General features: G+C 42.2%; 4 protein-coding genes across 6 annotated transcripts; 3 read left to right on the top strand and 1 right to left on the bottom strand.

Moving 5' to 3' along the window:
- The first annotated feature begins 30,675 nt into the window (after positions 1 to 30,675).
- Positions 30,676 to 44,274, top strand: slc25a43 (solute carrier family 25 member 43). Its single transcript, XM_057850879.1, has 5 exons — positions 30,676 to 31,020; positions 33,834 to 34,075; positions 36,463 to 36,635; positions 40,104 to 40,238; positions 43,677 to 44,274. The coding sequence occupies exons 1-5, from the start codon at positions 30,749 to 30,751 to the stop codon at positions 43,878 to 43,880; spliced, it is 1,026 nt and encodes a 341-aa protein (XP_057706862.1). The 5' UTR covers positions 30,676 to 30,748; the 3' UTR covers positions 43,881 to 44,274.
- Positions 44,275 to 44,416: 142 nt separating this feature from the next.
- Positions 44,417 to 48,041, top strand: slc25a5 (solute carrier family 25 member 5). Its single transcript, XM_057850880.1, has 4 exons — positions 44,417 to 44,943; positions 45,725 to 46,211; positions 46,294 to 46,434; positions 47,683 to 48,041. The coding sequence occupies exons 1-4, from the start codon at positions 44,833 to 44,835 to the stop codon at positions 47,838 to 47,840; spliced, it is 897 nt and encodes a 298-aa protein (XP_057706863.1). The 5' UTR covers positions 44,417 to 44,832; the 3' UTR covers positions 47,841 to 48,041.
- Positions 48,042 to 50,720: 2,679 nt separating this feature from the next.
- si:rp71-46j2.7 (uncharacterized) lies at positions 50,721 to 96,375 on the top strand. 3 transcript variants are annotated; one of them, XM_057851138.1, is made up of 18 exons: positions 50,721 to 51,139; positions 53,558 to 53,669; positions 60,395 to 60,608; positions 68,447 to 68,589; positions 72,848 to 73,010; positions 73,089 to 73,144; positions 76,289 to 76,479; positions 78,870 to 78,980; positions 79,145 to 79,270; positions 80,515 to 80,613; positions 80,684 to 80,842; positions 89,646 to 89,709; positions 89,794 to 90,001; positions 92,695 to 92,840; positions 93,575 to 93,638; positions 93,717 to 93,889; positions 95,699 to 95,787; positions 95,853 to 96,375. In XM_057851138.1, exons 1-18 carry the CDS (start codon positions 50,960 to 50,962, stop codon positions 95,946 to 95,948), a joined length of 2,394 nt encoding a protein of 797 aa, XP_057707121.1. In that variant the 5' UTR covers positions 50,721 to 50,959; the 3' UTR covers positions 95,949 to 96,375. The 3 variants fall into 3 exon arrangements, with proteins under 3 accessions (XP_057707121.1, XP_057707120.1, XP_057707123.1); XM_057851137.1 differs by having other exon boundaries at positions 89,646 to 90,001; XM_057851140.1 differs by lacking the exons at positions 50,721 to 51,139; positions 60,395 to 60,608 and having other exon boundaries at positions 53,555 to 53,669; positions 89,646 to 90,001.
- LOC130924511 (protocadherin-1-like) lies at positions 81,564 to 105,969 on the bottom strand. The gene is made up of 2 exons (XM_057851141.1): positions 104,251 to 105,969; positions 81,564 to 81,806 (listed from the first exon to the last, which is right to left on the bottom strand). The coding sequence occupies exons 1-2, from the start codon at positions 105,055 to 105,057 to the stop codon at positions 81,786 to 81,788; spliced, it is 828 nt and encodes a 275-aa protein (XP_057707124.1). The 5' UTR covers positions 105,058 to 105,969; the 3' UTR covers positions 81,564 to 81,785.
- Positions 105,970 to 106,263: the final 294 nt, after the last annotated feature.

A 106,263-nucleotide genomic window follows, 5' to 3' on the forward strand; every position in this document is an offset into this window, starting at 1 on the left:
GATCACATTTGATAATGCTTTGATGCAGAAATGTGAGAAATTACAAAAGGTTCAGATACTTTTTCATACCAATGTACATACAGTAGGCCCAACTCAACTTTGATATAGACCATACCGCTGTTTTTTGTTTTTGTTTTTTTGTCAGAGGGCCAATGATGTCTTCTGCGATGAATTGGCTTATCGGCAACTAATCAATGATAAAATGAGTAAACAACTTTCTTGACTGTTGATAAAATGTTTATTCATTAGTAACCTTCTGTTGATTTGGGGACATTTCAAGGTCACTTCCTGTTGATTTTAAGGCATTCCAGGGTCGCTTCCTATAGATATCGGGTAATTTCCTGTGGATTTGGGGAGCATTTTCATATTCATATTCCTGTTCATATTGGATCACTTCCTGTTGATTTGGGGGTATATTCGGTCATGTGCTGCGCCTCACCTTAAAGTAGTACAACTTTGTTGACAAGCAGTAGTATTTTATAGTCTATATTTTGACTCATTCTCAATGCTAACTGCCTGTTTATTTTTTTTTTTTTTTTTTTAGCTTTTAACCAAGAATCGAAACTCTTTTACATCCATATCTATAAAGAATTCAGGGATTTAAGCATTGATTCACAAGAATTTTCACCGGAAAAGCTCTGTTTAAATCAGGCGGCTGCTAGCTATATTCACTAACAGACAAGCATTGTACTTCGATATGTTTACATAAAATAAATGCTAAATGCGCTGCCTTTTTTGTTTTGTTTGTTTGTTTGTTTGTTTGTTTTTTGCTTTTAACCAAGAATTGAGACTGTTTTACGTCCATAGCTATAAAGAATCAGAGATTTAAGCATTTATTAACAAGAATTTTTACTGGAAAAGCTCTGTTTACATCAGGCGCCGCTAGCTACATTCGCTAACAGACGAGCATTGTACTTCGATATATTTACATAAAATAAATGCTAAATGCGCAGGGTTTTTTTAGATTTTTTTTTTGCTTTTAACCAAGAATCGAGACTTGTTTTATGTCCATACCCATAAAGAATTGGAGATTTAAGCATTTATTCACAAGAATTTTTACCGGAAAAGCTCTGTTTACATCAGGCAGCCGCTAGCTACAGTACATTTACTAGCAGACTACCATTGTACTTCGATATATTTATGTAAAAAAATATTTGCTAACTGCATGGTTATTTTGCTTATAACCAAGAATCGAGACTGTTTTAACGTCCATATCTATAAAGAATTCAGGGATTTAAGCATTTATTCACAAGAATCTTCTATGAAAAAAGCTCTATGTCTGTGATTCCACTCGATCAGCTTTGACGGCCTTGCCAACAATGCAGGCCCCCTATTTATTGGCCCCACACCCCGTCAATACATTATAAAGTCAGTGCTTGTAAGTTAATTTTATTGATGACAGTTTGTTTCGGGATCATCAACATGTTTTGCCGCCCCTCCCATAAAAGTTATACTCACTCATACTTAATGTGTCATTCATAAAAAGTTTTCAGAGCTAGCTTGAAACTTTTTTTTTTTGGCGGTGGCTGTGGTGGTGCCAAGTCAGTCAGCGGGGTAAATGAGTATTACCCGCAAGGTAGGAAAAGGTCAAACGCTCAGCCGCTGACGTTGATCGCGGAGGGCTGCAAAGGTCGCGCCGTGTCTCCGCACGTGCGCACGGGCCCTTAAGTGCGTTTACCTCCGCCGGGGCCCATCTCCGGCCGACCCCCCTCACCCGCGTATAGGGTGCCGCAGGGGAGCCGACTCAGCATATTTCGAAGATGTTGACCTGCTTTCCGACCGCATGGAAAACAGGAATTCGTATTGCCACGTTCAAGTCCATCTGTGATGGAGCTGCCGTCGTACTTTGCTATGGTTGCCGTCTCCATTGTTTCTATGTTTTTTGCTTATTGCTCATCAAAAGCTATTCTTTCCTCAGTTGACATCAATGCCTACCACAAAAGAGAAATAGGTGTAAGGATGAAGTAAACAGAGAAAGAGAATATTCACCATTTTTCCTAGAGTTGTCCAATAATGACTTTTGAACCGATTACCAAACCAAATGTTGTCCCACTCCAAAAATCCCATACCGCTATCAAACCCATATCGATAAATGCAGTCGTGAACTTAACATGAAATGAGCCAAAATGTCCGACGTTGAATATAAGGAATAACAAAGCTCGACTTTTCTAAATTTCTGTTAGCGGTAATGCCGCCTTTTGTATCTCGAGATACCGCCTTATATACAATTTACATCAGTATATCAAAAGTGAAAATATTTATTGTATTTTTTTAAATGATTTTTCAATCTTATTATTATCATGGGGAAGCTTTTCTTCATTTTGCTAATTTAGGAAGGCACCTCGGATGGCATTTTCAAAGCTGATGACGTCACGGTAAATGCGCGTTGGGGGAGGGTGCGCACTCATTACATTTTGTAGAAGTCGTCACTTTGTATTTTTAACATGTAGGCCGCTGCGCCCATTCAGTCACATGACGCCTTGGTGATTTAGCACATATGCTTTGGTGGCTGCGCAGGCGGAGTACTTCATCAAGCTTAATTTTAAAGCCGCTCAGTCGGCGCGTTCCTCCGACATTCTTCCTCAGCTGGCCTGGTTTTTTCCCTTCCTGCCGCATCAGCAGCTTGCCGGAATTCTGCGGAAGAATCCGTCAAGATTTCTGAGCTCGAGACTGACGGGGGCGCCGATAAAAACTTGACGATGGCCTGCCACTTATGTATCACTGAGACGGACGTTCAACCGTCACAAATATAAAAGTGACTCGACGTGTCGACCATTTTTAGCTTGACACGTGACTTTTCGATGACCTGTCAAGATAAGCCAGTGATATCTCGTTAAGAATCCATCACGCTCACTTAACCAGGTTTCTACCCTGTCACGCGTTGACACATTTCAGGCCCACCTCACACCCTACGCCATACCTTACATATAGTCCCACTTAAAAAGTATAACTCGACCATTGTCATAATTTTTTTTTTTTTCCTGTCCACTTTTTTCGGCGCACCGCACAGCTTTGAGCGATTCACACCGTTCCAACTTCCAAAACGTCGTACGAAGTCTTCTTTCAGTTTCGCCCGTAGCCTTCACGGTTATGGAAAAAAACGCAGGTTTCCACACCACGGCAATGGTGCGCGCACACGACTGTGAGGTAGGGCTGCACACTAGCATTCCATGACATTTGACCAAGCCAGAGTTCCATCTGTTGAACTGACAATGGCAGTTTTATAGGTTTTATTTTGATAATCGTAACTCATCTATTATATACAACCTCTGAAAATAATTTGCAGAAAAAATATTTTTGAAGTAAGTCACCATCGTTGTTTACGCGTGACACAAATAAGTGCGACCTTCAGCTTTTACAGTTGGAGTCACAAAACAAAAACAGGAATAAAAAAATGAAGACTGGCCAAGACAAAAGTAAAAATGGAGCTGAAAATTTAGGGTGTTTTAGGGACAACATGCGGGAGGAATCTTTAGTTGGTCGCACTACAGACCTATTGCCGGTGGAATACTCTCACAGCGCAAAAGGAATATACTGTACTGTAGTTTCTTTTTAATACCACACAAATACGGCGGCACCATTTTACATCACCTCACTGTGACGAAACGACAATGGCGACCTATGTCAAAATAAAAAAATATAAAATGCCATTTCCTGATCACTGCTGAAGGAATTTGGCCTTTCAGCCAGACAGCCGGAATCACGGCAGCCAAACCGCCGGATCCGCGCTGGCACAGATCCAGCGAGCCGGGCCGGCGGGATTCCAACAATCCGGCCAGAAGGGCAAACTCCACGCTCTTAACCCCTTGTACTGACTACATTTTGAAAGGTTTAAAAGTCTCATCAGACCATAGGACATGGTTCCAGTAATCCATGTGCTTTGTTGACATGTCTTCAGCAAACTGTTTGCGGGCTTTCTTGTGTACTGTCTTCAGAAGAGGCTTCCTCCTGCCATGCACACCAATTTGATGTATGGTCTGAGCACTAACAGGCTGACCCCCCACCTCTTAAATCTCTGCAGCAATGCTGACAGCGCTCCTGTAATGAGTCACATGACATTTTGGAGGGAAAATGACAAGCAGTATTCAATTTGGACATTTAGGGATGTACGAAGTTTCTAAGTGGTGTACTCACTTTTGTTGCCAGGGGTTTTGGCTATATTTTGAGTTATTTTGAGGAGAAAATAAATCAACTCTATTATATAAGCTGCACACAGACTACTTTTCATTGTGTCAAAGTGTCAGTGTTGTTCCATGACAAAATAAATATAAATATGTTCAGAAATGCAAGGGGTGTACTCACTTTTGTGATGCACTGTTTGAAGGCCCCACAAATACACCGTCAGAAATATTGACACTATGTCATAGTAATGCATGTACAGGCATGCATTACTATGCATTACTACGTTGGTTGAATGACGTGAGAAAAGTCTGAGAGACACGGACTCACGGGGACGAGAGCTCTCTTGGAGGCAAGGGAGTTGTAACCGGGGCGGACTGGGACTGAAAAGCAGCCCTGGATTTTAACTCAGCCCAGCACACAAGAATCGCTGTACGAAGGGAAACACAGACCCTCTAGGGGGGCCTGGGGCCTGTGACATTTCGATGCTTCGCTCTCGAGTTTCTTCAGTTTTTTTCTCTCTAACCTTCTCCGCGCCACCCTTCTCTTTTCTTTTTTTGCCACCACCATCCATATTGTTTATCCACGCTCGTCGCTATCTTGCTTCCACAAGGAGTAAGGCGTTACCAAAGTAGGCTACTCTGTGTTTTCTTCGTTCTTCTCCTATCAAATTGGCGGTTAACAGCCAGGCGCATTACTGCCACCTTTCGGATTGGATGCGAACTGTACGTAATCATAGAGGATAGGTGGGATAAAAACAGTGATGTATGTATGGTGGCCGCCTGCCGTCCAGAGCACCGGCCGTTCTGTGATCCTCCAGAAGCTACAGAGTACCAGTCCGCCCCTGGTTGTAACGTTGTTGCAAACACAATGCTAGGTGGCTCCAATAATACCTGACTGTTGCCTATAGCCTACAAACTACGCCCACATGATGCTACTTTAGATATCACATATATATATATATATAGAACTAGATGTGAATTGAGAGACAGAGCGGCGTTAAGCGCATGTATAGAGAACTAAATGCGAAATGACAGACTTGCCACCGTTTGTAAACAGCCGCCATCTTAAAGCAGTAGACTTCTCTGGAAGGCTCTGTTGTAAAGCACCTTCCTTGCGAAGTAACTTTTTATCGAAAATACTCCTACATCGGCAAAATCTTGACTTGAATCTATCTTTAAATGATGAAACAGTTTATAAAACTGTCACATATCGAAAGGAGACAGATCGGAACTCATGCAATAACCGGAGCAATTTTAACAACTTTAACGGTTGATTCACAATATTAAATGACTTCCAAACATAGCAAAGGTTACTATGTTTTTTTTGTTTTGTTTTTTTTAGAATGAAAAAATATATATATATGAAAGGTAACACTAGTTACTTTGCCAAGTAACTAATTACTCTTACATTCAGGTCATTGAGTTACTAACGCAATTACTTTTGGGGAGAAGTCATTTGTAACAGTAATAAATTACTTTTAAAAAGTAAGATTAACAAAAATGGTCATGGGTGGCGATGTAAACATTCTTTAACATGCAAATTCAGTTGGATTTTTCCAGGAAGAATAAAACAACTCTTTTGTGAGGTTATTAACAAGCTGATGAATGGTCTCTCTCTCTCTCTCTCTTGCGCGGATTACATTTGCATACTAAATACACCGCATTACCCATGAGATAAATCATCTTTTATTGAATTTATTGAAGCTTATTTGAGCCCATGGAATTATCTGCTGGAATTTGTTCAGAACTCATCATGATGAGGCATCATTTTACAGCAAACTTGCAGAGTTGGCAAAGCCCTTGTCCGCCTTCTGTTGTGAAAAGTCAGCCCTTTCTTTTCTCCTGTTTTGTTTTTTTCAGGCTAGATAAATGATCATTAATCAATTCAAGTGCCTGTAACGGCATAAAAAAATCTTAAATAGCATTATGATGTGAATTAGAATCATATTTTGAGACGGTTCGACTGAATGCAACAATTTGGAAAATCCAAATGGTTGTAAACAAATGATGAGAAATGAGTCTTTTAATCTGCCGTTTAGACCCGCCTGTCATCATAGCGCTCTAGCGTCCCCAGCCGGAGGATGACGTCGACAGGGTTACGATTTCATCGGATTTAGAATTCAGCCCATTGAGGAGGGAAGATTCAGAACAAATAAAATATGACCGAGAGGAGCAAAATTTCATGAATGTTTCAATCTCTCTTCTCCAATATTTTTACAGGATATTCTTTTTATCTAAGAATTTTTCCCCAATTGCTCAATAAATGGTATGGTCATGACAAATAACAGCCTTGTGCTAAATGGAATATGAATTTATTCAGTATGACATGGCAAAATGACTCCATAAAGGTCAAAACTGTTGACTTTTCGCACCTCCCGAACGATATTTTATGCCAACTGCCCCGCCTTCGGAGACGGAGGAAAGAGCGTAAACCATGGGTGTCCAAACCTGTTCTCAAGGGCCGCTGTGGGTCCTGGTTTTTGTACCTACCAATCGACAACAGACAGTTTAACAACTGAAGTTTGTGCTAAAACAAGCAGCACCTGACTGCAGTCAACTGATTACACTTGTGAGACACCAGATTGGTGAAAAGATGTCGTCTTATTTTGTAGGAATGAATTCCAGCACCCACAGCGGCTCTATGTGGAATATTTTGGACACCACTGGCATAAACAAAGTAGGAGGCGTGACAGCTAGCCGACATGCTAACCTGAAACGAGCTGCGTTTCCAAGTCTTATTCACGGAAACGAAAACGCACACAAAACTACCCTGACTCATGTCTCACGGCGGTCGGGGTGTCGATTGTCTTCGCCGATCGGCAACCCGCCCGGCGACGAACAAGTTACCGCTCATCGTTCCTCTGCTGCGGGCAGGAGAGCTCGTTTGCCAGGGAAGCAGCTGGAGAATGACCGCCGGACAAACCGGCCGACCGTCGGAGGAGCGCATAGCTGCCATGTGGTCAACACGAATATGGCGTAAATGAATGCTTAAAAACACAGCGAATATGTAAACAGTGCGAGAGTGGCGTGCAATTGTTGTGTGCAGGATGTGTCTGAGGAGAACTTTTATACACAAAGTCAGTGATCAAACGTAAGTAAATATTCCTTTATTTAAAGAAAGTTTGTAGTGTTTACTTTGTAATCGCTGTAATCGCGGCCATTTTAAACACAAAGTTGCAATTTTTGGGGTGGAACGTTGAACAGAACACCGGGCACACGAAAAGGGCAATAAACTGAGTATAGCGCTCTCCCGGCGGTGCCCCAAAGGAGTGAGGGGGGTGCGTGACAAGCCGCCGGTCGTCAGCCGAGTGGCATTCTTGGTGGACAAGCCACAAAATGCAAGCCACCTCCGTATTAAAACGTGTGCCATGATCCCAAGGGCGTAGGTTTGCATAGGGGAAGTAGAGAAATAACACTACCAAATTTTCAGGATGCTCAAATTATCCCCACCAACTTTTAAGCAACCTTATTAGCATTATATAATGAGTTCAGATATAGAGGTCATTTAGATTGTCTTCCCATATGTTGTAAGTATAGCAATGACCCAACCTTTAGTAAGTGAGTTATTATCATTATGTTCAGACTTTTACATTTTCCCCTTTTGACTTGGCTGAATGTGGCGGTCCATTTTTTTCCCCTCAAATGCACATTTGATTGGCTGATGACTTGACCCCCTCACACGCACCCGCACACCCACACAGCCCCGACAGAATTACATGTTGACGACATGCCATCTCCTCCGCCCCCTTTGAAGAGGAGAGATATTAGAAGTGTATTTTCGGCCAGCAGCGGCAGCAGCCACTGTAAGTAATGTAAAAAGACATCAATGTAGTGTAGGTGGGGAAGACACCACTAATTTTGCCACTGAAAATCCGACCTGCATCAGAGTCAGCATAACATTCAACTGTATATCATTCATCTTATAGAGGTGTCCTCCTGTATGTTTTTTTACTGTTAACGTTAATTAAACTGTGAGAAATGTAGTGAACCGAGGTGTACCCTCTTCTCCTCAATTTTCACCTTTATTTATGTGGTCTTAAAGCAGCAGAGTTTGGCTGTGCTTGTGGACAAAAGCAGTAGTGTTTTACCTGAAGGAAGGCTCCATTTAATTATTTTTGTTATTCCCAGACTAAAAAGTTTTTTTCAAGTAATTTATTTATTTAGACAGACAATGTTGAGTAGTCTTAAGGCAATTTTTTTTTTGCATTCCGGGATGAGAGATTATGAACAAATTTATATTTTTGTGTATACTGTTAATATAAGTTATGTTCAAGTATTGCAATTTAAATTTGCTAATAAAATCCATTTATTCTGGAAGTTTTCAAAATGTTTTAGTGGTTTTTGAAAACAATGGTTTTAATCAAACGGAGTATCACCTGAACCAATACTCATGAAAGTGTTAGTTTTAGAAAGTATTAGTCAATACAGATTTATTTTGTATTGATCATTTAGCCTATCAGTTCATTAGGTTTATATTCAAGAGAAATGTAGCCCTGACACCCATGAACCCAATCTGTTTGGTTTTATGAAGGTCCTGTCCCCGGCAAAAACTTTACATACAGGTTATGCTCCTATATCGTCCCCACCAATATTGAGACCAAACCTACGCCCTTGCATCCCAGTATTTGGCATAATACAAAACACGATATTTACTCACTTCCGCGTAAGTCCAACAGTTGTTGGACTTGTTTTGACCAATCTCGGGGTGAATGGGAACTTTTTGAAACCCAAAAAGGCTCACACGCCTCTCCCTGTTGCAGCAACAAAACCCCGGAGCACCTTTGGCTGGCGTAATGCCTAAAACAAACGAATTAATCCACAAAATCTGCTGAATCCACAGTCCATACGCATGCTATAAAAGCAATGCTGTATTGTGAGATGCTGACGTCACATTCGCATTCCTCCTCAAAACAGGAAGTCGCTTATTTTCATGGCGCAGGATTTAAAAAATTAAATAAATAAAACGATCGATTACACCTACATCTGAGCAGTCCATTTCAATCATGAGCATAAAATACCGTGTGAAATATGAAACAAACATGCTTTTTACTGTCATAGGCAGTGTTGTTAATCTTACTTTAAAAAAGAAATTAATTATAGTTACAAATTACTTCTCCCAAAAAGTAATTGCGTTAGTAACTCAGTTAACTGAATGTAAGAGTAGTTAGTTACTTGACAAAGTACCTTGTGACAATTTTCATGTTTTTTTTTTGTTTTTTTTTTTGCTTAAAAAAAAAAAAAAAAAAAGGTTTTTGGGACAATTGGCCTTAGCCCAATTCCTTACCCGAATTTACCCTTTACCCTGAATCAACCGTTAAAAATTGTTAAACTTGTTATTGCATGAGTTCCCTTCTGTCTACTTTTGACATGTGGAAGTTTTAAAACTGTTTCATCATTTAAAAATATATTCAAGTCAAGATTTTGCCGATTTAGGAGTATTTTAGATAAAAAGTTACTTAGGTTCGCTAGGAAGGTTCTCTACAACAGAGCCTTCCTAAGAAGTCTACTGCTTTAAGATGGCGGCTCTTTACTAACGCATCTAGTTCCTATACTGTACATGTTGCTAACATCCCCATCTAGTTCTATATAAATGTGATATCTACCATGTCTACCATATCATGTGGGCGTAGTTTGTAGGCTATCGGCTACAGTCAGGTGTTATTGGAGCCACCTAGCATGTCGTTTTCTCGGTCTCACAACTTTTTTGCCTCCTCCCCACGCCTGCTCTGCTCTGTTGTCTCGGTGAGACCGTCTCCCTCAGACTTTTATCGCGTCATTCAACCAATATGGCAACGCGTAGTAACGCACACCTTTCCATCCTCAGTAATAGTAACAGCGTTGCCAAGATGAGAAAAGTAATTAATTAGATGATTCACTTCTGAAAAAAATAACGCCGTTATATTCTTACGCCGTTATTAGCAACACTGGTCATAGGCACTTTAAAGACTGGGTTGACCTAAAAAAAAAAAAAAGCCTGTTAACTCATTGGCTGTCATTGACGGTGACAGAAGTCCAATCCATTTGAAGTGGGAGGGTTGGCAGTCAGTTCATATGCTGCCACCCTCTCACTTGGATTGGATTGACAAACTCTTTTCAATTCAATGCAGAAGTATGATTGGACATCATCAATGGCAATGAAAGTGTACATTATTTATGACATTTTTAGTTTGGTATGTTCAATTGAAAAGGGAAAAAACTGTTAATATGACCTTTTTGTTGTACTGTATTTTAAAATTTGATTTAAAAACAACACTGCCACTTACTGGCCTAAAGTAAGAAAGAAAAAAAGAATTTGGTATCATCCTGCTGCGACCGCACGCTTCGCCGACATCTTCGGCTAAAAGCAATTTTCAAGTCGCTGTTTGTTGCGTTAGCGTGAGACGGACGCCGCCGGCTCGCTCTTATCAAGCATGAAGAAAGACTAATATGTAAAAAAAACAAAAAAATAATATTCCCGCCGCGTTCGGCGTCGGCCGCAAGAAATAATTCCCGTTATTTTCAAACAACGGGAGAGCGCGCGAGGACTCATTACGGCGGCGGAATAAGCATAATGGCGGTCATGTTTGGGAAGATTGCGTGGCCGAGTGTAAAATAAAAGTGCTATTTGCCGCCTGTCTTCAAAAACAAAAGGATAAATATGTTCCATTTTCCCCAAGTTAGCTCTCATTTCACGCTGTTTTCTCGCGTTTCATTTCACGCTCGGCTTCAGACTATTTATAGATGACGTGGGGGAGGGAGGGAGGGAGGAAGGGAGGCCATTAACGCACGTGCGCGCGCGCGTGTGGCCAGCGTCACATAAAAATCACATTCCGACACAAATTGAGCCAAAGCACCTTCGGATCGGAAAATAATGCGCTACCGGGGAGTTGTCGTTTTACAAAGTGTAACCCCTGTAGGTCTGATGAGAATTTTGGCCATTTTTTTGATGAATGAAATTGATTCAAATGAAATTTGATGAATGGACAAGCCATTTACTGGATGATAAATAACTGGAGCCACAGATGTGTTTAATTCTAAAAAATGTAGAATTTCTGCCTATTTGAGCTCTCACAGTTTAAAGTTGGTACCCAGATAATAATGAATTAAAGTGTCTCTTCAAAATAAAAGAAAATGATGGGAAAATGAAAGTGCACCGTTTGGTTTGATCCGATCCACCGCATCGCAACCCTACCACTCAGTCAAGAGGCAGCAGTTGAAGGTTGTGTACCTCGGAATAAGAAAGCAGTCAATGAAGGGTGGCTCGGCATCTCCCTCGTCAGGTAGAGTCCAGAATAGTTCGAGGTCATCATAAAAACAAGCGTGTATTGAAAAAGATTTACTAGTATTGTACTGTTAAACATGAAGTGCAATTGACCTCAATAATTGAGTTATCCGTTTTCATTTTAAGCATATGGCGGAAAACACAGAGAAAGCTGAAAAATCAGTTTCTGCTCTTGCACCCCTCTTTACAATAAACTGCTGTATTTTAAGCCAAAAGAACTGTTGTGTTTGATACAACAATATGCTGCCATAGCAGTTTCATGGCGCATTAGGCCCCAAAACCGTTATGTCCGCGAATGCGGAAACAAGGTTGGACCATGCAGCAGACAACAAGCTGGGATGGCGTACAAGGGTTTATTAATCACAAACGAAAAACAACACGCGATTGCGGAAAGGTAGAAAAAAACAAAAAGGGTCCGTGACAGTAGGTCGACGGGGCTCAATAATACAAACTCGAGGGTAAACCAAGACATTGGGCAGAGAGCCAAAAAAGGCAAAAAATACAATACTCAAATACCTGCACAAGGTAGAGATTCAAAAGAAGGCAGCACACGAACAAAAATCCTAGGCAGCGGATACGCGAATGTAAAGAGACTAAAGTGCGAGATGTCGAATGGCAATCAGCAAAGCAATATCTCGGCAGCTTTCTTTGAGCTCTCCCGTGCTTATATGCAGTGTTGATGAGCCTGCATCGGGTCTAGGTGCGACATCGGGAACGCCCCCACAATGAGCTCTGCAACAAAACACAATCTAACCAGCAGCAGAACGTGACAAAAACTACTTTTAAATTTTCAGTTTTACCCTGGAGACCCCCGTTTACAGACACCACGCAACCGCTTTTCTTTCAACCCTGCCATAAAAAGAAGGTAAGTAATTATATTTATTATTCGAAATGTCTGTCATTTTTTACTTAGAATCATTAATTGATGTCTTTAATATTTAGTTAAAAAAAAGACTGCATAAAATTATTTACTGGCATTTTTTAAACTTTTTCACAAATTACGTCACAATGAAAAAAATAGTGTCTGTAAATAGGTCACGGATATCCACCGCATAACTATTGCTTAATTGTTTTTTTTTTGTTGTTGTTGTTGTTACTGTTGCATCTTCCCCAATATTTTAGATGATGAATAATCGATCCAAACAAAGAAAAAATGAAAAAAAAAAAGTTGATAAGGGTGAATATTTGAAAAAGAAAATCTCGACCACTCCTTGATGTCTGCAATCCCTGCATTGCGACCCTTGTTATATTACCGTGTTTCACCCATAAAATCCCCAAAAAGTGCGGCTATGGCCATTCACAGTTGTGTCTTGACACTCGGTGAGACATGCTACACGGAGTTTTTGGATCAAATCAAGGTAAGTACGCAAGCCAGCGCAGCCCATCCCTCCTCCCGCAGCCCAGCAATGGGGCCAACACCACCCGCCAGGGATCCAGGGTAGTCCCCCGGGCCCCCATCAACTGGCCTTTAAGAGGGGGGGGTAGCGAGCCAGAGCAGCCCATCCGTCCTCCCGCAGTCCAGCCATGGCGCCAACGCCACCCCCCAGGGATCTAGGGTGGTCCCCCGGGCCACCCCCTCCCAACGAGTCACAGTCCCCCAGCCGGCGCGAAACACCACGGTACCCCCAATGGCCCACCAACTCCAGGGCGGCCCCGCCGAATCAGGCGCCACTCAGCCGACCCACCGGCATCTAGCCAGCAACCCGCGCCGGATCACAGGGCAGATACCCAGGCAGAGAAGAGAGAGGAAGCAGGAGAGCGCCGAGGGTCTGGCGTCACGAGATCGGAGCCCCGACCTCCCCCCGATCCTGTGGCCAGCAGCCCAGGCAGAGAGGAGGCCACGCCATAGAGAAAAAGTTTGGTACCCACCTACCACCTTCAATTTAAGGCGTATGGTGAGGTAGATCCAAACTGGCGTTTTGAAGCTGGACGCTGTTCAAAACATTCCATTTCCAACCATATATATAGGCACTTCCAGGAGTTCACGCACAACACAGAAAGTCTCGGAGTCTCAGCTACATCGTGCTGAATCCATTTTTGGATATTCCGTGGGTTCCTCTGGTTTGATTTTGCAGTTTTAACTTTTTCAACACATCGCTTTCTTGAACCGCACTTCACGTTGTTCTGTCTAAACCAGACGTTCGGAGCAGAAATGATCAAAGATGGCGGTGCCCATGTTTCGCTCAGGAAACTTGTCTATTGATTTTGCGAGGCTTTATTTGTCCCCTAATGATGACATCACGATGTGTGCTTCTCACCATAATAGCAGCAAATTGCTTTTAAGCATTGGCTGGCAGATATTATAGAAAATCAATGGTGGACTTTCCCTGAAGTCTTTTGTTTTTTTAGATGGAGATGAAGTCATACTTGGAGCAGGAATTTCCTGACCAATTAAGTGAATTTAGATCATCGTAATTGGGAGTCGTAGATGTCGACATGTGGACCGGAGTGCGCTTTTTAAATCGGCCGAGTCATCGTCATCATCTACCCGCTCTTCGGCCCGCTTACTTACAAATATTGAGCTCCTACATAATGGAGCTTATTCTTTAATAATTGATAGCCAACTCTTAATTAGCAGCACATGGAATACCACGGATTGAAGAACATGTTGTTCTTAAAAGCTAAATCTTACGAGTTATCATAATATGATATTAAAACCCCTCTTAATGTTTTCATTTCAATAAAATTTGTAAAATTATTCCAACTAGTATGTCGCCATTGTTCTTGACGTCATATGGCTACACTGCCGGAATTCCACGTGTCACTCTTTAAAAAAAACAAAAAAAAAAACGTGTCACTCTTTAACGATGTCAGGTAGTGATTTAAATATGCCACAAGGTGTCACTGGCGAGTGTTGAATTCATTAGGGATCAAGCCAATGAGTGCGTTTTGTCAAAGCTTTTGTTATATTCAGTTGGACTCTCAATGTTACCCAACGGTGCTAAAAAAAACTATTTACATCATAAACATACATGTGCAACACGAAAATGTCGTAAATTAATGTTTAACGACACGGCGAAGTCGTTAAGTGAGAGAGTTGCGTGCAGTTGTTGTGTGAAGCTAACATGGCAAATGTAAGTTAATATTCCTTTCTTTAAAGAAAGTTTGTAGTGTGCACTTATGAATCGCTGCATTCGTGGTCATTTTTAACGTTAAGCGCATGCCAAATTTGTCAGAACACCGGCAATGTGCGGCAGAAAAATGCAGCAAACCTAAAATAACATTTGTTTTTAGCCCTGTCATGTTAAGTGCAGGGAAAATACAGCTCACCCACTGAATCAGTGGAAGGCCTGAACTTGTTTCGTTAAGACGAGATGGTCCCGAGATGGGAGGGTGAGAGAAGCCCACTTCACAAAGATACGATGTTGGAAATTGTAGCACAGTATTTAGTGCTTTCCTAGCGATGTCAGGATATTCTGAAATGACTTTTAATCCAGAACCTCAGTAGAGTTGTTGTCTCAAATGTTCGTTTAAGGTCGCCGTGATTTGTGATCTCTACAAGCTAATATTCCTAATATTCACATATGGGTCACGAATCCACTCCTCGTGGGTCTTTAGTGATTGGGAAGTAGCGTAGATTTTGTTTTCTTCGAGGTTGTGGGCTCATATTCTGGCTCGTCAGGTTCCCTTTTCCCCGTAAAAAATCTGTCCAAAGACGTCTGTTTTTCAGTCATTCTAGTGTGGGGGCTAATTATTTCCGGGAACAAATGTGATGGGCGACGACCTACGTCATACGTTATTATCGAGGCCTAGCGCACGTCGATATACGAAACAAGATGTACTGCTAACAGTCCAATCAATGCATTTCTCTGACGACCTCCTATCCTGTAGTTGTGTATCTAGAGTAGACAGGGATACTGGTGTGTTAAGCGGCACAGGCCAAAGTCAATCGGCCAGAATGCACTCGTTAATAAATTATTTATTATTTCTGCGCGGCCCGGTACCAAATGCGGTCATTTGGACCCCTGGTCAAAAGCACAGAAATATGAGCATTCACAGACAGTCCTCCCTGTTTAAATCAATGGCGTACCGCACGTAACACGGCACTTTTGCTCATTAATATTCATGATGTTAGCAATTGTTGCTAGGCGGGTCAAGCTCGCGTTTGTCCCTAATAGTAAATGCGTGGAAATGGTGTACGAAGGAGATGTTTACTGAGCTAAATCTACCAATTCAGTCCAAAAATGATGTCCCTGATGCCAAATTCACTGGTAAAGATGTGGAAGAACACACAAATGTTCAATTCAAGAGATGGCTTGAGTGTCGAGGGCTGAAAAAGAGCCGACCTGAAACGGAGTTAGCTTATTTATCGCCGCCTTTTTCTTACGCCACTGACAATGACATTCTCCTATTTCAACAATCTATCCTTTACCAGCATATGCCCTGTCTTTCTTGTTTTATATCCTCTGGTTGTCTTACGTGTCTGACCGTTCTTGGGGGCAATTCACATTGCTATTTTTGTTTAGCGATCGCAAATGCTACTCAGTGACAGCCAACAAACAGTTTTATTTTTTTCACTGATAATAAATCTTAATTCTATAATTTATTTACACTTCCCTCTTATTAAAGTGCCTTTTTTTTTTACAACAGACAAGGTAACAACAGCGGCAGTCAGATACCATTTTCATTTTTTTCAGGTCATTCATTGTCAGACAGATGCAGCACGGCAAAACGCCACACTAAAAAAATATCAAAATGGCTTACCTCTTCATCCTCTGTAGTACCATGGCCCCCAACAAAATGTTTGCGTTAAGCTGGTCATTTGGACGTCTGCTGTTCTGACAAATTATGCTCCCCATCAAAAATGGCAACTTTGCAATTCTGCGCATGCTTGTCATGTTAAAAATGGCCGCGAATGCAGCGGTTCCAAAGTAAACGCTACAAACTTTCTTTAAAGGAAGAATATTTTACATTTGATAATGGACGGACATGTAGAAAAGTTCTTCTCAGACACATCCTAACATGTTAGGTGCACACAACAACTGCACGCCGCTCTCTCACTGTTAACGTCTTCGCCGTGTCGTTAAGCATTAATTTACGGCATATTCGTGTTGCACGTGTATGTTTATGATGTAACTTGTTTATATAGCACCTTTGGATAACATTAAGAGTCCAACTGAATGTAAAAGAGGGCTTATTCACTGCTACAACAGCTTCGGTTGCAATTTTTGATGGGGAGCAAAATTTGTCAGAACACCGCGAAAGTTGATCCATTCTTCACATTTTTTCCTCCGAATTTCTGGTTTCAGGAAACGTCTGAAGAAAACATTATATGTCGTAGTGTCTAGAGTTGTTTCTACAAGATCCATAGAAGTAGTGTTTGACCGGCATGTTATTTTTTGAAAGATTACCAGCGATAACAAGCAGAAATAACATGGATTGTATGTGAGGGCGTGTCTATAATGACCCACTTCCGCGTTACGATGGCGATGTCAGGGTCTAAAAAATAGCCTTCGTGCAGAAGGCTATTGGACGTCTATTGTTGTCAATGGAAGCCGAAGAGTCACAAAGGGTCACTTCCTGGTCATTTTACAGTACTTACAGGTCACTTCCTGTATATTTTCGGCTATCTCGGGGTCACTTTTTGGTTGATTATAGGGCATTTCTGGGTCACTTTCTGTTTAATGGTCACATCCTATACATTTGGAGTCACTTCCTGTTGGTCACGTCTTTGTTTATTCATTGGCTGCCAATGAATGAATCTAATCTAAGGGGGCCAATGCGGACACGAAAGTGAGCTAATTGCACAAATCTCCGCTTTTACGGCATTTGGCACCCCTGCACTAGGTCCAGTTGTGATCTTCCGCTTGCCGAGATTGGGCGCGCACGCGAGCACGCACGTCTCTAATGAGCTCGGCCGGCCGGCCGGCCGGCATCACGCGTGAGCGGTCGCCATCCGAAGGCGAGACGGGACGGGACGCGCGGCTCCGGATCGATACCGGATTAAGCCGTTCCGTCCACTTAGGCTGACATAATAGCACTAATGGATTCCGGAGGGAGAGGAACGGCGCGGCGGGATTGGCCGCTGATTTATGGCGGCCGCCGCCGCTTTTAAAAGGCCTGTTTAAAAAATGAGATCTTTCATAATAAATACTTTCCCTCGGAGAAAGCGATCAATCGCGCGAGCGCGGAGAGGGAGGCGCGCCGCCGTCCACCGCCAGGTGTTTAACCCTTAAGGCCGAGTTATACTTCCGCGTCAGACCTACGCCGTCAAGGAAGAATCGAGTTACGACCCTACGCCGTAGCCTGACGCGCACCTCTCAATTTTTCTAACCTTCGCGTCGCGTAGACGCGTTGACGTAGCGAAAACGGACTGTGATTGGTCCGCTCAGACTGTTGTTTCCGGGCGAAAACACCGCCATTGTAGAATAGAATCAAACATTATTTTCTACACGCAAAAATGCACCAAGCCAACGGGAGTATCATCGAAGAGCAAGTCTCGTCAAGAAATTATTATTGTGACTGCCAAATGGCAAGGTCGGCGATCGAAAAAATAAATAAATGGAAGAACCACCGAGACGTGGGTGGTCGGAATCGAGTGGCCACACGAAGCGGTGACACAGTCGGCCAAAAACTGCCAACTTTTTATCACTTTATGTCGTATTTTTGGTTGGTGCACTTCATCATTTACTGTGTACATATGTTTCAAGTATATGAAGAATAAAGCACAGATTTGGTGTCAAAAGAGTTGTTTTGATCTTTAATTTTCAATAACAGACAGTTCACACACACAATACATCATCACTGATTGAGAGTGCCTCGGTGCTTTTTATGATAACCTTAAAATCAAGCCTCCCAACGCAGTTTGGGAAGTTCCCTAGACGCCAGAAATCTGCTATGGCTTCCCACTGGCTGGTTGTAGGACACGGCAAACAAATCAGGCTGGAGGGCTTTGCAGACCTTGAACGCAGTGCTCGACGCCAGTTTGAAGCTAGCCGCCACAGCTAGCTCTCTCCACCCGAGTCTAAAACTCTCTGTGCGGCATCAAAAGTCGGCCAGACCGCCTCGAAATCGTCTTCTGCGTCGCCTGCCCGTCAACATTTGTATGTTCAATATTTATTCAGTGTTGATGAGCAGAATATTTACTTTCAAGAGTTCCATCTTGCATTGTTTATTTTTTCTCCGACTAGCGGAAGTAGTCAACAATCATGCCCCAAAACCGTACAAACATAACGCCACATCCCTCTAGTGGCTTGGCGGTGAATTACAGAGCAACGCGTTCCCTCACCGCAGAACTATCGAATGTCGAATGACGCCGTAGTCGCTACGCCGTCACCGCAACGCAGGAGTATAACTCAGGCTTTAATAGGGCACCTCAGCGGCGCTAGAAGTCCAATCCATTTGAACACGGACGGGTGAATGTCCGAAAGCCTTCTTTTGAAATATTTTTCAACTTTTGCAATTTTTTTACTCAAAGGAGATGGAGATAGTACCTTTTATCGTAGGCACCGTCCAACTGTTTGCATTGTTCTAACACACTTATAATAAGCAATCAGGGAATAGTATCGTTTATCGTATTTACTGTTTGACTGTTTGTATTACTCTAACACACCAAATATAAAATAAACAGCACTTATACCATAGTTTAAGGAAAATATAGGGCATAAGAGATACATGACGCCTTCTTATCACGGAAGCCCAACGTGTGCGTCATGCAACTGACGGAGCAAGATTGACGCTGACGAGGCAAGACATCTACAAGCCCACGTCTCCACGTCAGTTCTTCCAGACAGTCCAGAAGAAATGGCGGGACGTCCTGGCCCAACACAAGGAACACCGGAGAACGCCTGATATCCAACTGATAACACGACTGACAAGACTCCAAGAGCCCCTTTGACGCTGAGGTGGCAAAATCCACAACCCTCGTTGCCCTGACAACAGGAACTCCCGAATCCTCTCGTCCCATCACAAACAGACAATAATCCTGAACAACGCCCAAACACACCTGCCCACGGCCCGCCCCGCGAGAGCCTTCAAAAGACTGAATGTTTAACTAAGCGTTATCATTTTTCTCGAGGACCTTTTTTTGACTTGTGATGTGGTGACCTTGGATCCTCGCCTGGGTCCCTCTGTGCTGTATGATTGCCGTCAACTCAGAATAAATTGTCAACTTGTGTTTCGAAGCCTTTTTCCAGCGCTCAAAATGGAGTCAGTACAAGGGGTTAAGACTAAGGTGAACGCTGGGGGTTTGGCCTTTTGGCCGGGTTGTCCGGTTGCCACCAACCCAGGTTGTTGGGGCTGCGCCATCGCGGGTCCAACAACCTGGGTTGGTGGTTTGGCTGGCTTGATTCCGGCAATCTGGCCGAAAGGTCAGATTCCTTCCGAGACAACCTCCCGCGAGCTACTAATGAAATGACCAAGTCAAAATATATTTTTTGACAAAGGATTCTTACAACAACAAATTATTGATTGATTGATTGATGCCGCGATCTACCCACACTAGCAGTGCAATCAACTGGTAGATCATGATCGACGTAATGAGCTGCCCTGATTTAGTTTTTTTTTAATTAACATTATTACAGAAGGGCAACCTTACCTGAAGGTCAAATGTCCAATTAAACATGAATTTATCCCATTTTAACATGCCTTATTACATTTTTTTTTTTTTTAAGTTAAATGTTAGAAGAAATGTTATACTAACATGATGTCAAAAGATGGCATCAGGCTTTAGCCGGGTCCAAAAGCAAAAGTCAAACCATTTTACTGTACTTTGAGAAGTGCGGTTGGTCTACTTATTATATTGAAGGTTTTTTTTTTTTTTCTTTTTTTAATTCGAGTATGACCCTAATGAAGGAATAATCCTAATTTTTGTCTGCAACACCTGTCCGCTGCAGTTTGTCTCTCTCGCTTGGTGACCTTTCATTTTTTCATGAGGATGGCACACAAATTTGTATTTGAAACGATAATGTGGCCAAAAAAAGAGCCGCCTTCAGCCAACAACAATCACCTCAGGCTAAAAATGAAGGTCCTTAAATATTGAAAATGTCTTTTCTCCGAAAATTGGGTTTCAGCCTTTGCTATCGCTGAAATTGGCAGATATTGCCATCTTTGGTATTGACGAATATTGGCGTCATTGGAATTATTTTGGCAGCTTTTGCAATTTACCCTAAACCCTAACCTAACATTAACCTCAATGCCTAACCTTAACTGTTTTGAACTCACTTAACCCTAGATAGTCCTCATTGCAATTGACAGATATGAACTAAACCCAACTCCATTGAGATAACATAACAAAAGATGTTATATATGATTGATTAATTAGGTTTAAATGATTTTTTTTTTCACTAAAACCATGACCACCAATAGAGATTTTATTTTTTTCAGGTCTCATAGTCCAGGGTTGTCAACAAGCGGCCCGCTAGCCGGTCCAATCTGGAGAGACAACCAAAAGTAGTATGTGCCATGTGGCAAAATGGATTTTGCCATGTGGCATGTTTTTTGACCTGTGGCAAAATGGATTTTGACATGTGGCATTCAAGTGTATGTTCAAAAATCACAGCCTCACATGTTTTTCTGCCATTTAATATAATTGGAAAATTTGGACGTGCATAGCCGTCAATGGCACAGCCTGACTTGGTTGCCAGTTTAATGTCAATAAGCTGTAATGTAAGGTGTATAGTCAAAAATCACAGCTACACATATTTTTATAAAACTGCCATACACCCCAAATAAATGCCACATTCCCCCCATGTGGCATGTGACATTTTGTGACATACCGAAAAACAAAATGCAACATGTGAAAATCCATTTTGCTAAGTGGCAAAAAAAAAAAAAAAAACGCCATATGGCAAAATCAATTTTGCCACATGGCAAAAAAATGTCACATGGCAAAAAAATGCCACATGGCAAAATCAATTTTGCCAAATGGCAAAAAAATGCCAAATGTCAAAACCCATTTTGCCACATGGAAAAAAAACTGCCACATGGCAAAATTCATTTTGCCTCTTGGCAAAAAAAAAATCTCATGGCAAAATCAATTTTGCCACATAGTAAAACAATGCCACATGGCAAAATCCATTTTGCCACATGGCAAATACCACTTTTGGATCTCGGCCCTGCTGCCAATCTGGCCACCTGATGAGGTTGTTCTGCCTGACAGGAACGTTGCAGCACATTCATACTGTACATACAGAATCAACCACGCTTCTCTTTTAACATTGGCACAGTAGAACCAGAAATTTATGATGTATGCGATCAAGCTCACTTGACGGCAACGTAGCCTAAGGCTACGTTCATACTACAGGTCTTAATGCACGAATCTGATTTTTTCGTGTTTTTCCGACTTGAGTGAGGCATTAACTTGACGGTCTGAACGTGACAAGTCGCATAGAACTGGACCATTTCAAATCCGATCTGGGTCACTTTCATATGTGGTTCAAATCCGATCTGGGCCACATTTTTCCAGACTGTCGCGTTGGTCTGTACTGTCCAGTCTCTCAAATCGGAATTCATGCAGCAATTACGTCATCAAAAAACGCGAGAGAGACACTACGGTAGCGATGCAGCTGTGCGTCATTAGCGCCTAACTTGCCTTGAACACGGCTTTTTAGGAAGGGTCGGACTTTTGAGGATAAGCCTGAGAATGATCGGTTTTCTGTCTGCTCCATATAAGCAATATTTCAACATTGGTTACACGGCCGAGAGTCGGGGCAAACTGCACATATGTGCGTGTGACATGCACTGAAAGTGCGTGCATGCTATCGATCTATATACTTTGAATATAAGACTAAACTGGGAATATTTATGTCTGTTATTTGCGTCCTCTTTTTAAAAAGCAAAATATGATATCCCCGGAATGACAGATGACAGCCAGCATGTGTAGTCATTTGCTTTGATGCTTCTGCACTTGCGTAATACTTGAATGGTCTCAATGGACAAAGGAAGTCTGAACTGGCACGCCAAAAAAACAGATATGACAAAAAATCGGATTGTGCATTAAGACCTGTAGAATGAACTTAGCCTTAGTTTCGTGTCTGCAGTCACGTTCGTTCATTGGCCACCTCCCAGTCAAAATGGCAACCAATGAGTTAACAAGGAATTGACCCGAAACCAACAGCAAGAGACACAAAATCAACAGGAAATAAATCAATAGGAAATGATCTAAACTCTACAGTAAGGCAACCGTAAGTGTCTCTTACAAGGAATTGACACAAAATGAACTCATTGCCTGCCACTGCCAACACTCGATGTCCAATGAACTTAAGCTGGGAGGGCTGGCTGTGGGTGCTCATCTTTCAATGCCATTGACAGCCTAGAGGACCGATTCATCTCGACTGGGAGGGACCAATGTGAAATTCCTGTTTGATGTGACATTCGGTAGCATGAGAAAGTGTCTGAAAATGTTATTTCCAACTTAAGTCCAAACTTTTACCAGCTGCTTACTGTACAAAAGTTTTCCATCAAGTTTCTTTTAGACTCGATCTCGCCGCTATCTAATCAAAATAAAAACTAAAGCCCCCAAATGTAAAAACGCGCGACGTACAGTCATCCGGTAATGGTTTCGTTTTTCATATTTGCCAGGCGTCGGCGTAAAAAAGGCCAAGCGACGGGGCAGAAGCGTCGAGCGCTTTTTAAAATGTCATTTTCTGCTCGGCTGCCCCGCGAAAAAAAAAAAACACCCGTCGTTAAAATCGCCGCCGGCTCAAATCGGCGCAAACGCTCGCCGCCAAATGTCAACGCCGCGCCCGCGGGATGTTTTCGCCGTGGAACACCTCCAACGATCAAAGCAGAGTGTGGCACTTTTTCTTTGTATTTGTCTGCACCTCAGCATAATCGCAAACCCTCCAAATGTATGTCTTGACGCTACCCTTTTCATTGAAGTCATCGATTAACCGCATTGATGGCGCTAGACGTGGGTTCATTCGCCCCTTCCGGTCGAAATGGATGGAACATCTACTGTAGCAACGTCAATGGCAGCCAATGAGTTAAGTGCGGTATCGGTGTTATTTACTCTGGCGCATTAGCCCGAGAGCGATCATAGTCTCTCTGACGGTTCGTGGCGCTAGCGTGATGGATGGATGGCATTTGAGCATGATGAGGTGTTACGCTTTGCTACAAGCTGGCGGAGGGAGGGTTGGAGGGCTTAACCTTTGGACAATCCGCAGCCTGCCGTCCCTCTTTTCTTCTCATTAACCTCCCCAGTGAGGTCGGTGCCATGGCAGAGATGACAACTCAAAGATGGTTACGCGCAAAGACAAAATATGGTAACGTACTGCACAAAGCCTTTCCCCCAGTGCTTTATAAGCCTGGCGGGTCAACCAGCTTTTGCTGTTATACTATTATTATTTGAATTCATTGTTAATCATCGTCTATGAATAAATAAGAGTACAATGTCGATAAAAACAAAATGAAGAAAAATTGAAATACATTCCCAAATAACACTCTAAAGTTGATCAATAATGAACAAAATAGCATTAACAATGAATAATAGTTTTAAGAATTGCTTTTTGTTGTTGTTTTGTAACCAATTAATATTGGAAATGAATCAAGAGAACATTTGCAGTTTCATCTTTTTTTATTTAAGTGATGTTTAACGACTATATAAAACAATTTGGCAAAGCGCAGATGACGAGAAATTAGTCTTTTAATCTGCCGTTTAGCCACGCCTGTCATCATAGCGCTCTAGCGTCCCCAGCTGGGGGATGACGTCGGCAGGGTCACGATTTCACCTGATTTCGATTTCAGCCCATTGAAAGGGAAGATTCAGAACGAGGAAAATACAACACAGAGCAGCAAAATGTCATCATTGTTTCAATCTCTCTACTCCAATTTATTTACAGTATATTCTTTTTATCCAAGTATTTTCCCCAATTGCTAAATAAATGGTATGGTCACGACAAATAACAGTCTTGTGCTAAATGGAATATGGAATATTCAAAATGCATTTATTCAGTACGGCATGGCAAAATTACTCCATAATGGTCAAAACTGTCGACTTCTTGCAACTTTATGCCACCGAAGTTAGTCTGGCTTTTGTCATTTCTCTGCCCCGACTTCAGAGAGCGTAAACAATTCAGGAGGCGTGACAGCTAGCCGACATGCTAACCCGAATCGAGTGATGTTTCAAAGTCTTATGCTCGCCTTTCGAAGCAAAAAATCACAAAAAACTACACCGGAACATGTCACACGGCGGCAAGGTTGTCGATTGTCTTCGCCGATCGGCAATTCACCTGGCAGCGAGCAAGTTACAGCTCGTCGTTCCCCTGTTGTGGGCAGGAGAGCTCGTTTGCGGAGAAGCGGCTGGAGAATGACCGCCGCACAAACTGGCCGATGTCGGAGGAGCGCGTAGCCGCCACGTGGTCAACACGAACATGGCATAAATTAATGCTTACCTACACGGTGAAGACATAAACAGAGAGAGAACGGCGTGCAGTTGTGGTGTGCAGCTAACAAGGCAGGATGTGTCCGAGGAGAACTTTTCTACATGTCTGTCCATGATGAAATGTAGGTAAATATTTCTTTATTTAAAAAGTGTTTACTTTGTAATCGCTGTATTCGCAGCCATTTTAACTCAAAGTCGCAATTTGGTGTGTTGCCGGGAAAAAAAAGGCAGACTTTGAAACCCGCCCAGGTCAGGCCCGTGAATGAAAATTCACTTTAGATCCCATATGTCTTATGACCTGTCTCACCAATTCTGAGGAGGATCCAACTAACTTCCTTAGGCGCCAATGTCTCAAATTTGCACATTGCAAATCAACTAAAATGACATCGTTTTTCCACATTCAATCCAAAATACCCAATTTCCCGTTGGGTTTGGGATATGGGTCCAAAAGACTTCTTGGTGCAGTTCTGCACAAGGTATCGACGTCCTGATTTTCAACACTCTACGTTGAAAAAACCTAATAGGAGAGACCAGGGCTGTGCAGAGACCGATAGAGAAGCAGATGCTCATAGATTAAAAGGGGCACATGAACAAAAATTAATTACACCTTACAACAACATAACATCCAGTTTAACCAGCTTTACAGTATAATTGGCTGTGACTGTGACAGACTTCTTGGAAGGGGGAAACTGTGAATTGAAATCAATACTGTCATCAACACTTTCTGGCTGTGACTCAGTCAGTCTTTGCCTCTTCCTTCACCCTCTTTTCAAAACTTCCCTACTCAACTTGTTGTTCATCTGAAAACAACAAATTAGATGTTCACTGAGCAACCATCAGCACAGTTCTTTTCAAAACTATTATTTCATTATTAGAGAAATTAAAGATGTGTACCTTTCTAGATAACGTTGTGAAGAGAACGGACAAATATGGTTGCCTATAGAGAGTAGAGACACACGGGTTGAAATACCCTTGGGGCGGGGGATAATTCATTATTTAAGTAGAAAACTATATAAGAGAAGATTACATAATATATATATAATTTTTTTTTAACCTCAACAATAAACCTGGTGTAAGAATTTTCACTACAGTATTTGCTCGAACACAGCTTAATAGGATAACGCCGTTTGTTTTCAACCACAAGATGTCCTCAGACTCCTCACCACACAGCCAGGTCTCAGAGGAACAGCGTGGGTGGAGGGGGGTGGGGGGTTGTGCGCCAACTTAGCGGCACAGAGACAGCTTTTTAATTTTTTTTTTTTTAAAGGTGTTTCGGTGTTCAAATAAAGTAATCGGTGGCGTGCCTGCGCAGTCGGCCAGCACACACATATGCACAAAAAAAAAACAAGCCCAGTCAATAGGGGCACTTTGGGCATGTAGGGGCAAAGGGGCAGGTGCTAAAGCACCTTCCGCCCCCCCCCCCCTCTCTGGGAGAGACCTTTTTGAAAAATTCAAAGGTGCGACGTTGAGCCATTTTGTTACGATTTTTCGCAAGGTTGCATAATGATTGAAATTTTCGCCAAGCCGCATGTATTTGCAAATTTTGGTGCAAATGCTGGTGAGGAGTCGAGTATATTAAGGTTTCCAAATTGTCCGTTTTCATTTGCCCCCAAAAAATAAAAAAAGAATCATCCTTTGCATTACAATAGGGCTCTTTCACCATTCGATGCTCAACCCCTAATCAAAAAATATTCACTATTAACCCATTGACTGCGATGGAAAAGGATACACGTCTATTTCGTTAAAACTGGTGGGAATGTTTCCGTGCCGTTGGCACCACTAGACATTCGATCTATTTCGACGAGCGCCGTCAGTGGCCGCCAACGACTTGAATTTGTGCTTCCTTGAGGCTTTTTTGGGATATTTTTTATGGATATACGCCAACATTGCCGCCAAATTTCAATTTCTCGAGTCAAGCTAATTTTTTAATTAAAACGAGCCTAAAACTCCGCTCGAAACCATCAGTATCAGGAGATTTTCCGATCATTCTGGGCAGCGATGCCCTCGGTGCCAACCTTTCCAATGTACTAAATTGAAATTGTAGCACAGATGCAACAACAGTTAGGCTGTGAAAATGTTGATTTATTTTGCCGGAGGACAGCAAACTTTTCAATCCGAAGAAGGTCCCGGCCCCGCGTTCCTCCGAGCTCTTCATACATGTGAACGTCCCCTCATCTGTCTCTGTCGCCTACTTTCATTTTCCCACATACCCGCCGCCATTTCTCATCATTTGCCCCCGCCCATCCCATCTGGACTCGAGATGGCTGGGTTTGATGATTTTCTCCATTGGAGGTTATTTTTGTTGTTTGCTTTTTTCCTCTTCACGGTCACCATTTTCTTATAGTTTATGTTGCTGCTTCTGTTTAAAGTCATGGATGGCCATTTGGGAAGTGTTGAAGTGAGTTGAGGAGCCCCGTTTTTACACACCATGATAAAACAGTGCACTGCATGCCGCCCGTCGGCACGGTTGAATCCTTTTTGTTCGCTGTCAGCACCCTGCCTGTTTATTTTGCAGGTGTTGTGCGTCCTCTAGTGGAGATAAAACTCAAGTTCACTTACTGGAGAATAAACAATCACGACTATGGAGGACCTTCAGAAGGAAAGAAATCAATAAATTATAAACTGAATATTTATGTAATTATTTCAGTTTGGAAGTATTTGCATTTTTAAAAATATATTTATGAATTTATGCTGCACCAGAGAGCAAGTGTGCCATGAAGAAAATAAGTCAAATGTTTTATAATGACATGAGAAGGAATAAATACGAGATTAGATCAAATCTAGGAAAATGACCTTAAAACAGTAGGAAGCGAGCCATTAGTGCACAAACATTAACAAGGACGTGGCCAATCAAATTGGATTGAGATGTCTAGGGCCGTCATTTGCAGCCAATGAGTTCACCGTATCCTATAAGAGTAAAATAAAATTCAAATCATAATTCACGCATGAAAGGGTATAAAGAAAAATTGACAAACAAATGTACTACTATCTGAAAAAAGTCATCATTAACAAAGACATGTCAGTATACAGTGCTGGCCGAAAGTATTGGCACCCTTGCAATTCTGTCAGATAATGCTCATTTTCTCCCAGAAACTGATTGCAATTACAAATGTCCTGGTAGAAATATCTTCATTTATTTTGCTTGCTATGAAAAAACATACGAGAGAATGGGAAGATTTTTTAATCATTATCTTATTTTACACAAAACTCCAAAAACGGGCCGGACAAAAGTATTAGCACCCTCAGCATAATACTTGGTAGCACAACCTTTCGACAAAATAACTGCGAACAAGCGCTTTCGGTATCCATCAGATTCTTACAATGCTCTGCTGGAATTTTTTTGTCCAACTGCTCCAGGCCTCTGAGATTTGAAGGGTGCCATTTTCAGATGCCACATTAGAAGTCTCCAGTGCTTTCTGTCAAACCATTTTTGAAGTGTGTTTTGGGTCATTGTCCTGCTGGAAGACCCATGACCTCTGAGGAAGACCCAGCTTTCTCACACTGGGCCCAACATTATGCTGCAAAATGTGTTGGTAGTCCATCCATCCATCCATTATCTTCCGCTTGTTCCGGGGTCGGGTCGCGGGGGCAGCAGCTTTAACAGGGAAGCCCAGACTTCCCTCTCCCCAGCCACTTCAACCAGCTCCTCCGGCGGGATCCCAAGGCGTTCCCAGGCCAGCCGAGAGACATAGTCTCTCCAGCGTGTCCTGGGTCGTCCCCGGGGCCTCCCGCCGGTGGGACATGCCCGGAACACCTCTCCAGGGAGGTGTCCAGGAGGCATCCGAACCAGATGCCCGAGCCACCTCGGCTGGCTCCTCTTTACGCGGAGGAGTAGCGGTTCGACGCCGAGTCCCTCCCGGATGACCGAGTTTCTCACCCTATCTCTAAGGGAGAGCTCGGACACCCTGAGGAGGAAACTCATTTCGGCCGCTTGTATCCGGGATCTTGTTCTTTCGGTCACGACCCAAAGCTTGTGACCATAGGTGAGGGTAGGAACGTAGATCGACTGGACAAGGGTGCATGGGAGTTCGCCCAATCAATCAGTCCACATGTGTTTTGTGGATCTGGAGAAGGCGTTCGACCGTGTGCCTCGGGGAGTCCTGTGGGGGGTGCTCCGGGAGTAGGGGGTAGCGAGCCCCTTGGTAAGGGCTGTTAGGTCCCTGTACGACCGGTGTCAGAGTTTGCTCGGCATTGCCGGCAATAAGTCCAATTCGTTCCCAGTGAGGGTTGGACTCCGCCAAGGCTGCCCTTTGTCACCGATTTTGTTCATAATTTTTATGGACAGAATTTCTGGGCGCAGTCAAAGCGTTGAGGGGGTCCGGTTTGGTGACCTCAGCATTGAATCTCTGCTTTTTGCAGATGATGTAGTGCTGTTGGCTTCATCAAGCCGTGACCTCCAACTCTCACTGGAGCGGTTCGCAGCTGAGTGTGAAGCGGTCGGGATGAAGATCAGCACCTCCAAATCCGAGACCGTGGTCCTCAGTTGGAAAAGGGTGGAGTCGTGGAGGAGTTCAAGTATCTTGGGGTCTTGTTCACGAGTGTTGGTAGTCCTCAGGCTTCATAATGCCATGCACTCGGGCAAGCAATCCAGTGCCAGAGGCAGCAAAGCAACCCCAAAACTTCAGGGGACCTCCGCCATGTTTGACTGTGGGGACCGTGTTCTTTTCTTTGAAGGCCTCGTATATTTTTTTCCTGTAAACTCTATGCTGATGCCTTTTCGCAAAAAGCTCAACTTTTGTCTCATATCAGAGAACATTCTCCAAAAACGTTTTTGGCTTTCTCAGGTAAGTTTTGACAAACTCCAGCCTGGCTTTTTTTATGTCTCTGGGTCAGAAGTGGGGTCTTCCTGGGTATCCTATCATAGAGTCCCTTTTTATTCAGACACCGATGGATAGTACGGGTTGACACTGTCGTACCTTCGGACCACGGGACAGCTTGAATTTGTTTGGATGTTAGTCGAGGTTCTTAATCCACTATCCGCACAATCTTTGGTTGAAATCTCTCGTGAGTTTTTCTTTTCCGTCCCCATCTAGGGAGGTTAGCCACACTGCCGTGGGCTTTACGCATATTGATGACACTGCTTATTGATGACACTGCACAGGAACATTCGGGTCTTTGGAAATTGACTTGTAGCCTTGAGATTTTTGCTTCTCAAGTTCTCAGACAGTTATTTGTTTTTTCCTCCATGCTCCATGTGCCACACACAAGGACACGGGACAGAGGTTGCGTCAACTTTAATCCATTTTAACTGGCTGCAAGTGTGATTAAGCTATTGCCACCACCTGTTATGTGCCACAGATACAGTAAGTAACAGGTGCTGTTAATTACAAAAATTAGAGAAGCATCACATGATTTTTCAAAAGGTGCCAATGCTTTTGTTCTATGTTGTATTTTTGGAGTTTTGTGTAAAATGATAATGATTTCATTTTTATCCAATCTCTTTTGCGTTTTTTTTTATATAGCAAGCAAAACAAATGAAGATATTACTACCAAAACATTTGTAATTGCAATCACTTTCTGGGAGAAATTGCGAATTATCTGACAGAATTGCAGAGGTGCCAATACTTTTGGCCAGCAATGTAATTTTTTTTTTTTTTTAATTAAATCTGAATTATTATTGAATGTCTCTTTCGTGGATTATTTTTTATATTTACTGAGACTAGAGTAAATCCTTTTTTAATTCTGTAATTTGAATAAAGAGATGACAATGAGAGAGGTGACAAAAAGGGATGAATGTGAATAAATGGTACTAGTACGTTAGCTCCTGTAGAGCAGGAGATTTTTTGCCCCCTTAAGTTATTTTACGCTCCACGCACGGCATGCTCATTCAAAGGTCGCAAATCATTTTCAAATCACATTAGAATTTAGGAAGGAAAAGGAAAAACGTCATCTGTGAAGCAAACGCGGCGGCACGGCGCCCTCTAGCGTAGCCGCGCGCGATGTGACTTCCGCTCTCATGCGGGTGACGTCAGCCTCCTCCCCAAATAGAAGATGAGTGGGAACAGCGTGTTCGAACCACACAGATGACTTTTTGGTCAAGCGGTGATGGGCTCGGTTAAAAAAGACAACAGGCTAACTAGTTGGCAAAGTTTCTCGTGCGTCGCCTTTGCGGGGTTATTCAGCAAAAGCGTCACGTCGCCACTGGAAGTGGTGAAGATTAAAAGTCAGGTGGGAACATTTCACTGTAAAAAAGGCTTCGGACAGACTTTTCTCCTCATCTACCACAATGAGGGACTCCGAGGCTTTTGGAAAGGAAACCTCGCCTCTTGTTTTCGCTTGTTTCCCTACACGGCAGTCCACCTGGCGACCTACAGAAAGTCAGTATTCACACACATACTTTAATGCCTTTTAATTACAGCGTTTGTTCACATTGTTTCAACCATCTTTTCGCCGTCTTGGTACTTGTGAGTGGCGTTGTATTTGAAAAAATGAGCATATTATACTATTAAATATGAATGAAAAGTGCACACGACAACGAAATGTGTGTTCAAATAAGTCAAATACATTGCTTTAGCGTAGATGTCGTTTGTTTTGACCGGAATCGTCTACTTCCTGTTTTCCGAGCGCCTGTCATTTTCTAGCCAATCGGCGGCCTTTATTTTCTCAGTCGATTTTTATAGGCGATGATAACTGTTCACCCTGAGCGTTGACTCTCAGGTGGGAGGGGATGATGACTCGTCAATATTTCAACGATATGGCATGTTAATCTCGTTTAAATGGTAACATTTATCAAATTTACAAGTTAGTAAAAATCCCTTATCTACCTTAGAAATAACTTTAGGAATGTTTTTTGACTAAACAGAAGTCTTGTAACTGTGAGGTAGTGATGCCTGAAGAGCATAATAAGGAGGTTCTCTGCTGTTAGGTTACTATCGGGCAAAACGTGATGTATCGGGGCCACGTGAATGTAAATATGCACTGACGTGAATGTAACACCAGCCCTGTCAATTGTTAATATTTGGCAGACTGTCATTTTAATTTTTTTCAAGTGATGGCGTGTGTAGGTGTTGTCCTTAGGTTTATTTTCAGCTATGGGGTCAGCAGTGTTGTGAATAACGGCGTTATTTTTTTCAGTAGTGAGTAATCTAATTAATTTTCTTATCTTTGCAATGTCGTTACCGTTGTTCTGCCAAAATCTGCTACATCGGCGAAACGTCTACATGAGTCGAATTTGACACCCAAAGTACTACCGTGTGTCTCAACTTTTGTTCAGATGCATACAGGCAGAGCGTATAAAAAAATGCTTTAATAAAATACTTAAATGTAGTTATGTCAAATAAGGACAGTTTGAATACGTTATGTGACTAATGTGGTCAACTGCTTCAAAGCTAACGCAAAAAAAAACAATTGTTAAAAGTATGAGAGGGTAATACATCCAAAAAGTATTTTTGAGGCAATAAAAAGGTACTAAAAAATTCAATAAAAACAAAAATAGTGAGTACTCGCTTCTTCAAACCGATGTGCGCATGCGCAAGCGCACCGAGCATTGTGTAGGACGTTCCACCGTGTAGTCAGGAATTGCCGAACACCGTTACTGAGGATGTAAAGGCGTGCATTACTATGCGTTACTACGTTGGTTGAATGACGCGAGAAAAGTCTGAGAGACACAAAGAGAGCAGAGTGGGAGTAGCGAGAAGGGAAGGGAGTTGTGACGTCGTTGCAAACGCAGTGCTAGGTGGCTCCAATAATACCTGACTGTAGCCGATAGCCTACAAGCTACGCCCACATGATGCTACGCTAGATATCACATGTACGTATATAGAACTAGATGCAAAATGACCGACTCGGCAGCGTTAGCAAATGTATAGAGAAGTAGATGTGAAATGATAGACTCGCCGGCGTTAGTAAACAGATGTCATCTTAAAGCAGTAGATTCCTCAAAAGGGCTCTCTTGTAGAGAACCTTCCTAGCAAACCTAAGTAACTTTATATTTAAAATACTCCAATACTGTAATCTATCTTTAAATGATGAAACAGGTTTAAAACTTTCACGCGTAAAAAGTAGACAGAAGGGAGGTCATGCAATAACGGGAGCAATTTTAACAACTTTAACAGTTGATTCACAATATTAAATGACTTCCAAACATAGCAAAGGTTACTATCGAGTTATCACAATTTCCACAATATCCCTGTGTCTTAGTTAAGTTTAGGGTAAAGAATTGGGCTAGGGTGAAAAGTCCCGAAAACCCTTTGAACTTCACATAGTATGACCTATGTTTTTTTGGGCGGTGGGGGTGCTGGCTAAAAAACATGAAAAGTAAAACCAGTTACTTTGCCAAGGCACTAATGACTCTAACATTAAGGTACCTGAGTTAAAAACTCAATTACTTTTTGGGCTAAGTCATTTGTAACTGTAATAAATTACTTTTTTTAAGTAAGATTAACAACACTGGGAGTGAGAAAGAAATGTAAATAAATATTTTTAAACGTACAGTATTTTATTTTATTTTTTAATAATAACAAAAATAAATGTTTAAAATGCAGAATTAACATAATTTATTTTAATAACTGTGGCATTTTTATCTCGGAACACAAATGTATTAGATGATCAGACATCATGTATGGGACAAAAATTAAGGGAGGTGAAAGGACACTCGCCATTATTAGTCTGGTTGAGCCGGATCAGTCAGGAACTAAACTCGGCTTGTCTTTCTTTTCTGAAATGTTTCAATAATACTATTCTGAAAATTTTGGTCAGCAGTACCATGATAGTGTGCAGCTATTAACATTAGCCACATATAGCCCATTTAAAAATAGTTTACTTGGATTAGTTGTACTGTACTTTCAACGGTGTGCAAATGAGACATATGGAGCATTTATGCTTACCATTATTCTCCTCAACTATTGGGGGCAACGGGTACGCCGGCCAGTTTACATCCGGGACATTTGATAAACATAACATTACATCTAGAGATGCTCCATTTTCAACTGATTTATCATAAACGTCAAAGAAGCAGTCATTTTACTGCATACTTGTATTGGGTCATTATCGTGACGCCGACTATCGCGCTTCAACGCGCGATGACATTGAGTTTGACGAGAAAAAAAAACGGCCAGTCTGAACGCGGCGTCAACGTAGGGCGTGAGTGAGAATGGCCTGAAACGCTTGAGAGTCCTTCATTTGCGTCCAGGATCGTCCACCTCCACCTAGACAGAGCGGGCGTCATCTCCCAGGCGAGGGCCATCGTGGCGGGGGGGCTGGCGGGCGCGGTCGCCGCCTTGCTCACGTACCCTCTGGAGGTGGCCGAAACCAGGCTGGTTGTCCAGAACTGCGTGGAGCCTTCCTACGTGGGCGTGCTGCGCACGCTGGCCAAAATCCAAAGCGCCGAAGGCCTGCCGGCCCTGTACAGGGGATTTTCGCTCACCGTCTTGGGTAAGTGTTATAGCCGCCGCGATCGATTGACTAATCCGTCAGCAAAATCCACCAGCGTGATAGGAAACCGGCCCGATCGCGTCACCTCACCCCAAAAAATTTGGGTTTTTAAGTTGCTTATTTATTTTTTAGGTTTGACTTTGAAGGGCAACAAATGTACAAAGATATTGGCAAAAGAAACCAAAATGTTTTGGGGTTTTTTAAACATTTTTTAAAATAAAATGGGACAAAACTATAAATGTTTAAAATGAACAAAAAACTATATATTTTTCAATTACAGATAATGAATGTGTATGAGCCAAATTCCTGATTTCTTATTATATTTAATTTTACTCCTCGCCACTAGAGGCTGTCAATCGCATCTTTTCACTGACCTGGAGTCAGCCCGGTGTTCGGCCATTCCTTACTACGTGGCGAAACGTCCTACACAATGCTCAGCGCGCTTGCGCAAGCATCCGTATGCATGCGCATACCGGTTAGAAGCGGCGAGTACTCACTTTTTTTTTTTTTAGTTTTTTAGAACCTTTTCATTGCCTCAAAGATACTTTTTTGCATGTATTATACCCTGTCATACTTTTAACCATTGTGTTTTTTGTGTTAGCTTTGAAGCAGTTGACCACATTAGTCACGTAGCGTATTTAAACCGTCCTTATTTGATATAACTACATTTAAGTACTTTCTTAAGGCATTTATTTTATTACCTTCTGCCTGTATGCATCTGAACAAAACCAGTTTGGAGCGCACGGTAGTACTTTAGGTGTCAAATCCGACTAATGTAGACGTTTCGCCGATGTAGCACATTTTGGCAGAACACCGGTGGACTTATTGACAGCTAATCATGACACATGTGTTGATAGGTAGGAGGGCAAAACAGTTTTTGACTATGGCTTAGTGCATTGTGCTGGAACGGATTGTATTCCTTTCTTTGTTCTATCTTGAATAAGTTTTTGAGTCTTTTGGTCTTTTGGATAAAGAGCATTTGAGTTAAGTTACAAGGCACCACCAAAGTTAACTATTGGAACTGAGAAATGAACTCGCTGCGTTTGCTTCGCTTCTTCAACTGCACTGGGCGCACGTCATAACCAACTATCATTCAGTACTTGACTAGGTACAGGGTTTAGTCAGTACTGAATGCATCAGCAACATTTTTTTTTAAGGAAGTTTAGAAAATGGTCATTTTAGTGTTGTAATATATATTAATTTGGATTTTAGAAAATGAAATATTCTTTTTGTTCCTTTATATTTTAACATAGACTTCATAATGATATTGACAGGACACGGGCGCAGGGCCGATTAATAGGGGCCCTGCATTGTTAGCGTGGCTGTCAAAACTGACCGAGTGCAATCACAGACAAAATGCTTTTTTCATTGAAAATTCTTGTGAATAAATGCTTAAATCCCTCAATTCTTTATAGATATGGACATAAAACAGTCTCGCTTCTTGGTTAAAAGCAAAAAAAAAAAGTTCAGTTAGCATTTAATTTACGTAAATATTGCGAACTATGAGGCTAGTATGTAAGGATATTAGCGGCCACCATATGTAAACAGAGCATTTCCGGTGAATATTCTTGAGAATAAAAGTTTGAATCCGTGAATTCTTTATGGATGTAAAACAGTCTTGATTCTTGGTTAAAAGCAAAAAAAAAAAAAAGTGCAGGTAGCCTTTATTTTAAGTAAATATTGCGAACTATGAGGCTAGTCTGTAAGGAAATTAGCGGGTGCCATATGTAAACAGAGCTTTTCCGGTAAAAACTCTTGTGAATAAATGCTTAAATCCCTGAATTCTTTATAGATATGGACGTAAAAGAGTCTCAATTTTTGGTTAAAAGCAAAAAAAACAATTGATTTTTTTTTTTTTTTTTCACAACGTTTCAAAATACACGCATGGTACAAAAAATATGATATTGACCTTGAATCCTTAAACAAACCACTCCTGAGACAAACCTTCCTGTTTGTATGCGGTACAGCTTACGTACCGTTATCCTAAATCCGGCGTTGAATCGCCGCACTTGTCGCTGCGACCGACTGCGAATAACTGAAGCGGATTGTGAGATGGTTCCTTGAAGGTGTTGCGCAGTGCCTGGCCGATGCGACCCGTCAATACAATTATGAAGTCTATGATTTTAATTACAAATATATTACATTGAGTTTGTCACCAGTAGAGGTCCATCTTTTAAACTGGAAGGGTGGCAGCGAATGAAGCGACCCTCTCACTTCAAATGGATTGGACGAGTACCGCTGTCGTTGGCAACCCAAATGTTAAAAATACAAAAAATGATGAAATGATAAAGTATTAGTAATGAAAATCCTATAATTAAAATAATTTTTCGTGATCATCTTAGTTATTTATTGAGTGAAATGTATTTGTAAAATGTTGTTGGCGATAGGTGCCTTTCCCTTCTCCCTGGGATGCTACCTGGTGTACACCAACGTGGACAAAGTGTGGCGGGAACCCCCTTTCCGCTTTTCGGCTCTGCAGAACTTCATCAACGGTTGCTTGGCGGCAGCCGTGGCGCAAACCCTCTCCTACCCGTTTGAGACCGTCAAACGCAAGATGCAAGTAAGTCACTCATTGGCCATTTCAACTTTTGACATGAATCTGATTTTGAACATTTCGTGAAAGCACCGCTAGAGGGCGTCCACGTACTGCTTCTGATTTGAGAACCGCTGTCATGTAGGGGGCAGTTTTGGATCACCTTAAATTGCCTATGACGGCAACCGGTAGCCAATGAAGGTAAACTTAACTTGGGTTTGAGGTTTTCAAGGACGTGCTGGATCAATGGCCGCCATTCTCCATCTGCTTCCAAATGTGTACTATATTATTGGAGGGCAGCGGCAGCAGCAGCTGGGAATGCCAAAGCAGAAGCTTTAGATAAAAGGCCTAAAGATAGACGCCGGCCAATGTTGCGCCCCTGCAGAATCTCACTCCCCCTTCGCCTTTTCCTCTGCTTCCCAGAACAAGTGTCTTGACAAAGACCAGAACGTCACAAGTGTGGTGCAATTATCACAAAAAAGCAATACTGGTCTGTATAATGTGTTTATGAAGACACATTAATGCTAACTTCACCAGAAGCGACCCAATGTAGGCAATCATTTTCCATGACTAAAGTTTTAACAAAGCAGATATACAGTAGTTGTACACTACGAAGTCACAGGAGTGCCAAAATTTAAGATATATATATATATATATATATACTCCTTCTCAAAAAATGAGCATATTGTGATAATGTTAATTATTTTCTGTAATGTACTGATAAACATTAGACTTTCATATATTTTAGATTCATGACACACAACTGAAGTAGTTCAAGCCTTTTATTGTTTTAATATTGATGGTTTGGGCAAAAAAGTCAAGAAAAACCAAAAATCCCCATCTCAAAAAATGAGCATATTTCATCCGATCAATACAAAAAAGGGTTTTTTAATACAAAAAAAGTCAATCTTCAATTAATGATATCAGCTATGCACTCAATACTTGGTCGGGAATCCTTTTGCAGAAATGACTGCTTCAATGCGGCGTGGCATGGAGGCAATCAGCCTGTGGCACTGCTGAGGTGTTACGGAGGCCCAGGATGCTTTGATAGCGGCCTTAAGCTCATCCGCAGTGTTGGGTCCGGTGTCCCTCAACTTCCTCTTCACAATATCCCACAGATTCTCTATGGGGTTCAGGTCAGGAGAGTTGGCAGGCCAATTGAGCACAGTAATGCCATGGTTAGTAAACCATTTACCAGTGGTTTTGGCACTGTGAGCAGGTAACAGGTCGTGCTGAAAAATGAAATCCTTATCTCCATAAAGCTTTTCAGCAGATGGAAGCATGAAGTGCTCCAAAATTGACCCTGCCCTTGATAAAACACAGTAGACCAACACCAGCAGCTGACACGGCACCCCAGACCATCACTGACTGTGGGTACTTGACACTAGACTTCCATTTCCTTCTCCCCAGTCTTTCTCCAAACTCTGGCACCTTGATTTCCGAATGACATGCAAAATTTGCTTTCATCTGAAAAAAGTACTTTGAACCACTGAGCAACAGTCCAGTGCTGCTTCTCTGTAGCCCAGGTCAGGCGCATCTGCCGCTGTTTCAGGTTCAAAAGTGGCTTGACCTGGGAAACGCAGCACCTGTAGCCCATTTCCAGGTTTCTGCAGGTCCCCCAAGGTCTGGAATCGGCCCTTCTCCACAGTCTTTCTCAGGGTGGGGTCACCTCTTCTGGTTGTGCAGCGTTTCCTGCCACACTTTTTCCTTCCCACTGAGGTGCCTTGATACAGCACTCTGGGAACAGCCTATTCGCTCAGAAATTTCTTTCTGTGGCTCAGCCTCTTGCTTGAGGGTGTCAATAATGGCCTTCTGGACAGCAGTCAGTTCGGCAGTCTTGCCCATGATTTCGGTTTTGAGTCATGAACCAGGCTGGGAGTTTTTAAAAGCCTCAGGAATCTTTTGCAGGGATTTTGAGGTCATTCGTTGATTCAGATAGTAGATTCTTTAGAGTACCTTTTCATGATATGCTCATTTTTTGAGATAGGGAGTTTTGTTTTTTCTTGACTTTTTTGCCAAAATCATCAATATTAAAACTTGAACAACTTCAGTTGTGTGTAATGAATCTAAAATATATGAAAGTCTAATGTTTATCAGTACATTACAGAAAATAATGAACTTTATCACAATATGCAATTTTTTTTTAGAAGGACCAGTATACAGTGTATATATATATATATATATATATATATATATATATATATATATATATATATATATATATAATTTATGAACAAATAAAGATAAAAAATGAATGAAGATCTCAAAGTATATTTTGTCATTGAAAAACACAAACGGAAAAAAACATGACGTCGCCATAACAATGCGGAAGTGAGTCGTTATAGACACGTCCTCGCATGCAATCCATTTCTGCTTATTTTCTCCAGTAATCTTTAAAAAAAAAAAAAAAAAAAAAGAACATGCCGATCAAACACCGCCGCTATGGAACTTGTAGAAACAACTCTAGACATTACGACATTTGAAGGATGTTTTCTTCATACGTTTCCCGAAAGGAAAAAATGAGAAGAATGGATCAAACTACCCAGGATCATGTCACACGGCGCCATGGTTGTCGATTGTCTTCGTTGATCGGCAACCCGTCCGGCGGCGAGCAAATTACAGCTCTTCAGACTCATTCCCCTGCTGCGGCTCGTTTGCCGGGGAAGCAGCAGGAGAGTACCGCCGGACAAACCGGCCGACGTCGGAGGAGCGCGTAGCTGCCACGTGGTCAACACAAATATGGCGTAAAATAATGCTTTACTACACGGCGAAGACTTAAATGGTGAGAGAGCGGCGTGCAGTTGTTGTGCAGCTAACATGGCAGGATGTGTCTGAGGAGAGCTTATCTACATGTCCGTAAGTAAATATTCTTTTATTCAAGCCTAGTGGAAAGACACGATTTACAGCCTCTAGTGGCAAGGAGTAAAATTACAAATAATAACACAAATCAGGAATATGGCTCATACACGCCTAGTTTACCTGGATGAAAGTGACATCATTGAGCAACGAGGGAAAATCTGTATCATCATTTATTTCAGGAGATATGGAAAAATCCATTTCACACTTTATTTATTCATTTATTTTTTTACATTTTGGCACTCCTGTGATTCCATAGTACACAAGGCTTATTGTAATCCATGCTTATTGTACATAGTTGTTCACTTAACTAGAGCACCATTGTGAATGAGACCATTGGGTTTCCCTGTGTAAACAAATGTTTGACTTGAATCCAAAATCCCATCCCCGTCGGCCGACTTCTTGATGAAAACGAACTTGTTTCTCGCGGCGTTAACGACCACGCTCGGAGAGGTAAGACCATCCATTTGCCGGCGATAAAAAGCACCTCTTCAGGTCCGGGGAGGTTAACGTCCTGGAGATTTTCCAGAGCGACGGAAGTAAATGAAGCGTTCCCGCTCCGTGACCCTCGCGCGCACGATTACGGCCGGCCGTATTTCCTAGCGCGAGAGACGTTAACGCGTGTCGTTGTCCTCGCAGGCGCAGAGTTCCCGACTTCCGCATTATGGCGGCGTGGACGTGCATTTCAACGGCGTGACCGACTGTTTCGTCCAGGTGGTGAAAAACAAGGGCGTCTTTTCTCTCTGGAGCGGACTTACCGCAAACACCATAAAGGTACGGTCGGTCACTTTTGCGGAGAAGCTACCTCAGTACCTCAATTTATATGTCGTACCTGACTTTAAGCCACAAGTGTCCACATTTTAACATGGGATATATACAAAGAAAGATGTCACTCAGAAAAAAATTGATACATTAAAAATTTCCCATTTTTCCCACTGCTGTGTTCACAGCTAGTCTGAAATCACAGAAAATGTTTGTATTGTGTGTAATCTTACAAATAGTACATGCAAAGCTACCATCAATAAAATTCACGTGACCATAACTTGTTAGCCCTATACTCTCAACTATAGCTGCAGCTATCATTTATTTAAGTCATCGATTAATTTGTTTGATTATTCGACTAATGGGATAACAAACAAATGCTTTGCAGAATAATTTTGTGAGATGTAAAACAAAAAGGTTTATGCTTGCAATAACAATCATGTTGACCTGCGCATCCATTGGCACCAGGATTGCACTTTCAAAAGAGCATTAAATGTGATTACAAAATAAAATATTTCATCAAACTCTATAGAGTTGCACTTTCATTTCACAAGATCAATAAATGCAATTAGAAATAAATTAAAATACGTGAAAAGGTAAAACTGATGACTTTTCATTTTTCCACATTTTGATTTTTTATTGCAAAGCTGTAACACAAAAGACACACATTTCAACAATAAGACATTTAACCAAAAACATTTGGAGTTTAAATTTCTAAAATTTCTCTTTTTTTCGAACTGATATGTAAATTTAGTGATGAACTTGATCTAAATGCTATTAAATCTTATCTTTTTTTTTTTTTACTATACAGTTCTCTTAACAAATAGTTCAAACACATATTTCCACCAAAAACTGCTAATTATACCTTTAAACTAAATGACAAATGCATAAACAAACATATTAACTCAAACAAAAACTTACTTAATCCTTATGTAGTCCTAACCAGGGAGCAGCTGCTCTTCAGCCAGACAAGGCTTATGTCATATTCACAGTTTCCACCAGAGGGCAGTGTTTCCTCCCAAATCAATTAAACGAAATACAGCCCTTTCAAAAGCAACCATTGCAAGGTCACTCTAATTAAATGATTCATTGAAGCAGCAAAATTGTATTCTTTTTTTCAAATCCAATAAATCCATTTGATTGTTGCAGCACTACTCTTAACCCTTTATTTCTTTCCATTGACGGTGCTAGACCTCCAATCCATTTTGAGCAGGATTACTCGAGGTCAAGTCATACAATCTTGCCAAGCCCGACCGAGTCATTCATGCCGTCTAGTTCGCTCCATCTTTACTAGAACTGTACGGCGTGTGACCCAAGTAGGAGATAAAAAGGGAGGGTGGCACGAGAAACAATGCGGAGCCGGTCATTAATAGCAGGGATATCACGAGTGAGTAGTCGCAAAGTCTGCCCGGGAACGGCGTGCTCCGCTCTCCGGTTTCAGCTTAAATGTCAAGGTGGCTGAATGTGCTCCAATGTAGATCTGGATGAGTTCAGAAAAAGGTAAGCGTTTTGCGTGGTGACATATTTCATCCAAGTTTGTGGAAATTTTGCAGCCAAACTTTTTGGGCAAAGGTAGACACCAATATTGGTGGGGTTTTTTTTCTCCTAATTTAAGCCATAGGTCTCCTGACTTCATCATGACTTGGTGTTTCTCACTAAAATTCCAATATTTTAGTTAAAGATTGAGGACTCCAAAAATCTGACACTATTTCCTTTTCCAAAACAATTCAGAAATATAAACATTTTTTACAAATGAAAAAGTTTGTGTTAGAATCCTGTCGCATGGACGTACTTGTATATAGTTGCTTCTTTTGGCTTCCCGCGTTTCTCTTCTGATCATTGCTGTTTTCGGCAACGATGCCAATCACAAAAATATATCTTCGACGAACCTTTTTTTTTTTTTTTTTTTTTTAACGCCGAGACGACAACGAGCTAGAAAAGTGTTTTGGGAGCCTAGAACATAATGAGACGAATGCCAGTTTTTTTGTTTGGCGAGACGAAAATGCGCCATCGTTTCTGTAATATGTTCACATTGTGTGACATTTTCTTATCATGTGTGTAGTTAGCCTGCATCACAGCAGTGTTTGGTTGTGTCAATCATGTGACCTCACTGTGTTTAGGATGTGCTTCAAGTTAATCCGTGTTCTAGACTTGCTAGTTTTGTTTAGATTTGTTTTCTTGCCAAGAGAGAATATTCAATGTTGCTTTAGCCTAGAACTACCAAGGGTGGATCAGTTGATACAAGTCCCTTTTGTATCCAGAGAAGGGTCATCGGACCCTAATCAACATATCTTTGGTGAGCATTGAGGTCCACTTTAGTCATTCCCATTCACACTCGCAAAACCACATGGTTGTATTGCTCCAATTAGCATCTTGAGTGTTTGCAGGGCATGGCTGCCACGGCTTTGTCGGACTGCGGACATCTCAGGCAGGCAATCGGGCAGACAACCTTTTTACATATTGCAAAAGCTGCAATTTGCCTACAGTACAAGGTACGGTGTAATAAAAGCCAAAACGTTATTTATGTGGTGACATATTACACTTCGCCTTTTTCCTGAGGCTAAGTGTTGGAGGTTGTTGCCGAAGCAATTTTTCCTTCTGCGCCTTCTTTGCGCCCACATGAGAGCGAGCCAATTCCTTTGCAAGACCCACCAAAAAGTCAACCCGTCTCTATTGCCTTCTGGTGCATGCCTGATACAACACATAGGCATTCAGTGCCGCCATGTCAATCATATTGTAGAACACGGCGACTGGGTGTTCCTCCGTGTTTGACAAAGCCAAGGAAGTCCTGGATTTGCAAATCTACAAGATGCTAATTGCAGCTATCCAGAGTGAAACTCCCCCTCCACACCTCGACAGCGACTCCATAGGAGTGTGTAGGGGGGGTTGACTGCTTGATTGCTTGTTTGAGTGGTCTATTGTTTGACAAAGCCATGTAGTCAGTTTGATGTCGGGGTCATTTGACACCTTTCTGGTCTTTCTTTATAGCCAAAAAAACCCCGGGACTTCTAGTGTTAAACGTCTGTGCTGAGTCACCATCACAGACTAAATGTAACTGGTAGCATTAGCATGGCATTCCTGTTGGCATTAGTATTAACTTTAGTGTGGTGAGCGTCTTCTCAAACAGTTGTTGTGGGTTTTTGATTTTTGGCGTCAGCTACGGCTTACAGTAGTTGTGCTACCGTTTGCAAATAAAACCATTGGGAAAATCCTCACCAAGTTGGCCGTGTGTTTGTAGTTAATGTTCTTTTCACATTGTTGGGAACCTTTATTTATTTTTGAATGAAAACCTGTGAATTTTACAGACATAAACCATACTTGTCAACGAAAACTAACCCATTTTGAAATTACAAAAACGGGACAAATACTGTAAACATTTTGTCTAAAAGAGGAAAATGAAAAGGGCCGCCACTGCTCCTGACTAAAGCCGACTTGTGCGATTTTCCCCAGATCGTGCCTTACTTCGGACTCCTCTTTGTCTGCTTCGAGTTGTGCAAGCAGCTTTGCCTGTACCGCAACGGTTACATCGTCTCGCCGTTGAGCTACGCGCCGGCGCCCGGCGTGGACCAGAGCCTGGGGCCGGCCGAGCTCCGGGAAGTGGAACGCTACCTGAGGAACAGGAGCTTTCGCTCCGACATGGGAAACCGTTGGTGATACGCCTTACCTTTCATAGTGGACCTATTTATTTATTTGCATTTTCTTTTAACTTATTTACTCATTAATGCAACTTTTGTGTGTGTGTTCTTATTTAATTGAACACTTTCTATGCCATTGACAGTGTAGACAGCAAACCCATTTTGACTGGGGATATTCAGTGGCCCCTCCCATTCAAATTGGACGTCAATGGCGGCCAGTATTAACACCTACTGATTTTTGTTGAAATTAGCTGCTGTTTTAATCCATTATGTGCCTTAATCTGAATTCATAAAACAGCTTTATTGCTGTATATTGATGCTTGAATATTTGAAACTGCTGTCTTTTGATAGATGCCATTTTGTATCTAACATTTTTTTGCCGGTTGAATCAATAAACTGTTCATAAAAGGTTACCTACTCGTGTGGCTTCATATAAAAGTAGTGCAAGTGAAGCATGTGCGTGGTCAGCTGATTCAGTTATGTAATTTTCAACACACACACACACACACACACTTGTGGAGTGACAGGCCGAGCAGTGTAACAGATGGGGTGACCTTCATGCACAATAGCATTGACCACCGGACATGACATTGCTACCTATTATGACTCTCAAATAATATCTCATAATATTTGTATTGAAGCACTTGTATGTTTAAACAATAAAAAGAAATGAAAAACTGAAAGCACCTTAACTTATGTTGCTCACTTTACTCGTAGTCGCATGTCGGGACTGCTGTTAGATGTGTTGGAAGAATCCCCCGCCTACTCCCGTGTTCCACCAATGAGAGCCAAAAGCGGAAATAGGATTTTTCTCCCTCCCGCCTTCTGCTCTTTAAAACCGTTCTGCCCCTCTGGCTCTGTGGTCATTTCAACCCTAGGCGGCAAATTTTCTTTCTTTCTTTCTTTCTTTTTTTTTTTTTTTTTTTTTAAATTTATTTTTTTATTTATTTAAACTTTTGACAGCCAGGAGAATGAGTGAACAAGCCATTTCTTTCGCCAAGGATTTCTTGGCCGGAGGTATCGCGGCTGCCATTTCCAAGACAGCCGTCGCCCCAATTGAGAGGGTCAAACTCCTTCTTCAGGTCAATGACATTCTTATTTTTTTTTTTTTTTTTTTAGTTTTATATTTATAGCGACATATCACAATAATATTGAATGACTAATCTATTAAGACCGTTCTGTAGTTTGTTAAAGGAAATGCTAACCAGTTGTTTGGAGTGGCGATGCGTTCGAGAGCACTGGGATGCAAGATATCCGTATAGTAACATTTTACGTATAGAGTTTATTTTCTAACATGCAGCATTTTCTATGATAAACAGAATACAAGAAAACAGACTAAAAAGTCCGACAAAATAAAGTAGCAATATACAACAAGTACACACACAAAAAAATAATAGCAAATAATTGCCACTACTGTATTCCTTTTTAACCCAAAAAGTTCCCAAAGGAATGGAAAAAGAAAGTCATTAGGCAAGACATTTCTTACCAGGTGTGTGTTTTATAGTGGGCAGAGCAGCTTTAAACCACTCATCAGTGATTGGGCACACACATGACTTAAAATGTTTAGTAAAATTGGTTTCAATTGCTCTTTAAGCTTAGGCAGAAGGTTCACTTACTTAGTTTCCCCCCGATTGTCATTGTTTGCATGCTATGCTCATTAAAATATGAAAATCTGTCATTTATGTTGATAGACGTTCAATCATGTAAAATGTTATTGAGTTAAGAGGATAAAAATGAGGATTTGGATCACAACATGTCTCTAAACAATCGACTTTCAAACTAGTTTTGAATGAAGTTTCTAATTGCCGATCGGCGTTGGTACCGCGGGTTAACGTGCAATACCGCCTACCGTACGCCGGGCAGGTCCAACACGCCAGCAAGCAGATCTCCGCGGACAAGCAGTACAAGGGCATCGTGGACTGCGTGGTGCGCATCCCCAAGGAGCAAGGCTTCCTGTCCTTCTGGCGCGGCAACCTGGCCAACGTCATCCGCTACTTCCCCACGCAAGCCCTCAACTTTGCCTTCAAGGACAAATACAAGAAGATCTTCTTGGACGGCGTCGACAAACGCAAGCAGTTCTGGAGGTACTTTGCCGGCAACCTGGCGTCCGGCGGCGCGGCGGGGGCCACCTCGCTGTGCTTCGTCTACCCGCTGGACTTCGCCAGGACGCGTCTGGCGGCCGACGTGGGCAAGGCGGGCGGGGAGCGCGAGTTCAAGGGCTTGGGCGACTGCCTGGTCAAAATCACCAAGTCGGACGGCGTCAAAGGGCTTTACCAGGGATTTAGCGTCTCTGTGCAGGGCATCATCATCTACAGGGCCGCCTACTTTGGCGTCTACGACACGGCCAAAGGTCCGTCCGTCCATCCGTCCGTTGGTTTCCTTGTGCTGTCTGTCCTCGTTGTCAACTTGGATTTTCGTTGTTTTTTTTCTAGGCATGCTTCCCGATCCTAAAAACACCCACATCGTGGTGAGCTGGATGATCGCTCAGTCGGTGACGGCGGTGGCCGGTCTGGTGTCCTACCCGTTCGACACCGTCCGACGTCGTATGATGATGCAGTCGGGGCGCAAAGGAGGTGAGTCTAGAAGAATTTTCAGCAGATGACTCACCATGACTACTTTGGCTAAGTAGTCCCCGGGTTACGGATGAATTCCATTCCTACGCTGGCGACGTAACCAGAATTTCCGCGTAAATTGGAATTAACTCGTTAAGTACCCCTACAAAATAACGATCCAAAAAGTCCAAAAGTAATGTATTTTATTTAATGACGAAGGATACACTTCCCTCTGGTGGCAGCGTTGGGTCTAGCTGGACTGTATGAGCAGACTCGTTTGACATGGATAAAGGACAGTTGCACTCTGGTTTGGCCCACATAAGGCTGTAAGTTGTTTCAGCTAATATTTGTATGTGTATGAATTTGTAATTAAGTTTAGAGCTACAGCTTGTGGAGTTACGGGTGAGCGATTTGCAATGAGATTTGTAAATACGTTAGCATTCGTTGCATTTAAGATTGCGGATTTTCGTTCGGCAAATTAGGCTAATGTAATCTACTAAATTTACATATTGATCAGACTAGATGGATGTTTGAACACCAATTGTTTTGTGTCAAGTGTTTTATTGTTAAAATGTGTGTCATTCTGAACATTAGTGTACACATGTGTTACAGCTTTACAAATTGTCAAAGGTGAAAGAAGTCAAAAGCTTCAAAAAGCAAATTTGCCCTGTAAAGATGGAGAACTTCACGTTTATTGAGGATAGAACACGTCATATTAATGAAGTAAATAATAAGATACTGTGAGGTACAATCAGGTACTGTCGACCTCCCGGTCTATTATAGAACTCCCGGTGTATTGCGATCCGGCTCGAAGGACCATTAAAATATCAAGTTCAACTACTACTACTACTAATACTGTTTAATTCAGGCTAAGGGATCTAATATATATATAGGGATATAGGAGCCCATGTTTCTGCACACTTGCTGCTTTTATGAAGTAAAACAAAAGTTTACGTGTTCAAAACAAACAACTGAGCACAAAAACTATTGCATGTCCTGCGATGGGACTATTGTGCACATTGCGATAGCGATGTTCAAACAATGTATTGTGCAGGCCTAATATATATTGATAAATTCATTCATTCCTCCTTCATAATTTTTATTTTTAAGATTGTGTATATATATATATTCTATATTTACCTTTATTTCTAATTAATTGTGATTATTTTGATGACTTTTTTTAATGATTAGTATTTTCAATTTTTTTTTTTTTTTTTTTTACTATATTTTTCCAATTTAATGCAAGATTTTTGTTGTTTTTTTTTCCAGCTGACATCATGTACAGCGGCACTATCGATTGCTGGCGCAAAATCGCCCGTGACGAGGGGGGCAAGGCTTTCTTCAAGGGGGCGTGGTCTAATGTGCTCCGAGGCATGGGCGGAGCCTTCGTGCTGGTCTTGTACGACGAACTCAAAAAAGTGTTATAATGTGTCACTTTCGGGCCCGAACGGCCCCGTCTAACGTATCTTGTACATTCGGATGAATTGCGGTATATTTATAAGGGACCAACTAGTATTTGGCTACTAGTTGTACCGGGGTAGGACATTCAAATGGTTTTTTGTTTAGAGCGTTGATGTTGTCCCCTCAATGCGGGGGGGAAAAATACGAAGGAATAAAGGCGACTATCAGTGAGCGAATATCCTGCCTTGTGTCCTTTTTTTTTTTTTTTTAATTAACAAAATGTTGAAGATTCAACCTGTCAAAATGGTTGGTTTCTAATTGAGCCAATGAGTTCATTAATGTAGTCATTATAATTGAAGCAATATCATAAAAATGTGTATTTTACAGATTTTTTTGTGGGTCATTCACGATACACAGTATCTTGTTTAAAATTAATTATGCATTATACTTTGTAGTTTTATGACAGAACACACACAAAAATGAATGCAAAATTAATTTTGATCTTTTAAGGACTTTTTGTATTTGAACTGACAATAGTTTTTCTCAATGTCCCAAAAACATGTTAATTTTCAGTGAAATGTATCGGTAGTTAATAAAATATATATTTACATTTTCTTTACTGCTTATCCTCACCAGTGATGTTAATATTACTTTAAAAAAGTAATTTAGTTACAAATGACTTCTCCCAAAAAGTAACTGAGTTAGTTACCTCATTGTAAGAGTAACTAGTCACTAAGCAAAGTAACTGACATTACTTTTTATGTTCTACATTATACATTGAAGGAGATAGTATCTTTTCTCGTAGGCACCGTCTAACTGTTTGCATTATTGTAACACACATAATATAATCAATCAGGGAATAGTATCGTTTCTCGTATTTACTGTTTGACTGTTCATATTACTCTAACAAACCCAATATAAAATAAATAGCACTTATGCCATAGTTCAGGGGTGTCAAACCGATTCCTCAAAGGGACACAGTGGGTCCTGGTCTTTGTTCCAACAGATCCTGCACAGACATTTCAACCAATGAAGTTTCTGCCAAAAGCAAGCAGCACCTGACTGCAATCGGTTGATTACACTTGTAGGACAACAGATTGGTGAAAATGTATTCGTCTTGTTTGGTTGGAGTGAAATCCAGCACCCACTGCGGCCCTTTGAGGGCCGGTTTGACACCCCTGCCATAGTTTAAGGAAAATGTAGGGCATAAGAGATACATGACGCCTTCTTATCACGGAAGCCCAACGTGTGTGCGCCATGCAACTGACTGAGCAAGATTGACGCTGACATCTACAAGCCTACGTCTGCACTACCAACTCTCAATCAGTTCTCCCGGACAGTCCAGAACAAATGGCGGGACGACCTGTCCCAACACAAGGAACACCGGAGAACGCCCGATATCCAACTGATAACATGACTGACAAGACTCCAAGAGCCCCTTTGACGCTGAGGTGGCAAAATGCACAACTCTCGTTGCCCTGACAACAGTAACTCCCGAATCCTGCTGTACAATCCACAAACAGACAATAATCCTAAACAACGCCCGAACACACCCTTCTTTCTGCCCACAGCCCGCCCCGCAAGGGCATTCAAAAGATTTAATGTTTAACTAACCGTTGCCGTTTTCCGTGTGAACCTTTTGTTGACTTGTGGTATGGTGACCTTGGATCCTCACCTGGGTCTGTCTTTGCTTTATGATTGCTGTCGACTCAGAATAAATTTTCAACTTGTGTTTCGAAGCCTTTTTCCTGCTTTCAAAATGGAGTCAGTACAAGAGTTTAAGACTAAGGTGAACGTGCGGAGTTCGGTTGTCGTCTTCATCTAGCTTCAGTCAACGTATACTCAAAATGTTTTCATCTTCAAAAATAGAAAGTTTTAGTCCATTAATAAATAAATCATTGTTTCCAACCATTTGGAACAAATATTGACAGGCGAGTACATATTGTAGCGTCTACAAGGACAATGCGAGGCACTGAGCTATCAAACTTGGAGTTGTTTTTGTTATCGGGTGTTGTGGTAGTACAGGACGTGCCGCCATTTGTTCTGGACTGTCCGGAAGAGCTGATTGCGGGATTCAGTGTTGCAGACGTGGGCTTGTAGATGTCTTGACTACCACCTGGTAATCAGCGTCAATCTTGCTCAGTCAGCTGCATGACACACGCGTTGAGCTTGTGGTTAAGAAGGCGTCATGTATCTCTTATGCCCTATATCAAATATATTTTTCTTGTTTTCCTTAAACTATTATGTAAATGCTATTTATTTTATACTGGGTACGTTAGTCATGCAAACAGTCAAACAGTAAATACGAGAAAACAGACTATTCCTTCAATAATGAATGGGGAAAGGGGGAAGTGACATATGCCGTGAAGCAGTCAGCACATTTGTAGTTTTTGTGTGTGTGTGTGTGTGTGTGTGTGTGTGTGTGTGTGTGTGTGTGTGTGTGTGTGTGTGTGTGTGTGTGGCAGGGTTCCTGCCACCCTCCTCCAAGTTAATTAGTGCCGGTGAAAGTGATAAAGACCCCCTCAAGATATAAAAGAGGTGTCATTCAACTAGTTGTCAGTTGACATATTATCACAAATGTTATGAAAATATTTTATAAAGGTTGAAAAGTTACCTAGTGTTGCTTAAATTCATTAATTGGGAATTTTATCAAATTAACTGTTATTTCTTGTTTTGTTTTGTTTTTTAAATTTAACCCATCAATCTTGGGGTGCTTCTTGTCACAAAATATTGCATTTGTTTTTCATATAAATGTTTCTTACTTGTAATAATGTGTATTTTGAACATTTTACCCAAATTTTGGGCTTTATTGTTGGAAAATGACGTTCCAGCCATGTATGAAACGTAATTGTCCGTAGTTTCCCAAAGTGTCCTTTAGATGGCGACGTCCCCTTGAAGTGCCACGCGGACCCGGCTCAGCCAATCACAGCTCGGCCTTCCCAAGTTGTCCGCTCGCTGAAACTTTGTGGTTTTCCCGCTGCTTGTTTGTGTCTTTTGGATCCGGCTAGCGAAACCGCGTCTCTTCGCCGACTTTTTCCGGGATGTTACCGGGCCGCGGGGTCCACTTTTCGCTCCGTGACCGGACTCGGAGCCGGGGAAGGCCGTGGTGAGGAGGGAAAGAGACGAGAAAAAGGAATAGGAAAAGATGTATCGATGGCGCTTGTGCATCGCCTTGACGCTGGGCCTGTTGTGGTACTTCACGGACTCCGGTCGAACTCTCGCTCAGTTTTTCGTTTCTTTCTGTTTTGTCTGCATTTCGACGCCGTTTTTCTTGGCTAACGGCGGCCGGGAGAGCAGCACGCAAACCGACGAGGACCCCCTCCAGGTGAACGAACACACCCTAACATTTGGAATTTACGTGTAGACCTCACTTACTTGGTGTGGCGACTCTAAAATATATCATACGAAGCAGGACACAGGTGAAGAAATAAGATAAACACGGTGCTAGCTGTTATTTCAAAAGTGAGTTCAACATATGTTTTGACAAAATAAGGAATAAAGCTAAACAGTAAAGTTAAGTCATCTGAATAATACATGCTTAAAGCGGAAGAAAATAAATTATATTTAAAAGAGGCTGTGCTCCAAATATTTAAGTATGCAAATTTCTTAGAAGTGTTCATGGAGAAATTGTTTTAACTCATGGACTGCGATTGACACGGATAGACGTCCAGTACAGTACACCTTAAAATGAGGAAAATCCTAAAAACAAATCATAATGAGACAAAAATCAATAAGAAATAAAATAAATATATAGAATTTAATAACGGCAGCCAATGAGTTAACAAGGAAATTGCAAAAATATCCTCCTTTACATTCAAGAGTCGTGTAAAATGACATTTTCCCCATGACAACACATTTCTGGTGACCCCGTGCTAGTGCAGAAACAAATACGCTTGTTTAGTTTAGGAGTGCTCATTCGAACTCCCTACAGAGTTCATTTCAACACTTTGAAAGTGCTTATATGGGTCCACCCTAGACTGAGGTAAAACAAGGCTTTTGAAAGTATTCAACATGTTACACTGCGACAAAGGAAAAAGGTAGTTGTGCTCCACTCCATCTTTCCTGCACTTTAGGCAAACACGTGTCATATACGTTTGGCTGTTGTACTTTATTAAAGAAACACTTGGTAACTTTTCAACCGTTATCAAATATTTTTGAACATTTGTGATAATATGTCGACCGACAACTAGTTGAATGACACCTCTTTAAATCTTGAAGGGGTCTGTATCGCTTTCACCGGCACTAACTAACTAACTTTGAGGAAGGTGGCAGGAACCCTGCCACACAACAAAACTACAAATGTGCCGACTGCTTTATGGCATACAAAATATACTATATAAATACAAGATTACATAAAACGTTTTTTTCAAAGCAGTTTCAAAAAATAATTCACTGGCCTTAGGTAAATAGCCAGGCAGAATAAATATGTACATTAAAGTTCTCACATTTCCATTTTACGTATTGGAACTTCTCCAATACAATATTTGGACTGACATTTTAAAATCTTTACATACATAGTCAATGAGGGCAGGTCGTCCAAGTTGTTGCCCCATGTCTTTGGCAGCAAGTATGGGTCTACGTTGTTGATTAAAGTTATTTTTGAAAAGTACCAGTTTTGAGCCTCTACTGACAGCATTTCCCTGTGAATCCCGCCACGACTTTGGTTTTTAACATAATTCCTGCAAAAGAACTATCCCACGGTGACGTCAGCGGCGAGACTGGTTACACTCTGCGTTGAGTCCGCCGGACCGGAAGTAAGTCATGTTACCAACATGGCGGCGTATGACGTAGTACATCCCATTCCCTATTATGTGCTTGTCTGTCAATGTTTATTCAAAATTGTTGGAAACATTCAATTTATGGCTGCAGCTATCGATTATTTTTGTTTTCAATTAATCGATTAACGGGTTAGTTTGAATAATCGAGTAATCGAATGAGGAACAAAAAGAAATTAAAATACCTGAGCTGAGCCTCAAACGGTATAAAAAATAATTGAGGATCTATGTAGAACAAAAGAACAATTGGCTAATTCACATAGCAAAAGTCCGCAAACTTAAATGCTATAAAATGCTAACGTTATTTATTATTTATTCATTTTGACAATGCTCTTAACAAATGGTTCGGACACATATTCCCACAAAAAAACTGCTAAATATATCTATAACTTAAATTACGAATGCATTAAAAAACATTAGTTCAAACAAAAACTTAGCTCATGTTGGTTTTAACGGGGAGCAGCTGGATTCAGCCATGTGAAATGAGGCAGGCTAGAGGGCAGTGTAGCCACCCAAATCAATAAAACTAAATGCACACCCTTTCAAAACAAACCATTACAAACGCCACTTTAATTAAACAAATATTCGAAGCAGCAAAACTTAATTTGAATCTTCTAACCAAATACTCAAGTTAATCGATTAATCGTTGCAGCACTTCTTTTATTAATTTTTTTAATTCATGGAATAAAACTTTTGAAGTTTACAAACGAAAACATTTTGAGTCATTGTCGACTAAAACTAGATGAAGACGAACACATTTTGAAATCACTCAAATGAGACTAATAAGTATTTTTGTCCATAATAATTAAAAAGGCTGCCAAAAACAACACTGCCGGATTTCAATATTGATTATTAGATAGATTCGTCGATCAAAATAGTTGTCAATCATTTGATCAGCGATTAGTTGATGAATTGTAGCAGCTTGAGGAAAATGTCGACTAAAGCGTGGCTTTCTCTGCGTTCCACAGGAGACTGTTGACGAGCACCAGAGTTGTGACTTAACCGCTGAAGATAACGACAATGACACCGAGGCCTCCTTGGCGTGTCACTACCCTCATGTCAAACAATCTCTGGAGCAAGGTAGGTGTTTTCTCGCTTCTCGGCTTAAATTTTGTCAAATCAGGAGAAATATGGTTTGTGAATCCGTGTTTTACTAATGAATACATGTATTTTAACGAAGGCGGGGGAGTCGCAGCTAGTTGTTATGGCAGCAAATGCGGTGTTTTGACTCGACACGCTCCAAAAGGAGGTCGCGTTCCATCTGTCGGACAAAAAAAGGGGGAAGCTGAAGTGGGAAGACGCGCTTCGCCGACACGCTTTAATAAAAAGCTTCTTTACCACTCTTCCGTAGAGGGTGTCGTAATTCTTGAGTGGGGAAATAATGGAGCTCGTAATCACGATTTGTGTACTCGTAGAAGCATCATACTTGGAAATGGAAGCCTTCTTATCCTCACGACGTGTTTGTGCACACGTTTGTTCAAGATTTACTAGGAAATTTGACTAAACTTAGATACTCCACTTAAGTTTCAGCCATTCATTTTTTATTAGGAGATGGAATAGGCAGGGTTTTTGTACAATATTCTGCACTGCTTACAGGGCTGCCACAAAAGGCTTTTTAATCACAATTTATTATTGAGATTAGGGGCAACTAAGCTGACCTTCACAATGCAGGTCAGTTCACTTTTTTCTCAGTGTCGCTTTTGACTAGAGGTCGACCGATATGAGACTTTCAAATGCCGTTACCGATATCTAAAAAAAAATTCCAGCCAATTTTGTATGCCGATATTTGAGGCCGATATCCTTTGTTTTGTTTTTTTGAAGCATGTAGATTATGAAGACAGTTAAAAAAAAAATTGCTTTAACAGCTTCAAATTATACAAAGATGACCTAAAGGATGACTTAAAGGATGGATTCAGTCTAGTGCCACCAAACCAACAAACGCAGCACTTCTTTTTATGATTATACACCCTCGGCAAGAACAGTACATTATTTTCAAATAATTCAAGCCACCAGGACGTCACGACGAGATGTAAACAACTGAGTTTGCTAATGCTGATGCGTATGCTATGCTAACGTTACAAGTTACATTTAGAGTGAAAAGATCACTTGGTAAACTACTTAAAAGGCTTAAGCGGGGGTCGGCAACCCAAAATGTTGAAAGAGACAAATTGACACAAAAAACAAATATGTCTGGAGCAGCAAAAAAGTCGAAAGCCTTATATAAGCCTTATAAAGAAGGGAACACATGCTATATGTATCTATATTAGCTATATCAGCCCACTATCAAAATGACTAAATTGGCTACAAATACAGCCTTCATGATTACCGTATTTTCCAAACTATAAGGCGCACCTGAAAGCCTTCAATTTTCTCAAAAGCCGACATTGTGCCTTATAATCCGATATGCCTTATATATGGATCAATATTAGTTAATCATGGCATGACATTCCGTTTAGCTCAGCTCCATCTTGTGGCTGCATAATGCAACGCCAACAACTTCTACGACTGCTCCTTCGCCTTTATAATGCAGTGTGCCCTATACATGAAAGATGTTTTAAAATAGGCCACTCATTTAGGGGTTTAGAGTTAGGCAGGGTTAAGGTTTGGTGGTGCTACATACTCCATGCCTCTGTTTTTGCAGTATTTTTGCCAATAGAAGCCCAAATTTGAGACTTTTTCCAGACTAATCTGAGCAACAGCTACAGGGCAACATACACAAATCTCTACTCTGATGAGTCTAATGTTGTTGTTACTTCAGCAGAGTGCAAGGCAATGCTGCTGCGTGCTGCTAACTACTGGAAGGGAGTAGAAATGTAGCCACAGATTTTTTTTTTTTTTCCCACCAAAAACACGTGTAAGGATACGGACCGATTTTGAATGGAGACGAGAATTGCGTGACCTAGTATCACGATATATTTCAGAGTTCATTTAACAAATTTTTTTTTTTTTAAACACCCCTACATATGACAAAAATTGGCGCATTTTCATCTCTGACATGTTTTTTTTGCGCATTTTCGTCTCATCATCATGAAATTAATGGTTCGTCGGCAAAACATTTTATGTTAACGTCATCGTTGACAAAAATGGCAATGATCCGTTAGAGATGTCCCTATCCAGGTTTTTGCACTTCCGATCCAATCCCGAGATTGTTTTGCACTTCCGATCCGATACCGATACTGGCCGATACCAATACCGGCCTATCTGAGCATGTATTAAAGTTTCAAGTTATTTAGCCTCCTTACTTAGTTGTCAGACTCATGTTGAAAAGGGTTTTAGTACTCCTGATATCAACTAGCCAGCTGAATTAGGTGAGTTTGAATAACACACTATGGTTGGTAACAAGAAACTGACCTGTTTATTCAGTGATAAACACAAAACATAAATAACAAACAGAAATGGCATATTCAGTCAGTCAAACGTGCAAATGATATTGTAAACTGTCTTAAAAAAGCAAAACACACAAACAACCTAAGTGAAAAATAAACTATTAACTCAGCATCAGTTCTCTGATCTTGAACAAATGTACCAAGGCTTTAAAAATATCAGTGCAAATAATACTATTTTAAACCAAAAATGTCTTCTACTCCCCAATCTTCTCCACACTTTGTTGCTCCATCTCCATCTATTCTACACACTCCCTTCAGCTGTTTGCCATGGATGCAGTCCCAGCATGATGGGGAGATTTTTTTTTTTTGGACCAAGACAAGCATTTCAAGATGCTCAGATGACAGCTGATAAACTTTAAATTTACATTGCAGTCATAATGTAGGAGATACCACGGAGGTAAATTGGGAGACTGTATTGCTAGTGTGCTGAAGGTGTGCCGTAAAATTCGGACCGAATTGTAGGAAAACCAAAGCAAAAACTGGAATGGATTATGTAAATCGGTGCTCCGGATTTAAAAAAAAAAAAAAACTGGATCGGGATTCTGGATCTTTTTCCGTGTCGGCCGATCCGATACCGAAGCGCATTTTTTTGCCTTATCGGCAGTTGATCCGATCCAAATATCGGATCAGGACAACCCTATGATCCGTACACAGCAATGATCTATACGTTCCTATCAACAAGTGAAATACGTCACTACTGCTGGACAATAAAACAACAGATGTGAAGCAGCAATGGTGAATAGAGGCCCAAAAATACTGTTAGACTTGAAGCTAGGTTATCCACACCTAGCTTGGCTAAAAAAGAACACGCATGAAGTCGATGTAGCTTTTGTGGAGGTTGGTAGCCACTCCCCCCAGCTGCTGTGATAGAAACCTTCATTATTCAGGGGAAAACAATGGGATGGGAGGGGTGAGGAAAGCAACATAGAACATTGAATAGAATACGTAGACTAGATGGGGTGCCACATGGCCCAGAACAAGGGAAAGGCTAACTAGACAGAAGTTATCCTATCAGGTGACTAACTATAAGGAAAGTATGCACAACAATTCCAACATTTCCCCCCTGTTTAACATTTATTGCGTAAGACATCACGTATAGTAACTTCTTCCAAATTTAATACTACACAGTCATAAGCATTTAGCACAAAACATTCGGTCAGACTCTTGGAACACTTAGGCATGAGTTAACATCTAATTCAAAATCATCAGCTAAATCAGCAACATCAACACGTATACCCTTCGCTTCGGTTGCAAGTTGAGAGGAATGTACAATTAACGTATACCGTAATTTTCGGACTATAAGCCGCTACTTTTTTCCTTCATTTTGATACCTGTGGCTTATAGTCCAATGCGGCTTATTTGTTGATTTTTTTGGTAACACTTTGACAGCGGTGTCATAAGACTGTCATAAGATCATCAAAATTATGAAATGACACTATCATGGACATTACTGAATGCTTATGTTATTAAGCGTCATTTGACAAATTATGTCACTAACTCAATTTTTGTCCATCTTGGATCTTTTGCATCCATTCAAAAGTGAGATCATTTGCCGGATAACACTTAATGACATCTGTTCTAAGCATTCATGAATGCTCAGGACAGAGACATGTCATAATTATGATTGTGCAATGACAGTCTTATGGCACCACTGTCAAATAAAGTGTTAGTAAATACCATAACTAGCAATTGATGAAACAATTGGAACAGTAATGCTGTTTTTGTGCCAAATTTGGTGGACTGCGGCTTATAGTCAGGTGCGCCTTATAGTGCGAAAATTAGGGTATATGTTTACTCTTGCTGTACTTTATTTTGAAATGGAAAGAATCAAGGAGGCAAACGAAATGGACCAGGACCTTCGTCAAGAAACTAGGGAAAACACCATCTTTCTTCCCTTGAGTGGACCCACCTTTGCTTCACATCTGTTGGTCAGTTCTTGTATACAGTTTGTCATGGTCCACCCAGGAACCGCAGAGACGATGTTTCTCGATCTCACTAGCCACCAATCGGCTCCGCTAACCACGGGTTAATCCTGCCAGCTACACCACGGCAGTACAGCTTGGATGATATCTGCCGTCGTGGCTGCCGCGGCAACTGTTGCCGTGATGCCGGCCCACGTCCTTCTCCGAGGCAGGGCTCTCACAGGTCGCGCTGGCGAATTGTTGGTGGGGACGAGCAATATATTACGGTACCGGTGTTCGTACTGACCAAAAGTCTGAAGCAGGTGGTCCGGTGAAGAATGTTGGTAAAGGCTTCCGTCTGCTTTCATTGATGAACTCCTGTCTGGATTTCACTGCCTCGATACCTGTCCATTTCAAACTTCCCTAGCCGATGCTAGCTGCAAATTCAGGAACTGTTTCTGCATAGATCTAAACCTTTGCATTTCAATCATATTTGCATGTGTTGCTGAGAACATTTTTACTGTTAGAAAAATACTGTTTATTCATAATTGAAAAATTATAAATAAACCCCATTTGCAAAAGTTAAAGTAACATGCGTTTGGAATTTAATTCCTAAAATTCCCCTTAAAGTTCTTTAACAAACAAACAAAATTCATGCAGTAAAGTTGTCATTAACTCATTCACTCCCAGCCATTTTCACCGTAGCAAGGCCCTTCGCTCCCTTCCGTTTTACTGGATTTTGACTGATTTTGCAGGGCCCTCAGAAAATTCTGTTCTATTGCTACTGTATATAAACATGGAACCCACCAAAAGAAAGATTAGACTCTCTTCTTTCAGCAGGAAAAAGGGTAGTTCATATCTTTTTCCATTCTTTAGAAACCAGCATTAGAAAATAGCTTAGTTTGAGCAATTTTCCAATTTCTGATGAAAAAACAGAAATTGAGCTTTTTGTGAAAGCATACATTTCAAACATAACTTTCTTTAACACAGCTATTTTTTGCTTTAGTTACATCCCAAACATCTGAATAATGTTTTCCTTTTACAAAATAACATAAACACCAAGACAAGTGGAGCTTTTGATAGCAATTAACAATTTATTTACACATAACTAACTGATAGATGATGCTATTGTGGCTGTGACAGCGGGGTAAACTTTTCCCTCATCGCCGCCTGTCTCATAAAGATGGATTTTTTTGAGTCTCTGCGGGGTCTGCTCAGCGAGCAGCACGGACTCAACGGCATCGTCCGCTGCACTGGTGGTCCCGGTCATTCTGCTCGGTCGTCCAGCGCTTGGCATCCCGTGCGTCCTCGAGGTTGTTCTCCATTCGGTCGTCTTCCGCCGCCTCCCCGGCCGTTGAATCGGGTCTTACCAAATACGCTACTGCCCTCCAGTGGCCAGTTTTATTGTTTTAAAATTGATTTTCAGCTTTGTTCTTTGAGCTAAATTGAATCATACCCCAGAGATGTCTCTTGTAAAAAAAAAAATTTTTTTTAAAACACGTAAAAGACGTATAAATACGCCTTCCCTCTTGCAATTTTGTCTGTGACGTTGCTGTGCGCATCACATTTGCATACAGCCAATTGTTGAGGTAATTTGATCGCATCAAGTAGATTGACGAGCAAGTCCTTGTGTGTTACAGGTTTGCTAGTGGAAGTTATCACGGCTCTATTGTCCCAATATTTCACAAAAGTATGAAGAGAGGACAAAGCGTCTTCACTATTAGCATAAATAGTAACATCTACACCTTTCATTAGTTTACAGGCTTCCGTTAGTGCCACAAGCTCTGCAGCTTGCGCTGAATAGGAACTGGGAAGTGACCCAGCTTTCAGAATTTTATCCGAAGTCACGGCCGCAAACCCTGTTGGAGTTTTACCCATGCAATCTGTTTTGGAGGACCCGTTGACAAATAACTCCACTCCTTCTGGCAAAGCCGTATCGGTCGAGTCTAATTGCGCTTCGGTGGATTGCTCGGCAACCTCCTGGCAATCGAGTGATTCTCCGTCACCTTCTGTGGGAAGAAGAGTAGAAGAATTTAATGCCGTACATCGTTCCAAGGTCAAATTTGCCGTTGTCTTGCTGTTGACGTCGTAGACACATGTAATTTAGTTTGCATATTCTCTTCAACAGCGCTGATTTTGCCAATTAGTGTCACATTCACCGCTTTCTACTTTGAGGGAACAAAAACTATCTGATAATAATAATAATAATACCTCAAACTTATATAGCGCTTTTTTGGACACTCAAAGACGCTTTACATAACATGATGAACTAGAATGAACAAAAACATCACCATATAGTAGTTGTTGTCTCCGTTTGATCAACAACTGTCCATCTGGTGTGGGTACCAAGGCCAATTGTAATATTGTCAATGCATCGCGTCATAGCATATTAATTCCAAATTAAAACAAATACCTTTTGCTGCTTGATACAGAATTTGAAGCTAGCAGGCTTAAAAAAAAGTTGGCTTTGGTATTTAGAAGTCATTTCCAAAAATGTCATTTTGTTTTTCTGCCACAGTGTTTGAGGTAGCCTACGCCCGGCTGGTGTCTCCGTGGTACGACGTCCCCGAGCCGTGCGAGAGACAACCGCTGCGGCTCGCGCTCGGCGGCGAGTTCGACTTTCTCATCGACAGCGTCATTCGACACACGCGCGACTTGGACGTGTGTCGAGCGGCGGTGGGGGCCATTCGCATTCTCACGCAGCATTTGCACGACGCCAAGCAGACCGACAGGTGACTACGACACGAGAGGTGAACGATCCCCACCGTCGATGGCCGCAGACGTCCGATGCATTTGAACGCTGATCGTTTCATCCAATTGAAAAAGATCGGACGTCTACGTTCCTCAACGGCAGCTGATGAGAGAGCCAGAGTTATTTGCCGAAGGTTTCTTTGTAGCACATTTCATATTTTGACTTCTTGACATAGCGCTAATATACATAAAGCAGGACATAAAAATAGTTTTAATTGAAAGAATACTAAATATAGAAAATGATATTGGACAAATACAGCTAAAAAATTCAAAATGCTAGAATACAAAAAAATCATAACAAAATAAATGATAAAACCCATTAAAGGTAGCATATGGCATTTGTAGTGTTAACGTCAAATACTTGTTCTTGATGACTACTTGGAGCCCTGACATTTGAACTGAGACTGCCTCAAAAAGCCCTTTTTCTTACTGTCAATAGAAAGGGTTCAGGTCCGGGCGAACGTACGCTTGTGCACGTCCCCGCGGCAGCAGCAGCGCTCTTTGGCCAGGCCTCCGCCTCGTCTCCGCTTGGCAAAAACGCGAACGAGCCGGTAACTGTCCACAATTTACCATGGATTCTGCAGTCAATTAGGAGAGACCAGCTTCCGGCTCGACCCCAACTCCGGCACAGACGTGTGCACTATGCATGGGCTTAAAGGACTTCATAATGTTCACAAACTTCAAAAATAGACTTCATAATGTTTTGATGGGGCACGGGGCCGATAAATAGGGGGCCTTCATTGTTGGCGGGGCCGTCAAAGCTGGAATCACAGACAAAGAGCATTTTTCGCTGAAAAATTCTTGTGAATAAATGCTTAAATTCCTGAAGTCTTTATAGATATGGACTTAAAACAGTCTCGATTCTCGGTTAAAAGAAAAATAATCATGCAATCAGCAAATATTTTTCACGAAAATATGTCGAAGTACAATGCTAGTCTGTCAGTGAATGTAGCTAGCGGCCGCCTGATGTAAACATAGCTTTTCCAGTGAAAATTCTTGTGAATAAATGCTTAAATCCCCGAATTCTTCATAGATATGAACGTAACACGGTCTCAATTCCTCTTTAAAAGCAAAAAGAACCGTGCAGTTAGCGCTCATTTTATGTACATATTGTAAACTATAATGCTAATGCAGCAGCGGCAATTTTTTTTTTTTCTTCAAAAGGTTTCAAAATGCATGCATGGTGCGAAAAATATAATTACCCCGTGGCCTCCCGCCAGTGGGACATGCCCGGAACACCTCTCCAGGGAGGCGTCCAGGAGGCATCCGAACCAGATGCCCGAGCCACCTCAACTGGCTCCTCTCAGCGCGGAGGAGTAGCGGCTCGACACCAAGCCCCTCCCGGGCGACCGAGCTTCCCACCCGATCTCTAAGGGAGAGCCCGGACACCCTGCGGAGGAAACTCATTTCGGCCGCTTGTATCCGTGATCTTGTTCTTTCGGTCACGACCCACGGCTCGTGACCATAGGTGAGGGTAGGAACATAGATCGACCGGTAAATCGAGAGCTTCGCCTTTTGGCTCAGCTCCTTCTTCACCACAACGGACCGGTGCAGAGTCCGCATCACTGCAGACGCTGCACCGATCCGCCTATCAATCTCCCGCTCCCTCCTACCCTCACTCGTGAACAAGACCCCAGGATACTTGAACTCCTCCACTTGGGGCAGGATCTCATCCCCGACCCGGAGAGGGCATGCCACCCTTTTCCGGCTGAGGACCATGGTCTCGGATTTGGAGGTGCTGATCCTCATCCCAACCGCTTCACACTCAGCTGCAAACCCCCCCAGTGAGAGTTGGAGGTCACGGCTTGATGAAGCCAACAGCACCACATCGGCTGCAAAAAGCAGAGATGCAATGCTGAGGCCACCAAACCGGACACCCTCAACGCTTCGGCTGCGCCTAGAAATTCTGTCCATAAAAATTATGAACAGAATCGGTGACAAAGGGCAGCCTTGGCGGAGTCCAATCCTCACTGGGAACGAATTCGACTTACTGCCGGCAATGCGGACCAGACTCTGACACCGGTCGTACAGGGACCGAACAGCCCTTACCAAGGGGCTCGGTATCCCGTACTCCCGGAGCACCCTCCACAGGACTCCCCTAGGCACACGGTCGAACGCCTTCTCCAAATCCACAAAACACATGTAGACTGGTTGGGCGAACTCCCATGCACCCTCGAGGACCCTGCCGAGGGTGTAGAGCTGGTCCACTGTTCCACGGCCGGGACGAAAACCACACTGCTCCTCCCGAATCCGAGATTCGACTTCCCGACGGACCCTCCTCTCCAGCACCCCTGAATAGACTTTACCGGGGAGGCTGGGGAGTGTGATCCCTCTATAATTGGAACACACCCTCCGGTCCCCCTTTTTAAAAAGGGGGACCACCACCCCGGTCTGCCAATCCAGAGGCACTGTCCCCGATGTCCACGCGATGTTGTAGAGGCGTGTCAGCCATGACAGCCCTACAACATCCAGAGCCTTTAGGAACTCCGGGCGGATCTCATCTACCCCTGGGGCCTTGCCACCGAGGAGCTTACCAACCGCCTCAGTGACTTCAACCCCAGAGATTGAAGAGCCCACCTCAGAGTCCCCAGACTCTGCCTCCTCAAAGGAAGGCGTGTCGGTGGAATTGAGGAGGGCTTCGAAGTATTCTCCCCACCGACTCCCGACGTCCCGAGTCGAGGTCAGCAGTACACCATCTTCACTATACACAGTGTTAATGGTGCACTGCTTTCCTCTCCTCAGACGCCGGATGGTGGACCAGAATTTCCTCGAAGCCGTCCGGAAGTCGTTTTCTATGGTCTCGCCGAACTCCTCCCATGTCCGAGTTTTTGCCTCGGCGACCGCCGAAGCCGCAGTCCGCTTGGCCAGCTGGTACGTGAGCTGCTTCCAGAGTCCCACAGGCCAAAAAGGCCCGATAGGCCTCCTTCTTCAGCTTGACGGCATCCCTTACCGCTGGTGTCCACCAGCGGGTTCGGGGATTGCCGCCACGACAGGCACCAACCACCTTACGGCCACATTTCTGATCGGCCGCCTCAACAATGGAGGTGCGGAACATGGCCCACTCGGACTCAACGTCCCCCACCTCCGCCGGGACAAGGGAGAAGTTCTGCCAGAGGTGGGTGTTGAAGCCCTTTCTGACAGGGGATTCTGCCAGACGTTCCCAGCAGACCCTCACAACACGTTTGGGCCTGCCAGGTCTGACCAGCATCTTCCCCCACCATCGGAGCCAACACACCACCAGGTGGTGATCAGTTGACAGCTCCGCCCCTCTCTTCACCCGAGTGTCCAAAACATGCGACCGCAAGTCCGATGACACGATCACAAAGTCGATCATCGAACTGCGGCCTAGGGTGTCCTGGTGCCAAGTGCACATATGGACACCCTTATGTTTGAACATGGTGTTCGTTATGGACAATCCGTGACGAGCACAGAAGTCCAATAACAGAACACCGCTCGGGTTCTGATCAGGGGGGCCGTTCCTCCCAATCACGCCCCTCCAGGTCCCACTGTCATTGCCCACATGAGCATTGAAGTCCCCCAGCAGAACGAGGAAGTCCCCAGAGGGGGCACTCTCCAGCACACCCTCCAAGGACTCCAAAAAGGGTGGGTACTCTGAACTGCTGTTTGGTGCATAAGCACAAACAACAGTCAGGACCCGTCCCCCCACCCGAAGGCGGAGGGAGGCTACCCTCTCGTCTACTGGGGTAAACCCCAGCGTACATGCACCAAGCCTGGGGGCAATAAGCATGCCCACCTGCTCGGCGCCTCTCACCGTGGGCAACTCCAGAGTGGAAGAGGGTCCAACCCCTCTCGAGAGGACTGGTATCAGAACCCAAACTGTGTGTGGAAGAGAGTCCAACTATATCTAGTTGGAACTTCTCTGCCTCACACACCAGGTCGGGCTCCTTCCCCGCCAGAGAGGTGACATTCCATGTCCCAAGAGTTAGCTTCTGTAGCCGGGGGTCGGACCGCCAAGGCCCCCGCCTTTGGCTGCCGCCCAAATTGCTACGCACCCGACCCCTTTGGCCCTTCCCACAGGTGGTGAGCCCATGGGAAGGCGGACCCACGTTGCCTTTTCGGGCTGTGCCCGGCCGGACCCCATGGGAAAAGGCCCGGCCACCAGACGCTCGCCTTTGAGCCCCACCCCAGGCCTGGCTCCAGGGGGGGGCCCCGGTAACCCGCGTCCGGGCGAGGGAAACTTGGATCCTGTAATTTTCTCCATCATAAGGGGTCTTGTGAGCCATTCTTTGTCTGGCCCCTCACCTAGGACCTGTTTGCCATAGGTGACCCTGCCAGGGGCTTAAAGCCCCCAGACAACATAGCTCCTAGGATCATTGGGACACGCAAACCCCTCCACCACGATAAGGTGATGACTCAAGGAGGAGCCTACATGCATGCATGAGTAGAAAAGGATTTTAAAATAACTCAGTCCATCAGAGATTGTTTTAATTGAAAAAACAAAATGCCATTTTAAAATGTTACCCGGTTGACAATAAAAACGCTTTTATTATTTCTTATTTTTTCATAATTTATGTGTTTTACATATGTCTTAGGCTAGGTTAATACTGCAGGTTTTCCTTTTTTTTTTGTTTTTTTTGTCATATCTGTTTTTTGGCGTGCCCGTTTAGACAGCCTTTGTACATTGAGCCCGTTCAAGTATTACGCAAGCGCACTAATTCGCAGTCAGACACGAGGTGAGGAAACTGACCCGCATGTGCAGAAACATCAAAACAAATGACTACACCTGCTGGCTATATGTCATATCTTCATTCTTCTTTTTTTTTTTTTTTTTTTTTTTTTTTTTTTTTTTTTTTTTTTTTGTTAATGACTGTGGTCAAGCCCGCCTCCAGTATAAAAGCCAAGTTCAAGCTAGGCGCTAACACTAATGCACAGCTATCGCTGCTTTGCTGCCTGCCGCTCTCAGCATGGGCTTTTCGGCTGTTGAACAAATGTATTTTTATTGGAAAATCTCGCTCGACAGACGACCATTTCGACTTAAAAACCAGGCCAGGTCCTGAAATTAATTTAATTCGTAGGTAGCGGTACCACGGTATCTCATTTATATCCTAATTATTACAGTACATTTGCTGCGTTTAAAAACTTTTTATAAAAATTAGTGCTGTCAAATGTATCGCGTTAACGGGCAGTAATTCATTTTTTAAAATTAATCACGTCGCCAACGGGCTTACACTCATAAGAGATTCACACGATTACTGGGTTCTAGATCACAGAACTGATTTGTGTACACTCTACCCCTTTCAATCACTTAGCTTATAGTCTTATAGACACCCCCACCCCCATTCTCCTCTTTCACTGGCCAATTGGCCCCCACATGGTGTAAACCGGAAATACATCTCGCTGACGATAGCACCAGCATATTAGTAACTAGTTTAGATGTTCAATGTATTTCTTGTTGTTGTTTGTGTATGTGTTTCTTTTCTTTCTTCTCTTGTATTTCTTTTCTTCTGTCCCCCCCTAATCCCTTCCTGTTCGCTGCTTTGTCATAATAAAAAGGTATTTTGAAGGATCACAATGGGAGTATGTCAGACTCTCCATGTGAAACATTAAAACTGTTCAGAATCCGGGCACTTAGACTTCCATTCTCTGTCAAACAGCTGAACAGGACAGGTTTAAAATAAATAAATAAATAAATAAATTGAAGGGGGAAAAAATTAATCACGTTAAAATATTTGACACATTTAACGCATGCGTGGAATGACCCGCTCATGCATTGCCTCAAACAGATTACAATGACGCCGCTTTTTTTGCACATTGAGAGCTAAGAGGCAGAGAAAGGTGTCTTGTTTTGTGCTTTTTCTTAACAAAGGTATACCACACGCGACATGCTGGAACTTTGTTTCTTTAGTAGCACATTCAACTTCAACATTAACACAGGTTACGGCTCTCGGCAGGCCGTAACTAACTCACTCCTGCATCATGTGAATGAACAACATTGGCGCCGCGTGCCTCGGATAACTCTATATCAGAATATTACAAAAGGCGAGTGGACACAGGCGTTCATTGGACTGCGCCGTTTGTTGGCATAAGCTTCGGCAACTCCTTCACAACAAACAACAAAAATAATATCTCTCAAAAAAAAATAATGTTCACAAAAAGAAAAGCGCTTCAATCTGTATTGAGGCCCTATTCTCACACAGTTAACCAACAGTGCAAAGAGAACTGGCATTCCCAATCAAAATAGCAATGCAAAATACACATAAAACTTACTGACTTTAGTCAAACACTATTCAAACATTTCGTTTAGCTGAACAAATACACTGGATGGCAATATTTAGTCACAATATACAAACTATCAGAGGTCTCGTACGTTGTGAAGCCAGCACTCAAATGATGTAAATTACAATGGATGGACCAGTAAACGGGGAACTACGGCGTCAGTCGAGGGACAAAACTCACTATTTGGCTTGATTTCTAAATTAATTTAAAGCTCTCCTTTGACACGAGAGATTTCAACCAAATATTTGTGCGGATGGTGGCTAAAGAACCTTGACTAACATCCAAGTTCAAGCTGGCCTGCGGTCCGAGGGTAAAACAGTGTCAACCCATACTATCCGTCGGCGTCTGAATGAAAAGGGACTCTATGGTAGGTACACGGGAAGACCCCACTTCTGACCTAGAGACATAAAAAAGCCAGGCTGGAGTTTGTCAGAACTTACCTGAGAAAGCCAAAAACATTTTGGAAGAATGTTCTCTGGTCAGATGAGACAAAAGTAGAGCTTCTTGGGAAAAGGCATCAACATCGAGTTTACAGGAAATAAAACAAGGCCTTCAAACAAAAGAACACTGTCCCCACAGCCAAACATGGCAGAGGTTCCCTGATGTTTTGGGGTTGCTTAGCTGCCTCTGGCACTGGACTGCTTGACCGTGTGCATGGCATTATGAAGTCTAAAGATTACCAACAAATTTTCCAGCATAATGTAGGGCCCAGTGTTAGAAAGCTGGGTCATGGGTTTTCCCAGCAGGACAACGACCCAAAACACACCTCAAGAGGCACTAGAAAATTGTTTGAGAGAAAGCACCGGAGACTTCTAAAGTGGCCAGACCTGAATCCCATAGAACACCTGTGGAGAGATCTGAAAATGGAGCAGTTGGTCTCAAATTCCAGCAGAGCTCATTGATGGATACTGGAAGCGGTTGCTCGCAGTTATTTTGTCTAAAGGTTGTGCTACCAAGTATTAGGCTGAGGGTGCCAATACTGTTGTCTGGCCCATTTTTGGAGTTTTGTGTAAAGTGATCATGATTCAGTTTTTTTTTTTTTTCATTCTCTTTTGTGTTTTTTTTTCATTGCAAGCAAAATCAATGAAAATATTCCTACCAAAGCATTTGTAATTTGCAATCATTTTCTGGGAGAAATTGAGCATTATCTGACAGAATTGCAGGGGTGCATTTAGTGACAGGCCAAACATCAGCACTCATCATTTACATGTCGGTTTTAGTGCCCTGTCGGGTCGAGAAATGTTCTGCAAATCCCAACAAATTGAAATTCCAGCGCAGCTTCGCAGTGCATTATTTTGGGGAAAAAAAATAAACCCTCCAATTATTGCTGCCTCAGCTGCTCTTTGCTCTCAATAAGGTGCCTATAAATACCTCCGGATGCTTTACCGTCCATGAATAATTTACCGCGCTTTATTGGATTTTACCTGCAGTGATGGCTGTTTTTCCAGCAAAAAGATGGTGGGAAAGTTGCATGTTGACAATTTAGCATGTGTGATTTTGAACCTCTGTAGTGATAAACGGCATCGCGGAACTATTATTAATTCCGAGATGTTTTAACTGTGCTACCCCCCCTTGTCCCCAGGGAGCTTTTGTTGAGCCACAGAGCCGAGGAGATGGAGCTGCTCCGCGAGCTCTCAGATGTTCTGGTACGAAATCTGCTGCCTGGGCACCTGTGGGGCCAGCAGGTCACCCGCTGTGCCTTGAGTGAGATTCTTGCCTTAAAGGGTAAGGAAACGTATCATGAATTCCACACTACAGTGTTATGCCAGACTATACCCTGCACCACCAAATTCATTGACTGGAAGAAAGACATGCAGAGTTGCGTGGCTCGGTGGTAGCGTCGTCGTCCCCCAACCCAGAAGTAATGGGTCTATTCCCCACCTTGGTGACCCTGCCTAAGTAACCTTGATCTGAACCAGTGTTGTTTTCGTCAACGATGACTATAATGAAAATATTTCGTCAACGAACACTTTTTGTCATGACCAGATGATAACGAGCTAAAAATGTGTTTGTGGGGACGAAAACATAAGGAGCCTAATGTGTTCACAACGTGTGACATTTTACGCGTGGTTAACCTGCATCGTAGCAATGTCTGGTTGTGTCACTCGTAGGTGTAGGAACCTCTTGTTACCTCACGATACGATACGATTTGCTATACAAAGCTCACGATAACGATGATCTGACGATATGGCGATACAACACTTATCGATACATTGGTAAGGAAATCATTCTAGGATATTCTACAAACAACTAATAAACAGAAAAACAAGCTTCTGCTGTGAATTGGAATGAGTTTATCACTAGTAGACGTCCAATCCATTTGAACTGGGAGGGTGGCAGCAAATGAACATTCGTTCATTCGCTGCCACCCCTCCCACTTCAAACAGATTGAACGTCTGTGACCGTCATTGGCAGCCAATGCCAGGCAATGAGGTCATTTTGGGCCATTTAAGGTCTTCTGTGCCCGGCGTTATGTCAAATTTTCCACCCCATCAGAAATTGCAATTTTGTGTTAAAAATGGCCGCAAATACAGCGATTGCTAAGTAAACACTACAAACTTTCTTTAAATCAAAGACCATTTACTTACGTTTGATCATAGACAGACATGTAGAAAAGTTCTCCTCAGACACATCCTGCCATGTTGGCTGCACAACAACTGCATGCCCCTCTCTCACTGTTTACGTGTTTGCCATATAGTTGACCACGTGGCAGCTACGCGCTACTCCGACGTCGGCCGGTTTGTCCGTCGGTCATTCTCCAGCCGCTTCCCCGGCAAACAAGCTCCCCTGCCCGCAGCAAGGGAACGACGAGCTGTCACCTGCTCGCCGCCGGGGAGGGTTGCCAATCGGCGAAGCCCATCGACAGCCCCGCCACCGCGTGACATGATCCGGGTGTAGTTTTGTGTGATTTTTCGCTTCGAAAGGCAAGAATAAGACCTGTCGGCTAGCTGTCATGCCTCCTGGTTTGTTAACGCTCTCCGAAGCCGGGGCAGGGAAATGGCAAAAACCGGACTAATTCCAGTAGCTTAAAATACCGTTCAGGAGGTGCAAAAATGTCGACAGTCTTGACCAAAATGGAGTAATTTTGCCATGTCGTACTGAATAAATGCATTTATTTATTTAAGACTTGTTATTTTTTATGACGATACTATTTATTTAGCAATTGGGGAAGAATACTTGGATAAAAAGAATATCCTGTAAAAATATTGGAGTAGAGAGATTGAAACATTGATGACATTTAGCTGCTCTATGTCATATTTTCCTCGTTCTTAATTTTCCCTCTCAACGGGCTGAATCCTAAATCAGCTGAAATCGTGACCCTGCCGACGTCATCCTCCAGCTGGGGACGCTAGAGCGCTATAATGACAGGCGTGGCCAAACGGCAGATTAAAAGACTAATTTCTCATCTCTGATTTGCACCTTGTTGTATATAGTCGAATCGTCTCAAAATATGGTTGTAATTCACATAATAATGCTATTTACGACTTTTTCTATCCTGTCATAGGCACTTTAATATTCCCATTGTAGACCTCAGTGCTAGCCCAAGCATAGCAGCTTGGTAGAAGCACACTACCGATGTCTTGTATTTTTAAATCTGCCATAACTTGTTCTTCTGTTATGGCACAAAGCTTTGAACGGAGTCGTCTTTAGACTTCAAATCCCCATACTACCTAATAATCTCAGCTAGCAGTGTGCTAGCATAGCAGCTTCATTGCAGCAAACTGTTTTTTTTTTTTTTTAATCTTTCAAAACACTCAATATTAGCTTTGAATGTTTGTTTTTTAGGCCGCTGCGGTTATTGTCTTGACAAAAAAGTCTGCACATCACTGTAAATAACTCCTTCACACAAATACAACGCTATCTAGCAAAAATGTTAAATATCTGTTTGACGTGCGCACTGTTAAGCTCAACTCAGCGTTTTTGGAGGACACTCACACTAGGTGGTTAAAGATTCTGAAGACAAACAAAGTAACGATTTCACCGTGTTGGTCGCTGAGCAAAATGAATTTTTGCTATCTGCAATAATGAAGCAAGATGCTAGTTCGAAAGTAAACAAACCACTTTGAGAAGCTCCCAGGTTTTTGTAAAGGGCTTCATATATAAATTTGGTTTACAGATAAGCTCCTTTGCTGTGAAAAACGCAGGGTTAAAGGGTGAGAAAAAAAGTAGGTACTTGAGGTAAAAGACTTATAAAACTAGCTAAACCTAATGCAAAGTCTGTGGGGTTTTTTTTTTGGGTTGCCATTTTTTAACAGCACGACTACACGCTCGACTGAACCCACTTATATTCCGTTTTCTGGCAGAACAGAGACTTTGACGCCACTATTTCTAGTGTTTATGACACCTTCAAACAATAGAATGGCTGAGAAAGGGTTTTTGCTGCCAAAATCATCAATTATTTACAGATAGACAAGAAACACGCCTTGAGGGACGCTCGATCAGTGCATTTGAAAGTCGCGTCGTTTCTTGCCATGCGTTTGTATTTCCTATGCTGACTCACGCTCTGTTTATACGTTTAATCCCGCCATTCTTTGTTGTCACCGGCTTTTTTTTTTTTTTTTTTAATTTTTGGAGCTTTGCACATGAATTTTTGGGATTTTATGGAAAAGTGTTTGCAGACATTGAGAGTGTCCCTTTGGGGCTTCGTCTTAAAAGCCACCATAAACTCTTTCATCTTCTGCAACTTTTTGCTATTCCAGTGTATTTACAATAGATGCCTTTTATGGCCATAATTGAAGAATTATCGTCCGAGTACAGGCCACTTTTATTTTTGTTGGCTCGCAACCAAAGAAGTATCGATGCAACATTTTATTCCTATTGCGGCTAAATGAGTTGGCAATATCACACGGCCATTTTCCCCAGCATTAATGCTGTTTATATGAGCGGTAATTAGCCGGCATACTAATGCGAGGATTTTTGATGAATTGGAGGCACTTTAAAAAGGGATTTGGGTTGCTTATTTTCAACTGTACACTTCATCAAAAGGCTATAATATCTATTATGGGCTGTGTATATATGCTGTTGAATTCTTCCCCAATAAAAATGGGCTTCATTCTTCATATCTCACTTGTAGATGATGCACAGAAAGGAGAAGCCACTCAATGATAAACCATTCGCTTGTGAAAACCTTGTCGAAAAATGTATTTTGTGGATTTTTTTAACTGGTAGCATAGACTTCATGATATATTGACATTACACGGGGCGCAGGGCCGATCCGTAGGGGGCCAATGTTTAAAAACTTCAAATTCAAATCGTTTCAACATACCGGCCACGTTCGCATTTCGTTGTTCATGCATCATGTAACATTATCATACTGCACACTTATTCAGCATGTTGTTCTCTATTGTATTTTTATTCTAAATTGCCTTTCAAGATAACATATCTGTTCTATGTGTGTGATTTTATCAAGTAAATTTCCCCCCAAAATGTAATTTATACTCCAGTGTGACTTGTATATGTTTTTTCCCTCTTTATTGGGCATTTTATGGCTGGTGCGACTTATACTCAGGTGTGATTTATGGTCCGAAATATACGGTATATATAATTTTTAGTATTGTGCACTATTGCTGCAGAGCTTTGCAGGCGCTATATAATGCTATCCAAATAAAGTTCAATTGCACTGGGGGGGAAAAAAATAGACATGAGCCTATCATCCATTTTATCCATCAACTATTTACAGGGCAACCAGTCAAATGAGGTCTGAATTTTTTTTTTTTTTTTTTATACCCACACTTACATGACTGTGCATGCTCAAACAACGGCTCTATGTGCAGCAAAGCTAACAAGCTAGTAGCTTGCAACAAACAAAAGGGTTACAAACAGGGAGGTTGTCTCCTTTGAAAAGTAGATCTTGAAGCAAAACGTTGTGCATCAAATCATCCCTTCTTGGCCTTTTTTCCTCTTGTTTCGGCCCTCGTGTGCATGTACCAAATCAAGTGTTGGTGAGTGGGCCCATTTGCTTTTTTTTTCCCTCGGTCCTCAGGTTTGGGCCTGTTAGTGACATGGCTGTCTGACCCTGACAACCTCAACCAGCTGGTGGTGAGCCAGCTCGACAGCGTCTCTGCCAAAAGTTCTACGGAAGAGCTGAGCGCCTCCGACCCGGAACGAGCCTCTCTTGCGTCGCACGAGGGCGAGAGCGCTCAAGTGTGAGTTGCCCGCGTGCCGATCGATTGCGTCATTATCATCAGTGTTTTGCGCTGACTGGTCGGCCTTACGTTTTGTAGGAACTTTGAGGGAGAAGAAGTTTCCACCAGCAGCAAGATTAAAGGCAAGGGCAAAGGTCTGTTGGAGCGCTATTTTTTTGTGCTCGCATCAAATCCATTCAATGACTTTGGTAACGACTCATATGAGGGAATTCATGATGAAATCATCTGCAATTAAAAAAAACTCATCAATTCATTGAATCCATATATTATTTGGATTATGTACAGTGCTGGCCCAAAGTATTGGCACCCCTGAAATTCTGTCAGATAATGCTCAATTTCTCCCAGAAAATTTACAAATGCTTTGGTAGTAACATCTTCATTTATTTTGCTTGCAATGAAAAAAACAGAAAAGAAAATGGGGGGGGAAACATGTAATCATGATCATTTTACACAAAACTCCAAAAATGGGCCGGACAGAAGTATTGGCACCCTTTGAAAAATCATGTGTTGCTTCTCTAATTTGTGTAATTAACAGCATCTGTGGCACATAACAGTCGGTGGCAATAATTAAATCACACTTGCAGCCATTTAAAATGGATTAAAGTGGACTCAACCTCTGTCCTGTGTCCTTGTGTGTACCACATTGAGCATGGAGAAAAGACAGAAAACCAAAGAATTGCCTGAAGACTTGAGAAGCAAAATTATGACAAAGCATGGGCAATCTCAAGGCTACAAGTCCATCTCCAAAAACCTGAATGTTCCTGTGTCTATTCAATTCAGTTCAATTTAATTTTATTTGTATAGCCCTAAATCACAACAAGGTTGTCTCAAAGGGCTTTGCAGAGGCAATATGTGTCTACCGTGTGCAGTGTCATCAATAAATGTAAAGCCCACGACACTTCCCTAGATGTGGACGGAAAAGAAAAATTGACAAGAGATTTCAACGAAAGATTGTGCGGATGGTGTATAAACAACCTCACTTAACATCCAAACAAGTTCAAGCTGTCCCGCGAGTGGTCCGAAGGTACAACATTGTCAACCCGTACTATCCGTCGATGTCTGAGTGAAAAGGGATTCTATGATAGGTAACTCAGGAAAACTCTAACTCTGAACCAGAGACATAAAAGTCAGGCTGGAGTTTGCCAAAACTTTCATGAGAAAGGCAAAAACGTTTTGGATGAATGTTCTCTGATCAGATGAGACAAAAGTAGAGCTTTTTGGGAAAAGGCATCAACAGAGAGTTGTCAGGACAAAAAAAAAAAAACAGGGGCCTTCAAAGAAAAGAACATGGTCCCACGGTCAAACATGGCGGAGGTTCCCTGATGTTTTGGGGATGCTTTGCTGCCTCTTGGCATTGGACTGCTTGACCGTGTGCATGGCATTATGAAGTCTGAAGCCTACCGACAAATTTTGCTGCATAATGTTGGGCCTGGTGTGAGAAAGCCCTCAGAGGTCATGGGTCTTCCAGCAAGACAATAACCCAAAGCACACTTCAAAAAGCACAGGAAAAGGTTTAAGAGAAAGCACTGGAGACCTCTAAAGTGGCTAGACCTGAATCCCATAGAACACCTGTGGAGAGATCTGAAAATGGCACCCTTCAAATCTGAGACCTGGAGCAGTTGGCCAAAGAACAATGGTCTCAAATTCCAGCAGAGCATTGTCAGAAATGTATTGTTGGATACCGGAAGCGGTTGTTCGCAGTTATTTTGTCTAAAGCAGGGGTGTCCAAACTTTTTTGGAAAGGGGGCCAGATTTGGTGTGGTAAAAATGTGGGGGGCCGACCTTGGCTGAGGTTCTTTACGTACAACAACAATGTATTTAAACAAATTTGAGCAAGCCATTCTGTTTCACATTTGCTTTTTTGTTATAATTTCAACAGTCTTAAGCATGTGTTTTGGTTCATTTGAAACATGCATATCACATGCAGTTGAATATTCACTTAACTTTTTTTCCTTAAACAAACTAGCTTCAAGTTGCTTCAATTTCTCATAGCGTTCCTTCCCTGCAATCTTGTCATACATGTCAGCGTGTCTCGTTTGGCAATGTCGCTTGACATTGAACTCTTTAAAAACAGCCACTGTTTCCTGGCAAATGAGGCAAACGGTTGTTGTGTATTTCAGTAAAGAAATAGTCCAATTTCCACCTACCATTGAAGCGCCGGCCCTCACAGTCAACTTTCCTTTTTTTTGTTGTTTATTGTCGTGATTTTAAAAAAATTGGGGGTAAAGCGTCACACGGAGTGATGTCACTCAGAGTCCTGCTGCCCTCTAGTAGGTAAATGAGGAACAGCATTTAGTGTAAGCTACTTCATATGCTGCTCAATTTATTAAGTCTACGTACAGGCCAGACGTTATGGGTTTTAGGACAGAGGCTGCGGGCCGGATGAAATTTGACCACAGGCCGCATTTGGCCCCCGGGCTGGACTTTGGACATGTCTGGTCTAAAGGTTGTGCTACCAAGTATTAGCCTGAGGGTGCCAATACTTTTGTCTGGAGTTTTGGTGTAAAATGATAATGATTTAATTTTTATTTTCATTGCAATCATTTTCTGGGAGAAATTGAGCATTATCTGACAGAATGGCAGGGGTGCCAATACTTTTGGCCAGCACTGTATAGTGATCCCCCCCAATGTGGTGAAATGGACACGGTCGGGAATCTAAACATCGTCTCATTTGTCTTCCCAAGTGAACGTGAACACATTTGAGTGAACTTTGGCTACAAATCAATGTAGCTGTCATGCTTGGATGAGAATTGATGGGCAAGTCGAGGCAAGGTGGAATTTTTTTCCCCCCGCGTCGACCTCGAAGGGGGAAAAAATAGGCCGTTGCATTGCAAGTTGTTTTGAAACGGCGGCATCAGGAAGAGCAGATGGGATCATTATTATTGTTATTGGTGTTGTCACCCGCCGCAGGATTGCTTGCATTTGTACCAGCGGGCCTTTCGCACTTAATGAGTTTCTCCCGTGTTTGTCCAAGAAGCTAATGTCAATGTATTTATTCGCAGGCGCCGATGAGCGAGTGAAAGCAAATAATGAAACGCTAGTAATGAGCCTCGCGCATATTTATGAAACACTAGTCAGAGTTTACATAATGTGGACAAACAAGCGCCCTAATAAGATTCGCTTGTAAACACGACATGAACAAGTTGGATGATTTAGCAGATGAATTTGGAACACAGATTTATCGCTGCCGCTTCTATTAAAGGTTAAACAATTCATGATGTTTAGCCTTGATAAAATAAGATGCGTCTGCTTTCCTAATCAGCTGTCCAATCTGTCAGGCAACAGGTTAAAGGCGGGCTGGTCCAAATTCGTGGACAAGATGAAGACCAAGAAAGCCAAGAAGAAGAAGATGAAAAAGCTGGAGCGGGAGCTAGTGATGAGAATCATGGCCGTCCAGGGAGACGCCTCCAATGAGGACGAGGCCAGCAGCAGGGAGGGCTCCGTGCACAGCCAGCACGACTCCGACCAGGTAAGCGTACGCGTGATCGGGACGCTCTCTATAGTCGTAACAGAATATATGGAGTTGAAGATATCACGATTCACTGATTTCAATTTTTTGTTGTGTCGTGGCGTTTTTGTGTGCTGTGAGATTTTTCTCATGAAACGTACAGTGGTAACTTGACATACGATTGCGTCGACATCCGACGTAAAATTTAACTCACCATTTGTTTCTACATCCGACGACAAGCTCAAAATACGACGATTTATGACAGCGCCACAGTTACGTTGTTTTCCCTCAAGACGGACGCATGGCGGATTTTCTTGTGTGAGAAATCAACATGGCTTCCAAGAATGTTTGTGCAGGTGGCGGTGGAAAAAAAGGAAAAAGGTGAGGCTTACCATTCAAATGAAGATGGGAATGAAAAATATGAGCATGGTGGGCGCGTCTATGAACTGACTTGACAATAAGGCTGTAGAATCTCGACGGTCCTTCTCCGACCTCTGTTGGCCAGTCTTTATAAGTTAAGGTGAAGGTTAATTATTTTTCATACCCTACATGCATTTTGAAACGTTGTTAACAAAATCAATGGGAGAAATTGCCCGCTATTGCGTTGGCATCATAGTTTGCAATATTTACGTAAAATAAATGCTAACTGCGTGGTTTTTTTTTTCTTTTAATCAAGAATCAATACTGTTTTACATCCATATCTATGAAGAATTCGGGAATTTCAGCATTTATTCACAAGAATTTTCCACAGAAAAGCTGTTGTTTACATCAGGCGGCTGCTAGCTACATTCACTAACAGACTCGCATTGTACTTCGACATATTTACGTAAAATAAATGCTAACTGCAGGTTTTTTTTTGTTTTGTTTTGCTTTTAACCAAGATTCAAGACTTTTTTACGTCCATATCTATAAAGAATTTGGGGATTTACCATAATTTTCGGACTATAAGCCGCTACGTTTTTTCCCTCATCTTTAAACCTGCGGTCTATAGTCCAGTACGGCTAATTTGTTGATTTATTTGGCTTAACAGGTAACACTTTATTTGACAGCGGCGTCATAAGACCGTCATAATTGTGACATGACACGATCATCGGCATTAATGAATGCTTATGACAGATGTCCTTAAGTATCATTGGGCAAATTACGTCTGTAACTCCATTTATGATCTTTTACATCTATTCAAAAGTGAGATCATTTGCTGGATGACACAAAATGGCATCTGTCATAAGCGTTCATTAAGGCTCATGGTAGCGTCATTTCATAATTCTGATGGTTTTATGGCGCCACTGTAAAATATAGTGTTACAGAATACCAGTGATGGTGATTTGTGAAACAACTGGATGACTAACTGCGGAAATAATTAGCACAGAAGATGAATTTTGATTAACCACTAACCAATTGCCCGTAGTTAGCTGGGATAGGCTCCAGAACCTCTGCCACCCTTGTGAGGATAAATGGCTTGGAAAATGAATGAATTAATGAATGTTGATTGTTATTTACATCTGTAGGCATGTTGGACGACAACATTGTTGACAGCAGGTGGAAGCAGAGATTGAATGTATCCCTCAAGGGAGCAGTAATGGCCAAATGAATCTTCTTGAAGCAATGAAACTTTGCAGCCATTTGCTACATGGTGGTTCAGTTGGTCTTATGATACCGCTGTCAAATAAAGTGTTACTGCTTAATATCGTTTGGTGTAAATATCCCATAATACAATGAGGACAGCTGCGACTTATAGTCCAGTGCAGTTTATCCATGAACGAATGTTGTTTTCGTGTCAAATTTGGTGGGTGGCGGCTTGTAGTCAGGTGCGCCTTATAGTCCGAAAATTACGGTAAACATTTATTCACAAGAATTTTCAAGGAAAAAAGCTCTTTGTTTGTGATTCCACTCGGTCAGCTTTGACGGCCTCGCCAACAATGCAGGCCCCCTATTCATCGGCCCCGTTTCCCATCACTACATTATGAAATCTGTGGTCAGCCCCAGCTGAACAAAGTGACAGTAAAAAGTCCTCCCTCCCTCCCTCCCTCCCTCTGTCAAGTCAGCCGCGCGGTGCGTTCAGGTATGCCACGCAAAACAAATCCGCCAGAACCTGATTCATGACATTATTACAGGAATTATTATTATTTTTATATCATTATTCTGATTTTTATTCATCATTTATTTGTTTTGCTATGTGTAATTGCTATTTGCAGCGTTTATTAAGGATTTAGTGTAGGTATTCAGGCTGTGGAACCAATTAATGGGATTATAATGTATTCTTATGGGAAAATCTTGCTCGACATACGACTTACAAACGAGGCCCTGGAGCCAATGAACTTTGTATGTAGAGGTACCACTGTACGTCATTTGAAAATGGCTGGCTCTTTAGTGAGTGATGGTTGATTTGCGTCCAAACCAAACCCCATTAGGAAGACAGCGATCTGGAGAACTACCTGACAAGCGTCCAAGAGGACATGATGGAATTCAAGCTGTCTTATGAAATGTGGCGCGTCGGCCGCTGGGCTGTCAGCATCCCTCATGTGAGTTCTAAATATCACCGACTCCCCGGAATGTCCTGCGGGGCCTGTTATTTGTCAGCGGAAGCTCTGTGAAAGCTTGTCCTTGGAAGCCCTTCTTGAGTAGGAGTGAGGTGTTTTTTTCCCCTTCCCTCCCTCCCTCCCTCCCTCCCCATTCTGCATCACAGGCCGAGTGGGAAAACGAGGAGCTCATCTTCACGGTTCATCTGGAGGAGAGGGACAGCCCGGAAAACCTTCAGTGGGACATCAAGAAGAAATACATGGACGTCATCTATTTTCGAAACAGGTGGCAGGTGAGAATTCATTGATGACCAAATCAGATATTGTCGACCTAAAAATGGTCCAGATCCTTCCTTTTTCCAAGCCTGCTTTAACATTAAATATTTACTTATTTTTTGGAATAAAAAAGAAAATGTTTAATTTTATTTGGTTAACTTTGCTGTTGCAATAAAAAAAATGAAGATTTTTTTTGTTCATTTCTGTTGACCTTATTTTTTATAAAACGAAATAAAATAAATAAAGAGAAACCCTTAACCCTTAGATTTTGTAGTCCTCAATGAAAGCAAATGATCTTTAAAATCCAGATTTGAGCTGCAGCTTTCAATTATGAGTAATCGATTAATCCATTAATTAGTTGAAATAGTCAGATTACAAACATTTAATGTGTTGCAAAATACATTTTTTCAAAGACTTAAAACAAAGGCTTGCCAAGATTGCACTTTCGAAAGGTCATAAAATGTGAATACAAACTTAAATTCCCGAGTGTTTTTTCAAATTATGCCGAATTGTACTTTTCACAAGAGTAATAAACGCATTTAAAAATAAATTAAAAATATCCGAGCATAGCCTCAAACGGTATTTAAAAAAAATGAATAAATGAGGATCATAGTACAACAAAAGAACAATTGGCTAACTTGCGTAGCAAAAGTCCGCCAGCTTAAATGCTATTAATTGCTAACTTTTTTTTTTTTTTTTTTTTTAACAATGCTCTTAACAAATCTTTAAAAAAACATCTTCTTCTCTTTCTTTCGGCTTTTCCCTTCCTGGGTCGCCACAGTGAATCAAAACTGCTAAATATACCTCCAAGCTATGTTAGATGAGTTATGTCATATTCACTTTTGCCACTGGAGAGCAGTGCATCCACCCAGATCAATAAAACTCAATGCAAACACTTTCAAAACAAACCATTACAAAGCCATTCTAATTACTCATCCTCGAAGCAGCAAAATTTGATTTGAAGCTTTTTTCTTATCAAATTGCTTGAATTAATCAATTCATCGGTGCAGCATTCATATAGTTACTCTAAGATACAGTAGTTGCATAATATTCATAATACACATTTAAAGCTGAAATGTGAAGCCCAGTGTAATAGCATTGTAGATAAAATGAGCCGATTTATCCCAAAAGAATAGGTGATATATCCACTATTATCATAATCCTTTATCCAGTCATTTGAAAAGGATGAAGAATTATCTCACTGGGAGTTTTCCTTAAAATTGGTCCCAGTTGTCTTAATGTTTTGATCATTTGACCCCAGGACTCCACCAGCTTGCCCGCCATCTTGGAGGTCAACGAGCTGGAGGTCAGCAGCAAAGCCAAAGAAGAAGCCAAAGTCTCCGTGGAACACTTCCTGCAGGTGACGTAGGGGGAAAAAATATTCCGCACCAGGAAAAAGGATGTTAAACGTTTTTTGTCTCCCTCACCAGGAATTAATATCAGACACTCTGATTGGACACACGCAACCGGTGTTCCAGTTTCTCTGTCCGCTAGATAAGCTGCTGAATGAAGAGCAACATTACGGAGGGGTGTGGGGACTTCTCAGCGGTTTGGCTTACTTCCTCACTCCCGGACAAGAGGACGAAGAGGTGAAATTCTGCACGTCACTAAATTTCCTCAAATCTAAGGGGGGGGGGGGGAGCGTCCCTAGATTCAGAATATTTATTGTCATTGTTACAAAAGAACAACAAAACTTTGTTTGGAGCATCCATACAGCTAAGTTGATAAACGCTCACTTGACTATAGGTTGCAGGTGTCAAATTTGAAAATAGTAGTCCTCCAATCCATTTGAAGTGGTAGGGCAACTCGTCATATTACATTTTTTTTTTATTATTATTACTGCGACAATATGTTGATGAATATCAGTGGTCGGTGACTGTGACGATGCTAGACATCTAAACATGTGGCGTCCAATCGTCCTTATGCTTTGAATTGAAATGAATTTGTCACTAGTAGACAGCCAATGCATTTTAAGGCAAGGCAAATTTATTTGGATAGCACAATTAAACACAAGGCAATTGAAAGTGCTTTACATCAAATGAAGTCACAATAAATCAAAAGAATGTTAAAACGAAGGCAATCGAAACAGGAAATAAAATTATACATGAAAATCACATTAAATTGAAATCAGAAATGGAAAAGCAGAGAAGGAATAAAGGGCAAGGCAAATTTATTTATATAGCACAATTCAACACAAGGCAATTCAACGTGCTTTACATCACATGAAGATCGTAAAAATCACATTAAAATCAATAGAACGTAAAAACAATTGAAATAGGAAATAAAATTATACATAAAAATTGCATTTAATCACGAATAGAATCAAAAAAATGAAAAAACAGAAATACAACTACTGCTAATAATTGAATTTAGCAATGGAGATAAGCACAAGAGGAATAGAAAGCAAATAGATTGAGTTATGGATAGGCAGTGCTAGACAAAAGCGATTTTAGCCCTGATTTAAAGGAGCTAACAGTTTGAGCATACTTCAGACCTTCAGGTAACTTGTTCCAGAGGTGACTGAATCCTGCCTCACCCTGCTTGATTCTTGTTCTTGGAACAAAAAAGCAAATAGTTTGAAATATGTAGACAGTTACGGATATGCTGTGATAAACAAAAGCGTTTTTAGCCCTGATTTAAAGGAGCTAACAGTTTGAGCACACTTCGTCTAATTTGTTCCATAGGTGAGGAGCATGATAACTAAATGCTGCCTCACCCTGCTTGATTCTTGTTCTTGGAACATATAGGAGACCGGTTCCAGATGACCTTAGGGGTCTAGATGTTTCGTAGGGATCCAACAAATCAAGCATGTATTTTGGTCCAAGGCCATTAAGTGTTTTGTAGACAAGCAGTGGTATTTTTTTGACTCCCTCAAAGCCAGTGTAACAATTTCAATACCGGTGTAATGTGGTCCAATTTCCTTGTATTTGTAAGGACTCTGGCAGCAGCATTCTGTACTAGCTGCAGCTTCCTAACTGATTTTTTTTTTTTTTTTTAATCAAGATGTGTAAATATACCGTTGCATAGTCCAATCTACTGAAAAGTTTTAATTCTGGCCATATTTTGTAGGTGGTAATAAGCAGATTTAGTGACGGACTTTAGATGGCTATCAAATTGTAGGTCTGAGTCAATAATAACGCCAAGGTTTCTGACTTCATTTGTCGCTGTAAGTGACATTGTGCTAAGGTGTGTGCTTATCTTTGACCTTTCCTTTTTCGGCCCAAAAATGATCACTTTTGTTTTCGCCACATTAGCTGGAGAAAACTCATTCATTGATTTGATGAATGCATTTACTCAGGGAGACTAAGGGACTATAATCATGTGTACAGTTGTGTGTCATCTGCATAGGTGTGATAGGAGATGTCATACTGTTCCATGATCTGAGCTAGGGGAAGCATATAGATGTTAAATAAAAATGGATCCTTTAGGGACCCGACACGTGAATTTGGTTCTCTCTGACTGACGGTTTCCGATTGACGCAAAGAAATCCCTATTGTGTAAATAAGATGTGAACCACTGAAGAACAGTGTCAGTGAGCCCTACCCACTGTTCCAATCTGCTGAGTAGATACAAAAAAATCTTTTTAACTCATTTCAGTCTGGATTTTGGCCACAACACAGCACCGAGACCGTGCTTAGCGAAATGATAGTCGTCGGAATACCGATGCGGCCAAATAATCTGTTCTGCTTCTATTGGATCTCAGTGCCGCATTTGACACGGTTGATCACAACATACATAAAAACCTGGATCTGTTGAACACAACCCTCTCGATAATTTTCCCCAGGACTGTCAGATTTGATATTGGCCTATAGTTACTAGAGGTTGAAGCATCTAGATTAGTATTTTTTTTAAGAAGAGGTTTTATTACTGCAGTTTTTAAAGTCTGCGGGAACCCTGCTGTTTGGAGAGAAGTATTTATAATCTGACGTATGTCCTGGGCTATGCAAAAACAGTTTTGAAAAAGTTTGAAGGAAGAATGTCAAGGTTTGACACAATTTCTGTTAAAGTGGCACACTCCAAGAGGGTAAACTGTTTAAGATTGTGAGGCATTTAGTGCAACAATTGTTAATCTGGAGTTGCACACAGTCTGTCTGATCTAGGCATGAAAATCACCTTTCGGCGAAATTCGCCGTTTTGAAGTCAAAAAGGGTGACCTACGTGAATTGTATAGATCCGAGGAGGAAATTTTTAAGAGAGGGCTGGCGGAGGGGGGTAGTCAGGAGCAGGCATGTGCCGGTTACTGGTTTCCCATGGTATGAAAACGTCGCGGTTTCCCGAAAAAATCCCGTCATCCCGTAGTGCGGAATTCGCCATTTTTCATGTGTCAAAAATCCAGCCAGAAGTGGCTCGGCGCGGCAGCGCTCACCCCTTCTCGTTTGTTGCTGTGTGGGTCAGTGACGCTATTCCAGCGAACCCAAAAACAAATACTCGAAACACAAGGCGTACTTTTCTTCAATTTATTGAGCTCTCAAATCGTTGTAACTGAAATGTACAAAATGAATACATTTAAAACGTTGTACAAAAGTATTTTTCCTTGTGTGAGGAGCGTCAACAGATTAGCACCATGAAAAAGTTCGCCAAAAACAAAACACACATTTTCCTTTCAATTTCAATATACAAACTAACTAAAAACTTACAAAGACGAATGTTAGCCTAGGTTTAGCTGGGAGAGCAACTTCGTTGAGGTTATAATCCCAGCCGCTGAGTGAGAAACAAGTTTGAAGTGGGGGAAAAAAAGGATAGCATCAAAGATCGCTAATTGTGACAGATGATCTTGCCCTAAGCACAAATTCACATTCGCTGGACTAGGAGAGGTATCACTCTCAATATTTTTTTTAAATGCATGCATTTGCCAGCATATTGAATTTGGTGAGTAATGGTTTTAATTCTTTTCATATTTTGCGGTACAACAATGTTACTGTCGTTGCAGCTTGTGTCGAACACTGCCAGAGCTAGCCAAATCTCCGGTGAAAGAATAGCTCCCATTAAGTTAGCGTCAAGCTTGGGTATTTAACGGTAATATAAAAGAAGAGATGCAAGCTTCTTTCTAATATCGCTATAATTGGTATTTCAGGGACATGTAGCGCCTTTTTTTTCAGTGCGACATTCGTGTACAGTGTTGAACACCTAACTTGTTTAAGCTTGAAAGTAAACTTTATTTCTAAATAAAACATTGCCAGCACAAGTTATATGTGTGTCTGTGGTGCCTCCTGTAGATTACTGAAAGACAGTGTGTGTCGACAGAGCTCAATATTTTGTTGGGTTGTTCAGTGTACCGGTGTTCGGCAATTCCTCGCTACGCGGCGAAACGTCTACGCAATGCTCAGCGCGCTTGCACAAACATTCGCACGCACGCGCACATCGGTTAAAAGCGGCGAGTGCTCACTGTTTTTCTTTTTATTGAGTTTTTTATTACCTATTCACTGCCTCAAGGATACTTTTTGCATGTATTACCCTCTCATACTTTTAACCATTGTGTATTTTTGTGGTAGCTTGTGGAAGCAGTTGACCACATTAGTCACGTAGCCTATTCAAACTGTCCTTATTTGATATAACTACGTTTGAGTCTTTTCTTAAGGCATTTTTTAGGACGTTCTGCCTGTATGCATCTAAACAAAACAAGTTGAGAGCGCACGGTAGTACTTTGGGTGTCAAATTCGCCTCATGTAGGATGTTTTGCCAATGTGGGACATTTTGGCAGAACGCCAGAACATATGTCCTCCACACCCTTCTCACCTTTTTAACCCCTGACCCATTTTCATGCCTATAATCTTTTGTACTTTGTGTGTAAAGAATGCTGCGAAATCATTACAGGACACCTACGATACCAATTCCTGAGGTACTGATGCTTGTCAGTTTGTCAACGACAGAAAATATTGTGCGGGTATTATTGATGTTTCTACTAATCTCTGAAAAATATGACTGTCTTGCATTTTTCAGTTGCTGCTTGTATTAGCGAAGACCCTCTTTATAGATATCATAAAAAACCTGGAATTTGTTTTTTCGCCACCTGCGCTCAGCTCGTCTGCAATCTTGCTTTTGTTTTAATGCTAGTGTGGTATTTCTCCAGGGTGACCTCCTTTTTCTTGACAAAGTTTTTGTCTTAACTGGGGTCATAGTGTCAATAACGGTCATCATGCTGATACTGAAACCTTTTACAAGTTTGTCAACCGGAGCTGTTGTAAGGGTTAATGGTGATGCATAGGCCTGAGTGAATAACGCACAAGTGTTATCATTTATGTAACGCTTCTTAATCACCTCTGCTTGCCTTTTCAGAGGATGGACAGGGGTGGTCATTTTAAACAGAATGCAGTAATGATCAGAAAGAGAAACGTCATTCACTGTAATCTCAGAGATGTTAAGATCTTTGGATATGATAATTGAAGTGGGAGGGTGGCAGTGTTGCTAGCCCTCCCGCTTCAAATAGATTGGACGCCGAACGCTATCATGCAGCCAAACAACGGCGTGTTCGGAAGCCCAAAAATAAGTGGCCACATTTAACAAAAAAGCTCATGTATAATCCACTTTACCTTGCTTCCCTGTCACTCTTGTCGATGCTTAACTTGTCCTCCTGTAACGAATCCAAGCATCACACAGCGCGTTCTTTGGCCTTAAAATACCCTTAGTGTTTTAACAAACTCTGCTAGCAGGAGAAAGGTCATGACAAAGTATGAATATCCTTTACTGAAAAATACGGTACATTCATTTGCTTTCTTTTCTTGAAAACTTGGGTGAAACCTTCGAACAGCTGGGACCTAAAGAGACTTCCATTGAGAAGCATTCAAAAAGTGGCACCGTGTTATCTTTGCAAAGGCCAGATTTTTAATGCAGCTCTTGTACCGTCATTCATTATGCCAGAGTGTTGCCGATTTGCATTGTCTCCCGGCAGCGCCTATTGTAAGTGACTGTTCAATTTGTTGCGGAGTAAGCGCCCGTCAAAGTCCTCTAAAGAGGCGCTCGTGCACGGTCGGTATTCCCCCCCCCCCCCCCCCCCACAATTGGCGTCTTGTCCCTGTGAGACCTCTCGGCGCCTGAAGGAAATGCAGTGCAGAAAAACAAGCAAATAAGCTGTCATATTTAGTCTGCTCCTTAAGGGATACGCACTCCGTTTGCATATTTAGTGCGGGAAAACTGCACTCCACTGCTTAAGTAAAATTGCTTTCATTTTCTCATCTTGGAATATACGGTAGATAATAGTTTGATTGGGTGCAGTCATCCTCATATAAATGCAGAACGATATTTTGTTTTCAGATCAATTTTGCACAAGGATAAGTTGTAATAGAAATGATGTACCCGAAGGGAACTCAAATACAAAATAATGGGTACTTTTTTTTTTTTCTATAGAATAAAGTTTGGGAAACTCGGACCGCCCTCTTCCGTGCGTTGGGTTGAAAAAGTTCAAGAACATCAACTCATTCATATTTTGCGTGAACGTGAACTGAATATAAGGTGTAACACCCTTAAAATGACTTACTGTATTTTTAAGTCACACTTGAATATAACTCGCACCAGCCTAAAAATGGAAAAGGAAAAAAACTAGAGATGCACGGTAATATCGGTGACCGATAATTATCGGCCGATAATGGCAATTATGACGTCACACAGATAATGCAGATAAAACAAAATTCAACCGATAATGCAATCCGATAATTATATACTTGATTTAGCCTCCTAATGTGCGCAATCAACAATTTTGTCCAATTCTGCTAGTTTTAAGGAGGTATTTTTGCAGTGTAGTAATGTGATATATGTTAGGAATGGCTTACTTTGAAAGGCATTTTAGTGCAACTTGGTTGTTTACTCTCCAAGTACTTGTTGCCAAAAGCTTACCATTACACAATGTCATTGCCATTGTTTAGATGTTGGAATTTAGTACTTGTTCACATTTGATGCGGAAAAAAATGGCACTAAATTACATTTTTGCACAGTAACATTTGATCTTTGTATACTTTAAAATTTTACATACATATTTGAATAGAATTATCGGCGGGACATTATCGGTTATCGGGTGGAAGGGACAGGAAATCATCGGTTATCGATATCTGTTGAAAAATGTATTATCGTGCATCGCTAAAAAAAAACATAAGTCCCATTTTCCGGGGGGACCGAAAACAAACATTAAACAATTGATGCTAGAGGAGTACAGACTTAAGCCTAAGCAGCCAAATGACATTTTGCCCCGTGACCCCAAAATGGAAAGGCCTCTTCCTGTTTCATATCACAAACATATGCTACAAGTTTGCCAGTCCCTTGCTTCCTTCTCGAGTTATCCTGAACGCTAACATCCAATTCAATTTAGCCTTGTGACCTCACGACCCCAAAATGGAATCACCTTTTCCATTTTATATTACTAACATAATGCCAGTTTCTTTCTTCATTTTGGAACGCAAACAAGTTCAAATTGGCTCTGTAAGCTTTTACATCATTACCCAAAATTTCATCACCTCGTTTCTCACTTGTTGTTTTTTTTTTTTTGGTGTAATACACGGAGTGTAACGCTTACGGTTAGCAGCTTAGCCAACGTACTTCCAGTGAACATTTGAAAGATAAAAGTATATCATGTTCAACATGTAAATAAAGATTTCTGGAGTTAATCTCACATACACTGCTGGGCAAAAGTATTAGCACCCCTGCAGTTCTGTCAGATTATGCTCCATTTCTCCCACAAAATGTTTGCAATTACAAATGCTGTGGTAGTAATATCTTCATTTATTTTGCTTGCAATGAAAAAAGACAATGGGGAAAAAAATAATAAATCATCATTTTACAGAAAACTCCAAAAATGGGTTGAACAAAAATATTGGCACCTTCAGCCTAATACTTGACAGTACAACCTTTAGACATAATAGCTGCGAATAACCGCGTCCGGTTTCCATCAATAAGATTCTGACAATGTTATGTTGGAATTTTAGACCATCCTTCTTTGGACAACTGCTCCAGGTCTTTGAGATTCGAAGGGTGCCATTTTCGGATCTTCCCACAGGTGTCCTATGGGATTCAAGTCTAGACTCACTTTAGAAGTCTCCAGTGCTTTCTCTCAAACCATTTTCTAGTGCGTTAGGGTCATTGTCCTGCTGGAAGACCCATGACCCAGCTTTTCACTCTGGGCCCTGCAAAATTTGTTGGTAGTCTTCAAACTTCATAATGTCATGCACACGATCAAGCAGGCCAGTGCCAGAGGCAGCAAAGCAACCCCAAAACATCAGGGAACCTCCGCCATGTTTGACCATGGGTACTATGTTCTTTTCTATGAAGGCCTGTTTTTTTCCTGTTAACTCTATGTTGATGCTTTTTCCCAAAAAGCTCTACATTTGTCTCATCTGATCAGAGAACATTCCTCCAAAACTTTTTTGGCTTTCAAAGGTAAGTTTTGGCAAACTCCAGCCTGGCTTTTTATGTCTCTGGGTCAGAAGTTGGGTCTTTTTGGGTATCCAACCATAGAGTACCTTTTCATTCAGACGCCGACGGATAGTACGGATTGACACTGTTGTACCCTTGGACCGCGGGACAGCTTGAACTTGTTTGGATGTTAGTCGAGCTTCTTTATCCACCGTCCACCAATCTTTTGTTGAAATCTCCCGTCAATTTTTCTTTTCCGTCCCCATCTAGGGAGGTTAGCCACAGTGCCGTGGGTTTTACACTTATTGATGACACTGCGCACGGTATACACGAGAACATTCAGGTCTTTTGAGATGGACTTGTAGCCTTGAGATCGTCCACGCTTCCTCACAATTTTGCTTCTCGAGTCGCTTGACAGTTCTTTGGTCTTCTTTCTTTTCTCCATGCTCAATGTGGTACACACAGGACAGAGGTTGAGTCAACTTTAATCCAATTTAACTGGCTGCAAGTGTGATTCAGTTATTGCCACTACCTGTTATGTGCCACAGGTAAGTAACAGGTGCTGTTAATTACACAAATTAGAAAAGCATCACATGATTTTTCAAATGGTGCCAATACTTTGGTCCAATTTTGATGATTTAATTTTTTCCATTTTCTTTTGTTTTTTCATTGCAAGCAAAATAAATGAAGATATTACAACCAAATCATTTGTAATTGCAATCATTTTCTGGGAGAAATTGAGCATTATCTGACAGAATTGCAGGGGTGCCAATACTTTTGCCAGCAGTGTACTTCCGATTCTACATTAGGAATAACATTAAAATGACTTTTATTTAAGAATAACTGGTTGAATTGGTTAAAAAAAAAAAAAAAAAAAAAAGGACAGTAATATCGACTATTGGCATTTATTTATGAGAGCCTACTAATATTTGTTATCCCGACAGGCCAATCTCTTACAACTAGTGAAGTTTAAGAACTGCAACTTAATTATGAATGCGGAGTAAAATAGTTGAAATGTTTTTTACCTAACGAAACGACGCGTCTGTTTTCCAGAACTCAACCCCGCCGACGGAACCCTCGAAAGAAACGGCGGAAACTTCGGAGAACTCTGTCGGCGGCTCCGCTGAGACGAGCGCCGCCCCCGGCGGCATTTTGCTGCCCACCATTGTCATATCCTCCTGCGACGCAGAAGCGGAGCGGCGCTCGTCTTTTAGCTCTCTGAGCGGAAGTCTGGAAAAATCGGAGGATTCCGACAATCCTTTAACGCACTTTAAAATGATCCTCAAGGGTTTGAGTCGATCCAGATCGCAGGAGTCGCTGGCCTCCGTCAAAAACCGCAGCGACGACGAATCGGAGGACGCGCCGGAGGACCCCGCCAACGGACCGTCTTGGTTGAATTTCGCCGCCAGGTGAGCGAACCCTTTGGTTAGCCGTGATTAACGGTGGTGCGTCCAGATCGATGACTTTAGAGAAGCAATAAATATGGAACAGTTTTTCAATACAGAGATCGCTGGCTGTCCACTACCTTAAGGCTAACACTAGCATCAAAACCCACTCGTGACCTTTGACAACAATAGACGTCCGAATGAAGTGACTGATATAGTGGTCATTGAGAGGGGATGGTCAAATTCAAATTGGACCTCTGAACAAGAAAAAAAAAGTCAATTTTCTCTTTTCATGCTCTTTAATGATCATGAGATGACAACACACAATTCAAGAGCAAAAGGAAAGCAATAATCCTTGAAGGAATTTGACCTTTTAGACTGCCGGAATTGCGCCAGCCGAACCGCCGGACCCAGGCTGGCGCATCTCCAACGACCCGGGATGGCGGGACCCCGACATGCCGGCCAAAAGGCCAAAATCTGCACGTTCAGCTTAGTCTTAACCCCTTGTACTGACACCATTTTGAAAGCTGAAAAAAGGCTTTGTTTGAAACACCATTTATTTAAGTCAACAGCGATCAAACGGCAAGGCGAAACAGACTCAGGCGGGGAGGCAAGGTCACCCTATCACACGTCAACAAAAGGTTCCTGAGAAGAATGGCAATGCTTAGTTGAACATTGTCTTTTGAAGGCTCTCGCGGGGCGGGCCGTGGGCAGGAAGAAGGGTGTGTTGGGGAGTTGTTTAAGATTATTGTCTGTTTGTGGATTGGACAGGTGGATTCGGGTATTACTGTTGTCAGGGCAGCGAGAGTGGTGGATTTTGCCACCTCAGCGTCAAAGGGGCTCTTGGAGTCTTGTCAGTCATGTTATCAGTTGGATATCGGTCGGGTGTTCTCCGGTGTTCCTTGAGCTGCGTTTGTTCCGGACTGTCCGGGAGAACCGATTGCGAGAGTTGGTGGTGCAGACGTGGGCTTGTCAGCGTCAATCTTGCTCAGTCTGTTGCATGACGCACACATTGAGCTTCCGTGATAAGAAGGTGTCATGTATCTCTTATGCCCTATATTCTGCTTGTTTTCCTTAAACTATGGTGTAAGTGCTATTTATTTTATGTTGGGTGTGTTAGACTTAGAGCAGTACTTCTCAAATAGTGGGGCGCGTGGGGTGCAGAGCGATGCCAAGGGGAGCGCATATGACCTCGGGGAACATGCTTTTTTTTTTTTTTTTTTTTTTTTTTGCCTTGCTGGAATAAAGTGTACTTGCACATCCACTGAGTGGGTGGCAGTGGCGCTCTCATTTTCAGAGTGCGCGCAGTATTTTTGAACTAAACAAGAGCAGAAAACAGATATGAAGAACAGTGTCCCGCCGCCGTTTTTGTAGGCCGTTTTTCGACCGGCCTCGCTCACGCAGCACCCCACTGTCTTCTCCGGTTCTCACGTCTCCGCCCGAGAAGTGCCATTTTCGGCTTGGGATCGTCACGACGACCGCCTCACCTACGGTTCTGCCTCGGCCGCCGAGAATGCGCTTTTTTCGTGCCGTTTGCCTTATAGCTTTGACTTTTAATACAGTGGATGATGAGGAAAGACCACTGTTTACTGTGTCTAAAAATAATTATTGCGGACAGCCGGAAGCCAAATCAATTAAGACGCCACTTAAAGACATTAGACCCCAATCTCATTGATAAGCCGCTTGATTGTTTTTCAGCGAAAACGTGCCGAATATTGCCAACAATCGTCCTGCTTTGTCAGTGTTATATCAGTAAACCAGTGAGCAGCAAAAATAAAAACTGTCCTTCTGTCCAAAGACGCTCTTTTTTTCTTTTATTCAGTTTTGTTTTTCGGTCAAATTTTTTGCCATATTGTCCTCATGAGTGAATGTTTCTAATCAATTTGAATTTGTTATTATTTACTGATTTTATTACATTTTATTTTTCTGTATCAAATGGTCAAAAATGTACCTTGAGTGTATTTTTACAGTTTGGATGTGACTTTTTTTTTTAAATTCAGGCAAATTGATGCGCATCAAGTCTTCTCTGTTACAAACAAAACAATCTTAATAAAGTTATACTTTATCATAAGTTGATCTATGTTACTTTTTTTCTTTATTAGAAAAAAAGGACAGTGTTAGGCAGATGCATATTTATAATAGTAATTTTATAGACAAATGATACTAGTTACAGTGGCGGCAGAGAGTTTGGGGGGGGGGCGCGAAACATTTACGTCTTCCTAGGGGGGGCGTAACAGAAAATAATTGAGAAGCACTGACTTAGAGTAATACAAACAGTAAATATGAGAAATGATACTATTCCCTGATTGATTATATTAGGTGTGTTAGAGTAATACAAGAGTCGATCGGTAAATACGAGAAAAGGTACTCTTTCATCCTCGAAGCTGAATACAATTAGTCATGTATGAACAAAAGCAAGACGGACTGGACCTTGGACACGTTTCCCTAGTGCGCCGTGACGCCCTCCGGAAGATCGGGTGCTCGTCCTTCTGAATCGTACTCTTCTTTTTAATGATTCGATATTGCGAATAGGCAGGCTAATGCCAAGAAAAGTTTGACTTAAAAACATACTAGAAATATCAATGATTTTGTTCTCCGGTCGATCAATGACACTTCCAAAATGACGTTCAAATATCCGTCGCGGAAAAATGTCATATTTATGAAAAAGCTCCAAAATGAGCCGACTCACTCCCTATGACTGTGTTGCTGTTTTAAAGGGCCAAGAAGGAGAAGCCCAGCCCCCGCTTGTCTTGCGGGACCGGCAAGTCCAAAGGGGGAGAGGCCACGTGCGCGAGGAGTCAAGGCACGTGGGAGCAGCTGGAAGCCACCAAAGCTATTTTCGATCTTCTCAAGGAAATATCAGGTCGGTCCGAGGAAAGGGGGAATTTTCTACCGCCGGCCGTAATGATACAGGGAGCGGTCGGTGTTTATGTTGGCTGACGGCAATGGCTATTAACGTCCCCTCCGTTTAGAATGATAAAATATATATATATTTTGTAATAATTTGAATTATTTGTGTGGTTTCTTTTATAGAAAAGTCATGAGAGAACGTTACTATCTACCAATAACTCAAGTTCTAATTTGCTTCTCCAAACACAATAAAAATGGACATTTAAGGCACTAATTAGCATCATCGGTTACTAGCTAAGTAGTAACGTCTCATCAACAAAGAATACAAACACTACAACTGGCTTCATATACTCACCTCTGACGGAGGCAGACTAGATCTAACAACACAAAAGACGATCTCACTCTCAACACTTTGTAATATCATTGATTCAGCAACCCGAGTGTAGCAGTGAACTCTCTCTCTCTTGCTTTAATCATGGGCATGCAGGAGCAGCCTCACATTAGACACAAGCAAGGACCCAAACAGGGCAGAAATCGATCAAATTAGTATGCAACCAATTTATTCATCGATCACTTGTTGCGGCCTTAATTGGTAGAGAAAGGGAGCATGCAAAGGATTTTACATTAGACATTCCATATCGTGCCTTGAAAAAATATTAGCTGTTTTTTTTCCAATTTCAAGTAAAATTTGACTCATTCTAAATATTTCTGAGAATATTTACTTTTGGCGGATTCTTCTCTTTCTAGGAAACTCCATTCTGATTAACATATTTGATGCCATTTTGAAACCCGTCATGCCCATTTTGAAAAAGTGAGTGTGATTTTATTTTTTTCCCCCGCCGGCATCAAGTCTCTTCCATTAACGCTGCTGTCGCACCGCTCCGCACAGGAAAGTCAACTCCTTCTTGAACAAAATGAACCCGAGCGAGGCGCAGATGGCGGCGTACATTCAAAGCCTGTGCGACAAAGCGTGGCCGCAGACCCCCGCGGCGCGGCCGCCTCGCACGGACGACGACAAGAGCGAGACCCGCGAGCGAGCGCTCCACCTCATCGGCTCTCGATGTACGCGCCGCCCACCGCACCTTCAAAATGGACATTCTTAGCCATTATTCTGTCACTTACTTGATTTTGACAAATGCACAAGTCATGACGTCCTCTTTGAACTCATTGCCATGGATGGCACTAAATGTCCAATCCGTTTGATTTTTATAACTTTTAGTGAATATACAATACAAAATTTAATTTATTGAAAACTGAAATATGGCCCCAATAACACGGAAAAGTTAAATATAATAAGACCGTGCAAGTATCGCGACGCAGGGACTTTTTCGAACAACCCCGAAAACTTTTTCGTTCCCCCGTTAACACCGATTTTCTGTTTTTTTTTTTTGTTTTTTTTACCTGTTCTACAATTTTTGGCCAAACAAACATAACTTGGACATAAAAAAAATCCGGGACTGTGAAGTGTAATGTAAAGCGCTTTGGGCATGATAACCATGCAGATAAATGCGCTATACAGTTCCCCGAAAATTTGCCAAAAACTTACCCATTCATTTGTAATGGGCCATGGACGTGCAAATTCACTTCCAATGGAATTTACATTGCATTGATGCCATTGTCGGCTATGTATGTCAAATCTATTGATGCCAATGTACTTGGATTCTATCGACGCATATGGCAGTCCATGCCATTGACGGCCATGGACGTCCAAATTTCCCATTCATTTTCAATGGCAAAAAAAAAAAAAAATGTCCCCAAATCAACAAGAAATGACCCAATATCATTAGGACGTGTCACCCAGTGTCCTCTATTCCATTGACACATATGGAAGTCGATGCCATTGACGGCCATGGACGTCCCAAATTCCCATTCATTTCCAATGGCATTTACTTTGTTTAATGCCATTGACGGCCATGTTTGTCGATTCTGTTGATGCCAATGTACTTCGATTCCATTGACGGTGATGTAAGTCAATGCCATTGACGGCAATGGACGTCCAAATTTCCCATTCATTTTCAATGGGGGGGAAAACATGTGCCCAAATCAACAGCAAATGACCAGATATCAATAGGACGTGTCCCCCAGATGTCCCCAAATTATATGACCAGGACACGCCCCCCCAAATTACCTGATATGACCAGCCCCCCCCACCCCCATGACCTGATATGATTGGGACCAAATAACCAGACATGACCAAGACCAACACCCCCCCCCCCCCCCCCCCCCCAAATGTCCCCAAATGACCTGATATGACCAGGGGAAGTGACCTGATATTGTCCCCGAAATGTCCCCAAACCAATCTGGGGCTAAGATCTGCTTTTCCAAACAGCAAAGCCCAGAGTAATTTCTCCAGAAATTGCCGTTTCTTGTTATTTAATTATTCCCCATTTTGTTTTTAATAAATGTTTGTTAAAATGAATAAACATTTGAGTACTTTTTTAATATATATTTTTAACCCCACAATGGCTAAATTTACATTAAACAATTATTTCCAATTTATCACATCAAAAAGCAAAATGTATAATTTGGAAATCACATTAGAATGGAAGTCACAGAATGTTAAAATTTACCGTGTCAAAATATGCACTATATTGTTAAAATATGGAATTTGTGTTAGGATGTCTACACTTTATCATCATGTAGAAGTTCTCAAAATGTGCAATTTATCCCATTAAAAGGTGGAATGGCTCAGGGTAAAATAGAATTCATCAAAAAATTCTGCGATTTGTTCAAAAATGGAATTTAAGATATTTATCCTATTTTGGATATGGATGACGTGAAAACTTTTTCAATCCATCCTAGTGGACGCAATATTCTTCCTAAAGTAAAACGTTAAATATGCATCACTGGCTATATTTTCTTTGCTGGTAGATTCCCACTACCTGGTCCTCAAGAAGACAGACATGGAGAACGTTTTTAACCTCTTCCAGGATGCGGAGAAAAACAAAACCCTGGTTTATGTAAGTAACCAATCGTCTACTCTTACGACTTGAAAAGAAATTTTCCTCAACTTTTCTTCTTTTAGATGCTCCTGTCATTCCTCCTCCGGGAATTATTCCCCCATGAGCATTCCCTCAGTCGGAGTGCGGCTGCCCTGCACAACGTCAGCAACCTCATCTGATCTGTGAAAGTCTTTTTATTGCTGCTTTTTACAACAACAAAAAAAAAGATATATGATGTCATTATTTATTAAACACCTTGAAATGCCTTAAAATACTTCAGTGACAGTCAGCACTTTTAAAAGATGTTTTTTTTTTACCTCAATTGAACTCATTGGCTACCCACGGCGGCGATAGACGTCCAATCCGATTTCCAGGAGCGGAATTGGATTGGACGTATATCGCCATTAGGGCGGTGAATGAGTTAAACACGGAATGTATAGATTTGAATCTTTGCGGGATTGTTATTGTGACACGACGATTGTTCTACTGGTTTCATTCCTGTCACTTATCTTTTGGTGCCACTTTTTCCACACGTCAGAGTATTTTTGTATCCTGATTGTCATCCCGTACGCAGAAAACTGTCCATTTTATGTCAATGTTGTTTTTAATAAAAGTCTGCTTTTTAATTGCAGCGTTATGATTTGGTGTTTTTCATTTGTCATTTTGACTTCCCTTTGCTTCAACGAAACCTTAACATTTTTCATCAGGAACCTGAACATAAGTGTTAAGGCTCCTCTGAAACAGGTTTGAGGTCAATTGATTTAGTCCCTTCCAGGAGGAGCCAGTCTCATAAAAAAGGTAATATTTCAATCCAGTTGTGTTCAGGCTGGGATACCTCACATACATGCCAGATATGAAAAAGATTGACCGTTGTGTCAGGGAGTTATGTCATTTCCTGAATTTGGTGTTTTGCCAAAAAAAAATGGCAGAATTTGGCACCCCACCCAGGTCAGGCCCGTGTATGAAAAATCCCCATTTAGAGTACTTAAGATCTCATATGTCTCATGAACAGTCTCACCAATTTTGAGGAGGATTCAACTAACTCCTAAGACGCCAAGGTCTCAAATGTGTAAATCAGGGGTGCCCAAGTCCGGTCCTCGAGAGCCCCTATCCAGCTTGTTTTCCATGTCTCCCTCCTTCAACACACCTGAATCAAATGATCGGCTCATCAGCAAGCTCTGCAGGAGCCTGATAATGATCCTGATTGAGTCAGGTGTATTGGAGGAGGGAGAAATATGGATAGGGGCTCTCGAGGACTGGACTTAAGCACCCCTGTTGTAAATGGATACAAATTTCACATTCAGTCCAAAATACCTGATTTCCTGTTGTTTGGAATATGGGTGCAAGAGACCTTTTGGAGCAGTTTTGCACAACGTATCGACTCCCAAAATTTCATGTTTCTACATTGAAAAAAACAAGTAGGAAAGGCCTTTTTGAAAAATTCAAGGGGGCGCCACTGAGCTATTTGTGACGTTTTTTTGCAAAGTTGCAAAATTATCGAAACTTACACCAAGCTGCATGTATGCAAATTTATGTGGGTTTTCAAGCTTGTCAAGGCTTCAAATTCTGCTGCCACTAGTTGGCGCTACAGAGGTGACGCAAATGACCCCTACAGAACCCTTCAGGGTATGACTCTCAACAAGCACGGGAAGTTTGGCGCAGATATGTGGTATATCTGCCAAGTTATGATTGTTCAAAATTTGTTGTGAGACGAAATGCCAAGGGTCTTTTCACTTTCCTGTTTGGACCTCGCCCCTTTAACAAAAACTGTGTTTTTCATCAGACACCTGAACACATGTCTTAAGGCTCCCCTGATGCAGGTTTGAGGTCAATTGATTTTTTTTTTCCTCGAGGAGGAGGAACCTTTCTTCTTTTTAAAAATAAATAAATAAATAAAAAGGGCGTTTCCTATTCCAGCTAGGGGGCGCCAGGCCTAATGGGTAATGCTTCAATGCAGTCATGTTCAGGCTTGGATACCTCACATGCATTCCAGATATGAAAAAGCTTGCACCTTGTATCAGCAAGTTATTAGTCATTTACTGAATTTGGCATTTTGCCAAAAAAATTGAGTGACTGTAGTACCCCGCCTAGGTCAGACCCGTGAATCAAAACTCACCATTTTGATAAGTTAGGATCTCGTAAGCCTCTTCAACAGTCATACTCATTTTCAGGAGGATCCAACTAATTCCGTGGGTGCCAGAATCTCAAATGCGCACCCTGTAAATCGAGACCCATAGGCAAACCCTATCCGGAAGAAAAAGTGGAACAATAATACAACCGCTATTTGGAAAGGAGAGTCTCAAAACAAGGCGGCACGGTGGCTGAGTGGTTAGCACGTCTGCCTCACAGATCTGAGATCAAGGGTTCAATCACGGGCTTCGGCCTTCCTGTGTGGAGTTTGCATGTTCTCCCCGTGCCTGCGTGGGTTTCCTCCCACATCCCAAAATGGTATGCATGGTAGGCAGATTGAACACTCTAAATTGTCCCTAGGTATGAGTGTGTGCGTGAATCTCCTTGTGCCCTGCGATTGGCTGGCAACCAGTTCAGGGTGTCCCCTGCCTACTGCCCGTAGTTAGCTGGGATAGGCTCCAGCACCTCCGCGACCCTCGTGAGGAAAAGCGGCATGGAAAATGAATGAATGAGTCTCAAAACAAAGTCACTCATAATTCATGAGCCCAAACAAATTCCAACTAGCCGGCCAAAAGGCCAAACCCCGGGCCTTCACCTTAGTCTTTGTACCAACTCCATTTTGAAAGCTGAAAAAAGGCTTCGAGGCACAAGTTGAAAAATGTATTCAGGTCGACAGCGATCATACAGCAAAGAGGGACCCAGGTGAGGATCCAAGGTCACCATATCACAAGTCAACAAAAGGTTCCCAAAAAAGATATGACAGCGATTAGTTAAACATTCAATCTTTTGAAGGCTCTCGTGGGGTGGGCTGTGGGCAGAAGAAGGGTGTGATTGGGCGTTGTTTAGGATTATTGTCTGTTTGTGAATTGGACAGGGGGATTCGGGAGTTACTGTTGTCAGGGCAACGAGGGTTGTGGATTTTGCCACCTCAGTGTCAAAGGGACTCTTGGAGTCTTATCAGTCGTGTTATCCGTTGGCTATAGGGCGTTCTCCGGCGTTCCTTGTGTTGGGACAGGGCGTCCCGCCATTTGTTCCGGACTGTCCGGGAGAACTGATCGCGAGAGTTGGTGGTGCAGACGTGGGCTTGTCAGCGTCAGTCTTGCTCATGACGCACAAGTTGGGCTTCCGTGGTGCTTGTTTTCCTTAAACTATGGTATAAGTGCTATTTATTTTATAATGGGTGTGTACAAACAGTCAATCCATCAATCAAATTTATTTCTATAGCCCTTTACAAAAACCTGAAAGGCCCTCAAAGTGCTTTAAAACAAAGACAAACATGGTTCATTACAACGTATCACGAGTCAAAACAGCAAATAAAACGATAAAACAGATACAATCCGAAAACATTAAAACCCTTAAGAAATAAAACCAGGAAAAATGGAGTCCAAAAAAGTGCGTTTTTAACCCAGATTTAAAAAGGCCTAGATTGGTAATGGTGCAAATTTCAGGGGGTAGGCTATTCCACAGTTAAACAGCCAAGTAAATACGAGAAACGATACTATTCCCTGTTTGATTATATTAAGTGTGTTAGAATAATGCAAAGAGTTAGACGGTGCATACGAGAAAAGGTACTATGGCCTTCATTCCCATGGCGATTAATGGGTATTTTCTATAGAAATCTTATTTGGGTAACTACCACAATGCATACTGTGATTACTATACATATAGTTTACCTATTGGGGCAATGAATTAGTTAAAAAGGGGGAATTGTTCTTTTTTTTCTTTTTAATTTGGCCACCAAAAAAATCCAGGAAAAGTAATAGTTGCTATCCGTTTATCATATATATATATATATATATATATATATATATATATATTTTTTTTTTTTTTTTTTTTTATTATTTTACAAAAGCTACTCTACATCATACATAAACAATCAAGTGTTTTGCGGCCCGAGATGAACCCAATGTTTGTTGCATTTAGCCTGCCCGCCTGCGAGTGGCGCTGCTGAGACGAGTGACAGCAAATGAACGAGCGAGGTACTCATCCACCAAGTGTGCCCCCTGAAAAAGCGCGAGAGAAACAGAAATAAGAACATTTCAACGAGAAAGTACACTGAAAATGGTATGTCATCTATGTTTAAAATCGCCTCTTTTGTGTTGTACTCCACTCGCCTAGTGCTGTTTTAAAGCCCTTGCCCGTACTTCCTTTGTTTTGTGACGGCGACATCCGACCGTTCAATGTGACTCAAGTGACTTGGATTCTAATTGGACGCATTTTGGTCTTCATTTGTTGTTTACAATTATTAGGGATTTTGTGCTGAGTGTTGAAAGGATTTTATTTGGTAGTAGACAGTATTATTTGTAGGGTTGGGCATCGAACCGGTTCTAACACTGATGCTCCCGGAATCATTGGAATTTTTAAATTTCGATTCCTTGTTTCAATGCCTTGACTGCCGAGCGGAAAAAAATTGCTCGAGTTTAAAGACTGATATTTATATACAAGTTATAATTGGCCCTATGAGAAGTTCATTTAATTTCAAAAAACGTCAATAAGTTAAGAGTTTAATATAAACGATGCAATTTTTTGGACCCTGCCTCTTAAAAGAATATGAATCGGGAATCGTTCGGAAACGGAATCGAAAGGTGGAAACGGAATCGGAATCGTTCAATTTCAAACTATGCCCATCCCTAACTATTTGCTCGTTTTACGGGCACTTGGCGTATCGGCAACGGCGTGTGACATCACATTCTTCCGACAAACCGTATCAAAAGCTACCTATCTACAAATAAACGTGTTGTATTAAATAATACACGTTTCCCAACATCCTGTAGTAACAGCATTATTATTTTGAGAAAGACCATTTGTTTTATTTAACAACAAATAAATGAAAATATGAGTTCTTTAGGGCAATAAATACTGTACATTTGACTTTTTAGCTCCTGGAATGGTCCTCTTTAACAAATTGGAATTGTCAGGGAATGCGTGGGCAGGCAGGTTGTGCAGTGAAACAATAATGCAAGGCAGGTGGCAGAGAACTCAAAAAATGGTTTTAATTATAACTAACAAAAGCACAAAGTACAAACAAAAGGACTAGGGATCAAAAGGCAAGGTTCAAACAAAACTTACTTTCAAAGCAGGGCGAGTAAGTAACACGAGGAACTGGGGGGGAACACAGGCATGAACGTGGACCAGTACATTGACAATGACGCAACAAGGAGTGACAAGAAACTGGGTCTTTATATACACACACGCAGACAAGGGGTAACGAGACGAGGAACAGCTGGGCAACACAGGTGGATGCAGATTGCAGGATACACTGGGAGAACACACACAGGTGAAAGCAATGGGCAATCACAGGGACAAGTCACACTAGGAGAAAACAAACACAAAACCTAACAGGAATGCTTTTATACTTTCTACGAAACAAGGAAATCCATGATTTTAAAAAGTGGCCAATCATTCATTATAAAAAAAAACAATGTTTTTCCAATTTTTTTGGCTTCATTTTTAATTTGAAATATATTCATTTTTTATAAGTCAAGGAGATATTTACTTCTTTCCCCTTTGTTAAAAAATGGCTAGGACGTTAAAATCAATTTAAAAAAAAGAATGTTTACTGTTAGGCTTGAAAAAAAGGATTTGGATCATTTTTAGGTAAATGAAGTTAAACTTGTATAGTGTCTTTCCAACTTTAAGGCCATCAAAGCGTTTCCTGCTATAACAGGGATGCAAAACGATTCCACAAAGGGTCCTGTTCATTGTTCCAACAGATCCAACAATGACCGGTCAACCAATCATGTTTCTGCTAAAACACGCATCAAGTGATTACATTCGTAAAACACCAGATTGGTGAAAAGGTATTCACCTCGTTTGGTTGGAACCAAACCCAGCACCCACTGCGGCCCTTTGAGGACAGCTTTGACAATCCTGACAGCAGAAACGTGGGAATCAGTATCTCGCTTGAGGGCACTTAGACGAGTTTACCGGGGCGGAGAATCGAAACGAGGAACGACTACTTCTCCCGCTGAGCAACCCTATGTACAATGTCTACGAAGAGAGTTGCTGATGAGTCGGTCGGCGCCTGCTTTCCCAGTTTCCACAAATGGATCGGACGTCTGTCGAGGCCAACGGCAGCTAAAGAGTCGAAGGGTGTCGCGTTTCAACGTTTCATCTTTTTCTGTTGCTTTTCATATCTGACTTTGCTAGAGTTGCCTTTTCAAGCCAATTATCATAAATCTTTTTTTCCCCGTCATTGACCTTGAAAGCAGCAGTCCTTTAATGAATCCTGTTAAGGTGAGCGAATGAAATCCCAAGAGCGGCGGCGGGCGGCATATTTCACCTCCGCTAGCGCCTTTACTTAATTGAAAAGTTTATAGAAGCACAATTGGCTGGGACGAGGCCAAAAGTGGCGCCGGAACGCGTGTCGGCAGAGGACGTTCTCAAGGCATGGAAAAACAGAAAACATCTTTTCAGAGAATAATAATTGTGGACCTTGAAGGCACCTCGTCAAACTCTTTTTGTTTGTGCCGGTTTTGCTCGGCACGCCTTTGTCGACCGCCGTCACGCGGAACTCGTAACGGTCCGTCTCTTCGCGGTCCAGCGGGTTCTTGACCCGTATCTCGCCGCCGACGGCGTCGATTTCAAACAGCGCCGCGGCCGAGCGCTCCACGATGCCGTAGACCAGCTCGGCGTTGCTGCTGCTGTCGGCGTCGGTCGCCGCCACCTGTACTACCGTATCGCCCTGTCCGTTCCCCTAGGCGAAGTCCACCACCAGCACGGCCGGCGAGAAGCCGGGCGCGTTGTCGTTCACGTCAGTGACTTGCACTTTCAGAGAGTTGGCGCCGGACAAAGCGGGGTCGCCGGAATCCACCGCCACGATGTCGATCCTGTAACCCTTGATTTGCTCGTAATCCAGCGGAGCGGCGGTCTGCAGGAAGTACTTCCTTTCACGGTCGTTGCCGGACTCGCTCAAAGGTTGCAGCCGGAAGGGGACGTCCCCGGCCACCGCGCAGGCGACCGCGGCGTTCTCCCCTTATTCCGATCATTTAAATATGCTAAGTAAAGCGGAACTAAAACACAGCACATTTTTCAGGACGCAATGAGGACCTGTGGGACGGCCCTGGCCGTTTAACTGTTGTTTTATTTTGAGAAGCCTCCAGTCAGCTGATCGTCACCTCCGCCAGCTGGCTGCCTCCCCTCCCACTGTGTCGTAAGCCGATCGATGCCGGACGGACAAAGGATGTCCACGCCGCTGATCGGCCGCATCGAAAAGGTGCCAAGCTTCATAAACCTGCCGCCCTCAACGCTGTGGGAGGTCACATTTGACAGCATTCGTGCCGCGGTCCTCCTCGCCAGCTGTTTGCTCGCCATTCACTCTCGTGTGCTTTGATCGCTAGTTTGATACACTCCCGCTTTTTCGGTGAGGTCTTTTGTGTTTATTCGTTATTGGATGATTTTTGTTCACCACTGTAAATAAGAGCACTGAAGCAGTAAGGGTAAGCTGCCATTTCTGTTCAACCCGTTTTCTCCTGTTTTGTTTCGAGTAGGAAGCTAGGGTAGTGGCTGTCTTTATTTCCTTTTTACGATCAGGGTTTGGTTCGCGGGTGGGGTTTAGTGGTCGTTTCCTTTTGTTTGTTGTTTTGGCCTGGGCTTACCCTGAAGCCGCGCTTCTTCCGCATTTTGTATATATTCATTGCGGGTTTGATTATTGTGAATAAAATTTGTGTCCACTTGGAAACTTGTGTGGCTTGTTTTATGTTACACCCTTCGCGAGCCGTCCTTGGGACGTAACAATGTGATTGAGAGTAAACATCCACATGCCGCTAGATAAAAAAACGCCCACAGTCGCTTTAAACAATGCCCAGTTGCTACAAAGTTTGCCCAAATAATGCTACGGTAGATATCACATGTATAGAGAACTGAATGCGAAATGATAGACTTGCCCGCGTTTGTAAACAGCCGCCTTCTTAAAGCAGTGGACTTCTCAGGAGAGCTCTGCTGTAGCGAACCTTCCGAGCGAACCTAAGTAACTGTTGATCTTAAATACTACTAAATCGACAAAATCTTGACTTGGAGCTATCTTTAAATAATGAAACAGTTTTAAAACTTTCACATGTTGAAAGAAGACAGAAGGGAAATTATGGGATAACTGGAGCAATTTCAAAAACTTTAATGACACTAAATATAATCGAATGTAGTTCAAAGCTGCTGATATAGAATGGGGACTTGTTGGTTCCTATTTGTTTTTTTGAAACATGTACACCTTTTTAGAACGATATCTTGATTTCTGGCGTAAGCGTATGGATAACCTTTTGGGATGCAAAGAATCACGATATATCACCATTTGGATATTTTGTCACAACCTACCATCCGGGTGCTTTACGAGACTGTCGCTTGCATCGGGCTAACCTGAAGCACGGAGTGTCCCGGCGGGCTGTTCTCCGCCAGCTCGGCCTCGTAGTGACTCCTTTCGAACTTTGGAGCATTGTCGTTCTGGTCGGTGACCACCACCCTGAGCAGGGCGCCGCCAGCCCTGGCCGGGCGCCCGCCGTCCACCACGCTGATATTCAGATCGTAGGAGTCCTTCTTCTCGCGGTCCAGGTTCCCCATCACCACCAACTGGGGCAGCTTCTCATCCGTGTCCAGCGCCACCCGCAGTCCGAAGAGCCGCTCGGCTTCGGGCCCCGTGCTCAGGGAGTACTCGGCCACGCCGTTGTTGCCGGCGTCGCGGTCGCTGGCCACGGGGATGGAGAAGAGGGCGCCCACGTGGATGTTTTCCGGGATGGAAAGCGTGAGGATGGGCGAGGAGAACTGAGGCGTATTGTCGTTGATGTCCAGGACCTCGACGCGGCCCTCGATCTGGCGCGGCCCCGAACCGTTGCCTTTCACCATATCGGTGATGGATACCTCGAACTCTAGGTAGCACTTGTCCTCGAAAATGTCGCGGCAGTCCCTGAGGGTCTCGCGGTCGATGGGGATCTCGGTGGTGTAGGTGTCGCCCGTCTTTCCGTCCACGCGCAGATAGGGCGAGCCCACCTGCAGCTTGTACAGGTGCCCGCTGTCCGGGAGGCCAAGGTCCGCCGCCAGACTGCCAACCAGCTTGCTGGGAGGCTGCTCCTCGGGGACGCGGTAGAGGACGTCTGAGGGGAAGGCGGTGCCCCGCCGCAGTAGCGCCGCCGCCAGGCACAGTAGGAAGTGTCGCCTCAATGCCGCCATCGCACTGGAAAACAGCGGAGAGCAAGACGCTTACAGAGTGGACATTTTGGCAACCGCAAACCTTTATTTTGTATTCAGTTCCGAATCTCACCAGTCTCTCTGAATGTATGTTTGTGATGCCCATTCTACTAAATATGACGACGCTTTGAATTAAAAGCTTTTCTTAGCGGTGTATGTGAGATTCATGATTTATGAAGTTATTTACATGTTGAACATGACGTACTTTTATTTTGAAATGTTTACCGGACGTACGTTCGCTAAGCCGCTCATCGTAAGCATTACACTCTGGACTTAACTCTCGTAGCTAGTGGGAAGCGTTCATGACAGTGTTTACTAACCTTTAATTTTGTATCAATGCAAAATCATATTGGAGGTATTGCCACCGTAGCAGCCACCCTCCGCAAATAAGTTTCACATGTCGGTTGGCCCTCCTCCTCCAAGGCACGGACGTGTGTAACTTTTCTGTAGTCGAAGTATTCCCGTACCAGCGATTTCGTTTTCTTCGATGGGGGAAAAAGTTCAGGCGTTTCACCTCGCCCAGCCATCGCGTAGCACAGCTGACGCACTGACACTGAGCCATACAGCTTACAGCCGCCAGCAAAGGATTTCTCCATGCATGTTTAAGACGTAAAAAAAGAGCTAATACCTTAGGGATGGTATGACGGAAAATTTGGGTGGGATCGCCTATTTTTCAGTTTACTTACAGTTTACTTTCATTTCAGAGTCGAGCCATTTGTGACAAAGCGCGTCAACCTATGGAAGTGCGAAAAGATGAAACGCTCTTTTGCGTTAAAAAATGCATGTCATAAATAATTACGCGGAAATGAGAGGGAGCTAGGTATGTTTCAGCAGCCCCCAACAGCAGGTTTAACTAAGTGAAATTTCAAGGCAAAAATAAATACAGTGATCCCTCACTACTTTGTGCGTCAAAGTTTGGACACTCAGTCCATCACGTTTTTTTTTCCATTAAATTTTTTTTTTTTTAAATGTTAAGATATAAGCATGTACGCATGTACAAATCATTATTTTCTTACACACACACACACACACACACACACACATATATATGTCATATCACAATTATTATATTTGCAGTGCTTAAAAATAATTTATTAAATATACAAGTTTTTTTTTGTTCGTTTTTGTATATATTTTTATCATACTTTGGGGGAATAAAGGGAAAAAACATGTTCAATGTCTCTATTT

Source organism: Corythoichthys intestinalis, chromosome 11 (assembly GCF_030265065.1).
Source record: "Corythoichthys intestinalis isolate RoL2023-P3 chromosome 11, ASM3026506v1, whole genome shotgun sequence".
NCBI lineage: Eukaryota > Metazoa > Chordata > Actinopteri > Syngnathiformes > Syngnathidae > Corythoichthys > Corythoichthys intestinalis.

What these genes read in the sequence shown, in the direction of transcription:
- slc25a43 (XM_057850879.1), top strand. Translation starts at nt 30,749, where the DNA reads ATGGGCTCGGTTAAAAAAGACAACAGGCTAACTAGTTGGCAAAGTTTC. An exon ending in CACCTGGCGACCTACAGAAA is followed by an intron (nt 31,021 to 33,833) that starts GTCAGTATTCAC and finishes ATTTGCGTCCAG; the next exon opens with GATCGTCCACCTCCACCTAG. An exon ending in CCGTCAAACGCAAGATGCAA is followed by an intron (nt 36,636 to 40,103) that starts GTAAGTCACTCA and finishes TTGTCCTCGCAG; the next exon opens with GCGCAGAGTTCCCGACTTCC.
- slc25a5 (XM_057850880.1), top strand. Translation starts at nt 44,833, where the DNA reads ATGAGTGAACAAGCCATTTCTTTCGCCAAGGATTTCTTGGCCGGAGGT. An exon ending in GGGTCAAACTCCTTCTTCAG is followed by an intron (nt 44,944 to 45,724) that starts GTCAATGACATT and finishes TACGCCGGGCAG; the next exon opens with GTCCAACACGCCAGCAAGCA. An exon ending in GCAGTCGGGGCGCAAAGGAG is followed by an intron (nt 46,435 to 47,682) that starts GTGAGTCTAGAA and finishes TTTTTTTTCCAG; the next exon opens with CTGACATCATGTACAGCGGC.
- si:rp71-46j2.7 (XM_057851137.1), top strand. Translation starts at nt 50,960, where the DNA reads ATGTATCGATGGCGCTTGTGCATCGCCTTGACGCTGGGCCTGTTGTGG. An exon ending in GATTAAAGGCAAGGGCAAAG is followed by an intron (nt 73,145 to 76,288) that starts GTCTGTTGGAGC and finishes CCAATCTGTCAG; the next exon opens with GCAACAGGTTAAAGGCGGGC. An exon ending in AAAACAAAACCCTGGTTTAT is followed by an intron (nt 95,788 to 95,852) that starts GTAAGTAACCAA and finishes TTCTTCTTTTAG; the next exon opens with ATGCTCCTGTCATTCCTCCT.
- LOC130924511 (XM_057851141.1), bottom strand. Translation starts at nt 105,057, where the DNA reads ATGGCGGCATTGAGGCGACACTTCCTACTGTGCCTGGCGGCGGCGCTA. An exon ending in CGGGACACTCCGTGCTTCAG is followed by an intron (nt 81,807 to 104,250) that starts GTTAGCCCGATG and finishes TTTTGTTCCAAG; the next exon opens with AACAAGAATCAAGCAGGGTG.